The 138479-nt window shown below is 44.7% G+C and overlaps 15 protein-coding genes across 29 annotated transcripts in view; 9 read left to right on the top strand and 6 right to left on the bottom strand.

Annotated features, from left to right (window-relative positions):
- Positions 1-10889, bottom strand: part of cplx2a (complexin 2a) — an 11557-nt gene extending 668 nt beyond the window's left edge. The window contains exons 1-4 of the mRNA XM_084687263.1: positions 10493-10889; positions 9372-9468; positions 2974-3152; positions 1-923 (exon numbers count right to left, since the gene is read on the bottom strand). The exon at positions 1-923 is cut by the window's left edge and continues 668 nt beyond it. Coding sequence (XP_084543389.1) covers positions 735-923; positions 2974-3152; positions 9372-9402 — 399 coding nt within the window. The 5' untranslated portion in view covers positions 9403-9468; positions 10493-10889 and the 3' untranslated portion in view covers positions 1-734. The remainder of the gene's footprint in view (positions 924-2973; positions 3153-9371; positions 9469-10492) is intronic.
- A 10903-nt stretch (positions 10890-21792) lies between these two features.
- On the top strand, positions 21793-36039 carry gne (glucosamine (UDP-N-acetyl)-2-epimerase/N-acetylmannosamine kinase). Of its 4 annotated transcripts, XM_084687409.1 has the most exons (15): positions 21793-21927; positions 26266-26412; positions 27073-27299; positions 28227-28473; positions 28928-29135; positions 29441-29593; positions 29681-29893; positions 30793-30880; positions 31830-32040; positions 32191-32320; positions 32837-33058; positions 33559-33741; positions 33990-34106; positions 34440-34591; positions 34929-36039. In XM_084687409.1, the coding sequence occupies exons 3-15, from the start codon at positions 27091-27093 to the stop codon at positions 35010-35012; spliced, it is 2217 nt and encodes a 738-aa protein (XP_084543535.1). In that variant the 5' UTR covers positions 21793-21927; positions 26266-26412; positions 27073-27090; the 3' UTR covers positions 35013-36039. The 4 variants fall into 4 exon arrangements, with proteins under 4 accessions (XP_084543535.1, XP_084543534.1, XP_084543532.1 ...); XM_084687408.1 differs by lacking the exon at positions 26266-26412; XM_084687406.1 differs by lacking the exons at positions 21793-21927; positions 26266-26412 and adding an exon at positions 24182-24289.
- Positions 36040-36535: 496 nt separating this feature from the next.
- Positions 36536-44079, bottom strand: clta (clathrin, light chain A). 3 transcript variants are annotated; one of them, XM_084687509.1, is made up of 7 exons: positions 43761-44079; positions 42894-42922; positions 42658-42775; positions 42187-42298; positions 41358-41411; positions 39299-39334; positions 36536-37621 (listed from the first exon to the last, which is right to left on the bottom strand). In XM_084687509.1, the coding sequence occupies exons 1-7, from the start codon at positions 43945-43947 to the stop codon at positions 37450-37452; spliced, it is 708 nt and encodes a 235-aa protein (XP_084543635.1). In that variant the 5' UTR covers positions 43948-44079; the 3' UTR covers positions 36536-37449. The 3 variants fall into 3 exon arrangements, with proteins under 3 accessions (XP_084543635.1, XP_084543633.1, XP_084543634.1); XM_084687507.1 differs by lacking the exon at positions 39299-39334 and having other exon boundaries at positions 43761-44078; XM_084687508.1 differs by lacking the exons at positions 39299-39334; positions 41358-41411 and having other exon boundaries at positions 43761-44074.
- A 439-nt stretch (positions 44080-44518) lies between these two features.
- Positions 44519-47398, top strand: nansa (N-acetylneuraminic acid synthase a). The gene is made up of 6 exons (XM_084687453.1): positions 44519-44792; positions 45115-45330; positions 45492-45591; positions 45776-45930; positions 46224-46490; positions 46843-47398. Exons 1-6 carry the CDS (start codon positions 44661-44663, stop codon positions 47050-47052), a joined length of 1080 nt encoding a protein of 359 aa, XP_084543579.1. The 5' UTR covers positions 44519-44660; the 3' UTR covers positions 47053-47398.
- Positions 47399-52000: 4602 nt separating this feature from the next.
- Positions 52001-64438, top strand: slc24a2b (solute carrier family 24 member 2b). 4 transcript variants are annotated; one of them, XM_084687449.1, is made up of 10 exons: positions 52301-52945; positions 54702-54752; positions 60604-60639; positions 61112-61229; positions 61559-61648; positions 61846-61919; positions 62069-62203; positions 63032-63121; positions 63783-63949; positions 64132-64438. In XM_084687449.1, exons 1-10 carry the CDS (start codon positions 52316-52318, stop codon positions 64379-64381), a joined length of 1641 nt encoding a protein of 546 aa, XP_084543575.1. In that variant the 5' UTR covers positions 52301-52315; the 3' UTR covers positions 64382-64438. The 4 variants fall into 4 exon arrangements, with proteins under 4 accessions (XP_084543574.1, XP_084543575.1, XP_084543577.1 ...); XM_084687448.1 differs by lacking the exon at positions 54702-54752 and having other exon boundaries at positions 52001-52945; positions 61559-61639; XM_084687451.1 differs by lacking the exon at positions 54702-54752 and having other exon boundaries at positions 61112-61220; positions 61559-61639.
- Positions 64439-67909: 3471 nt separating this feature from the next.
- xpa (xeroderma pigmentosum, complementation group A) lies at positions 67910-70586 on the top strand. The gene is made up of 5 exons (XM_084687264.1): positions 67910-68440; positions 68766-68871; positions 69580-69745; positions 69946-70063; positions 70278-70586. The coding sequence occupies exons 1-5, from the start codon at positions 68158-68160 to the stop codon at positions 70430-70432; spliced, it is 828 nt and encodes a 275-aa protein (XP_084543390.1). The 5' UTR covers positions 67910-68157; the 3' UTR covers positions 70433-70586.
- Positions 70587-71708: 1122 nt separating this feature from the next.
- Positions 71709-73732, bottom strand: LOC146237009 (erythroblast NAD(P)(+)--arginine ADP-ribosyltransferase-like). Its single transcript, XM_084687557.1, has 2 exons — positions 73595-73732; positions 71709-73350 (listed from the first exon to the last, which is right to left on the bottom strand). Exons 1-2 carry the CDS (start codon positions 73730-73732, stop codon positions 72616-72618), a joined length of 873 nt encoding a protein of 290 aa, XP_084543683.1. The 3' UTR covers positions 71709-72615.
- A 2925-nt stretch (positions 73733-76657) lies between these two features.
- LOC146237008 (GPI-linked NAD(P)(+)--arginine ADP-ribosyltransferase 1-like) lies at positions 76658-80961 on the bottom strand. The gene is made up of 4 exons (XM_084687113.1): positions 80882-80961; positions 78162-78264; positions 77289-77453; positions 76658-77254 (listed from the first exon to the last, which is right to left on the bottom strand). Exons 1-4 carry the CDS (start codon positions 80908-80910, stop codon positions 76673-76675), a joined length of 879 nt encoding a protein of 292 aa, XP_084543239.1. The 5' UTR covers positions 80911-80961; the 3' UTR covers positions 76658-76672.
- Positions 80962-80965: 4 nt separating this feature from the next.
- LOC146237007 (von Willebrand factor A domain-containing protein 7-like) lies at positions 80966-89274 on the top strand. Its single transcript, XM_084687112.1, has 16 exons — positions 80966-81157; positions 81273-81474; positions 81874-81959; positions 82103-82196; positions 82725-82853; positions 82998-83184; positions 83507-83676; positions 83793-83905; positions 84236-84352; positions 84510-84716; positions 85364-85496; positions 85611-85760; positions 86941-87033; positions 87250-87524; positions 87649-87948; positions 88131-89274. Exons 1-16 carry the CDS (start codon positions 80966-80968, stop codon positions 88593-88595), a joined length of 2913 nt encoding a protein of 970 aa, XP_084543238.1. The 3' UTR covers positions 88596-89274.
- Positions 89275-94248: 4974 nt separating this feature from the next.
- LOC146237006 (uncharacterized) lies at positions 94249-101083 on the bottom strand. Its single transcript, XM_084687291.1, has 6 exons — positions 100417-101083; positions 100124-100225; positions 97354-97632; positions 96100-96236; positions 95483-95586; positions 94249-94657 (listed from the first exon to the last, which is right to left on the bottom strand). Exons 1-6 carry the CDS (start codon positions 100919-100921, stop codon positions 94504-94506), a joined length of 1281 nt encoding a protein of 426 aa, XP_084543417.1. The 5' UTR covers positions 100922-101083; the 3' UTR covers positions 94249-94503.
- A 16045-nt stretch (positions 101084-117128) lies between these two features.
- Positions 117129-118262, bottom strand: LOC146237005 (4-galactosyl-N-acetylglucosaminide 3-alpha-L-fucosyltransferase 9-like). Its single transcript, XM_084686976.1, has one exon. It carries the CDS (start codon positions 118133-118135, stop codon positions 117191-117193), a length of 945 nt encoding a protein of 314 aa, XP_084543102.1. The 5' UTR covers positions 118136-118262; the 3' UTR covers positions 117129-117190.
- An 866-nt stretch (positions 118263-119128) lies between these two features.
- Positions 119129-122698, top strand: LOC146237004 (4-galactosyl-N-acetylglucosaminide 3-alpha-L-fucosyltransferase 9-like). 3 transcript variants are annotated; one of them, XM_084686973.1, is made up of 3 exons: positions 119129-119338; positions 120423-120560; positions 121037-122698. In XM_084686973.1, exon 3 carries the CDS (start codon positions 121076-121078, stop codon positions 122171-122173), a length of 1098 nt encoding a protein of 365 aa, XP_084543099.1. In that variant the 5' UTR covers positions 119129-119338; positions 120423-120560; positions 121037-121075; the 3' UTR covers positions 122174-122698. The 3 variants fall into 3 exon arrangements, with proteins under 3 accessions (XP_084543099.1, XP_084543101.1, XP_084543100.1); XM_084686974.1 differs by lacking the exon at positions 119129-119338 and adding an exon at positions 119366-120238; XM_084686975.1 differs by lacking the exon at positions 119129-119338 and having other exon boundaries at positions 119365-120564.
- Positions 122699-123027: 329 nt separating this feature from the next.
- LOC146237003 (4-galactosyl-N-acetylglucosaminide 3-alpha-L-fucosyltransferase 9-like) lies at positions 123028-127450 on the top strand. Of its 4 annotated transcripts, none has more exons than XM_084686790.1 (2): positions 123028-123188; positions 125771-127450. In XM_084686790.1, exon 2 carries the CDS (start codon positions 125779-125781, stop codon positions 126853-126855), a length of 1077 nt encoding a protein of 358 aa, XP_084542916.1. In that variant the 5' UTR covers positions 123028-123188; positions 125771-125778; the 3' UTR covers positions 126856-127450. The 4 variants fall into 4 exon arrangements, with proteins under 4 accessions (XP_084542916.1, XP_084542915.1, XP_084542914.1 ...); XM_084686789.1 differs by having other exon boundaries at positions 123028-123224; XM_084686788.1 differs by lacking the exon at positions 123028-123188 and adding an exon at positions 123333-123547.
- A 2361-nt stretch (positions 127451-129811) lies between these two features.
- Positions 129812-135090, top strand: LOC146237002 (uncharacterized). Of its 2 annotated transcripts, XM_084687518.1 has the most exons (7): positions 129812-130033; positions 130124-130304; positions 130509-130610; positions 130748-131152; positions 132265-132401; positions 132536-132636; positions 134595-135090. In XM_084687518.1, exons 1-7 carry the CDS (start codon positions 129812-129814, stop codon positions 134749-134751), a joined length of 1305 nt encoding a protein of 434 aa, XP_084543644.1. In that variant the 3' UTR covers positions 134752-135090. The 2 variants fall into 2 exon arrangements, 1 of the variants encoding a protein (XP_084543644.1); XR_014740988.1 differs by lacking the exons at positions 129812-130033; positions 130124-130304; positions 130509-130610; ... (1 more) ...; positions 132265-132401; positions 134595-135090 and adding an exon at positions 133311-133593 and having other exon boundaries at positions 132546-132636.
- Positions 135091-137447: 2357 nt separating this feature from the next.
- LOC146237001 (CD209 antigen-like protein A) overlaps positions 137448-138479 on the top strand; it is a 1334-nt gene continuing 302 nt past the window's right edge. The window contains exon 1 of the mRNA XM_084687062.1: positions 137448-137603. Coding sequence (XP_084543188.1) covers positions 137448-137603 — 156 coding nt within the window. The remainder of the gene's footprint in view (positions 137604-138479) is intronic.

The raw sequence follows: 138479 nt of genomic DNA, 5'->3' as shown, positions 1-138479 counted from the left end.
AATATCATGCAGACATCAGAAAGTACACAGAATTGGAATATAAAATGTTGTTTTAGACCTACGTCATGGTAGTTTGGTGACATTAACGATAGAACATGGGCTCTGACACAGTATGTGTGTGTGTGTGTGTGTGTATGTGTGTGTGTGGTGTGTATATGTATGTGTGTGTACGTGTGTGTACATGTGTGTGTTTAGACTACACATTTTACATGTGTGCAAAAGATTTTCACATAAATATCATAGACAAAGAAAACGACAACAAACATGTAGCCTTATTGTAAAGAATATGAGAACTCCTCAAAGATCCTTGGAGATAAAATATGGCTTATCAAGTTATTCTTCTCAGATATTGTTAAGACAGACAACACGATTAAATGATTATTTATTCTAGTTTTTCTCATTTTTCTACCTGCCCCTCCCCCACCTCCAGAATATTTACAAATCAAAGGAGTGATGCCTTGAATTAGGTGTTTTGGTGGTGGAGGTTATTTTTCAAGGGGGTGCTAATCTTTTCTCTGCCTCATTGCAGAGGGACAAAAACGTAATCTAAAACTTCTTGACTAGAAGGATTAAACACTCTAGCTTCACCGTGCCACAGGTTAGCGTTAGCGCCCTCCCAAGGTCACTAGGTCACGTTTGTATAAGCCTAGCCTCGCGTCAGCCTAGCCTAGCCTAACTCAATGTTAGCCTAGCCTAGCCCAACGTTAGTCTAGCCTAGCGTTAGCCTAGCTCGGCTACTTCTTCAACATGTCTTGAAGGGGGCCCGGGAGGTACTTCATGACTGTATCCATGATGCTCTCCTCCTCTTCTTCTTCGTCTCCGCAGCCGGCGGGTACAGCTTTCTTGGGGCGGGTCAAGCTGCCCTCGGAGGCCTCCTCTACGGCCGCCTCCTCGGTCACCACCTCGCGCTTCTTAATGCCGTACTGTCGGGAGAGACGGAGGACACGACGAATGTGTAAAACCTTTTTTTTTTTTTTTTTTTTTTTACATTTTGTTCATTTAACCAAAGCGATACAAACAACACAATACATTTATTACTTTTGATACATTTTACCAAAGCGATACGAACAAGATGAATGCTATGTGAAAGAAACAGAGGTTGTAGTTATGTAGCCTATAAAATCTGCCACATCCTGTTACTCATGGCAAAGCGAGCTATGATCGAGGGCCAAAGAGTAGGGTCAGTGTTCGAGCGTTAATAATAATAACTTTAATTTGTATAGCACTTTTCTCACACCCAAGGATGCTTTACTATAATTAGCTTTACTTTACTAGAATATAAATGTAAAATCAACATATATAAATAACAAGATCACATTGCCCTGACATTCTCAACAATAGTTAAGACTTTCTTCAGGTAAGTATTTATTATAGGTGTAAGTGTGAGCCACGCACGTGTCACAGTTGAGGTTTAGAACGCGAATCAGACTTATCACAAAAACTGTTCTTAATATTTATGGTTCTGTGGTTGTTTTTTAGGTTTTCCCAATGCTTCCTCCCTATTTCTTCTTACATCTCTCTCTATATCTTTTCATATCTCTATTTCTAACTCACTGTGTCCCTCCTCTATCTGAACCCCCTTCTGCTTCTCCATCTGAAGGACGCACTTTCTGTTGACGTATTGATGCACAGACATTTTGCAAGCGCCTCCGCATCCTTTCAGGTATTTTTGGGCCACAACAAAGATATTTTTTCATCTTCCTCCTAAAAAGCGGGGCATGCGATGCTGTGATTGAGAAAGCAGCCGTGGAAGTCTCATGTCAGGTGGTAATGGAGCCACGATGACAGCCACAGAGAGGAAATTCACCTCAGTGCAGCAAGGTGGGGGTGGGAGGTGGGGGTGTAGAGAGACGGCAGAAGTGGAGAGACAGGAAGAAATCTGTGGTTGAGTATGCGGGAGTAACAGGAAGCGGACTGGAGAAAGGGGAATGAACAGAAGGATAGAATGAACAGATGAACGGAATTCTGATTTTAGAGGAAGAATAGAGAGATGGAAGGTTAGGGAATGGGTAGCTCGAAGCTTTTATGGAACGAAGAAAAAAAAAGATTTTTCTGACGAGAAACGTCATAGTGTAGCAAATGATGTGCCAACCTCTGCCTCTCTGATTTTGATTCTGTCGTTCAGGATTTATTTTCAGAGCACTGGTTTACCCCATAGACTGGCTCCTACTGCCTCTACAGTGCCAGATTAGTGCTTTTGCCAGGGAGAAGAGGATGAGAGGATGGTGTGTTTCCTGAGAATTCAAACCAGGCCTGTATTCCCCAGCTGCTTCTCCTCTCTTATCCACACAGAGTGCCGGTTTCATAGCAACCACCGCTCTGCTACCGTAGCAACCGGGCTGCTGCAGCCCCATGCCACGTAGAGTACCTGAGGGGCAAAGTCCACCCGCAATGCAGTCTGGGAAACGTAGTGTTTCCTTTGACCTGAGCAGAGCAGCGCACCTGGGTTCAGATTAATAGTTTCTCCTTTTTGTGTGTTCAGTTGTTTGTAGCCCAGAGTTGTGTGTATAAATAGCTGTGTTTGAAATAAAGTCGTCCACACGGAAAAAGTAAAAGAAAATCGCTACAAAGGGAGAGGAACCAGAGTCGATGTTGGAAGGAAGCCAAGAAAGGGTTTGTGTTTGAAGCACGTAGTACTACAGGCTTCTGCTACCCCTGCAGAGGATGTGGGGGGTGGGGAGCGTGTGTGGAGCGGAGAGGCTTGTTCACACTGCAGAAGTATTTAGCTGGGACACGTGTTTTCAAGGGTTTAATAACGACATTTAGCCTTGAAACGTGTTAAGTTATTAAATCCTCACTGTAAAGACTTTCTATCTGAAATGTCGACTGAACATCGGCAATAAATCTGCTCAACCGCCCTAGAAGATGTTTTGAAATATACTGCTACTTAACTTAAATTAAAAAATATATATATTTTATTGCTCACGCTGCTTCTGTGTTTACCACATTGTTGTTGTTTGCGTGCTTTTTTACCTTGTCCCTGATGCCTTGCCTCATCCCTTCCCTCTCAAGCTCCATCTTGGCGTACTTTTCCTTCCTCTCCTCCTCCTGCTGTCTAAGCGCCTCCTGTCTCTCTTCCTCCTTCTTCTCTGCGTCAGGGTCCGCCTCCTTCTCCTCCCCTCCCAGCATCTTGCCCACGTCAGGGGGGCCACCTGCACAGAGAGAGACAGACGGACAGGTGTTAGGAAGAAGAAGAAAGTGAACTTGGAGTCTTGACGTGGTGAGAGAGACGGACACATGACAGAGAGAAAGAGACGGACACATGACAGAGAGAAAGAGACGGACACATGACAGAGAGAAAGAGACGGACACATGACAGAGAGAAAGAGACGGACACATGACAGAGAGAAAGAGACGGACACATGACAGAGAGAAAGAGACGGACACATGACAGAGAGAAAGAGACGGACACATGACAGAGAGAAAGAGACGGACACATGACAGAGAGAAAGAGACGGACACATGACAGACAGAAAGAGACGGACACATGACAGAGAGAAAGAGACGGACACATGACAGACAGAAAGAGACGGACACATGACAGACAGAAAGAGACGGACACATGACAGACAGAAAGAGACGGACACATGACAGACAGAAAGAGACGGACACATGACAGAGATTAAGAGATGTACAGAAAGATGGACAGAAGTCAGGGACTGTAATAGGTAGAGGGTGCATTCAGCAGAATGAGGAAACAGATTGTCAGCTGTCAGACCTTAGCAAAGGAGGTAGTTGTAGGCCTGATCTGAAATTGTTGGCACATACTATTACACGTCTGCATGCCTCGTTCTGCCTGGAATAACTTGTACAAGGACGAACAGAAGGAGGGAGGACAGAGGAGACAGAGGAATGGAAGAGAGAGAGGATTCCAGTCTTAGGTGGGGTTTTTTTGTCGTTGGGCAGACTGCGGGATAAAATCTCGCACACAACCTCACAAAAGCTGAGCGCTGTCTAGTTTGCAGGCCAGTTAGAGGGAGGAGGATGGTCTAACACAGGCATGAGTGCATGACTGCCCCACTCAGAGAGAGGGGGGGGAGTGAGGGATGCAGGGAGGGATGAGAGACACTGCGAGGGAGAGGGAGAGGAGGGGGAGAAGAAGAAGGAGGGGGAAGAGATGTCCAACCTCAAACCTATGGCTGTGTGAGGGTGGAGGGAGATGGAGTGAAGGGTAATAAAGGGAGAGGCGGAGGGAAAGAGGGAGGGGGGCTGGGAAGGATGAGGGATGGCCTTTGGACTGCACGAGTGCTTCCCTACGCAGAAGGGGAAGGATGGACGGAGGGGAAGAAAAAGACAGAGGCGATCAGCAAAGATAGAGGAGAAAGATACAGAGCGTGAGATAAAGAGATAAAGATAAAGAGAGGGAGCGGTAGAAGGAGAGAAAAAGAGAGAAGAAGAGAGAAGAAAAGAGAGAGGTATTGAGGAGCCCCTGGTGATGTTGTTAGCGTGGTGAGTCTTTTTGTCTCATCAGCATAAAAAAAAAAAAAAACTGCAGCAAAAACACGAGTGGGTGAGACGAACACAGAGACACGGAGGGATTGGAGGAGGGAGAGCGAGATGGAGAGAGCGAGATGGACTGTCAGATAGAATAAGAGAGAATAGGCAGAGGGAGCTAAGAGATGAAAACGGGGGCAACAGAGACAAGAAAAAACGTATTTTCATATCAGGGAAGGGGATTTGGAGGAGGGGGGGTGCACAGGATGACAGGAGGAATTTGTGAGAGAGAGGGAGAAGGGGAGTGTGTGTGAGAGAGAGAGAGAGAGAGAGAGAGAGATGGAGATGGAGATGGAGAGGAACGAGAGAGAGAGATAGAGAGAGGGAGATGGAGAGGAACGAGAGAGAGAGAGAGGGAGAGTGAGAGGCAATTAGAGAGAGGGAGAGATCGAGGCCGGTTGGCGGTTTCTTGGTTTGTCTGGGCATGGAGCTGACGTTGCAGAGATATCTCTCTGTGTGTGTGTGTGTGTGTTCTCATGAGTCACGGTATCCTGTATCCAGGTTACGACCTGCCTCTCCCTGCCACCTGTCTCATCACAGGTGTGGGTCCCTTCTAATCCTCCCTCTCCAGTGGGTAGCTCTCCGCGGGACCCAGTCCCAATCCAAACACAGGTGTTAGCTACTTTCTTCCTTTTCGCCTCTTCCTGTAATTCTCTGCAGGCCCAGTCCCAATCTGAACATATGTGTAGCTGCCTTCCTCCTTACTTCAGTCAGGTCACCACAGGCTCCCATGGAGTAAAGAACCTCAAGTATAATCCTCTTTTTCCAGTACTGGCTGGTTCTGGGATTTTATTTATATATTTTTTGTCTTGGAAGTTATAAAAATGTGGTTAGGTGTGAGCCGATTTACCTACAATTTCAATCAATTTCAATGAATGATTCATTCACAGATTTTCTATGAATTTAATAAAAAAAATACATGTATTTATTTTTATATATTTATTCATAAACATTTATTACATTTAATTACACATTAAATCACATTAAATTAAAACATTTAAATCTACACTTGACAACAAGATGATGTGGTTTGGTTTAGGATCACTCGAGTTCTGCAAGAAAACCTTCAGCAGGCAATTTCTACATGGGGTTAAGCGTGTAGGATTTGGTGTGGGATGGGGCCCAGGGCCACCCCTCAGTCTTGTGCTCTGTAGCGTGTAGTGATGGTTTCACTGTTTGCATTCTGCTCCATTGCTCCCCACTCTGCCTCTTACGTAACCTGGCAGACTGAGAGGTAGCAAATAAGAGTATATTTTATACTCTTATTTGGGGCGTTCAAAGGGAAATGTTCTTTACAAATACGTTGGTCTGTTAGTGTGGTTGTCCTATGTTCGTGAGTGACTTTACTTTTTGGAGAGTATTTTAGATTTTTTATGTTTGTCGGGTGTGTCATGTGTGGGAGTAATGAGTGATAGGTGCAGTTATGTTATTCTGGATTAATATTGAGGGGTATTCGGGGGTGATAATAGTGAGAATTTGGGAGTAATAAGTCACTGTGAAGGGATTTCATGTTAGTATTTAGGGTATCATGATGATAATTAGAGTATTAAAGGGTGATGTCTCCCAGATGACAGCACCGCTGAACCCAGATGAGTTATCTCAGCCTTTCCATCGGGGGCAAAGAGTTTAGGATACGTAATCTGGAACTCGATCTGTAGCTGGAGAATAAACTTCCGCCCCTCCAACACCACCGTGTCTTTGATGTGGCTCAGCGAAGCGAATGGATTAAGTAGCTTTATGAGAGCGTGTAACCTCGCCATCATCATGGGGGGGGGGGGGGGGGGGGGGGGGGGTTAAGAAATATTCCGCTCTCTTGCCTGTTTCTCTTTTATTCTCTCTCTTCTTCTTCTCCATCCCCCACAATCTATGGCAACCTTCAGTCTCACACAACCCCCTCTCTCTCTCCTCCAGCACCCCCTCCTCTCTCTCTCTCCTCCAGCACCCCCCCCCTCTCTCTCTCTCTCTCCTCCAGCACCCCCTCCTCTCTCTCTCTCCTCCAGCACCCCCCCCTCTCTCTCTCTCTCCTCCAGCACCCCCCACCTCTCTCTCCTCCAGCACCCCCCCCCCTCTCTCTCTCTCCTCCAGCACCCCCCCTCTCTCTCTCTCTCCTCCAGCACCCCCCCCCTCCCCCCTCTCTCCTTATGCTCTCCAGTCGTGACATTGGGACGAGGACGGGGCCGTGTAGCTACATTATTTATAGTCTGTGCGCCGGGCCCCAGTGGAACCTCAAGGTCACCACGGTGATGAATGGAATTTGATTTGCGGCATAGAGATATGGCCTGGCAGGAAAAGGGATGACACCCGACCAATCACGCAAAAGGAACCTTCAGAATCCACCAATGGTGTCACAGTGCCGGGCCTCATTTGCATTAGCGTTAGCCTTCTGCTTAAAGAGCATCTGCTTTGACCCCTAGTTAACCTTGACCCCTAAAATGCAATGGATGCGTGTATATAGGTTAGCATAGTAGCAGAAGCTGTTCTGAGTTTAGTTGGTGGCTTGCCAACCACCCCACTTCTGTGCCCTTAACCCTGACATTGCTACTCCTCATAGAATAACATTTTACATCTCTCTCTCTATCAAAACCCTCCTTCACTCTATCTCTCACACAATCCTAATTTTCTCTCTCTCTCTCTCTGTCTCTCTCTGTCTCTCTCTTTCTCTCTGACCCTCTCTCACTCGCGCTCTCTATCAATCCGTCTTTGACTCTCACACACGCACTAACGCACACGGCACACACGTCTTGACATATCGTCCCTGATCAGGAGTCACAGTGTGTGAAGCTAGACCCTGGAGCCACATCCAGAGTTCTTCTCTGTGTCTTCCACAATGTCTCCGCTGTCCCAGCCCTCTCGCTGGAGAGGGGCATTAGGAACCAGGCAGAGCTACAGGCCTCGACTGCACCAATCGGTGAACACTATAGCATAGATCCTTTCTTACACATCACAAGGTGTGTGTGTGTGTGTGTGGATGTGTGTAGGAGTGCAAGATGGAAGTGGGTAAAGATGTAGATGTAAATGTCATAACTTATGTTAATATGCATTCTGACTGGGATCTCAGAGCATTATGCTGAAGGTGATAGCTTTCTCTCTCTATCCTCTTTCGCCTTTCAATCTCTCTCTGCCTTTCTCTCTCTCTCCCTCTCTCTCCCTATCTATCTGCCTCCCTACCTCTCTCTTTCTCTCCGTATCTCTCTTTGCCTCCCTATGTCTCTCTCTCTCCCCAACTCTCTGCCTCCCTATCTCTCTCTCCCTCTCTGCCTCCCTATCTCTCTATCTTTTGTTTGGCAGCTGTTTCTTTCCCTTCCTTCTGTTCCCCCCTCTCTTTCTCAACCACTCACTCACTCTCTCTCTTTTATGCACACAACCATGTATAATTTTAAACACACATCACACATTTATAACCGAACTCACATCTCTTTTAAAACACATTCGGTACATAGACACACCTTTCCTCTCACTGTCAGCTAATCAAATCGGGCTCAGAGCCAAAAATTACATCAAGGTTTCCACCAAGAACACAGAACACTGTTAATACAACAATGAGTCTATCAGAGTATCTTCCGTTTGTATCTATCTTTTCTCTCTCTGTGTCTCTCTCTCTCTTTTTTTTCCCTTTCTTCTGCCTCTTCCTTTTATCGACCTCTACAGTCTTTCTCGCTCTCCAGTCTATTTGCTACACGTTCATTCTTTACAGCTCCTCTGTGACAATCTTTGAGTTAATTTCTGACTTTTATAACACTTTATTATTTTTTAAGTAAGAGTAAGAAGGGAATTGATTCAAAGTAATTTAGAAAAATGTGTGTGGGTGGAGGTGTTATCGATTTGTCCGGTTATTAGATTGGCTGATTGATTAATCAATTGATTGATTAGTTTAAACAAATTGATTGTGCGGGATTAGAAGGGTGACATAATCAAATATTTACATTCCTGAATTGACTTTGTATGAGATGGGGCCATTCATCACTTAAAGAATAAAAGAGATATGTCTGAATTTATGAAAGACAATTAAGGATGAGAGTGGTTGACATTTTTTTTTTTACAACAAAGGAAAATTTCATGTTGCATATGTTTATGGAATAAAACAAGCAACGTCACACAGTGTTGCACCTTTATGAAGTGTTCTGTATACATTGATTTAGTGCAGCCCTTCACACACGAGCTGTTGGTTTAAGAATTATAGCGCGGAGAGAGCACGCCACTATGCAGAAGTTGGTGGTTAGACCCGCATCACAATGAGAACAGTCGACTACAGTAAAGCTTCCATGGCTCAACTCTCTCTCTCCCCTCCCTCCCTCTCTCTCCCCCCTCCCTCTCTCTCTCTCTCTCTCTCTCTCTCTCTCTCTCTCTTCCCCCTCCCTCCCTCTCCCTCTCTCCCTCCCTCTCTCTCTCTCTCTCTCTCTCTCTCTATCTCTCTCTCCCCCCCTCCCTCTCTCTCCCCCCCTCCTTCTCTCTCTCCCCTCCCCCCCCCCTCTCTCTCTCTCTCTCTCTCTCTTTCTCTCTCCTCTCCTCTCTCTCTCTCTCTCTCTCTCTCTCTCTCTCTCTCTCTCTCTCTCCCTCCCTCTCTCTCTCTCTCTCTCTCTCTCACACTCACACTCCCTCCCTCTCACTTCTCAAACCTGCAGCCCCCCCTCCCCCCCCTCCCCCCCCACACACACATACACAGAGCAGTCAAACGAGACGAGCTACCATTGCAGCCTATACGTCTACCAATACGTGAATAACAAATCATGGTAGTGTTCTCCCTCTGTGTTTGGAAGAGGGAAAGTGTATTGCCCCCGGGGCTACGATTTTTGCGCAGGATGTAAGCCTGTGCAGCCCGTTCCTTTGAGAGTCTATATGACCTCAGCTAAATGCTGCAGTGCCGTCAATCAACTCACCTCCCATCGCAGCTTTCATAACAAAATTCATGTTGAAGCTCTTCTATTCTTCCCTCTCCGCTGTGAATCGTGGTCCAGGGCACACGTAGGCTACAACCTGCGGTGGAGGAATTGAATAAAAGTTAGTATTGTGATTCATTTATTATGATTGGTAGAAGTTGTAAGATAAATGCAGCCTTGACTCACAAGTAAAGTTTTATAGAGAGGGCAGTGTGATCTTATACGTTTTGATGGGACGTGTGATTTAGAGCTTGGGCTGTTTGGCGCACCTGTGTGGCGTCCTCAATTTACAACCTCGATTCATCATCTAGATTAATGTTGACGCGGGCGAGTTGCACGGAAACAACACGCCGCAAAGGACACAAAAAGGTCAAGGAGAAGTTGTTTAAGGTAGTGGTAGGCTAAAAAGCAATTTTTTTTACACAGGCGACCGTTGACGGTTACCGCCAGGTAGCCTGTCGTAACCCAATAGATTCATCCTGTTCGACGTCGGTGTAGCTAGCTGTAGCTCCACCCGTTTGCGTTGAATTAAACACATAGTGCCTAACAGTCTAAAATGAGAAGACTGAGACTGAAACCTATCAAAGCATATCTTTCCTCCAGTCATGCATCAAGCGACCGAGCAGCATATCCGTTTTTCATAACTGTATTATGATTCCTGGATTGCGGAGTGTAAAATTACGGAGTAGCTCAGGCCCGAGGAGCGAAACGGTGTTAGTTCATGATCGGCTCGTTATCAACGCTTGAAGCCCAATAATCCGCGCCCCGTTCCTACGGAAACTTTCCTTTCTCCATATTCAAACAGAGCAGTTTTAGTGAGGTTATGTTCAATATGCAGGATGAGTAGTCTAGATCTATTTATTCTCCCACGCAGGGGTTAACCCGATTTTTGACTGCAATCCTGTTTTAACTCGGGTTGCTTGTCGTTTCCCCAACACGATATCGGCAATCACCCCATATGAACCCTCAGCATGCACACCTAGGATCACGGCTACATCACACTTCCGTCTCGAGCGGGGACAATTTCAGAACCATTTTGGGGTGGACAGCTCCCGACTCTCCGTCCCGTTTCACGTCAACAACATCTATTGTCTCTCATGGTCTTCCTCATAAGATTTTACCTTTTAGAGTGACTTCAGTTATCTCAAAAGACCGTCGTTTATCCTCGTAGATGTCGAATAGTAAATGGTGGTGGTTATTTTTTTAAAGGTTCACTTCGAGCGTCCTCAGTTCTTAATTTCCTTTCCCAGAGCGCGAGGAGTGGAGAGAGGAGCGTAGTGAACGCGTCTTCCTGCTGCACGACGACCGTGCACGCGTCACAGGCGGGAACTGCAGTTGCTTGGCTGTGCTGATGATGAGGGCAATCACATCACACGGAGTTCCACCTTCTCCTCAAATGTCCCGCGTCCTGTTAGGTCTCTCTGTCCTCCTCACTGTCTCATCACACTGATGACAGAAATTGACTGCGAACTAACGACCGATGTTCGACCGCCCGCCCTAAATATTGTGGCCTAAAACCCCCTCTACCTCATTCTCGAAAAGGGAAATTTCTGAATCTAAGCTTTCTCCCTTGGGTCGGCTATCTCTTCAAAACAAAATCAAGTCTATTCAAGCATTATTTGATATAGACCAAGCAACTCCTCCCTTGACAGCCCGATCTAGATGTTTTTGCAAAACGGGGTGTTTTGCCAACTCCAAGCTTTATAGGTCGCAGTCCTGCACCGCCTATACTTAAGTATCTGTGTGTAGACTGTAACTCAGCGGGATGTCTATGAAGCCTGGTAAAGGTTGCCTCCAATTAACCAGAGAAAGGGATATAATCCTGCCCTATTCCCGAAATATGGCTTACCGTTTTGACAATAGTTGCTATTTTTTGGTGTGTGTGTGGTGGTGCTGGTGGTGGTGGTGGGGGGGGGGGGTAGGATTGCAGATATCAAGCTAGCAACTGATTGAGCTCGGCAGGATTAAAGAAAAAGAGGAAAAAACCGTCACGAATCTGCTGCTGTGGCTTCTTGCAGACAGTCGCTGCTGTGAAGTGATTTTTTTGGCACTTCAGCCCAGCAGACCTCACAGAAACTGTTTAAAATTTCATAGGATTTTTTCATACCTCGAACCTATTCTTAACTCCAACTGACGTTTTTCTCCGAGTCGTTTAATTTCTCCTGAGGTTTGGCTTGTTTTGGTCAGTAGGTTTGATGTTGACAAGGCTACGGAATTCAATTGGGTCACTTGAATTTGTAAATGAAGAACTTTCGAAATCGGGTCGGACTGGTCAAAGTAGATCAACAACCTCCCAGTTAGGCACAAACTGCAGAGTGTTGGTGAGTCCATTTCATTGGAGCTTCAATGTACAGGAAGGACCGCCAAGGAAAGTAACCAGGGTAACTATAGGAGAGTGATTTAAGATGGGAGAGGGAGGGGTAACCAAGGCAACAGGGAGGGTAATCCCCAAGATGAGGTGTAAATGCAGGTTCTCCTAAAACGTCCCATGTCTGCACATGCTCAGTAGCCACCTATGGATTAACTATTAACCTGCAGTCCTCCCTGCTGCACCCCCTCCTGTCTCTCTCTCTTTCTCTCTCACTCTCTCTCTTTCTCTCTCTCCTCCTCCTTTCAAGCCCTCTCTCCCTCTTTTTTCTCCATCATACTTTCCATCCCATAAATTTAACTCTCTCTCACTTTCTCTCCAGTCTAGCTTCTCTTCCCCTTTCTCTCTACTGAACACACACACTCTCTCTCTCTTAATCTATCACACACACACCCTCTCTTTTTGTCATGCACACGTACACACACCGCATATTCCTTGTTACTAAACCAACTGTGCAAGGTTGACTGCATCTCGACTCTGCATGCTGCATGCTCTCCTTCAGCCTCTGTGAACACATACTGTGGACGTCCGTCCACAGCCACGGGCTGGAGAGAGAGGGGGGGAGAGTGAGAGAGAGGGAGGGGAGAGAGGGAGAGAGAGAGAGGGATAGATGGCAGAGAGGGGAGAGAGGGGAGGGAGGGAGAGAGAGAGGGGGAAGAGAGGGGGGAAAGGAGGGAGATAGGGGGGAGAGAGGGAGAGAGGGAGGGAGAGAGAAGGGGTGAGTGTGGAGAGAGGGATGGAGAGAGAGGGGGAGGAGAGCATAAACACACAGAGGGGCAGAGAGTACCAGCGTACATATTGCATGAATGCATATTAAGTGCAAGTACATGTTTGCGTGTGTGAGGAACAGACAGAAAGAGTTGCTAAATGATGTGGTGGCGTGTGAAAACTTGTGTGTGCGTCTGTGCGCGTGTGTGTGCGTCTGTGCGCGTGTGTGTTTGTGTGTATGTGTGCCAATGTTTAGGTGTGTGTGTATGCGTGTGTATGTATGTGTGAGTTTGTGTACGCGCGCGTGTATGTGTGCGCGTGTGTAAGCATGTGTGTATGTGTGCGAATGTGTAGGTGTGCATATGTGTCTGTGTGTGTAAGTGTGCGTGTGTGTATGTGCATATGTGTCTGTGTGTGTAAGTGTGCGTGTGTGTGTATGTGTGTGTGTGTATGTGTGTGTGTGTATGTGTGTGTGTGTATGTATGTGTGTGTATGTGTGTGTATGTGTGTGTGTGTATGTGTGTGTATGTGTGTTTTGAGGGGAGAGCTGCTCCTGCCCAGTACCCATCAATTAATCAAGGCATAGAGCTAAGTCTGGTAGACACAGTGACACACACATCCATCACATACACACACATCTATCCATCACACTCTTTATAGAGCCCCCCAGCACACTGCTGGGGAGACACATTCACACACACACACACATACACACACACACACACACACACACACACACACATACACGCAGAATTGCACATGCAAGAGTGCAAATGTACAAACTGACATGCTAGTGTGCATATTCACACACGCGCACACACACACACATCACATGACTCTGTGGATGGTGTTGGGCTGTCGAGTAGCCCTACTGGGTGATGGACTAACTTATAAAGAGGGTTTCATGTATGAGTCTCTTCTCTCCCATTCAGCCCAACACGCTGCATGGCCCAGGGTATTTGGAGACATGGAGTGGGAACCTTATCAGTGTGCATCAGATGTGGAAGAGGCCTGTTCCATGAGACAATCTAAAGCCTCTGAATTTTCTGGGGGAACGATTTTGTTTTAAAGTCATTTAGAACCATTTTCATGCCATTTGAGTTCTTATTCTAAACTACATTCTTTCAAATTAATTGAGATTTTAATTGAGTTCTGTCTAATTTTCATTTGGTACAAGTTTAGACTCATTTTAATTCAAATTTTAAACTAGTTATATTTCCCAAAAGAAATGTTTGCCATATAGAATTTAGGAAAGACGCGTAATTTAGAACTGCTTGACCTAAAACTGTTCCTCCTCTTTCCAAAGCGTATATAGAGGAAATGATTATGTAAGGGAGAAAGCGTGTGTGTGTGTGTGCATTACTACCGAAATAAACTGTGATGCTGTTGTGTGGGTGGGATAAGGCCCAAGGCTTGCTCTGAGTTAAATCATTTGAAAATTCAATGTTTAATCTCGTTAGAGCTCCTGATTATCGGGGAGATTCAGTAGTTTGTGTGAAATGTCAGTTAACCTAAAATGCGTTAATGAATTTATGAATAATGCCCTTCGTGTGCCTATATAACCTACCTGCAGTGCTTCGATGATGTGTGACTTTGCGTTCTGTATCCAGCATTATGTTCTCTCTTTCTCTCTCTATTGGTCTGTCTCGCTCTCCTTCCCTTCCTCTCTCTCTCCATTCTTCCTCTCTCTCTCTCTTTCTCTCTCTCTCCCTCCCTTGTCTTTCACTCCTCTCTCGCTCCCTTGTTCTCCCTCTCTCTCCCCTCGGGTGTGGAGGTCAGTTTGTCTCTCAGATTAGCCCCCTGTCCATCAGCAGCACTCAGAGGTCTCCAGGGTAGAGGAAGCGGATGGGTAGGTGTGTCCTCCCTCTGCCCAGGCCCCACACCGCCTCTCCCCGGTCGTCCAATGCTGCAATGCGTAAAGCCTTCACGTCTCTCCACAGACTGAAGGCAGACAGGCAGCTAAACAGACAGGCTGCAAGCACAAGGCTGCAAAATGGAAACTTGCCGGGTCAGCCAGGTGAACTACAGACAGGCGAGGCAACAAGGCGTCCGGAAGCTTTTGTGATGTTGAGAGCTTGACTGAATTACAGTCGCCCTTTCCTCCACCCTCAACTACCCGCCCCCCCCCCCCCCCCTATTCTCTACTGTGCGGGACAATGGACGACTCCCAGAACCAGATCAGTGCAGTGCAGTAGTGTCAGCTAGCAGAGAGATGCTGCGTAGCCGTCATGAAAGAAAACTTCTGTCCTCTTCCTCCGGAAGAGAGGAAGAGTACGGGGGCCAGAGTACGGCCCACAGTCCAGGGAGAGCTGCTGGAGTCCACCCCAGACTCATGTTGTGATACCAACCCTGCCCCAGATCCCCAGTGGGACACAGGAAGCACCCAGAGGAAGGGTTGGAACCTGGCCAGACTGCGGTTCAAGTTCACTGTGTCTAGCCCCAGTTGAGATGGAGAGAGAGAAACAGATAGTTTGGTGCTGTAACTCTCCTGCTGTGGAAGCATTCCTAGATGACTCTGTCCGACCTCGACTGACGGATGTCCTAATGCCCCAGTTCTGGGCCCCGTTCCAACAACAACACTAGCATACTAGCACAGCGTCAGAGCTGGGTCACATAGAGAGCGTTTGAAAACCTACAGCGACGTACCCGATGGCACGACGGAGACATAACTGTTTTACTGTAAATGCTGTACACTTAAACACATGTTTACAAATGCAAATACTATTCACTATAATGTTTGTCCTATGTGACATATGGTCCAACTTTATGGTGGAACCCTAGTCTTTAAATCAATGCCATTTAGAGTTAGTTAAGATTGTTCCGGTTAGGGTGTTTAGTATCAGGGTGGAGACCAACCAATGGCACTCCAATCTTGGGTTTATCCCAAACTTGACAAGGCTTATTGGTTGGACTGTACCTAATTAGAGGATATTAAGCTGAGGGTGATGTTCTCTCAATTAGCACACACACACACACACACATAACTGTTTCTTCGCAGTTATATAATTAATGTTCTCCTCTGAGCCAAAAAGTGAGACGGTAATGAACAGCTGTGTCTGTGTAGCGAAGGAGACCAGAACCCAGATCACCCACGGCAAACACCACGCACGAGCACAGCGAGCTAAAGGCACAATGCCGGCCTTTCAGTGGTGGGTGGATTTTAACGTTTTTTTTTAAGGTTCGTACTTCCCACTTGTACTTCAACCGCCTGCAGACTCCTTGCTAGGCTACCGGACTATGCGGCCGTTAAATATAATTTTCTTAATAGAAACACACAGTCAAACACACAGTCACCAGACCGGGTGACTGAGTCCAGCGAGAGGCAGGGCAGGTCGGATCCAAGTCCCTCTTCCTCTCCATGCTTGCATCGACTTCCCCTTGTTTCTCTTCAAGCGGGGGAAACACTGTGGACATTGGCTGGACAGGTGAATTAAGCTGGCTGGTTGGTTCCGAACTTCCGCTCAATGGGTCTCCTGTTTGTCTTCTGTTGCGTCTGACGGACAGCTGATGCACGGGGTACCTGAGTGGAGAGGAAAGGGAGAGGGGGGTCCGCCACAAGCCCTTTGGGTTGGTCTGTGTCTGAATTATGACTTTCTTAGCTTGTAAAACCACTCTTGCTGCGTCACTCCCTCATATCTCTCTTCTCCCCTGCCCCCCCCCACTCCCCCCCATCTCTATCTCTTCTCTCCTCCACCCTCTCTTAGTTTTTCTAGTCTCCTCCTCTCTGCCAATTTACACTTCCTGCTTTTCTCTCTTTGTCCTACCTCCACCCTCTCTCTCTCTCTCTCTCTCTCTCTCTCTCTCTCTCTCTCTCTCTCTCTCTCGCTCCCTCTATCGCCTCTCTTTCTCCCTCCCTCATCTCTCAGCCCCTCTCCCTGATCTCCTCACCCCTCCCCTGACTCTCTGCCCTAATCCCCCCCCTCTTCCTCCTCTTCTAAAACCTGACAGAAGTGTTCAGAAAGTCCAGCCTTCCGTTTCAGCCTTGCTCAGCTTCTTTCAGCCCCCCTCCGTAGAAGTCCTCCTCTCTCTCAGCCCAACCCACAGCAGTGTACTGGACATACTCTTCCAGTTTCACAGCTACATCTTTCAACACACAGAACAACAACAACAAACCCCCCCCCCCCTCCCTCAGAATCCTATTTCAGCTCCTTTCCCAACCCAGCTGCTCCCAGCCTCTAATATTCATCACTGCTGATGGGAGACCGGTAAAGCAGTCCCTAGCCAAATAATCCAACTCTAGGACTCTTACCTAGCATGATGAACGGCAGGACGACCATCTTTGTTTGCAGTGAGTGTGGCGCAGGCTGACAGCAGGGGGATAGGAGAAATAGAGGAGAGGAAAGGAAGAGAGGTGAGGAAGAGAGGAGAGGAGAGGAAGAGAGGTGAGGAAAAGAGGAGAGGAAGAGAGGTGAGGAAGAGAGGAGATGAGAGGAAGAGAGGTGAGGAAGAGAGGAGAGGAGAGGACGAGAGGTGAGGAAGAGAGGAGAGGAGAGGGAGAGAGGTGAGGAAAAGAGGAGAGGAAGAGAGGTGAGGAAAAGAGGAGAGGAAGAGAGGTGAGGAAAAGAGGAGAGGAAGAGAGGTGAGGAAGAGAGGAGAGGAGAGGAAGAGAGGTGAGGAAGAGAGGAGATGAGAGGAAGAGAGGTGAGGAAGAGAGGAGAGGAGAGGAAGAGAGGAGAGGAGAGGAGAGGGAGAGAGGTGAGGAAAAGAGGAGAGGAAGAGAGGTGAGGAAAAGAGGAGAGGAAGAGAGGTGAGGAAAAGAGGAGAGGAAGAGAGGTGAGGAAGAGAGGAGAGGAAGAGAGGTGAGGAAGAGAGGAGAGGAAGAGAGGTGAGGAAGAGAGGAGAGGAAGAGAGGTGAGGAAGGGTGGAGCTGAAAAGAGAAGAGAGGATGAGAGCTGTGGGCTAGTGCTGGAGGGAGGGAGTGTACAGTATTGATTAAGGGGGCTTGATCAATACTCTATGGTTGGTAGTTAGTAGTTTTATGAGAGGCAGTCACGGTGGCTTACTTTGTTTTATGAATCTACCATTCTACCCACATACACACACACACACACACACAGAGCCCACACACACACACACTCCAAATACCCCAGGCACACACAGGAAATACCACCCACAAATGCATACACACAGTCTGACACACACACACACACATCTATTCCCCCCAACACACACACATAATACCACACCCTTTGCTGACATAACAGTCTTTCCAATCCTTGGCGAGCACCCAGCTATCAGGGAGCAAGACGAAGGGGTGACTGTGAGTGTGTCTGTGTGTCTAGTATTGTAAGTGCTAGTATGCGTGTCGTTGTCAATGCAAGTGTTTATGTGTGTGTAGAATTGTAAATGTGTGTGTGTGTTTGTGTGTGTAATTATATGTGTGTATATGTGCGTGTTTGACAAGAGGGACTGGGAGGAAGGGTACAGCTCAGTCGTGATAGCAGATAGTAAGCGCTCAGTCAACGAAGCCTTTGTCCTGTTTGTACAGTAGACTGTTTACTGTCTCTGTGGCAGAGTACAGCACAGCTGTGTTTGTCAAGGGCACTCTCTCACATCTTCACTCAGGTCACACAGTCTCCATGATGCAATCTTTCCATGTAAAAATAAATAAATAAAAAATAACAATAATTGCCCGATGATGGGTTCGTTTGTGTGGGCGCGGCACTGCTGACGCTGATATTGAGAAGCATTCAGGATGCGACGGTACTGCGGGCTCTTGTTTGGAACACTATATTTGATACGGGAAAAGGAACTCAATCTGACATGATGATCTCTGGTCTGCTCTCTCATATCCGCCCCCTTCCTCTCAAGCCCCCACCCCCCTCCCCCCGGGCCTCCCCACCCCCCCCCCCCCCCAGCCTCCCCACCCCCCCACCACCCTCTCACCCCCTTTAAAAGCCCCACATGTGGCCTGAGGAGAGAGGGGGGGGGTATTGATTATGTTTTCCATCTTGTATTGCACACACGCACATACAAACACACAGAAACAGACACAGAGATACACACATAAACAGACACAGAGAAACACACACACACACGCTCAAACTGCTGATACTGTGTTTTCCATTGCTGCAAGGGACCATGAATACATTTAGAGAATTCATTCAGGGGGGTCATGCATATTTTATAGCTTATAAAAGGTATGGCTGGACAAAACAATTACCAGATATTCTGGTTAGTCCCTTCTGATATTTCAGTATATTCTTCCGTAAGACATAAAAAAGAGCCCTCCTGTGAGAATAATACAGACAAAACATTAGTAATACTCTTCAATTGAAATGCTTTGCTAAATCTTTCAAACGGTAGAGCTTGTAGCCGTCGTCTGTGACTTTGCAGATATGATGCGTGCCCTTGAGAGACCTTCACTGGCGTTGCAGTGCTGATGAAATGAAACGGTCGCCCCGTTTTACTGTATGCGCTCTGCCACCCCCCGCTGGCCACATGCGGTAACTGCAGATAACGAAAAGCGCAATATCCGATTGGTCCGGTTTTGCGTGGTGCAGAATGGAATCGTGTCCCTTTCTGCACGAGTGGTCTATATTAGTTACAGTACACAGACATAATAAGAAAAGTCACTAGTTCTCTTAATATAGAGGATAACACTTATTTCAGTTTGACAAATAACCCATTTCCAAGAAGAGATTCATTAATCATTTTTAAACACATATTCTAAATTCAATGTTTTCGAGGTATTGTAATGTATCCTGTTTTCAAATGAGGAGAATGATTTGGCCTTCACAAAAGCACTGTGCTGCCTACCACACCCCTAAACCTGCACCAACTTGGTGAGAATGAGTGTGTTCTCAACCAATGAAACAACGCAGAATTTAAAATAAAGAGAGACAGCAGAGAGAGAGAGAGAGAGAGAGAGAGAGAGAGAGAGAGAGAGAGAGAGAGAGAGAGTGTGTGTGTTGTGTAAATAATAAAGTGAGAGAAATAAAGGACTGTGTGTGAAGGGGAGGTAACCTAGAGGGGAAACACATTTTTACAGGAAGGAGGGGTTGGGACATGAGCAGTGAAGCTTGATATGGGATTTGGGAACCCCCTGTCCCCCCACCCCCCCCTGTCCCCCTCCCCTCCACCCTCCACCCCACATATATACCCTCACACACACACCCCATATTGCCTGTGTATATTCCTGGATTGTTCAGAGGACTCCCTCCATATCAGAGATGTCTTTCTACCTCAAGGTTTGACTGTGTTTATAGTTATCTGCTCTTAATCCACTACAGTGAATTGGAATACTTTTCCCCCTCCCAACAATGTTTGCTCATATTAATTTAAAATTCGAAATCCCGTCCAGATTTATTAGTTCAACATGCTTACTGTGCATTCCTGCGTTGTGTCAGGTGTGTGTGTGTGTGAGTGCGTGAAAAGCCAAGAAGTGGTGGGCAACTGTTGGTGTTGCCTGTCCTCCTAAGGTCATTCCCCCCCTGCCCCTTCCTCTGGATGGTCCCCAAAGGATGATCACTCTACTCCTTCCATGATGTCCCACAGTTGAGTGCTGGGGTGGTTGGAGGGGGGGTGCTAAAGAAGAGGGATGAAAAGAGAGACTGCATTCTGGTCTCCATGCACGTCTGAATGCGTCACCCTCCTCCCCCTTCCCCCCTACATCCCCTCCCCACCCTCTCTCCCTCCCCTCCCTCCCCTCCCCTCCCTCTCTCCCTCCCCCACCCTCTCTCCCTCCCCCTCCCTCCCCACCCTCTCTCCCTCCCTCCCCCTCCCTCCCTCTCTCCCTCCCCTCCCCTTCCTCTCTCCCTCCCCACCCTCTCTCCCTCCCCTCCCCTCCCTCTCTCCCTCCCCACCCTCTCTCCCTCCCCTCCCTCTCTCCCTCCCCTCCCTCTCTCCCTCCCCACCCTCTCTCCCTCCCCTCCCTCTCTCCCTCCCCACCCTCTCTCCCTCCCCTCCCTCTTTCCCTGCCCTCCTCCATTTCTCTTCCTCCTTTCTTCTCCTCTCTGCGGTTCTCCAGGCTCTTATGTAATTCAGCCCCGGATGCAGAGAACAGCCCTGCAATGCAGCACAGTTATAAAATAGCATAAAATAGAGCGGCGGCGACGGCAACAGCCCCGGAAACAGCCCCGGCAACAGCCCTGGCAACAGCCCCGCAGTCACTCTGCTGATGCTGACTTGCCCCGGGATGGATGGCAGAAGGGGAGGAGTATGAGAGAGAGAGGGAGCGAGGGAGAGGGGCAGGGAGAAGGAGAGGGAGAGGGAGAGAGAGAGGGAGAGGGAGAGGGAGAGGGAGAGGGAGAGGGAGAGGGAGAGGGAGAGGGAGAGGGAGAGGGAGAGGGAGAGGGAGAGGGAGAGGGAGAGGGAGGCAGAGAGAGGGAGCAAGAGAGAGGGAAGGAGGAGTATGGGAGAGAGAGGGAGTGAGGGAGAGGGGCAGGGAGAGGGAGGGAGGAGTATGGGAGACAGAGGGAGAGGAAGAGAGAGAGGGGGAGGGAGGAGTATGAGAGAGAGAGGGAGCGAGGGAGACGGGCAGGGAGAGGGAGGGAGGAGTATGGGAGAGAGGGTGGGAGCGACGGAGAGAGGGCAGGGGGAGAGAATATGGAGAAAGGATGGAGAGAGAGATAGAGAGAAGTGGAGCAGGGGATGAGATGTGGGGATGAGTGGGAGAGAAAGGACAGGAGAGGGGAATGAAAGACAGAGATGTGGGAGGAGTAAAAGAACGAGAGAGAGGGGTTAGAAGATAGCGAGCAAGGAAGGACTGAGAGATGGTATGAATCAAAAAGAGAGTGAGGGGGTGGGGATGAGAGAGGAGAAAAGAAAAAAGGGGGGGGAGAAGAAAAGGTGATAAAAGAAGGGATAGAAAGAGATGAAAGGGGGGTGATAGAAGAGTATGGGATGGAGCTCTGTGCAGTAGATGCATCTGGCGATGCGTCATTTTCAAGAGGAAAGTGGAGAAAAAAATGAAGAGCGTTAAGACAGTCCATAATCGAATTTATGGAGTAATTAAACTTAACGTATAGTTTTCGAATTAATCACTTACTTCCTGACATGTTATTAATTGTTCCATTTAATGATATGGCGTAAGAGATGACGTCAGCAAATTATGTGGATTTGGAAATTGTTTTGCGTAGACTCCCCGTAGCTTACATCAAACCCACGTGATCCATTTATCATCACGGTGGTCCACCCTGTTTGAGTTAATAATTTTCTTAAATAGCAAACTTTTTTTTATGAATATGTCCAGGATATGTGATCAATGAAAATGGTTTATTGTGGCAGCCTATTCCTGTACGTTCTAGTGCGGCTAAAGTTAGTGCTAGACCAGTTAGCACTATGTTAACACGGGGCAAACGTGGTTGGATGATTGGCTGGCTGCATCTGAGCTTGCAAGCCACATCCGTTCTCCACGTATCCTAGTCTACAGTGTGGCCGGAGGCTACTCAGAAACGTTACACGAAAGCAAGTTGCACTCTAGGACCATATCGAAACACAATGCATTAGATGAAGAGGATCCTCTTTGAATAGTCCAAGGTAGAAGGATTACTATTATTGTCGTTTAGAAGGCATGACGAGCTGCCAGCATTGTCTATCTAGCAGCAAGTGCTAGCTAACTTTTTTAGCAAAGCTAGCTAACCGTAAATCTAACCACATTAGTAGAGCTAGCTCGAGTAGGATTCTGTAAAACAACTTTTCAGTAGAAGTGGGGTAATATCTTACTGCGGATGATGTAGCTAGGTATCTATTTCCCTGTTCTAAAAGATGTATCGGCGAGGTTATGAAATGTCATTAAATCCCCGACTTTTGTTAACTTAATGTTGCGGTTGCGTCAAACATTTAATTGTGTCAACGCGTCAAGCGAAAGCACCTAATAAAACTTGTTTAGGCAAACTAGTAGCGAACTTTTCCCGTGTTTCTTGCTAGCCCAGCGGAGCCTGATATTACAAGTTTAGCTGGTGGCACTAGCATTTTGTGGGTAGCCAAGGCTTTCTGAGCAACGTAGAACTAATGAGTACAATTGTATTTATCTGCTTTATTTTAGTAAGGTGAACGACTGGTTACCTAATGTGTAGGGTAGTGCTAGCTTTTTATTTTTATTTATTTTGTATGTGGAGTGCTACTAGCTAGCTGGCCCACATCCTCGTCACTGACGTCAGTCATCAAACTAATTAAACCCGCAACCAATGTTAGTTATGTGTAAACATTTTATTTTGCTGTCTGTGCAAAAATATGTAATTACATATTTGCTTTATCGTTTTACATGAACGAGTGGAACAAGTCGATAGGGGTTTACAGTATTACAGTGCTTGTCACGCAGCCGTTGGATGCTCGCTGTTACTCAATTTTTGTGTTGCGCATACTGCGTGATGTGCTTAATCAATACGTTGGCAAATGAATCAGTCTGTGGGGTTTGATTGTACATTATGCGCTACCTGTACAGTAAACGGTTATACCGGTGTTGTGGGTGTATTAGTGAAAGAGGGGCTTTTTTTCTCTTAAGTACAAAACTAGCAGCAGTTGACTTTCTCAGTAGATGGCGCAATTTCACCACGTTGTATCTGGTGCATTGACATAGCTGTGTGATATTTAGTCTAGGGGAGTGTCCAGACTAGATTTCACATGATATTTAGTCTAGGGGAGTGTCCAGACTAGATTTCACACATCCATGTAATGTAAAAACAAGGGTGAGATTTTGTAACCCCCCCCACGTGCAGGACAGGGGGTCTCTGAGGCCCAGGGTTGAAGACCTCTGGTCTAAATCAAACATAAAAGCAACCAACTGTCTAAAGCCCTCATATACTGCTATAGACTAATATAGACTCTTTGCTCATGTCATGAGTAGCCAGCCCCATAAAAGCACAATGTAAACACGATTTTTCATGAACTTTTTAGTTTCACTCAGTGCAGTGGTTGGCAGTTTAACAATCATGTTCTTGTTACACATTATCCCCCCTCTTCTTTTCAGTTCTTCAGCTTGTTCTGGAAACCATAGGCTGGCGGTATTTTAGCTCTGACCCGCAGGCAACCTGAACTGGTTAATAATTAGCTAGTTCCAGACTGAAGTATGCAGTAAATCCAGGCGTGGGTAGATTAGAAGAAGACCAGGTGCTACCTGACTTGCCAGATGATTTGTTACACTGAACCATCTGAAGTCACCTTTGGAAACTGAAAAGGGGCAGTCACTTTCGAAAAATACCATTGCAGGGGATTGGATGAACCAAGTGTCTATGGGCTAACTTCAACCACCAGTAGCTGCTAGTAGTTGCTCGTAGGACATTGATTGTCTGTAAACTTGGCATCCTGTGGTCACAAGGATAACAACTTTGAATTACATGTCTCCTTTCTCACACCCAAGGATGCTTTGCAAAGGAATATAGAATAGGAAAATACACGTCTCGACCTCTCTGTGTTCTCCGTTTTCCCTAGTCTGAATTGATTCTCTTAATTTAGCCTTTTGTAGCCTCTATCTGCTGTCTGACTGGGCGCTCTGAGCCAGGACTGACTTACTGTTGGCCTCGGGTACCTTCCGTGAGCAGGGTTTGCGTCCTCTGCAGAGATTGGATCTAGAACATAGGATGTGGGATGCTGTCTAGCGGAAGCAACACACAGTTTCCCCCTCCTCAGCCAATGAGAAAACCCCATACAAATGAGGTGGGTGGAGCTCCCCCCCCCCCCCCCTCCTTCTCTGGGTTTGGCCGCTTTGTCGAAAAGGCCCCTGTATTCTGATCAGACGACCTACTTGATGCTTTGTAGAGAGAGAGAGGGAGAGGGAGAGAGAGAGAGAGAGAGAGAGAGAGAGAGAGAGAGAGAGAGAGAGAGGGGGATTTGACAAGAGTGCCTTCGAAGGAGTGTGTGATGAAAGATGCAGCCAGGGCCTGTAGGCAGAAACCCTCATGTGAGTCCGATGGACGTTTCTCCTTTGTTATTCTTCTTCTGTCTTTTCCCCCTCCTCCTCCTCCTCTCCCCCCCTCCTCTCCTTCTCCTCCTTCTCTCACATGTTTCCTCCCTGCCCCCATAGCGCTGAGCCTGCTGCTTTTGCTGCTGTGAGTGAGTCTTGTGACGCTTCATTGGAAACCTAGCCTCTCTGTGTGTGTGTGTTTCAGAGATAGTAAAAGGGGGTTTAAATTGACGTATGCCTTGTGTAGATTAATAGCACGCGTGTGCTGTGGGCGTGTCTGGGGATATACAGTTATAACGATTCTGTGTTTCTCAGAAGGGTTTCATCATCTGGTGAATCATGTGATGGAAATGCTTGTCTGCAAAGGGTTAGCTTAGCAAGCAGCCAGACTAGCATAGGAAACATAAGGCATGTGAAAGGAGATGTGTGTGTGTGTGTGTGTGTGTGTGTGCTGTAAAGGCATGAGTGTGTGCAAGAGATAGAGATATGGAGTGTGTGTGTGTGTGTGGGGGAAAGAGAGAGAATGTTTAAGAGGAGACAGGATGGGCGGGGGTGGGGTCTGAGGATGAATGCATGGCCTTGTGCCAATCTGTAAAACAAAGCCAAATACTTGAGAATGTCCTGTTGCTCTATTCCTCAGACTCTAGTCTGAACAGTGTATGATAAAACAAGGGCCTTCCCTCCATGTTGTGTGTTGCTTGCCTAATTGTCTCCCCACTCCACTGTGGAATCTGGGGGTGGGGGCGGTGAATTAGGATCTCTGTCTCTGTGTGCGTTAGGCCCGTTGGGGCACTTGTGGAAGCTCTTTATCCGCTGGTCTGTGCTGAAACCCTGCTTACAGCTGAAATAAGTGGCCCCTCAGAGCAGGCTGAAACACCTGCACCCAAGGGTCAGGATGACAGAGAGAAGGAACAACAGATAATCTGTTAGCCAAAATAAACGAGGGCCTGGATTAGACACGGTGAACTACGGCCCAGTCTGCAGGGATCTCCCCCATGGGACGTGGGCATGTGATCGTGTTGTCCATGTCTCCTATTGGACCAGTGGACTTGTCCTGTGTGTGTTTTGTCGGTCAGGATCTGGTGTTGTCTCAACCAGGACGGTTTGGACCGGCTCCTCCCAGGTCAATATTTGGTTACACCTCAGGCTGCTCTGGTACACGTAGGCCTGGGGCGGAGGCTAGGGGTGGAGGCTGGGTATGGTGAGGGGAGGAGATGGAGGCTGGGAGGTGGAAGCTAGGGGTGGAGTCTAGGGTTGGAGAAGGGGGGAGCTGGAGGCTGGGGGTGGAGGCTGGGAGGTTTTGGATGGAGAGTGGGGAGGTGGAGGCTGGGAGGTGGAAGCTGGGGATGGAGGCTGGGGATGGAGGCTGGGGGAGCTGGAGGCTGGGGTAAGAGGCTGGGGGAGCTGTGTCTGTGATCCTGGAGACAGGCATGAGTCTTTATAACCATGTGGTCTCCTGAGACTGATCTTTGTCTTGCATCAGTTTGTTCCACAAGGCCAGGAATGTTCCAGATGCCGTGTGGCAAACAGGGAATCATCGGGTCTTCCAGGGCTGTGTGTGTAGTGTTGACAGGGTAACAGTTGATTTCTGTCTGCCTGTGAAGTGAAACCCAGCTAGTTACACCTTCTGTTCTCATTTCCTGTTGGGGTGGTGGCTGTGTTCTTGCATAGGAGGGGTACTAAGACAAATACAGTGTTGTGACTCCCCCCCTCCCCCCTCCCCCCCTCCCCCCTCCCCCCCTCCCCCCTCCCCCCTCCCTCCCTCCCTCCCTCCCTCCCTCCCTCCCTCCCCTCCCTCCCTCCCTCCCTCCCTCCCTCCCTCCCTCCCTCCCTCCCTCCCTCCCTCCCTCCCTCCCTCCCTCCCTCCCTCCCTCCCTCCCTCCCTCCCTCCCTCCCTCCCTCCCTCCCTCCCTCCCTCCCTCCCTCCCTCCCTCCCTCCCTCCCTCCCTCCCTTGTGAAATCACTCTGAACAGGCACTAGAAGCATGCAGCCTCATGGCCCTCCCTCATTGGCTTTTACCTCAGCAGCCAATGGCAGTGAAGAGAATCATCTCAGACTTTGCCCTCTCTTGAGCGAGGAGGGAACAGCGCTCACTTGGACTGTAGAGGACACAGTTGACAGTTAGTTTCAAATTCTATTTACAGACCTGTTTGTATTCGACCCTGGTGGTGTGTGATTGTCTTGTGTTGTCATGACACAGCATCAACAAAACAGGCAAGCTCAGGTGAGTATGAAGGGAGGGAGGAAAGGGAGGAAAGGGAGATAGTAGACTGAAAGGAGGGATTATGGAAAGAGAGAACAGGGAAAGAGAGAAGGGGATGAGGCTGGGGGAGGGAGAGGGAACGAGGGGGCGGGGTGATGGAGGGAGTGGGGGGGTAGAGGGAGTGGGGGGGGGGGGGGGTAGAGGGAGTGTGGGGGGTGGAGGGAATGGGGGGGGTGGAGGGAGTGGGGGGAGACTTTTGGAATGGCAGCCGAGTTATGGCCTTGGGGTTTCTTGTCTGACGTGGAGGAGACTGAGCGATGTGGAGTCTGGGTGTGGCTGGAGGAGACTGAGCGATGTGGAGTCTGGGTGTGGTTGGAGGAGCGTTGAAGCTGTAACATTGCCATTTGGTTTCTTTAGTCGCACTCAAGTTTCACAACTCTGACAGGCCAAAACCAAACAATAGTCACTGAACTCTCCCTCTTCTCCTTCTCTCTCTCCATCTCCTTCCCTCTCCCCCATCCGTTCCCTCCTCCTTCCATCCCCCTCCCATCTCCTCCCCTCCCCCCGTCTCCTCCAGGAGCTGTACTACCTGAGGATGAAGAGGAGAAGAGAGCGGACGGAGCGGGGGTCGGAGGAGGGGTGCCCGGCCCCCCAGGGGAAGCGTCGTCTGCGGGTGTGCGTGGCCACCTGCAACCGGGCCGACTACTCCAAGCTGGCGCCCATCATGTTCGGGATCAAGGCCCAGCCCGATGAGTTCGACCTGGAGGTGGTGGTCCTGGGCTCGCACCTCATCGACGACTACGGGTAAGCCGGCTCGTGTTAGCCCGAGCGGGCTCAAGGCTCTGGTTGAGGTTGTGGAGGTCAAAGCTGTTGTGGGTGATGGTGTGTGTGTTTGTGTGTGTGTGTGTGTGTGTGGGGGGGGGGGGGGGGGAGGGATTCCTCCAGGAGATACCAAGGCTGTAATTGGCTGAGCCAGGGAGTCAGCCCACACATAGCAGGGCTGGTGAGTAATTACAAACATCCCACAAAGGACAGGTCTTGCCTGCTCTTTCACAGGATGTTGTGTCTGGAAACCTTGTATTCGTTCAGCAGACACTTTCACCCAAAGCAATGCACCAACAGTGCTTATAGACAGCACAGCAACAGATACATCAGAAGGGCAACATTAAATGTTTGTCGCGACTAGGGCTGCAACTAACGATTATTTTAATAATCGATATATTTTTCGATTAATCGATGAATCGGATAAAAAAACTAAACAAAAAAGCATTAATTTCCAACCCTTTATTCAAAAACAGAACTGACAGTGCAAATTCACAGTGCAAAAGATCTTCAGAATGTGCGAACGCTTGCGATTGGTTATGGCAAATGAGAGTGGCTCTGGGCGGATCCAATAGTTTTAAACTTCAACAGAGGACCCGCCTTCAAGAAAGTTAACGTTTGTCAATGGAGAGATCCCAGACCCTCTGTACAAATGAAATGTACGAGGGTCTGGTTAGGACCAGGCTACCTCCGATCCGCCCTCAACTTAACTTTTTGTTTTACTCAAACATGTCCGCGACATATTGAGTGTCCTAATAATTGCGCGACACAACAAATTGATAATGAAATGTTGCCAACGCTTTTAATAATCGATTTTAATCGATTTAATCTATTCGTTGTTGCAGCCTTAGTCGAGACTGATCACCTGACTCCGGAACTCTCCTCCTCCTCCCCCCCCCGGTTTCCCAGCAACACGTTCCGCATGATCGAGCAGGACGACTTCGACATCGGCTCCAAGCTGCACACCATCGTGCGCGGCGAGGACGAGGCGGCCATGGTGGAGTCGGTGGGGCTGGCCCTGGTCAAGCTGCCTGACGTGCTGCACAGGCTCCGCCCAGACGTGCTGGTCGTCCATGGCGACCGCTTCGACGCCCTGGCACTGGCGACGGCCGCCGCGCTGATGAACATCCGCATCCTGCACCTGGAGGGAGGAGAGGTGAGGAGGAGGGGGTGAGGAGTTGAGGGGGTGAGGTGAGGGGGGGGGGAAGAGGTGAGGAGGGGTGGGGATGAGGGGGAGGAGGAAAGAGGGGGAGGAGGGGAGTGGGTGATGGGAGGGGGAGGGGGAAGAGGAAGAGAGGGGGAGGAGGGGTCAGGGGGAGGGGGGTGAGGAGGGGGAGGAGGAAGAGAGGGGGAGGAGGGGTCAGGGGGAGGGGGGTGAGGAGGGGGAGGAGGAAGAGAGGGGGAGGAGGGGTGGAGGGGGTTGGAGGAGGGTGAGAAGGGCAAACTTAAGAGAAAGGGAATGGGTGAGGGAGTAGACTGCAAAAGGGAGAGAAAGGAGAAAGAGGAGAAGAGAAGAGAATGGAGATGAAAGAGGAGAGAGATGAGAGAGCTATAGTGTTGTTGTTTCCCTGATGGATCATCACCCCGTCCCCCCGTCCCCCCCCGTCCAGGTGAGCGGGACCATCGACGACTTGATCCGACACGCCATCTCCAAGCTGGCCCACTACCACGCCTGCTGCACGCGCAGCGCAGAGCAGCACCTCATCGCCATGTGCGAGGACCACACTCGCATCCTATTGGCCGGCTGCCCGTCCTATGACAAGCTGCTGGCCGCCCACCAGCGGGACGACTACATGGACATCATCAAGACCTGGCTGGGTGAGAGAGAGAGGGAGAGAGGGAGAGAGGGGGAGAGGGGGAGAGGGGGAGGGGGAGGGGGAGGGGGAGGGGGAGGGGGAGGGGAGGGAGGGAGGGAGGGAGGGAGGGAGGGAGGAGGGGAGGGAGGGAGGGAGGGAGGGAGGGAGGGAGGGAGGGAGGGAGGGAGGGAGGGAGGGAGGGAGGGAGGGAGGGAGGGAGGGAGGGAGGGAGGGAGGGAGAGGGAGGAAGAGGGAGAGGGGTGTGTTCAATTCTATTAATTTCATGTCTGTTTCTGACATTGGTGGCGTTGTTGATGTCATCGCTAGGGGACGGAGTGAAGGATCAGGACTACATAGTGGCGCTGCAGCACCCGGTCACCACTGACATCAAGAACTCTGTCAAGATCTACGAGCTCACACTGGACGCTCTCATCTCCTTCAACAAACGCACCCTGATCCTGTTCCCCAACATAGACGCTGGTCAGTCTGCCTGTCTGCCTGGAAGTCTGTCTGTTTGCCTGCCTGGAACCTTCCACCTATCACTTCCTGTTTCCTGTACGCCAACAGGCAGTAAGGAGATGGTCCGCGTGATGAGGAAGAAAGGGATCGAGCAGCACCCCAACTTCCGGGCGGTGAAACACGTGCCGTTCGAGCAGTTCATCCAGCTGGTGTCTCATGCCGGCTGCATGATCGGGAACAGCAGCTGTGGGGTCAGAGAGGCTGGGGCCTTCGGGACGCCCGTCATCAACCTGGGAACCAGACAGACCGGCAGGGAGACAGGTGAGAGACAGACAGGTAGAGAGAGAGAGAAAGAGACAGGTGAGAGACAGACAGAGAGAGAATAGTGACAGACATACAGATATAGACAGACAAGTGAGAGACAGACAGGTAGAGAGAGAGACAGGTGAGAGACAGAATCAGAATCAAAATCAGAGAATTTGCACAGACAAGGAATTTGCTTTGGCAGGAAGGTGCATACATATAGTAATCTTAAAAAAAAATTATATGAGGTCTAACTATACTTAGGGTACATAAACTAGCAATAATACATGGATTTAGAATTAAAATAAAATATACAATAAAATATCAAATAAAATCTAAGTTGCTGTAATTTACAAGGTGAAAATACAAAAAAATACAAATATTACAAAATAAACAAATGGTACAAGAGATACAATTGTGGAATGCAGTGCAAAATGTGTTTAAGACATTAAAGTCATCGAAGTCATTGTGAACCCTTGGCCTTGTTGAAGAGGCCAACAGCGGATGGGAAGAAACTGTTTTTGTGGCGTGAGGTTTTGGTCCTGATGGACCGCAGCCTTCTGCAGGAGGGGAGTGACTGGAACAGGGAGTGTCCAAGGTGGGAGGAGTCGGCCACAATCTTCCTCGCTCGCCTCAGGGTCCTCGAGGTGTGCAGGTCCTCGAGGGAAGGCAGATCGCAGCCGCTCAGACAGGTAATTGTCAGAGAGTCAGAGGGGCAGGTGAGACAGAATTTCGGCCGACAGGTTCGGACAAACAGGTTCAGACAGACAGGAGAGAGACAGACAGGTGAGAGACAGACACAGGCAGGGAGACAGGTGAGTGACAGATGCAGAAAGACAGGTAGGCTAATGATCAAACCAGCGGACGCACCAACAGTTTTGTCTATCTGCTAAAACTGTGGTGTTCTCCCCTGTTAGGTGAGAACGTTCTCCACGTGAGAGACGCAGACACACAGAATAAGATCTTCCACGCCCTGGAGCTGCAGTTTGGCAAGCGCTACCCCTGGTGAGAAGCTATTAACTACATCTTGATCCATTTAGCAAATGTATAAATAGTGCTAAAAGACAATACAGCAGAATAACCATAATCTAAGTGAGCCCTATGACTGTGCCATAGTCATAGTAACAGAATGGTCTGTACCAGGCTCAGCGCAATGTAACTACATCTCAGCTACCAGGCAACAAGAAAAAGCATCTCAACCGCAACAGTGCGTAGTTCTACATTTACATGTAGTCATTTAGCAGACGCTCTTATCCAGAGCAACTTACAGTCAGTACAGGGACATTCCCCCGTGGCAAGAAGGGTGAAGTGACTTGCCCAAGGACACAACGTCATTTGGCACGGCCGGAGATCCGGCAACCTTCTGATTACAAGCCCGATTCCCTAACCGCTCAGCCACCTGACTCCCAACAGCGTGTCAGTTCAAGTCAAGGTGCGGTCTGTATTTACTAGCCGTAGCTTCCTGAGTCTGGTCTAGGTTCAACAGAGCGGTAATGAACACACTGTTGAGTCTTCTTGAGTTCCAGTCACATGTCACAGAAATGCACCATCTCCCACTCTGTTTAGTCTCTAACTGAGAGGCTCTGCCTTCTCTCTCTCCCCCTCTTTCCTCCTCTCCTTTTTTCTCCCATCGTCTCCCTCTCTCTCCCCCCTCTCTCTCCTCTCCCCCCTCTCCCTCCTCTCCCTCTTTCTCTCCCCCCTCCTCTCTCTCCTCTCCCCCTTTCTCCCTCCTCTCCCTCTTTCTCTCCCCCTTCCTCTCTCCCCCTTCTACCCCCCTCCTCTCTCTCCTCTCCCCCCTCCTCTCCCTCTCTTTTCTCCCCCCTCCTCCCCCCTCCTCTCCCTCTTTCTCTCCCCCCCCCCTCCTCTCCCTCTCTTTCTCTCCTCCCCTCCTCTCCCTCTCTTTCTCTCCCCCCCTCTCTCCCCCTCCTCTCCCCCCCTCCTCTCCCCCCCTCAGTTCTAAGATCTATGGCGATGGGAACGCTGTGCCTCGGATCCTGAAGTTCCTCCAGGCCATCGACCTGGACGAGCCCCTCCAGAAGACCTTCTGTTTCCCCCCAGTGAAAGAGTGCTTCTCCCAGGACATCGACCACATCCTGGAGACCCAGAGCGCCCTGGCCGTGGACCTGGGGGGCACCAACCTCAGGGTGGCCATCATCTGCATGAGGGTGAGACACACACACAGACACACACTTTTCTCTCACTTTTCTCTCACCGATCTCTCTTTCTGACACACCTTTCTCTGTGTGTCTGTGTGTGTGTGTGTGTGTCTGTCTGTCTGTGTGTGTGTGTCTGTCTGTGTCTCTGTGTGTGTCCAGGGTAAGGTGCTAAGGAAGTACACTCAGCCCAACCCAAAGATGTTTGAGACTAGGATCGAGCTGATCTTGAAGATGTGTGCTGACGCGCTGTGCGACGCTGTCAAACTCAACTGCAGGATCCTGGGTGTGGGTGAGCCACCTGAGCTCTCTCTCTGCCTCTTTCCCTCCTCCCTCCTTCAGTCATTCTAATAGGGCCAGTATATGATAGGAAATATCATTAAATATACATATATATCATATATATCATATTTTATAATACTTGATATGATAATACTAACTTGAGGATAATAATAATAATAATACAAAAATACAAATATATAATCCCCCCCTTCCCAGAAGTGTCCACAGGTGGCATGTATGTATATCATACATTTGATATATTAAAACACTTAAAAACAAAAATAAAAAACTATAATAATATAACAAGGGAGTCAGGTGGCTGAGCGGTTAGGGAATTGGGCTAGTAATCTGAAGGTTGCCGGTTCGATTCCCGGCCGTGCAAAATGACGTTGTGTCCTTGGGCAAGGCACTTCACCCTACTTGCCTCGGGGGAATGTCCCTGTACTTACCGTAAGTCGCTCTGGATAAGAGCGTCTGCCAAATGACTAAATGTAAATAATAATATACCCGCATCCTGTCATCCCAGGAGTGTCCACAGGGGGGCGTGTGAACCCCCAGGAGGGGGTGATCCTCCACTCCACCAAGCTCATCCAGCAGTGGTCGTCTGTGGACCTGCGCACGCCCCTGTCCGACGCCCTGCGCCTTCCCGTCTGGGTCGACAACGACGGCAACTGCGCCGCGCTCGCCGAGAGGAAGTTTGGCCACGGGAAGGGCGTGGAGAACTTTGTCACGGTCATCACCGGCACTGGTAAGCACGCCGAGGTTTACCGGGAGGTGAGGGTTCAGCTCTGTTCTGTTGTGCTCGGAACCCCGGTAGCTCACTGATAAGTGTGTGTACCTTGGGTTTGTATCCCGCATTGGCCCTTTGCTGCATGTCTCCCCCCCCCTCTCTCTCCCCCTGCCTCCCCTTGTCATAACACTGTCCATTAAAGCATCAAAAATATTTTGGAATTATTGAGCTCTACTTTGTTTCACTGTGCTCTGTCAGTAGGGTAGGGTCATCTGTTAGTGTTAACCCCAACCTGTGCCCGTGTGCATTTTACAGTTACATTTAGTCATTTAGCAGACACTCTTATCCAGAGCGTCTTACAGTAAGTACAGGGACCTTCCCCCCCGAGGCAAGTAGGGTGAAGTGCCTTGCCCAAGGACACAACGTCATTCGGCACGACCGGGAACCGATCCGGCAACCTTCAGATTACCAGCCCGATTCCCTCACCTCACGGTTCAGCCACCTGACTGTGCGTGCAGGTATAGGAGGAGGCATCGTGCAGCATAACGAGCTGGTGCACGGCAGCAGCTTCTGCGCGGCGGAGCTGGGCCACATCATGGTGTCTCTGGACGGGCCGGAGTGCAGCTGCGGCAGCCGGGGCTGCATCGAGGCCTACGCCTCCGGCATGGCTCTGCAGCGCGAGGCCAAGAGGCTGCATGACGGTACACTGGCCCTGGGGAGGGCGGCTTTAGTGTGGGTGGGTGGGTGTGGAGATGTGTGTGTGTGTGTGTATGTTTATATGGTAATCTATTGTTTTGTCTGTGTGAGTATCTGTATGGGGTATGTTTGGGGGGGGGTGTGTTATTGGTAATCGGATGTTTTGTCTGTGTGTATCTGTATGGGGTAGGTTTGGCGTGTATGTGTGTATGTTTATAGGGTATTGTAATGTTTGTCCTGTGATGCTTCCCAGAGGATCTCCTGAAGGTGGAGGGGATGGATCTGAAGATCGATGAGCCGGTCACAGCCGTCCACCTTATCAACGCTGCCAGGATAGGGAACTCTAAAGCAGACCAGGTCCTCAGAACAGGTGAGACTTCCTCAGGCTCGCCTCCCTCCCTCCTTCCTCCTCTCACCCCCCCATCCACACTCCTCCCCCCAGCCCCCCACCTGACTCCCTCCCTCCCATCCATCCATCCCCTCTCCTCCTCCCATCTCCCCATCCCAAATGTGATATCAGAATTAGCATGTCATGTAACAACAGTGTACACATCTCTTAAATGAATACGTGTATGTGTAAAACATTGTATGAATAAATAGTTTTAACCCTCCCATGTTCTCCCCCCTTGCCCTCTCCCCCACCCACCCTCCCTCTCCTCTCCCCCACCCACCCTCCCTTTCCCGCTCCTCTCCCCTTCCCCAGCCGGCCTGGCCCTGGGTGTGGGTATTGTGAACATCCTGCACATGGTGAACCCATCGCTGGTGATCCTGTCTGGGGTGCTGGCCAGTCACTACCAGGCCACGGTCCAGCAGATCATCTCCCAGAGGGCCCTCCCCTCCACACGCACCATCCAGGTGGGGGAGCACCACCCTGGGGTTCTCCTAGCCCTTATCTAGCGGAGACTTGCGCCGCTTTCATTGGACGTTAGTCTATACAGGTCTCGGGTGATGTAGCTTGATGCTGGTGGTGGGAGTAATTAGGGCAAGGACGTCAAGTTGCTGTTATAGCTCCATGTATTCAGCTACTATTATACATCCATCATATCACTCATTCGTGGACTAAAAGAATACATTGATTTTGTTATATTCAGCTATACGTATATTTATTTACATAGTTCACTTATACATCATTGACTTATGTTTTTGGGTGTTTGTAAAATGTACTTTATATTATTTATCTTTTATTTTCTAGGTCCTGACATCTGACCTGGCGGAGCCTGCTCTGCTGGGGGCTGCTAGCATGGTGCTGGACTACACCACACGACGTACCTACTAGGACTATAACTCCCCACACCACACAACGTACCTACTAGGACTACAATTCCCTACACCACACGACGTACCTACTAGGACTACAACTCCCTACACCACACAACGTACCTACTAGGACTACAACTCCCTACACCACACGACGTATCTGCTAGGACTACAACTCCCTACACCACACAACGTACCTACTAGGACTACAACTCCCTACACTACACGACGTACCTACTAGGACTACATCTCTCAACGCCTCACGGCGCCCTAATGCAGACCAACCATTTAAGATAGCTCAAATGTGCCTTTTACAGGTCTCCAAGTTCAAGACAGTTCTCATTAATATATTATTATCATTATTATTATTAGGAAGTGCCCACTGGCTGCGAGACCAAATTCATGTTTCTAGAAGCTGTCTTGAAATGTCTGTTGCTTGAATACAAGTCATCCAATCATTCTATTAGAACCTCAGCATGATGATGTTGTTTTGATAGCGTGGGGTGTGTAAACAGACAACGTACATAAGTGATCACAAACTGGGGGGGGGGGGTTTCTTTTGAATGTGACTGTGAATTGATCTATATTAATCAACCATTAGTGAAACCTTTACTACACTATTCAATTGACGGGGACCCTAACGATTTTTTTTTTTTTGTACTTTTGTCGCATTTCAGAATGTTGAACTTAAGAGGGGGAAAAAATCGGCTATGACTAAATTCACCATTCCTTACACTGTCTTTTTTTCTCCTTCTACCCTTTCACTCGACTCCCTCTCTCAGTGAACACTGCTGAGAGGAATGTTGACTTTCTCTCCTCCATGTCTTGCCAGCCATCTGCTTCCCTCAACTGACATGTCTTTTATTTTGACCACTTCAGGAACAGTGATTAACCTGAAGAGAGGATATTGTTAACAAATGGTATTGTAGATATCGTTGTACAGAAAATATGGTACGATGGGAGAGTTCTGTTTCTATCAAGCTTACACAAGTGGACCTGCTGTGATACAGAAAAGGTGTTCAATAAACGTTTCTGCTACGTACAAAGTTGTTCTAGATTACCCAGCTTTCCATTTCACCACACGCTAAACAGTGTAATTACACGTATTACACTGCAATTACACTATTATACATTTATGATGCTATTACACCGTTACAGTTATTATACATTTGTGATGCTATTACGCTGTTTTTACACTATTACATGTATTACGCTATAACACTTTTTACACTAATGACACATTGATTATGTTATTACACTGTTACAACACATGTGTTATGTTATTACACTGTTGTTACTCTTATTCCACTTTTCTCATGCAGTCGGTCTGGACACATGGAGTTCACCACTGACTCAAACCATCTCAAATATTCTCCTGGTTGGTATAACTATAATTATGTAGCGCCTAAATTAAGCGCCAGTAAATACCTTTTCCTCACACACAGGCATGTTAAGAGTATTGCATCTTTGTAAAGAATATTATGTTATCAGTGGTGATACGTTGCTAAGTTAACATTGATAAGACATTAGAAACTACATTAATTCAAGTTAAACTCAATCTTTATTGAAATCATTGACAATACACAGTGCCACAACATCGGCCAATGACAATTACTTAAACCATAATTTCTCCTCTTTAATGACTAAGGTTTTGTTTATATATATATATATATATAATATTGCCAGTATATGTACATAGGTACACGTATTTAGGGGTACATACACACACCATGTTATACATAGGTCACATGGATTTAATGGGGTGTTTTGATACTTGGGAAGTCTTCAAAAAGAGGTTGCTGTAAATGCATAGATCTGAAATCATCACAACGCCACAAGCTTGGCTCTATAACATGACTCAACCACACCAAACGATGAGGAAATATGGAGTTTGGTCCTTAAAAGAATACCAACAAAAATAAATCTGTATATACTTTTTTCTTCTTCTTTAATGATGGAAAACTGTAGATGGAAGGGAGGGAAGATGAGGATAGGGGAATGTTAAACCATTTACAACAATCACAGGTCCAATATTCTGGAATGAACAGCACAGAAGTTAATGGGAATGACATCTATCGCCCCGAGAGAGGTTGTAGTGTAATTCTGGGCGTTTGGGTAAAAGTTCAAAAGGTCAATGTGGAATTTGCCACCAGTCTCTTCACAACCCCTGTACAGACACACACAAAATCCTAAATAATTTCCTTCTCTTATAATATCTGATTTGACAGGACTGGATAGGTCTCTACGTTAATCACAATAATGCTGCCATGTTGCTCATAACCATTTAACCTCTTTCAGATCTATACACCTCTAAGTTGGGGCTGAGACGCTGGTCTCTGGTCTACAATAAGGGAATGTGTGGGAGGGTCTGGGGATGAAGGCTAGGGGATAGATAGAGGGACGGAGAGATGACGCAGGGCTCTCCCCTCTTTCCTCTTTCCTCTCCCCCACTCCTCTTAGCGAACGAGAGGGGACTGTTTGAGAGAGATGAGGACAGAACGCATGCGAGACACGTCCTTCGCCTGCTTGCTGGACTTGGGGTTGAAGTCGCAGAGACGAGCCACACGCTCCCATTCTGTTCCGGGGTTGTTCTCATCCAGGTCCGACACCATGGCCTCCTCCGCTGCCCTGCAATGCACGTGGAGGGAGGGAGGGAGGGGAGAGTTAGAGCAGGAGAGGAGACCAGCGGGAGATACCCAGAAAGTGACAGAGAGTGGTGGAGTGCCTCCAGCTGTAGTTCTCAGAAACATGCTGCTACTCCTGTGTTTAACAACACCAGGATCTGAACCAGGACTACACCCAGAACTAGGACTGGTTGGCCTTTTTTTCTTTTTGGGGCTGGACTTGAATGAGTGCAAGGAGGCCGGAGCCGTGGGCACCCCACGTCTACAGTATCTACAGCTTAGCGGTGGTTTTCAATCCTGGTCCTCGTACGGCCCCCTTCCCTGCGATGTTTCCCTGCTCCAACACACCTGATTCAAATGAATTTGACGTTATCAGGCTTCTGATGAACTCGATAATGAGCCATTCGGAGAATCAGGGTGTGTTGGAGCAGGGAAACATCTAGAACATGCAGGGCAGGGGGGCATGAGGACCAGGATTGAGAAAGGCTAGGCTACAGTTACATTATACCAGACCAACATGTGAGACCAACAATCATTCACAGTTTGGGCCATAACCACAACAGCTAGACAGAAAACTCTGGATACAGTAGCATGCCCCTATACCTAATCAGCGCACTGATAGCCTGCGTAAGTGCCTATGAACATATACACAAATAAATGCACAGCTTTAAAAAAATGTGAAAAGAAACAAACTGAAAATACTTGCAACGATCGTAATCATGCTTGGTTGGTTTTGGTTGGTTAAAAATCCAGTTCTTATTTTTTTTATTTTTTTTAAGAGAAGAACATTGTTTTTGATTCCAAGATCCAAATATAGGAATGGTGATATGGAATCTCTATGCTTGAACGTGAGAAAAGTGGCGTTTGATGACAAAGTGCTTTTTAACCACCAAACATCCTGCCTGCGTAGGCCAGAAAGCTGCCAAACGCTCTTCTGAGGCTGAGAAGCCATAGAAATTTAGCAAAACATAGAAAAATTCTAAAATAACAAATGACTGGCTATTATTTTGTAGGAATACAGGATATAAAGATATGAAACTTAATATAAAAAATATATTGATCGAACTTGGAAATTGTGCCTGTGTCCCTAAGATAAATGCGCTAAAAGGGTTATTCAGAGTTCTTGCTCATTTTACGTTAACAGCTAAGACAGAAACAGATTATTCCTGGAAAAGGGGGCTCACGGCGACACCTGAAATCAAACGAAACGTTAACAGAAATAAAAAAACACAAAAACAACAACAACGTGCTGACGTCACAGAAACTAAAAGGAGAACATTTTGAAATGGAGGCCTCTTGTCTGACACCCACCCACCCGGACAGCCAAACACTTTCACTGACAATCTGGTCTAGGAAACAGATATTCCCTCCCTCGAACTTGCACACATCATACACAGCAAAAATGAGGATGAGAAGCCAATGGAAGATTCACCGTCACTAAACGACTACAATATACAAAAACACAGAAGCGCACGCCACTAGAAAGTACAATTACCACACCACAAAAAGGGGACACCCAGGTTTCTAGAGAGATCTAGTTCCAAGACACATCTAGGATTCTAGAACATACTGTCTGTCTTTACCTCTACGACCACACCTGTACTGCTAATCTAAACACAGATAAATAGATGGCTAGATGTTGCAAAGGTATTTTGGGTGTACTGTCATGTTGTTACTTAACTGGTCTAGGCGGTAGCAAGGATGGTTTATATGAGTGCTTAAAGGTGCGCAGGAAAAGAAAACAGGAGAAACAGATCACACATCAGATAGAGGGAAAAAGGACGCAAAACAAGAGCTTTATGCAGATGACATAAGCCAGCATGCACTTCGCGAGAGGGAGAGATAAAGAGAATGACAGAGAGAAAGAGTAAGAGAGAAGAAAAAGACGTTTCATTCATATTTTAATTAATTGTTCTCTTCCCGTTACACCCCCCCCGGCTGCTCTAGAGGGCTTAGCAGTGCAGACCTCATCTGCAACGCCATTGGTTCTCTGGGGGAGGCAAATGAGACACAGAGGACATCCTCCTTCGGTGTTCGGACACAGCGCACAAGGACCCGAGCGATCCGAGCGCACGGTTAGCCGTCTGTAAACTTTCCCAGACTCTTTTCACACCGCCAGGCACCAGAGCTAAGGTGAGCGGTGGTCTCGACTGTGCTGCGCTGGCCTTTCCCGACAACGCACCCCGGATCTGCCAGAGAAACCGTGCATAGAACACCGTCCTTGTTTGCCGAATTGGGGCCCCGTGTTAGAAGGTGTTATCTGGACGATCCAACCACAGCACAGGGGAGTTTAGCACGATGGTGTGGAAAGAGAGGCGTTCTCCTCTCGACCCAGTGGCGCCCAATGAGAGCTGCAGCACTAAGGCGGCTAGCAAACCCACCCCAGCCCGCATTCTACACCTATAGAGCTGCGGTGCTTAGCTAGCTGGCTGCTATCAAAAAATGTCAAATGAGCAGATTTTTGAAGAATGTTTGAAGCAACTGTGCATCCATTTATGAGCTCAGCTGTCTTCATTCAAAGCAATAGAAAGAAAGAAAAAATCATGGTGGTTTGTGCTACGACTTTTAAAGTGTTTTTTTTTCCCCACAACGATGCGGTTCATAGCTGCTTCAGGAAACACTGAGAGGCTTGCACACATTACAGAACAATAGGCCAAATATAATTTCTCTCTCCCTCTCTCTCCCTGACCCCATCCACCACCCAACCTCAGGGAAGACTGGTTGTGGTTATTCTCAGACATGATGACACAGCAGAAGAGAGAGAGAGGAAGGAAGGAAACACTCTCCATCCTTTTCCATCTGCCTGTTTGGCCAACGGGTGCAGTACAGTACACTGTGAGCTAGCGAGGGGAGGGGGGGGGCAAGCTTTTTACAATTAGAATCATAACGATTCTAGAATTGGTAGACATGGATACCATTCTAGAATACAATTGGTTCTAATCCTGTGGCGCCATACTGCTGTGTAACAACGTTTGGTGCAGCTTAAGCGGGTGGCTATATAATGACGGCTTCTTTGACAGCTTGCCATGTCTAGAAGATGATACAGGCCTGTATACTGCCAAGCTGCACTGACAGCACTGCACAGTTAAAAATGGATACACGGTTACTACAAACAAACCTCCAGTCATATTTCTGCTAGCACTAGACATATGGTATGCATCAATATTAGGCCTAGGTAAACTAGTTTACTATGTATACTACTATGTACTGTAAGGCTGGTAGGGGTCATTGTTGTCATACTAGCTCCCTATGAGCAGTCCTGAACATGAAAGTAATTCAAGTACAAAAAAAGCATTTCAAAATAAGAAGTTGAAGATCTACAGACTAAAAATGGTTTGCAAATGGTGGATGAAATGGGCATGAGGATGAAAACAAAAAAAAAAGCTTCTGAAACACAGAGAAAACAACTGAATATCAAGTCAGGGACGTCTGATGGAGGAGCTGGTTGGTGCAATGACAATCTAACACACCCACTGCATGTATATCAACAACCAGTAGGTTCATATTCTCAAAAACACATGCAGTCGTGACAACAAAAAAAGCACTATAATGCAATGGATTCTTAGCACTGCAGTACTGGACAACAAAGTACGAGGAAGAAATTAAAAAAACATTCTTCTAAATTTAAACGAAGACCCAAACACAAAAGATGAAGATGTGTTAATGGTGGGACGTGTAAGATGGGAATGAAGGTGAAGACAAGGAGTGATAAAAGAAAGGATGTTAGTTTAGCGACATACACATAACCAATGAGCTCAGAGAAGGGCTGTTTGTAGAAGTCTTCGTCCAACACCCTGGGCAGCACACCAGGGTGGGGTTATCCGCAAGGAGAGCAGCGCAAAAAGCGGGAGAGAAGAGAGACAGAGGTAAAAAGGAGCATAGACGCACAGACAGATAACAGATATCACAAACAGATATGTATCAGTAAGTGTTAAAACATATTTCAATTCAGTTAACTCGGGGGTGGTTTTCACAGGAAATCACTGAATGGGGCTCAGTGTGTGAACATAATTTTCCTCAAACATCTTGAATTGACTGAATTGAAATCAAGCTGACCCCCCTCCCCCAGATAGAACATTAGACAGGGTTAGTCTGGGGATGTGCCTACAGCTTGTGCATTATTGATGACCAGCTAAGGCTGGTTTAAATTACAGAGCAGCTTCTCCTCACAATCCAATCTATGGAGGTACTGTGCAGGGGTGTAGACCCTTGATCTCCAGGCCTCTATGAGGCATTATTGCTGGGGTGTAGACCCCTGATCTCCAGGCCTCTATGAGGCACGATTGCTGGGGTGTAGACCCTTGATCTCCAGGCCTCTATGAGGCACAATTGCTGGGGTGTAGACCCCTGATCTTCAGGCTTCTGTAGTAAGTACCTACAGGAGGGTGTCTCTGGGAAGAGGGATGGAGAACCCTTTTTAACAGTATTACATCTTTTTTTTTTCACCCCACAGTCCATCTCTATAGTTAGCCATAGGTCAACCATACTACTATCCACAAATGATCAAAGGCAGACCAGTGGTCCGGATGTGTGTGTGTGTGGTGTGTGTGTGTGTGTGTGAGACTGTACCTGTTGTTGACTTTGGTCTTCTGCAGCTGCTCCTCCTGTCTGCTGTGCCACTCCTCCAGCTCCACCTGGGCCTTCTCCTTCCACTCTGTCTCCTGCTGGCGGGAGTTGGCATCTGGGGATGCAGAGGAGCAGGAGGAGGAGCACGAGGAGGAGCAGGAGGAGGACCAGGGGGAGGACCGGGGGAGGACCGGGGGAGAGATGGAGAGTGACGTCGAGAGGGACGGGGAGATGAACAGAGAGGGAGACAGAGAGAGGATGGAGAGATATTCATATATGGATAGCAGGGCACAATCTTTCCCTCTACTGTTCATAAGATTCTGTTTCTTCTTCTAGACACTGAATACAGTAGAGACCAAGAGAGCTAAAGCCTCCCCTGTGGGTGTCTGTGAGTGTCCGTCTGTGTGTGTGTGTCTGGCTCTGTACATGTGTGTGTGTGTGTGTCTGGCTCTGTATGTTTGTGTGTGTGTGTACCTAGGGCCTCCAGCCTGTCTCTCTGCTCCTCCCTCCACTTGCGCAGGCTCTCTGGTTCAGCCTGCAGACGGTCGGCACTGGAGATGGCAGCATACGCATCAGAAGGACCGTTGCTCTCCTGGTTAACACACACACACAGAGACAGACAGACAGACCCAACTGAGCATTCATGAAAGGACATGCTGATGTGAACATGGTTATCTTTTCACTGATGTTAATAACAAGACAGATATTACCTCATGGAGATCCCCATTGACAGCTCCATCTGTTGGGAGAAAGATACAAGAGTTACATATACAAGTTCAAATATTACGTGTTTGGATACAACTGGTTAACGATGAACCCTACAACACCCTAACCTGCCACAAGCACCCAATAGGGTGTCAAAATATGAAAAGGATGTGGTGATGCATTTAACACAACCGCACCCAAATTTGCTGTTTAGTCAATGGACAGATTCGGTGGCACTAGCCAACTCAACATTGGCCAATAATCTCACTTCCTGAAGACGACAGTTTCCTGAAGTTTAAAGGTCATTCATACCTAACTTGAGACTACATGATCATTTAGCGAGATGATATAGTCAATTAGCAATGTGCTATAAAAACTGACAAGTGGTCTCTAGAGACAAAATACCATTGATAAGTACAGTTGGTCAAACTCGTCAGCTGTAGCTAGTCTTACCTTTATCTAGCTAGTTACTAGCTAAAGTCTAGTTGACAAGAGTAGGGCTTAATTGTTCACTCGTCATTACAACCAAGCTTGAACATGTTCCCTTAAAATAAGACAAAAGGTCACACGCACAATCACTGGTGGTGGCTTTATAAACTATCATACGTAGACATTTAAAAAGCGAGTCGACGTAGTCTAACAAGCTGACTACAGTTAGCCTAGCTAGATATTTGACCTGGTTAGCTAGCAATGGTAGCCGCATTAGCTTAAGCTAACCCCCATTCATTCATATCGCTGACAGAAGCTGAAAGACTAGCTGACGTTACATCGTTTTTTGTGGCTAACTATAATCATCCTTATCTAGTTTCAAATTCGACAATATATGTATCATACAAAAATAACCATTATTCATGGCTTGACTTTAAATTCACCTAATACGTCCCCTGTCAGATTATTGCTAAGCGACGAAGGAACCTCTCCACCGTCCAGGATGCTGAAACCTTCGTCGTTTTCGATCCCCGCGATCTCGCTTTCTTGCTGGGCCAAGAATGCGGCAGCAGGGTCTTCTTCTGTTCCATTCCCGGCAGCGGGCGCGTTCAGCATGTCAAAATCGTCCATATTTACTAATTTTTTGGTATGATCGATTTTATATAACGTTCTCGGGACTATCTACCGTAGAGCTCAATCTATCAAGCTACCAACCCGATCAGCTCTAAAGATAAGGGGTGGAGAGTGAACGACAAACAGATAGAATAGCAAATACAGCGGAAACCAATAATGAACCAATCAGATTCGTGGGATTTTGATTGACTGGTCTACCATCCAACTGTGCATGTCATTTATCTAAATTGGGCGGTCGATCTAATACGTACACGTCCCATGATCTGCAGCATGCCAGAGGTCTGCATAAAATCTCAAGGTGATTGTCTTGCAGAATTTTTTTTTTTTATTGCATCCCATATAGACTTTTATACGCATATACCAAGACCTTGTAATAATATAATCTGCAATTTTATTTTATTATTTGATATATATATATATATTTTTTTTTACAACATATGCATTTACATCTGATCATTAGTATTATCATCAACACGCTAAAAAGCTCAGGAATGTTTTACAAAGACAATTTCTGTTAAGAAATTCGCGCTCATTGAGGACTTTTATATTGAAACGAGAAAAGGTACGCCATCCCGGATGTGTAACGTTGGAACTGACCGTTTACACGTTAACTCTGCACCCAGATAACTGAACACATATTGGAAAGCTGAACAGCTAGAGGGATTCATACTTATCCGTAGTCTGTGCTTGGTAAAAAATAACATTTTAGAATGCCTCTGAAATTCGAACTTTGTCCTGGTAAAATGATCGGGGGCTCGAACCCTTGTTTCATCATTGCCGAAATCGGACAAAACCACCAAGGGGATATAGAAATCGCCAAGAAGATGATTAAGATGGCTAAGGTGATTATTAAATGAGTTCTGAATTTGTTCACGCAGTTTTATATCCTGATTAAGCTGTGCAGCTAATTTAGTAACCTTAGCTTTTTTTTATTTACTAGTAACATGATCGAGTCTATGGACTATGCAGCTGTCATCAATGGGTCATGCAAATGGGTCAGAAAAGTGTATTGTACATTGAGTGGGCGGAGGTCTCCTTGTATACATGATTAGATATTAGATTTGTGAGTTTTAAAGATGGAACGCAACTGTAAATGCGAAAATTTAACTATTTAGTCACTCATAAACGTTTTATGTGCGTGATTTTGATATTTTCAATTGACAGGATTGTGGAGCCGATTGCGCAAAATTCCAGAAGAGCGAACTGGAGTACAAGTTTAACAAACGTGCCCTGGAGCGTCCGTACACTTCAAAACACTCGTGGGGAAAGACTTACGGTGACCACAAGCGCCACCTAGAGTTTAGTCACGAGCAGTACAAGGAGCTGCAGAAGTACGCTAAAGACGTTGGCATCTTCTTTACAGCTTCCGGAATGGATGAGGTAAGCTGACTGTGCATATGTGATTCTGAATGACACCGTACAGTTGATCGAATCAGCATCAGTATGAAGTTAAAGTTGGAAACATGGTGTGATATCATTGTCAGAAGATGTGATACTGTTTGATCACAAACGGGTACTTAAACTGTGATCTCAATCTACAGATGGCAGTGGACTTTCTACACGAGCTTAACGTGCCGTTCTTCAAAGTGGGCTCTGGAGACACAAATAACTTTCCTTACCTCGAGAAAACCGCCAAGAAAGGTCTGTTTTTAGCACAGTATTTTCTGTGTAAACAATGCTTTTCACGCTGACAACCTCACAAATGGACAATCAGGCCTCAAGTTCCTAGCATTGTCATCATTATTTGTGTGTTTTTATGTGTTTGTGTGTGTGTGTGTTTCTCTGTGTGTGTGTGTGTGTGTGTGTGTGTGTGTGTGTGCCACAGGTCGTCCCATGGTTGTTTCTAGCGGGATGCAGACCATGGAGACCATGCGAAGGGTCTACCAGACTGTGAAGAAACACAACCAGAATTTCTGCATCCTGCAGTGCACCAGCGCTTACCCCCTGGAGGCTGAGGATGTGAACCTCAGGGTGATCACGGTACCGACCCGGCCCAAACTCACAACAAGGCCCCTGTAAACATCGATCCAAACACTGAACCATGGGCCAGTCCTAGTGGGGGCCATTTTAGCCAGATCATTGATTTATTTGACCAATCTGATTTGGGATCCATAATTTTTTGTATCATTTGTGTAGTTTTTAATCATTTCCGTTGTGTAGTCGATCCCAGTTAAAAATTGCACTGCAAATGTAGACATCAAAAGAATTGCGGTCTGGGCTGGGCAAGCAAAAAAAAAGAGAAAAATGCTAGTTTGGTCTCACATTCATGGCAGGAATACCAGAAGGAGTTCCCTGACATTCCCATTGGATACTCTGGCCACGAGTCCGGAATCAGCATCACAGTGGCCGCCGTGGCGATGGGGGCAAAGGTCGTGGAGCGTCACGTGACCCTGGACAAGAGCTGGAAGGGGAGCGACCACGAGGCGTCCCTGGAGCCCGGGGAGCTGGCTGAGCTGGTGCGCTCCGTCCGACTGGTGGAGAGGGCTCTGGGCACGGGCGTCAAGCAGATGCTGCCCTGCGAGAAGCCGTGCCATGATAAGGTGAGCCGAGTGTGACCGTATGGGGGGGGACCGACGTTACCCTAGGGGAGACTGACGTTACCCTAGGGGAGACTGACGTTATCCTAAGGGAGACTGACGTTACCCTAGGGGAGGATGACGTTACCCTAGGGGAGGATGACGTTACCCTAGGGGAGGATGACGTTACCCTAGGGGAGGATGACGTTACCCTAGGGGAGGATGACGTTACCCTAGGGAAGGATGACGGTATTGTGTGTGTGTGGGGGGGGTACCCTTGGGTTTGGGTAAGGTTTGACCGAATCAGACTTTGGTCCGTTGCGTTTAAAAGTAAGCAGAACAACAACCGTCCTCTTCGCCCCTGTCTTCCCTCCAGCTGGGGAAGTCTGTGGTGGCCAAGGTGTCCATCCCCAAAGGCACACTGCTGAGTCTGGACATGCTGGCGGTGAAGGTGGCCGAGCCCAAGGGAGTTCCCCCCCAGGACATCTTCCAGCTGGTGGGCAAGGCGGTGCTGGAGGACCTGAAGGAGGACGAGAGCGTCACTCCGGAGGCGGTGGACAGCTACGGCAAGAAGGCCAAATGCTAAGGCCTCCACCATGATCCGCCTTAACTCCACCCGTGCCTGCTGCACCTCCACTTGTGGTCTTAGATTTGACAGCCGGAATTTGTGGATGTAAACCGTTATTGTCTAAGAGGCCAAATTGGGAGTGGAAAGAAATGTTTGCCATTACATTTGTGGCCACATTTTAGTTTGTGTTGAAAGTAAGAATACAGTGTTTCAGATTGCAAGTGCCTAATTAGACAGTGGCAGTGCCTAATTAGACAGTGGCAGTCAGTGTAAAATAGGTGACATAAAAATCATGGCAGTGGGTTATTATTTATGTCAGCAGCTGGGGGGGGGTAAATAAATTTGTTCTGACGGCACAAATTAAGTTTGCTTAAATGATTCTTTTTTTTGATACCATAGTGGCTGAATGTACTTTGGTTGCTTTTGTTTATGACACAAGAATAAATGTTGATTCCATTTACTTCTCAAATTGGCTTCTCACCAATTTACATATTTTACCCATCTGGTCCACAAGAGGGCAGTAGTATGTCAAATCAGGTCAGAATTGACCAGCAAACAGAGATTACAGGTGTGGAGATTAGTGATTAGGGATTTTACCCAACCTACTGACATTGGGATTGACACCACCGACCAACTGTTAACTTGATCATGATCTAGGGTATGTATGAGATCCTGCCTCAGCAGATCTGTAACCTGTCACAAATTGTGTGTGTGTGAGAGAGAGAGAGAGAGAGAGAGAGAGAGGTGTCTGTGTCTGTGATCAAGAGCGTAAGAGTAGGCATATCTACGAGGTCTCTTGAATAATTTCATCCTCCTCCCACAACGATGCCCGTGACTGCTTTGCATTAAGGCACGAGCACTCGCCAGTGCCAGTGCTGCTGCGGCTCCGCTTGTTTTAGGTCGTCATGGCCAACTCCAAGGTACAGCAAGAAGACATTAGATGGGTCGCTAATCTGTGCCTTGAGGGTCACTGTAGCGGTAACACTTAAACGTCAACTCTCCACCAACGAAACGATAGGAGCACAGGCCTCCACAATGCTTAGCGGCTATTTGTGGGAGTATAGGAGCTTTTAGGATTTAGCCAGATAATCTCTTTTACCCACATATGCAGTTATCTACGACTCGTTTACATCATTGCCAGTCATGCCAAAATGGAAAAGACCGAATGGGGATGAACAAAACACAACACATGAATCATGTCTGTGGGATTAGCTGTTTTTGATTAGCATATTTTTACAGTTAAGGTTTTTAATTCCTCTCAGGTAAACGTACACGTGCAAATTTGTTTTTGTCGATTTTGACTGATCTTCATTTTTTTTGGAGGTCAATCACTCCAATCCCCTTGTTAGGTGAAAGCGATGTTAACTGGTTCAAGCTGAAATAAACACCAAATCTATTTTTACTTTACTGGCTCCAGGGCTGTTCTCTGTCGGTTGCCAGCTTGCCTACAGTGCATGCATGTTCAGGAGCTTACCTACAAAGACAGTTTGGCTGCTCTTACGTAATATCTTGAGCTACCTAGGACTTCTGGATTGCGATGGATCTTATTATGAAGAGGATGACGACAGAACACGACCCTGACTAAGGTCAACCTCTTACCGTTTGATTCAGACTACTATATTTGTGTTAGTGTTCGTTAAGAAAAAATGCTTTTAAGGCCACCTATCCAAGCCCTAATCTTTCTGAAAGGTTGAGCTCAAATCCTCAGAACTGTAACTAACACCCAGTCTTCCCATTACGCACCACATCAGAGCTCCGTCTGTGTGTTTGCGGTGGACTGGAGGAGAAGGAGATGAACTTGGGACAAGATCTCCAGCTGCTATGTAATAGCACAGGTGGTGGCAGGGAGCGGAGGAGAAGGAGGTTTGGGGAGAGAGGGAGGGTGGGAGGGAGGGAGGGAGATGGAGCGAGGTGCGAAAGAGAGAGGGGGGACAGAGAGTGAGGGAGTGAGAGAAAGAGAGAGGGTGTGAGAGAGAGATGGGGGAGGGAGAGAGAGAGAGAGAGAGAGAGGGAGAGAGAGAGAGAGAGAGAGAGAGAGAGAGAGAGGGAGAGAGAGAGAGAGAGGAGAGAGAGAGAGAGAGAGAGGGAGAAAGGGAGGCATAAAGAGCTGAAGATACTGTAGGCTTTAGAGAAGCGCTCACGTGTAAGCTCCTCCTACTTCTCCTCCTTTCTTTACACAACTTTAGAGAGAGGACAATGTCGAATGCAGTGGCGGTTCTAGACAAATTTTACTAGGGGGGCCAAGGGGGGGGCAGTGTTTAATCAGAGGGGCACATTTTCAAAACGAAAACAAATTATATTTAAACATTAAATACTTTAATTTAGCTTTACATAAAAATCATACAAACGGCTCTGGCTCTCCCTCTTCCAGCTCATGGGGGGCCAGAGGGGGGACCAGAGGGGGGGCCACAGGGGGGGCCAGAGGGGGGGGCACAGGGGGGGCCAGAGGGGGGGCACAGGGGGGACCAGAGGGGGGGGCACAGGGGGGACCAGAGGGGGGGCACAGGGGGGACCAGAGGGGGGGGCACAGGGTGGGCCAGGGACATATTTACAGGGGCACTGGCCCCTGTAGACCCTGTGTAGAACCGCCCCCGGTCAAATGCCAGGGAGACATTATTTAATGTTCGTCTCCAAACCTCAACCCCTCTTCTCCTCCATGCCCTCCCCCCATCCACCCCAAGGACATAGACCTATGACGATCATATAGGTAAGATGTCATAACTATAAACAACACAACAACAGATCCAGTCCATTTTGTATTTCTATATCAATAGTCAGTGTGAGTCAGTGTAAGCCAGTGTGAGTCAGTGCGTCTGACGCTTAACAGAAATGAAGACTCCAGGTTGTGTTGCTGAATTACCATCGGTGTTTAACAGAAAGCCTATTAGCAATATGCAATGAGTACCTCAAAGTTTTTTCATTTCTCGAGAACCGTTCTGAGCAAAGTGTTGCGTCTTTGTTGTTTTTAACCATTTCATTATACAAAAAAAAAACCAACAATTGTGTGAAACTGAACTGTCATCTCTTTTGTTTCGAAAACGTGCCTTTACTTCTACTGGACGGTTTGGCTCTTTAGCATCCCCTCCCCTCTCCCTTGGTGAGCAGAGTTAAACCACGTTTGCATGCCATCCACTATCATGCGATGCATTAAGTCAGGCCCAGTTGGATTAATGGGTATCGTTGGAGCTAACACCAACATAAACGAAGATCTTAGCCGTTGTATAACCAGTGTAGACAGAGAGGTTTGTTGGGTGTTGGGTTGGATGGTGAGGGTTTAGAGGAGAGGGAGGGAGGGGAGAGAGAGGGAGGGAGGAGCCTTTTACTGTGCTCTTGACTGGAGCTCAACCACCTCTCAGAAAATCTCACAGGGGATTTGCTTTGGAGATGCTCACATTGCAGTTGGCAGCTGGAGGTTCTAGTTGCTTGGGATTGGCTTACCCTGGAGGATACTAACCAACAGCAACGACTTTCACCACACCGTCATTTGGAGCCTGCAAGTGTGGTAGATATTGCTTTTTTACACTTTTGATGTCTAGATCTTACATTGGTTCCACTCTAAAGTCCCGCAGCATTGCACGGTTAGTGAGGTAGGCCGATGGGATTTGCAAGGTGGCCTCTGATGTCACAAGGTCAGATATAAGATCAGTGGTTGCATGTGGGTACTTTCAAGACATATGTAGAATTCCTATCAAGTGTGTTGTCATAGTGGTTTCAGTGAACATCTTCATGCATGTAGACTGCCTTTGCACCTGCAGGTTCGGTTTTAATGTTCCTGCATAAGCAGATCAGTCTGGAAAGATTCAGATAGCTTGTTAATTGATTGCTATTCTAAATCCACTGTGACCTCCACTGTTCTGCGTTTGTACATTTGATGTCGTATCGAAGCACGGCCAGAAAGTATAAAGTTTGTAATTGACAGCTACTTTTTACAGCATGTAATACCATTACCTAAGCTGCTTTCCCTAATGTCGATGGAGCTAAGCTTGGCACAGGATAACAGAGCTGTTCTAAAGATCACAGCCTGTGACTCAAATATCAAACAAATACTACATTATTATTGAAGTGTTGGTGAGAGGCACTGGTGTGATGTGAATTCTGATTGACATCCTACTCAGTCAAAACAGGCTGCGTAGAGGCTTGTAGTACGAGAAATTAAATGGAGCAATTTGGTTTCAAATCGAACAAGTGTCTTTTCCACAAAAGGGTTGTCTAAGAGTTAACTAGCTCTCAATGCCAATTTTTCTGGGGGAAAAGAAAATAAAAAGTTTACCACAGAGGTCAGAGGGTCTAACATAGACTTCGATTACATCATACACAAGTATTTGAAAGTAAGGCGCCTTTGAATTTCCCCACTGTCGGCACTGAGGGGATGGATCCATAACTTCTATATGCAGCAACTGAGACAAATCAATCACCTACTGTTCCAGAGGGCAGCAGTTGGAGCTGCATGCATATTGCACACACCTGTTAAATCCCCATGGGATCTCCACAGGCACACACGGGTTAGAGCTTAAAGGTTAGTTTAGAACAGATGAGTGGAAGCGCTTGGTTCCCAGGATTAGGATGCCTAACAGGCACATGTGGATCTAAATTGGGACACAGTTGTACAGTATGGGGTCTATGGGTACTAAATCAAGTAACATCTTGTTGAATCTATTTGCGTCAAGAAATATCACGGGCTGCTAGGCCTCAAAAGTATGCTGGCACAACAACAATACAACTTCTCTCTCTAACGCTCTCTTTTCTTTTGTCTCTGTGGTTTCAGAAACTAATATGAGGAAACCTTTGTTTGGCCGAAACCCAGGTTCACACCGACGCCTCCATCATTGTGTTTAGAGAAGCCGAGAGCAGCATGCCCAGCTCTCGGTAAAACCACGTCCCACCCCCCCTCGACGCCAAGCCCAGACACCGCCCCAGCTCGCGCCTGTCTGCCTGCCCCACCCCCACCCCCCAGTTGTCCAGACCCATGGACATGATGCTACCAACCAGAGGTGCCCCTATGGAGTCGTCGAAGACCTCGTCCCCGCTGAGCGCCCACTGTAAGAGGCAACACTACTGGCGCGTCCGGAGAAAACTACGACCGGCCCGGATCCTCACCTTCACCCTGGGCCTCTTGGGCCTCACCACAGTGTTCTCCTGGAGTGCCTTGTCCTGGACCGGCGTCACCCAGGGAAGTTGGTCCACCAACACGACGACAGCACACCCCACAGTCCCAGGCCAAGGAGGAGGACAGTCCAAGACAGCTGTGCCCCAGAGAACTCTGTTGTCATCCGAGCCAGGGATGAGGGCCGAGGAGGATATGCCCATAGCGATGCGCTCATCCATGGAGGAGATGAACCAAGGGGACTATCCAACGGATTTGTTCAGCCTTGAGCAAAGGCGCCAAGGAGCAGTGTCTTTTCACATGTTCGGCATGCTGTACATGTTCATCGCCTTAGCCATCGTTTGCGACGAATTCTTCGTGCCGGCGCTGACAGTGATCACAGAGAAGCTCGAGATCTCAGACGACGTGGCCGGAGCCACATTCATGGCGGCGGGCGGCTCCGCCCCGGAACTCTTCACCTCCGTGATTGGCGTTTTCGTCTCCCACAGCAACGTGGGCATTGGAACGATCGTGGGGTCGGCCGTGTTCAACATCCTCTTCGTCATCGGGATGTGTGCCATCTTCTCCAGGGAGATCCTGAACCTGACCTGGTGGCCTCTGTTCAGGGATGTGTCTTTCTATATCATTGGCTTACTGATGCTGATCTATTTCTTTCTGGATAACCAAATCACCATCGATGAGAGTATCGGCTTGCTATTGTGCTACTTTGCATACGTCACCTTCATGAAGTTCAACGGCAACGTGGAAAAGGTTATCAAGAGCAGGCTGGGAGGGAACCAGGTGGACGAGATCGAGGCGGCCCCCAAGGTGAGCCTCCTCACTCCCTCCAATCAGCTCGCACCCTCAACCCCACAGCCCCGAGATCCCATAACAAACACATCCTGAACCCTAGTCATGCTGCTGGAGGTAAAACACCTCACTAAATCTATCAGAGTAGACTGGAAGAATCAGTCAGTTACCATTGGAAATCATGAGAAGTCAGCCAGTCACCTATAGGAAACAATGACCATAGGAAACCAACTAGTTTTTTTTCCCCACTCCTGTTCTGCCATCAGAAAAGCCCCTCACCACATATCCATAAACACTGTCCATTATTGGTAACATTGGCAACAGACACCAACACCATAACTTGCACATAAATAGTTTATATAGGTGGACGAGGTGGTTGGAAGATGGTTCTTCCTCTTCAGCAGTGTGACCCCGGGTGATAATTCTCATGTCCTCAATGGTTATTGTCTAAAACAGGGTCTTTCACCAGAATTGGGAGGCTTGTTTGGGAACTGGCTGACTGCCAGACAAAGAGACTGCCAACCAAACCACCTGATTCTGTGGGGGATTAAGATTTGTCTTTAAGCCTGTCATCTGTGTGTGCTTCCACCATGGGGTAGGGTCATAGCCATGCATGTCCCTGTTCGTGCTGACAAAGTCACAACCGCTTTGACAATCAGCTGGTTCCTGGAATGTCCCAAACATACATTTACTAGAGTGTTCAGACAGTGTTCAGTGTTCAGTGTCCTGTTTTGATTGGACCCCCCTCAGGTTCCGGATTTACGTTGTCCCGACCAATATGGTGGCCGTTCCATAAAGTGTAAGGAACCTAGGTCCATTCTCAAAATTCAAAATTTAAATTCTAGGGTCTCAAGATTTAACTGCCAAATTTAACTGCTAAATTCTTATTAACTGTCAATCTTGGATAGAGGTTGGGGGTACCTGGTGGATGAAAGATGTTGATGCCTTGAGGTAGAGGAGTCCAACATCGAAGGATTCATCCATTTACCACACACACACACACCCACACATACACACACACACACACACACACACACAGGTAATGGTGTCTTTTGAAAGTGGTTTGTCATGGCTAAAGTAGCATTTGGAGTCAAATGGTGTGGAACCTCTACCATCTCCTTGGGATGCAACCCAAGTAAACATGGCGAGTCTGTGGTCAATGGGTAAAACAAAAATAGCTATCCATGACACACACACACACACACACACGTACACACGCACCCTGTCGAAGCATCCAGCCTGACACATGAGGAAAGGCATTTCTTGAACCCTGTTGCAACCCATCCGCCTCTCTTGGGACCAATGCAGATCTGAAAAGATTGGACAGATGAAAGCAAAGTAATGGCAGCCCCAACCTGCCCTATGATGAATCGTACGATCCATCACAATCCTTGTGTGCCATCGTGATTGCACCTAAACCAATTGTGTATGGTCCTGAATGAGATCACACAAGCAATTAATTGTGTGTATGCAGGAAACCTAATATGTTTTTAAGAAAATACGTCCAAACAACAAAGATGAGATGGGGCATAAGGTGTGGGTGTTAACGGGCCAGCTTTCCGAAAGAACATGTCAGATCACTATTGATCTGACATGTTCAACAACTGCTGTTGTTGCTGCCATGCAAAAGAAGACAAAACAGATGCTGTGATAAAAAAGGGGAAAAAAACTAAAATCACTTTTTTTTTTTTTTACTGATGGTCAATGTATGTACCCAAAATGACCACCTACACCCTTCTCCCCCTACCCCGACTCTCCTTCTTTCTCCGTACAGTTGGAGTCAGACGCTTTGCTTTCAGATGTTGTTTTGACGTACGGAGGGCAGGTGAACGAGCAGTTGGTTGTCTAGGCTGTCTCTTAGCACAGCTAGCCTGTAGCTTAGTTCAACCGCCATCCCAAGGGCAGATCTTCAGGGACATGCACGGTGCAGAATGGAGCTAGGTTGTAAATTGGAAAAATCTAAGAGGGATTCACACTAAATTGATTTTGATGATTTGACTTTTTTACTTCAAGATCGAATTGACAAAATTATTTAACAATTAAGACATATACATATTTGTTATGAGGGTGTGAAGTTGGGATAAATCAAGGTTTAACGGAAACCTGAATTAAAAATATATCTGGAATTTAAGAATTTATGTTGAAAAAAATTTATATGGGAAGGTGAGAAAGACTTTCAGTACAACAAAGTCTTTACACACTTTAACTATGCTTTAAATTTGCAAGCAGTTATTCCACATTTTTATTGTTATATTCTGATAGATCCCAAACCATCTGTTTCTGTTTCAAATTACAGTAGGCCAACTTAATTTGCAGTATAAGTGCTTAACTAAACAAAAGTTAGTATTGAGTAGATTATTGTTAGGTTACTCCAGGTGACTCTCCACTGAACTCTTTCTATTCCAAGGCAAAACGGTATTATACAAATACACTGAAGTACTGTGGGGCCTTAGGAGATCAAGGACCTCCTATTCATTAACTGATGGACATGAATAGCCTCACCTAGGATGGGGCGAGGCTATCTGTACCCGTTTGTATCTGGACTCAACTGAGAATAGTCTGTTTCAAGGAGATGGTCACCCTCACGAGTGTGAGTCCTCCCCCAGGCTGTCCTCTGGTCCTGGGCACTTGACGTACGACTGGCCCGTCCTCAAATGTCTCCAGGCCCTCTGTAATCTCTGACCAAATCCTCCAATCCCATTACCGCCCCTAATTATAGACAGGTAACATCACGGCTCGGCCGAGCAGAACACATGCGGCGAACTGCGCATCTTTGTCCCGTTAGCCAATCATGCTTTTCCCTCTAAAGTAACTATTTAACGGTCACTGAGAGTGAATGTTTAATTTTATGACTTTTGAGCTGCATGTTGTTAAGCATTGGATGATGGGGCCGGGGAGTTTTGTGGATGTCAAATGAAGTCATCGGTTGATGCTAGATTATTATGAGACTGCAATCCTGTCCTGATCCCTTATTAACAGCTAACCTGTGGTGACGACAGCAAATATAGGGTCAGCTGACCAGAGTGGTATGGCTTCTTGTCTCTGATGCTGCAATGGATTTCTTTTCTCTTTTTCTTCCTGATTTGATCTGAGACACGTCCTAACGTTGGTCATGATTTGAGTTACATGTAAACAAAGGGTTTGGGGTAATCATTTGTCGTGTAGGCTATTGACTTAATACGTCCAATAACAAATAGCGAATGGAAACATTTGACTTGCACGACAGTGCCGTTTGGGGGATATAGCCTAGCTTACCTTGGGTGTTTGAGAGGGTGGACCAACAATGTTGTTTTCATAAATGTTTGCTTAAAATCTCCTTTGACTATCTCATCTCGCCAATGGTCAAATGAAGTGGCAGTTATCTAAAGGATTGTCATGGTTTAATGAGATATAGTGATCATCCACTTGTCCACCACAGTGTCCAATTTTTGTTGGGGGTAGGACATTACAAAAAAGAGAAATACAAAGTGCATAAAGCATGTGTTCTCACGTTGTGACTTGTGAAGGTTGCTGAAAGAGTTCACACGCATCAATTGGAAATTACCGTTCTAAATGCGGTTATCTGTCTGAATTGATCCTACCTAAATCCGAGAGATTGGAGGGTCAGGTGGACCGCGCTGAGTAGAGAGAGAGAGAGAGAGCGCGCGAGAGAGAGGTAGAGAGAGCGCAAGAGAGCGTGAGAAACCAACTTGCTGTATTTACTGTTTCTCAGTTAGCCTTTTTAGCTGCTAAATAAATAGCTGCTTGCAGTGACGGAGAGAGGAGTGAGGATCAAAAAGCCTTCATTACCTACTCTTCACATCATGTTAATGTGTAGGCTCTGTACAACAAGTCTCACGAAGTGCAGCATGCACTTTTGACTCCAATGAATTAATGTTATCAGATGGATCCATTGCATTCACAAGTAGATATTATTTATATCCCAAAAGAAAAGTTTCCTGAACCTCGTATAACGGTTTATTTATGTCTTCAGTTTGGTACAATGTTATATCTTGTCAAGTGTTCTAAAAGACACTATTGTATAGAGTCTATAGACAGTTCTACCACAGAACACCCTAGTAACCCATCATGGCTTGAGGCCAAAGCATCGTCCTACTTACTTAATAGGTTATACAGGTCAATCTTGGCCTAACTTGTAAAATTAGGGCTCACAAAAAATCACAGTTGGCCTATCAGACTCTCCAAGGTTACTTAACCCTGACTTGCGACATGCTAATGTGTAGGGAATCATGGTGAAGTAGGCAGTGAAAGGAGAGAGGGTCAGGGGCAAGCGAGTGTGAGGTAAGAAGAGAGGCAGGGTGAGGGGTGAGAGAGGGGGGGGGGGTTAGGAAAGAGAAAGACGGAGTAAGAGAAGAGAAAGGGGATGAGGATGAGGAATGAAAGAGAGGCAGGGTGAGGGGTGACAGAGGGGGGGGGGTTAGGAAAGAGAAAGACGGAGTAAGAGAAGAGAAAGGGGATGAGGATGAGGAATGAAAGAGAGGCAGGGTGAGGGGTGAGAGAGGGGGGGGGGGTTAGGAAAGAGAAAGACGGAGTAAGAGAAGAGAAAGGGGATGAGGATGAGGAATGAAAGAGAGGCAGGGTGAGGGGTGAGAGAGGGGGGGGGGGTTAGGAAAGAGAAAGACGGAGTAAGAGAAGAGAAAGGGGATGAGGATGAGGAATGAAAGAGAGGCAGGGTGAGGGGTGAGAGAGGGGGGGGGGTTAGGAAAGAGAAAGACGGAGTAAGAGAAGAGAAAGGGGATGAGGATGAGGAATGAAAGAGAGAAGGGTGAGAGAAGAGAGAGAGTGGTTAGGATAGAAACAGGGGGTGAGAATAGAAAGAGGGGGTGGGGTTGAGGGAAGAGAGAAAGGTGTTGAGGTAAGTGAGTGGTGAGAGGGGTGAGGTAAGAGAGAGAGGGGGTGAAAGACAGGAGAAAGGTTTGAAGAATGGTAGAAAGGCGAGAGGTGAGGGATAGAGGGTGTGTCAGGACAGCAGGCAATGTGACCTGTGTCAAAAAGCAAAGTTATGTCTCTCCCCCCCTCCCCTCCTTAAAGAGTGAGCTCTTTAAACCTAAGCCCTGTACAGCAGATGCTCAGGGTCATTAGGCTCACTGGCCAGCATGCACCTTGGATGCCATGTGAGCGATGGGTAGGTCAAATATAGCAATCGCCATGACATCGCCACAGTTAGGTATTCACACGGCTGGCCATCACGCTAAAATTTGCTTAGCATAGCCATTGACAGAGAGATTTCTGGTAGGTAGTAGATCCTAGGTAGAACCTTACAGGTAGACAGACAGGTAAGTAAGTAGGTAAGTACTTGGTTGTACCTCATAGGCAGACAGACAGGTAGGTAGGTACTTGGTAATACCTTAGAGGCAGACAGACAGGTAAGTAGGTACGTACTTGGTTGTACCATAGGCAGGCAGACAGAAAGGTAGGCAGAAAAACAGGCAACACACCTCAAAAACCTTGTGTATATGATAACTTTTAGCCTGCTCGCACAAACCTCTACAGCCTGTAGGGATCTAGTTGACAGCCTAACATTTCCTTTAGGATGATTAGTGTCAGCAGCACCGGTGCTTTTCAAAGGCTTGAGTGAGTACAGGAAGATGACTAGCTAGTGTGTGTGGGGGAATCACAGACAGGGATTATGTCTTCTAATTGTCTCCGTTTGTAGCAGTTTTCACAGACAAACTCGTCTAATCAGTCTTCCTCAGGAAAATAGTCTGTTGTTGTTTGTTAAAATGATGGAAATCTGGTTTTGTCGTTTGGTTGGTCCGTATTAATGAGTTATTCCATCATTTGTGAAATACTCTGTTGAGATTGATGCTAAGAACATGGTATGTCACAGACCATGGAAGAGGAAGCAGCAGACAATATGTGGTCGTTTACCTTTTATCCAATGCAATGTACAGGTGGGATCGGAACCTGCAATCTTGTGATCTGCAAATGCTCTAACCACTAAGATATACCCAACTCCTGACAACCACAGACACCTTTTAACACCAGGATGCTGTCTACACCATTCCTTCAACAAGATGTTGAATCTCAAAACAAACTCCATGTGTGGTGGACTGAATCAAGAAGTTAAGCCCAGATCCATTGCAAGTTACGGTCGGGTCTAAAGCGTTAAGGATCAATGGCTAGGAGTTAGGGGTCATGGACAAAGGGGCTAGGAGCCAGGGATTATGGCTGAGTGGCTAGGACCCCTGGCTGAGGGGCTAGGAACCAAGGATTATGGCTGATTTGCTAGTGGCTAGGACCCCTGGCTAAGGTGATAGGAGCCAGGTGTAGGGGCTAAAAAGACCCAGGGCTTATAGGGGATATTCACAAAAGGTGAGGGGGCTAAAGATTTACCTAAGATGACTGAAATAGAAAACACTACATGAATCACTCTCTCTCTCTCTCTCTCTCTCTCTCTCTCTCTCTCTCTCTCTCTCTCTCTCTCTCTCTCTCTCCGTCCATCCCTCCATCCCTTCATCATATAAACAACGGGATGTATAGAACGCATGGACAAAGATCTGACAATGTTACAAGAAAAAGAAAGAAATGAAATTGAAAAAAAATCGATCAAATCAGCAACAAACTACTATGCACACCAACTGGCATTCCTCAGTAGCCATGACAACCAACTGTTCTACTTGCTCCGAAATCATACGTCCCATAATCACACCCTTTTGTGTTATAAATCAATAACTAATCTCTCTTAAAATGCTTAGATCTATCTGTATGTATGTCCACCAGCTGTGTGTGTGTGTGTGTGTGTGTGTGTCTGTGAGAGAGAGAGAGAGAGAGAGAGAGAAAGAGAGAGAGAGAGAGAGAGAGAGAGAGAGGGGTTTCGGGCAACACACGCTCCACCCTAAGTGTGTGGGGGGGGGGGGGTGTACATATATATTTTTCTGAAAACACGTGTGCTGTATGTCCTCTGAAGACCTGCCTGGCTGTAGAACCAAGTTTGCGGAACCCGTTGAGCTTTAAAGGAATAGTTCACCCAAAATTAAGAATCCTAGGCCTTTTGTGTTGGCTTTTGTTCCCTCGTTCACTTCCACCATCTTGGTCCCCATCAGTCCTGCAACAACCCTGTTTGTGCTTTATGAACTGTGGGTTCAAACAATCAATCGATCACTTCAATCAATTCACTCAAATCCGGAGGCAAAGATTTGAAATCCTGGTTTTAAGAATTGGAAGGGGAAAAAAAGTTATTTATTTCAATCGATTGAAGAATCATTGATAATGAATGCCTCTCTTTTTTTCTTGATTGATGAACTGGATTTTTTTACTGATTTGAAGGAGATCTAACCTCAGTTACAACAAGGATTTCTCAAATGTATTTCTATTGTAATGCTATGACAATGTTACCAATACCATCACATTTGTACATACATTTTGGGACCTTTATTTCATTTAATTTCATGATTTAAGTAAATTTAAACATGTTTATATGGGTCCTTAGAACCTAGAAATGAAAATGTATGTTTTGGTCTATTTATACTGTGGGTTTCCATCGAGTTTTGAAATTGTATGATTTACCACTAGTGTACAAAAACACTTAATTTGTAACTTCCATATGGAGATTTAAAAAACAAACATGGTTTGACAATTGAAACAGCTGTTTGTTGTGAGCGCAAGCAAGACTGTGTGCTTCACATTCAGATGTCGTCTGTCTTTCTCTGTCTTTCTCTGTCTTTTCATTGAAGGCAATCGAACCCAGTGATGATGAGAACAAATTGACGGTAGGTCCTGCGTGCGTTTGTGTGTTTGTATGTGTGTGTTTGTGTGTGTGTGCGTCTGATTGTATGTGCGAGTGTATGCATGTGTGCACGAGTGGTATGTAAAAAAAAAGATGTTGAACTGGATTTTCTTAATTTTATTATAATATTTTTTGTAATTGAAAATAAATCTGCACAGGAGAGGAAATTACACTCATATTGACTTGATGTACGGTTTGTGACAAATAATGCTGTGGCAAAGTTAAAAGTTTATTTTTATTTCTACAGAGGTTAAATTATAAAAATATTGGTAACAAAAACAGAGACCCTAACTAACGAAAGTGGACTAATAGTCTGGGTAATTTCCATTCTGTTGACTAAGTGACTCAGACTGGAGCGAGTTAACCAAATCAAATGTATCTGTATAGCCCTTTTTACAAGCAACTAGTATGAGTGGATGACAGGCCATGGGTAACTCATGGTTCCCATCTGCCAGGCTAAGCCCAGACTGCAGAGAGAAGGAAGCTGTGCCTCGCTTCACAACACCCTGATGAGGAACAGCATCTTCCAGCTGATGATTCATACCTTGGACCCCCTCCACGAGGGTAATGACGGTACACGCTAAGGACTTGTACTGTACTAGCTAGTATGTGTCACGCATACAAAACCGGCCCGGATTTGTATGGAAAGCACTTTCCGACACAGTGACGATCGCGCTCTCACACACACACACACACACACACACACACATACAATGATTTGATTTGACACCTGCCCAGATTTGTGTGTCAAACACGTTTTTGACACAGTGACGCTCACACACACTCACACACTCATATACACAGATATACTTACATAAACACAAACACACGCACTGACTTGATGTGAAATCCACACTACTAGACACAAACACCTAACTTTGCTCTACTGGTTGTCCTCCAAGGTCGGTTCAAGGAGAAAGCCTCCATTCTCCACAAGATGGCCAAGAAGAAATGCAAAGATGATGGTGCCAACGGTATTTCAGGTAATTCAGGTTATTCAGACGGTCAAATTTAACTAGCCTTCTCTTTCACACACACACACACACACACAGTTGTGTAGCTAAAGAGGAAAGCATGCTAACACTACTCATCCACAAAACCGACAACATTAACAACTCTTCCTCTTCCGTCTCCATCCACCCATGTAATACCCTCCCTCCCATCCATCTCTTTCTCTCCCACCTTCCAGAGAGGAACATCCCTAACAGCTCCAACGTGGCAGTGGAGGTCACTCCTCCTATGAACGGCACCGTAGGAGGAGAAGTATGACAATTCCCCTCTTTCCATCCATACATCCATCCATCCATCCATCATTCGCATCACAGTTAACATCCAGCACCTACCAGTAATAAGAGCATTATTTGTCCCTTCTCTTCCTCCCCCCTCCTCCCCCTTCCCCTCTCCTCTGGAAGGAGGAAGAGGAGGAGGATGAGGACCAGCCTCTGAGTCTAGCGTGGCCAGAGACCAACCGTAAACGTCTGACGTATCTCCTCATCCTGCCCATCATTTTTCCGCTCTGGCTCACTCTGCCCGACGTCAGGAGAGATGTACGACTCTCTGGTTACACACACTCTCTGGTTACACACACTCTCTGGTTACACACACTCTCTGGTTACACACACTCTCTGGTTACACACACTCTCTGGTTACACGCACTCTCTGGTTACACACACTCTCTGGTTACACACACTCTCTGGTTACACGCACTCTCTGGTTACACGCACTCTCTGGTTACACACACTCTCTGGTTACACACACTCTCTGGTTACACACACTCTCTGGTTACACACACTCTCTGGTTACACACACTCTCTGGTTACACACACTCTCTGGTTACACACACTCTCTGGTTACACACACTCTCTGGTTACACGCACTCTCTGGTTACACACACACACAAACTGGTTACATACAGTACAAACACACAAGTTTGTTTACTTTGGAAGACCAACTGTTCACTCCCATTCAAAATTGTGTTATTCCAAACCCCTAGTCCTGATCTTAGCCCTTAATATGATTCTATCCCTTCTAACATTAACCATACACCCCCTAAAACCCCAAAGAAAGAGCACTTGAAGTTGTGGGGCTCAAGAACAAGACAAGGTCAATATTTTGCAAGTTTATTATCCTTGTGAGGACTACTGGACATACACACACACACACAATTGAATAATGGGGGAGTTTGATTTTGACCTATACTATCAGACCATTAGAGCAGTCCCTGAGGACAATTCCACCTTCAGTACACTTTATACACACAGGAACCAGGTGTGCTGTTGACATAACTACTCTCGGAACAAGATTCAAATTCAGACTTTTTCCCGCCTTGTCTTCGTTCCTCTCTTTTTTCTTCTTTCTTCTTCTCTCTCATTCAGACGTCAAAGAAGTTTTTCCCCATCACCTTTCTTGGTTCCATCACCTGGATTGCAGTCTTCTCCTACCTCATGGTGTGGTGGGCTCACCAGGTGTGTCTCTCTCCATCTCTCTCTCTCTCTCCCTCTGTCTCGCTCTCCCTCTCTCCTTCTCTCTCTCTCTCTCTCTCTCTCTCCCTCCCTCTGTCTCGCTCTCCCTCTCTCTCCTTCTCTCTCTCTCTCTCTCTCTCTCGCTCTCCCTCTCTCTCCTTCTCTCTCTCTCTCTCTCTCTCTATTCCCTGTAATCCCATCAGATCCCCCGTCAGTACAGCCTGTGACTTAATCTGGTGTTGCTAATAAACAGAGCAACAAGTCTGCAAAAGCAGCCATAGCTTAACTGACTCCTCGCCGTCTGGAATTCGACCCACACCTTTATCATATTCCACTATACTCTAACTCCATCTCTCTCTATTCTTCTATTTCTCTCTTCCCTTTCATCTTCCTTCCCTCTCTCTCTCTTCCCCTTCTCTTCCCTTTCTCTTTCTAACTCCATCTCTCTCTATTCTTCTATTTCTCTCTTCCCTTTTCTTTTTTCTTCTTTTCCTTCCCTCTCTCTCCTCCCCTTTCTTTTCCCTTTCCCTCTCTTTCTAACTCCATCTCTCTCTATTCCTCTCTCTCTTTTCCCTTTTCTCTTCCTTCCCTCTCTCTCTCTTTCTCTCTTTTTCTATCTACATCTCTCTCCCTCCCTCTCATTCTCTCTCTCGTCCACGTGCAGGTTGGAGAAACATTCTGGGTGACAGAGGAGATCATGGGTTTGACCATCCTTGCAGCGGGGACCTCCATCCCCGACCTCATCACCAGCGTGATCGTGGCCAGGAAGGGGCTGGGCGACATGGCCGTGTCCAGCTCCGTGGGCTCAAACATCTTCGACATCACCGTGGGGTATGTCCCGCAGCCGCACACCGATAAGCGAATCAAATGCACTTTGCACTTCATACATTCATTGATACAAGTCTGGTGCCCAGTAACAGTCAGTTTCCTGTCTTTGTCCAAGTAGGGTGATATCTAACATGTGACACCCCTCTTTGTTCTTCCTCTCTCCCATCCTTCCTCCTTCCCTCCAGCCTGCCGTTCCCCTGGCTGCTGTGGAGTCTGTTGAACAACATAAGCCCGGTGCAGGTGAGCAGCAACGGCCTGTTCTGCGCCATCGTGCTGCTCTTCCTCATGCTCCTGTTTGTCATCATCTCCATCGCGGCGTGCAAGTGGAAGATGAGCAAGATTCTGGGCATGCTCATGTTCATGCTGTACTTTGTCTTCCTCATCGTCAGCGTGATGCTGGAGGACAAGATCATCGTCTGCCCTGTGTCCATCTGAGGACCACACGCACACACGCAGGCGCACACGCACATACACACGTATACATATTTACACACACACACGTATATGTATATATATATATATGTATCAATGTGAATAAAAGGTACACGCACAAACATGTATGAACTGTATACACAAATAGAAACACATAGGAAAGGAAGACACCAATACAAAAAAACAGCACTTACATTCACAGAGAAAAGCAAAGATACACACACACACACATGGCGTCCCTCTGCAGAGGGACGGGGAGAGACAATTGGACAGAATGACAACCTGAGGCCCTCCCTTAGAGAGCACAAGTTATTAGGATGTCATAAAGACCCGGCAGGGTGGGCGGAGCCCCATGACACACCCTCGATCTACCCAATGAGAGGAGCTCCTACCGCCATGTATTTTTATTTTTGAAAGCTGTTGATGACACAATAGTCCAGGCTGTGATGGGGATTGGAAGACCTGTGTCTGATGGCATGACTGGGGACAGAGGACTAACTGGTTATTCTGTAGCAACCCCAGCCAGACACCCAGATTAGTGCAACACTGAATCTAAACCATGGTGAGGCTTTGAAAATGTTGACAAGAGGTATTTGGGTTTGCTCCTCTGCTTCCTGTGTGAGAGAAACAAAGACACAAAAGGGGGGGGGGCAGGAAAATGAGGGGGGAATTGAAGAGTAGGGAGAGAGGAGGACTGGTGCAGACAACGAGATGTTCATAACTTCATGTTCTACGATGGTTCAGTGACGCTAACTATCGTAGAATGCTAGTTCAGCAACGTGCAGTGACGCGGTGCGTTTCTGCGGACACCATGTTCTGTTCTGCCCTCAAGTAGTTTAGTTCTGTCGATATGAACCTATACTTTGGGTGCAGGTTAGGGTGTTTCCGCTTCATCGAAATGGAGGTCATTTATTCATGGTTTGTCACTATGGGGGCTTCTTGCGAAGTATACCATGTGACAGGAAAGGATTTCGGTGATCGTTTTGTTTTCCAATCATTAGTATTGTTGCAATTTGTAAAAGTAAACTTATAGGAGAATCTATTCTGAAACATCATTCCATGATTAATACTTATTTTTTGCTTTGATTGTATTGTATTTGTGTCCCACAATGATTTACTATTTTCCTATTATGTCATTTTCTCAGGTCTTCCTTTGCAAAAGTTTCAACAAAACCTATTGTCTGTGCTGTTGTGGGACAGATCATCTATTCATAATTAAATAATTATAAATGTTGTATTTCTAATTTTAGGTAGATATAACATGTCATAAGAATCCCTCCCCAAGTCCTTAACCATATATCTTCACAGACTTGTCAACATCGACAACTAAGGTGCATCCATTTATGTTACTACTTGTATTGTTTATAACACTTTTTTTTAAATCTATGATGACATTCACACAGCACTGTATAAGATAAATGCAATACATCCTTCCCTGCTTTACCCAAGCTTTACCCTTTGTAAAACACACAATAATGATGTCAGAACAACCAGAAAATACCACTTTCTAGCGTAGTTCACAAGTAGATTGAGACCTGATATTCTATATTATTTTCAAAGTTGTTTTCAGTCATTTTATCAAATATACAAAATAAGAAACTTTGCTTGCTGATTTATAAGGGATCAGCAATTAAATCCAATTGCAACTTTTTTTTGTTTCCAATATTTCTATAGAAAAATATTATCCAGGAGCTTGAGTTGTGGACAGAATTTCATTCCAGATTTAATATATGACATAACACTGTTGTAAACCTTTGATCAGACTGATGGTTGAGTCACCAGCCCAAATTCAGTTTCCAAATAGAAAAAAATATATTTTATAAAAGGTGGTATGAAAAATATACTCATTGCATCACATATTTATAAAACTCTGGGGCTCAATAAGTGTTTATGATCATTTTACTGTAGAATATGTGCAACCATTTTAGAGGACCTAATCAAGATGGTTAGATTTACCTTTATTTCAAACAGCAACCACAGATAGGTTAACCAGAGCCACACATACACTTCAAACTCAAAGCTGTTTTCGAATGGTTTCCATGTTTTCCTATGCAAGTGCTGTTATTAAAGTATGAATGAATATAGAGAACATGTCAGCAATATGTTTCAGGTCAGAAGGGTCACAATAGAGGTCAATACTTTTGTAAATTCTGTAAAGATACTGTATACAATTATAATCATTTACTACTTTAATCATGAATAAAACTGTAAAAATAAACTCCCCTAAAACCTGCAACATTATATCAGTCCTTCTGTATAAAGTGTCATATGGTAATAAATAAAAATGACAATTTTAAATCTGACCGAGTCTGATTTCTTTGGCAATAGGCCAATATCCTAGCCGAAAAAAAATAAAACCGAAAAAAATCCGATTGCAACATCTGGGATACCAGTAGACTATTGCTTGCATCAGACCGGACCTCTCTCTTCTGACCCCAGGCTGTGATTGTATGACTGATCTGCATGTATGTATGACTGCCTGCAGCTCCACCTGGATGAGAAGGGCCTAAGGAGAGGTCTGCAGTTGGACCCTTCTCAGAGAAGTGAGATAATTCGATTGTATTCAGGCTTAATTGCCTTATCTATCCTTGGTATCCCGGAGGTTGCAATCTGAATTATTTTGGCTCAATTCTTTTGGGGATCAAACTTTTTGGTTCTGAATTTCAGCATTCAAATTTGAGCAGCCGGAATATTATTGGATTTGAATTTCTAAAGTTCTATAATTGTTATTACATTTTGGAATCTGAATTTTACGGTTCGAATTTAAGCAACCTGAATGTCCGAACCTTTAATTTTTGGATCCGTTTTTTACATTGGAATATATTCATATTTCCATTTTAAAGAGGTGGATTCAAAGCCAACAAATTCGTTGGGGTTTACATTTCAATATTAAATATTCAATGGCTTTACAAATTCAAAACATTATTTCACTGATTTTCTCCCATAAAATGTACTTTTATATGACTGTAAAAAATGACAAAACAACATTCTAATCCGACAGTAATTGCTATTGTAGGCTACTCACAGAGCAGTGAGATTAAACTCCAATGGTTTATGAATCTACAGGCAGCTTAATTGAATGTATGATGGTTGAGACAAGTCTATTGTATTGACCCCAAACAGGTAGTAGGAAGCTACCGGCAGTGAAAGCTTTTAGCTCTAACCCAGCCCTTTGTTTATATCTATGTAAACTAAATAAAATCGATTAATAAGTTAACGCTGCTGTTTTAAGAGAAGGGTGTGCAATCGGAAGAGAAAGACGCCATTTAGTGGTATAGTTGGTCAACTTGTGTCGGAATACTCTTCACTATAATACAAAAATCTTTTTTTTTGTTTTTACAATGAAACTGTTGTGGAGACAAACCAATCCGTTCATATGACAGTTTTAAAAATAATTTGTTTTTTCACACACATTAGACATTTTTTACCAGTCAGAGGAAATCTTATCTTGAGCTAGTCATTTCTAATCGTTGTCACTGATAAAAACAAAGAAAATCACATTGTTGGGGCTTTTATTTTGAAGAATAAAAACAAAGTAAAACCGGACGCAAGCTGTTGTACAACCAGTGAATCTAGTACTGTTATTGCTAGGCTAACTAACATAACCCCACAGCCAGGACTTTGTATAGAACTGTCAAAAATAAATGAACAGGATCTTGGAACCTGTAAATCCTGAATCAATAAACAATTACAGCACGTTTTCTGAAAACGTTAGACGCTCAAGACGCTAACGCTAGCTAGCCTATTACTAGCTGTCTATTGTAGCTAGAGCTAACATAATGGATCTGCCTGAGCCTTCGGTGGATGCTGCTACGTTGGAACCCAAAGATGTGACCAAGACCATGGAGTTGTCTGCCGCTGTTAGAGCAAAAATTGAACGTAACCGTCAACGGGCACTGATGCTCAGACAAGCCCGATTGGCAAGTCGAGGCTCCGCTGTCGTTAAAGGGGCAACTTCGGCGAAAGTGGCAAAAACTATTGATACTGGTGCGGGATTTTTCATTGACCAAGATGACGACGGTGAACAAGAGCAGAGAGTTATTAAAGTGGTTCACCAACCAGGTAATAGAAGAGAGTGATATTCTCAGACAACTTCAGTACGTGTTGTTTTGTTCAAGGTTGTTTTCTGCCATATAACTAGTTCTTAAAGCAAGACGGTACAGATACCCCAAAGAATTATGCGGGCGCGAACACTCACGTTGCCGGGTGCAAACGAATGGAATCTTAAACCGTAAACATAGGATACTTTTTAGGTTTATTTCACAAAATTGATAAATGTGTCTGGTGCTTTACATTTATACATTTGCTTAGCAATAAGCGTATCCAGTCTTGCAAAATGTGATTCCTAGAGCTTGACAACGATAAGTAATTGCGCTTCTCCCCCTAGCTCCTGTGATAGAGGCGGACTACCTGGTGTGTGACGACTGTGACAAACCCTTCATGGACTCCTACCTTAGCAACAGCTTTGACCTGTCTGTCTGTGACAAGTGCCGGTAATGTCCAACTTTTTTGAAAAGCGTTAAAACGTCTCCTGACCAAACCTGGCACCTTGCTAATTTGATTTGTTTGTGTCTACCATCACATATCTCTCCACACTCCTTGTGCTCTTCCTCTGCTCTCCATCTCTATCACCTCCCCTCACCTGAACCCCTTTGCCTTCACATTTCTCCCCCTCCATCTCTCCTGTTTTCCACCTCACCCCCTCCCTCCACCTCACCCCCTCCCTCCACCTCACCGTCTCCCTCCACATCACCCCCTCCTTCCACCTCACCTTCTCCCTCCACATCACCCCCTCCCTCCACCTCACCCCCTCCCTCCACCTCACCCTTCTCGCTCCACCTCACCCCCTCCCTCCACCTCACCTTCTCCCTCCACATCACCCCCTCCCTCCACCTCACCCCCTCCCTCCACCTCACCCTTCTCGCTCCACCTCACCCCCTCCCTCCACCTCACCCCCTCCCTCCACCTCACCCTTCTCGCTCCACCTCACCCCCTCCCTCCACCTCACCTTCTCCCTTCACATCACCCCCTCCCTCCACCTCACCCCCTCCCTCCACCTCACCCTTCTCGCTCCACCTCACCCTTCTCCCTCCACATCACCCCGTCCCTCCACCTCACCCTTCTCCCTCCACCTCACCCTTCTCCCTCCACATCACCCCCCCCCCCCTCCCTCCACCCCCCCCCCCCCCCCCCCCCCCCAGAGACAACGAGGTGAAGCACAAGTTAGTGTCCCGTACGGAGGCCAAGCAGCAATACCTGCTGAAGGACTGTGACCTGGACAAGAGGGAGCCCCCCCTCAGGTTCGTGCTGAGGAAGAACCCCCACAACCCCCACTGGGGAGACATGAAGCTCTACCTGCAGCTGCAGGTATGTGTGTGTGTGTGTGTGTGTTGTGGCATCTCACAGACAGCATGCTGCATCCTTTCAGACTTCAATTCCTATCAGTCAGTTCTGTGTCCCTGTTTTTCGGTGTGTGTGTGTGTGTGTGTTTGTTCCCGTTCTCCTCTGTGTGTGTGTGTGTGTGTTCGTTCCTGTTCTCCTGTGTGTGTGTGTATGTGTGTGTCCAGGTAGAGAAGAGATGTATGGAGGTGTGGGGTTCGGAGGAGGCCCTGGATGAAGCTAAAGAGACACGCGAGGAGAACAGAGAGGTCCAGAAACAGAAACGCTTCAACAAGAAAGTCAAAGGTCAGCTCGTTAGGGTTGGTTGATACAGTTTGATTAGATATGGTTGGAGAAAAGTTCTAGTTTATCTTCTGTTGCTCATGCATCACTGTAGGATTCGTGTGTGTGTGTGTGTGTGTGTGTGTGTGTGTGTGTGTGTGTGTGTGTGTGTGTGTGTGTGTGTGTGTGTGTGTGTGTGTGTGTGTGTGTGTGTGTGTGTGTGTGTGTGTGTGTGTAGAGCTACGCAGGGCAGTGCGCAGCAGTATGTGGACTAAGGACACCAGCCTCCACAAGCATGAGTACGGACCTGAGGAGGTGCTGGACGAGGAAGAGGATCTCTACAAGAAGACGTGCGCATCCTGTGGACATGAGCTCACCTACGAGAAGATGTAGAGGATGTTCACACGCTCGCTGACGCACGGACACACAGACAGATACAGGAGTGAAGGACGGACAGGCAGACATTATGATACATACACATGCAGTACCACACAACCTTGTCTCAAAATGTAAAAATGACTGTAAATTAATTTATATTTTTGTAAAATGTGTCTCGAGTGTCATTTTCAATTATAGATGATTTGAACATGTTTGAAGAAAAATAACAAAAACAACACAAAAATGAACACTTATTAAAACAGAGATTGACGTTGTCATTATAAAATACATCATTGTTTATTACAAGCAACTGGAAATTTGTAATTTGCAAATGTTCCCAAAGAAAGTAGAAAAGTAGGCCTATATTAAGAAAAAAAAAAAAAAATGCATTTGGTTAAATAATTGCATTCACCTCTGCACCTTTCAAATTCAGATTTTGCCCTCTAGAATTTGCTCTGCGTACTGCTAAACAGTTAAAATTGCTTTCAATTCCGGAACATGTCAGTTTGTACAGTTTCTTACAATTTAAAACATTTTTTTTTTGTCTTCAATTGCCGTTATGTTGAACTTCTCATACGGCTTGAGATTTGAGGTTAGCGCCATTAGTTGTTTTGCAACATTAACTCATGCCCCTGGGAAATGCCTACCTTTCTTTTTACATTAACTTGTCTACTTTCTCTTTACCTGTCTGTCTCTACCTGTCTCTCTACATGTCTGTTTCTCTAACTGTTTATGTCTACCTGTCTCTCACATTCTGTCTCTTTCTCACTTAACATTTCTCACCATTAGTGTAATACACTACCCTTCTGTGTTACACCATGGCAGTAGCAGGACGGTGGAACTATAACTCACAGTCTTAACTGCAGCAATTCTCCACTTTTCATACTCAGATAAAAACATTTTTGTGGCACACACAAACATCAAAGTAACTCACACACCTTGTGCACTCCCTCAACATCCACAACAAATACCTCCTGAGAAACTCACATCTGTGGATTACAGTCATGTCCCCTCCCTCCTGGGCTGGAGGCAATGCCCCTGGTGGGTCTTGGTGGTATTGCATTTTCAATTTGGTACCCGGCAATTTCATTCTATTACTGTAAGTCAACGTATCCATAACTATCTCTCTCAATATATATGTCCTGTTCTCGAACGTGGCTCAAAATACTAGCTTTTTCATAGTATAATTATTTTTGCAGATTTTTACAATAGTGTAATATTCAATAATAGTTAATATAATATTTTATGGGAAAGTAAATAATCGGACAGACACACACAGTAGCAAACGTTTTTAAAAGCATTTATTTAAGTAAAGAAGTAAAAAATGGCATAGGGCCTACCCTTTTGTAGATTTACAGAGTTTGACTTTCAGCACTCTTGAGCAACTGAACTGAATAGGTTCATTTCAGACAAACAACTTAGTTTCACACAGTTGAGCTGGCAAACAAAAGCATATTTGCAGCAGTCTGAAACAGGTGTAGGCTAAAGCTTATGCTTATAATGCCTACTCTTTATGAAAACATCTCATATCTTAATAAAATAAATAGAAATAAGTATTGTCTTTCATTATTATTTTGTTGACAATCAGATCTGAACAGAATACAAAAACATTATTATTTCGTATGCAACAGTTGCACAGAGCTTGTAAACAACTTCAGTCAAACAGCAGTAGGTTTTTATGTTGACCAAAAAGTCGAATTTACTCCTCACAGTCGAAAAAACAAACACATTTTCTTAAAATATTTGGACACTTTGTCAAGAATTTTAGTGGTGCTGCCATTGTACGTCATCAAATAATGCGTGGATGCTGTGAAAAATAGCTCAGGGGATTACTTTTCACAAGTAAGATTTAACATTACCGTAGCAGGCCTACTATTGGTTGTATTTTGTGAAAAGAATAACCATGTCCTGTATCCTAGTTACATGTATGACCTTTGCAGCAAAGCAAACCGCATGAAAATCAGTTCGGTATTCAGTTCGGTATGATTAATTAAATGCGCTGACAACTCATTGCCCCAGCCAAACAGATTACACAGAGTCCTTCCCAAGATGGCGGCCCCACGGCGCCACTCCCTCTGTTCGCTGATTGGACCTACAAAAAATGTGTTTCTGAAAACCGACTGATGCACTGAAAACTCAGACCTAGTACAGAAGCAAAATCCAAATTGAGTGGAAGTACATAGGAGGGCGGAGCCAGGCTACTGCTCAGCTGCCTTACAGTTCAAAGTGCTTTCAATTCCCAAACTTTTCAGTCTATACAGTTTCTTACAATTTAAAACCTTATCTTTAAGGTCAATTGCAATTATTTTGAACTTCTCATACGGTGGAATCAACACCTCTTCCTGATCATAAACTTCATTACCCTTGAGGTTAGCGCCGGAGCACGTCTCAATCTCAAAGCAATCCTGCTCTCCATATTTAACCAGATTTTTTTCAAGCGAACTGGAAGTGAAGGATCCAAAACGAATTACAGTATTTACTTTAACTTTAAAAGTGTCTTTGGTTCTTCGGTATGTGGTGACGCATACTGGTTGTTTTTCTTTGAGGATACGGATTGCGTCGGACAACAGGAAGTGGATAGCGTGGTAACTGAAGCCACTTGTGTATTCTGGCCCATTGGTTCTTACTGCGGTCGTGAAATCATTATAAAAATGTGTTTTAATAGATGTGAAACAATATAAAGCCTTGAAATGATCTAATTTGAGGTCCTTGTTGATACTGTCCTTTAGCTTAGATTTGGCCCACGCTTCAGACTTGGCCCAGATGTTTTTGAATGCTTTGTTTTTTTGTAATTCACTATTTAAATATTTATTTACTTTCTCATGCATTTTTTGGGTGCAGCCGTTGTACATGTCATCTACAGATTTAGGGGCCTTGTCTAAAGGAATGTCGTTCTGCTTTATGACCCCGGACCTTTCGGAGTGTGGAGAGATCTACACAGAGGGAACAAAAACAGAGCACTGATTACAGGTTATATCTTTTATCTACCCCTTTGTTTTTCTTCAAGTGTCTTTCAGTTGGTCATCTCTCCTTCACTCACATTTTTACAAACAATCTTTAAGACACAAGCATACACACACACACACACACACACACACACACACACACACACACACAGGACAGCATCTTAAATTCAGATTAAGATTCTTGACCACGGCATGACTAACAGCATCTTACCACCATGGAGTCCACAGTCAGGATGCAGACATGGAGGAGGATCAGCAGGGTGAAGATCATCTTGTCTCCAGGTGTGACGGTTGAAGCTGCACCAGGATAGAAGAAGCTGGAGGCACAACGACAGGTATCTATCAACATCAATAAAATAATATAGAAAACTATAAGCCGCAAATTATTTTTCTGTGTCCAATTATGTCCATACTTTTAAATCAATATTTGTTTGTGTAACTTGCTTAGTTGTACTACGCTTGGTTTTCAAGGGAGTCCTGGCCATGCAGGCAGGCAGAAAGCAGCGTATAAGAACAGGCCAGTGCAGCTCCAGATAAACACAGAGGCTGGCCATCACAACCCACACCACCCACACCCCGCTATGGGGCTCTGATGACTAATGTCACCACGGCTGTGCTCCCGGCAACACAGGAACCTCTTCAGAAATGGAAGCAAACTTGGACCCCCTCTCATTGCAGTCAAATAGAAAGTATTCCCTTTACTTCTTCCTTAACCCCCCCTTCCAACACCATACACACACATCACTTGATTTGATTTTGAAGGCGAACTTACCAGTGTGACGGAGTATCGGGGTCTTGAGCAAACTGTCATCGGGCTCTACTTATGTACATGTCCAAGAGACACACACACACACACACATACTGTCAGCAGTTCTTTCGTCTGGTTCACATCATAACAATCAAAAAATGCAACACACAGTATCTTGGTGTGAGCAGTTTTCAGAAATATGACTCACCAACCCACAGAGCTGACCACACACAGATACACTAATGTGTGTCGGCACACACCAACACATGCATGATTGACACACATGCAAAAGTGAGATACACATACATTTGTGACATTGAGGTAACAAATTAAAAACATATACATTCACAAGGTTATGGTTTCTTCAGAGTTGACAAAGACTTAAAGGCATATTTGACACAGAAAATTGTACTTTTGTCTTCTTGAGGGGTTTTAATCTCCGTTTACTCTGCTAAACGAGCCAAAATGATCTTGACACAAACACATTTTCTTTTAAAATAGTATCTGCTGGTCTACATGCACTAACATATATGTAAGGTATTTTATTGTGTAACCTCTCAGTTGAAGCTTGAGAGGAAGTTACAGAATTGTTTTTTTATTGTGACGAGAAAGACAGGAAGTGGTGTTAAAGGGGGGGTATGTTTCTCACGGTGCGACCAGAGAGTGTTGGCATTGGCGTGAGAAGTGCAGTGCCGCCTTAATTTGGGCATTGGAAGCCTGTGTCTTCATTTTGAAGTCTAGAGATTCTAGACAATATAAGAAACCCTCGGTACATATACATTACATTTAGCAGACGCTCTTATCCAGAGCGACTCACAGTAAGTACAGGGACATTACCCCCGAGGGAAGTAGGGTGAAGTGCCTTGCCCAAGGACACAACGTAATTTTGCACAGCCAGGAATCAAACCGACCACCTTACGATTCATAGTCTGATTCCCTAACCACTCAGCCATCTGCCCCCACATACATGACAATGTGATAAATGTTTGCAGGGGGCGTATGTAGGCCAATCGTTCATTTTACTGAACGAGATTCAAAGAACCGAGTCTGTAAAATGATCCTAACTTCCCATCACTAGCGTCTGGGTCCGTATCCGTATCCGGAGTCTGCCTATTGAGTACCCCCGGTATAAACAAATGCATTTAATTTGATTTGAATGAACTTAATATTCATTTGTTGTGTGAACTAAGGTGTGTATGTGTTCAAACCAGTTGGGTCCCACAAGGGTAGTTAAACAAGGCCACACAAATACACAGATACACATATTTGGAATGAAGACACCCAACATCCCTTTAGGTCGCAGCTTATCTTGTGGAACATTTGATGCCAAACGGTGTGTGTGTGTGTGTTTGTGTCACGAGCATTTTGGCTAGTTTAGCAGAGTTAACTGAGATTGAAACCCCTCAAGAAGACAAAAGTGCAATTTTCTGTGTCAAATATGCCTTAAAGTCTTTGTCAACTCTGAAGCAACCATAACCTTGTGAATGTACAGATTTTTTTATGCGTTACCTCAATGTCACAAATGTGTGTGTACCTCACTCTTGCATGTGTGTGTCAATCATGCATGTGTTTGTGTGGGCAGACACACATTTGTGTGTCTGTGTGTGGTCAGCTCTGTGGGTTGATGAGTCTTATTTCCAGAGAACTGCTCTCACCAACATACTCACCTATTATCCTGCGTGTGTGTGTAGCATTTTGTATTGTAAGGATGTGAACCAGACTTTAATTTCCAAAGAACTGCTGAGAGAGAGTGTATCTGTGTCTCTTGTGGGCTTTCTTGGACAAGTACATAAGTAGAGCCCGATGACAGTTAGCTAAAGACCCCGATACTCGGGGGTTTATGTTTAAAACGTTTCCCTGCCCCGACACACTTGATGAATGGGTTGTTATCAATCTCTGTGGAAGCCTGATAAAGACCATACATTTTAATCAGGTGTGTTGGAGCAGGTAAAACATCTAAAACACACAAGACAGTGGACCTCGAGGACCAGGATTGAACACCCCTGATCTAGCATATTCTTGCATACTCTAATATACTCTACACACAAGCTATCTAGCATGCAGCGTCCTCTTTCTGTGCTTGCAAAGGCTATGTCGATTATCACCCCCTGATGTTTACTGTAATAGTGAATTTCCTTAAATTCCAAAAACAGTTTAGTGGAGGTTGAGACAACTGCCTCTGTGAAAACAAGTGGGGGTATATCTCTGTGTAGTACCATCGATTACTGCTCTGTATCTAATCTTGTTTAGTAGATCAAAAGAGGGAGTGGGAGAGAGGGAGGGAGGCAAAGAGGAAGGGAAGAGAGAGATATACAAGGAGGGAGGAATGAAACAGGTTGATAGAGCCTGTATTAGACAATTCATCAACAGATACACACCTTAGGAAACATTGTACTTTAGCAACGCGCTCGTGGACGTCACGATGGCGTTTAGTGGGAGGGAGGGAGGGAGGGAGTAAACACAAGCACCAAGTACAAGTTCAAAAAGTAAAACACTTTAAAATGTGTGTTGTGGAACAGTGGCATATACACATTTGCAGCTCTACAATTTGCCGCTCCAGAGTTTGCTTTGCTGACTATAGGCTACTGCACAGTTCAAATTTGTTCTAGGTCCAATACTTGTCAGTTTGTACAGAACATCACACTTTAAAATGTTGTTTTTACGTTCAATTGCGGTTATTTTGAACGTCTCATAGGGCGGAATCAACACTTCTTTCTCACGTACAAGTACGGAATAATTCTTGAGATAAGCGCCGTGGCACGTATAAATATCAAAGCAGGACGTGTTTCCAAAACCTGTCAGGTCTGTTCTCCTCGAACTGGAAGCGAAGCCTCCAAAACGCATTTCAGTATTAACTTCACCGTTAAAAATCTGTTTAGTTTTTCGGTATGAGGTGAGGCATTGTTGGTTAATTTTGAGGAGACGGATTGCGTCAGACAAAAGGAAATGCAGGGCGTGAACATTGAACTTAAGAATTTGAAGGCTTGTGTACACTGTCTTATTAGTCCTTACTGCCTCGCTGAATTCACTGTAAACCAATGTATTACCTGTGTAAGTAAATAAAGCATAGAAATGATTTAATTGAAGTTTCTTGTCAACATCCTCTCGTTTGTCGTAGGAATCCTCGGCAATCCTTTGATTCTTTTTCCAGCTTAACTTGAAATTTTTTACTGAGTTTTAATTCCTCGTTTAAATAATTATTTACTTTCTTATACATTTGTGGGGCGCAGCCGTCATACATGTCATCGACAGATTTAGGGGCCATGTCTAAAGGCAAGACGTTATGCTTTATGACCCCAGACCCTTCGGAGTGTGGAGAGATCTATACAGAGGGAACACAAACAAAGCACTGATTACAGGTTATATGTTTTAACATCCTCTTTGTTTTTCTTCATCTGTATTTCTGTTGGTTCAACATTCACTTAAATAAACTCAAACACATAACCAGTGGCGTTGCTAGACCCGTTTTACTGGGGGCACGTGCCCCTGTATAAATCAGCTGTGCAAAGTTCGAGTTTTAACAATTTCCTTTATTAGTGCCAATCAGCGCTTGTAAAATCAACGCAGTTTAACCAAAAACACAAACTGATGCGTGCTGCAGAATTCCATGTCTGCGCTCTCCTCTGTGTTTGCCATCACAGGCACTGCAGTGCAGACATCACAGGCACTGCAGTGCAGACACATCACAAAACTAAAGACAGTTTCTCAGTAACAGGCCTAACGATCATCTCACGACTCAAACATAATAACAATATGAGTCCAACGTATGTTATTACGTGAAGCTCAAAAAACTGTAGGCCTATTTGATTTACCACACGGTCGTATAAAGTATTTATGTCCCCACCAAAGCTGAAATCAAACTTACGTCTCTGAACTGTACGTATAATGAATAGAGGCTTGTACCCCAGTAGAGCTTTATGTCTAGCAACGTTCTTGCTTAGAACCATACATACACAAACACAGGAACAGGGCAGCATCTTAAATTGAGATTACAATTCTTAACCATGGTGTGACTACAACAGCATCTTACATTAGAGTCCACAGTCAGGATGCAGACATGGAGGAGGATCAGCAGGGTGAAGATCATCTTGTCTCCAGATGTGACGGTTGAAGTTGCACCAGGGTAGAAGAAGCTGGAGACACATTATATGAAGCTCAACACACAATCTCCTCAGTTGATTAGTGTCTCACCTCAACTATATGCCTGTGAAACAGGAAGTAATGGATTACTGCTTGTGAGTTCCCTAAATACTGATCAACTTTAAAAAGTGTAAAATAAATGGAAAAATGCTTCAGTTACATTTTACTCATAACTACTAGGGGGGTACATTTCGGCAAGCTCATATGTTGCTTGCCAAAAATCCTTTTGAGGTTGAAAAAAATGGAAGACAGTTTAGGAGAAAAAAATGTTTATTTCTTTTTTTTCTTTTTCTTTTTTTTGTATTTTTTTTTAGTTTTGAAAACAAGTTGCAAAAATATTTTTGAAAAAAAGTTACAAAGAAATTGGTTCGCATCAGTGATGAGTACTTGATGATGCCTCTGCTATACTCTACAGTACTCTGATTTCCTTTTATCTACTCTGTTTTAGGCTTCTCTGTTCTAATAACAACTCTCAACCTGTCTCTCTGTCTCTACCTGTCTCTCTGTACCTGTCTCTCACTGTTTCTCTCAACCTGTCTCTCTGTCTCTACCTGTCTCTCTGTACCTGTCTCTCACTGTTTCTCTCAACTTGTCTCTCTATCTCTACCTGTCTCTCTGTACCTGTCTCTCACTGTTTCTCTCAACCTGTCTCTCTGTCTCTACCTGTCTCTCTGTACCTGTCTCTCACTGTTTCTCTCAACCTGTCTCTCTGTCTCTACCTGTCTCTCTGTACCTGTCTCTCACTGTTTCTCTCAACCTGTCTCTCTGTCTCTACCTGTCTCTCTGTACCTGTCTCTCACTGTTTCTCTCAACCTGTCTCTCTGTCTCTACCTGTCTCTCTGTACCTGTCTCTCACTGTTTCTCTCAACCTGTCTCTCTGTCTCTACCTGTCTCTCTGTACCTGTCTCTCACTGTTTCTCTCAACCTGTCTCTCTGTCTCTACCTGTCTCTCTGTACCTGTCTCTCACTGTTTCTCTCAACCTGTCTCTCTGTCTCTACCTGTCTCTCTGTACCTGTCTCTCACTGTTTCTCTCAACCTGTCTCTCTGTCTCTACCTGTCTCTCTGTACCTGTCTCTCACTGTTTCTCTCAACCTGTCTCTCTATCTCTACCTGTCTCTCTGTACCTGTCTCTCACTGTTTCTCTCAACCTGTCTCTCTATCTCTACCCTCTAAAAGCGTCTGCTAAATGGATAAATGTACCTGTCTCTCTCTACCTGTGTCTCTCTGTCTGGCTTTCTCTCTTTCACTGTCTCTCTCTACTTGTCTCTCTCCACCTATGGTAAAAACCCCAACATAGGTGATATGTAACTTTCTCTTATCACTGCAACCAGGAGTGACTCAGAAGAAAAGAGCGGACAGTGAGAATACACACTCTCACACAAACAAACGCACACACACACATATTCTCACACACACTCACGCACACACATATACACACTTAAGCAAGGAGAATCAGACAATGCTAGAATACACAGCCTCGCGAAAAGGGGAGGCAAATACACCTGCTCAATAAATACACACACTCTGACTGAAGCACATTCGCACACACTCTGACTGAAGCACATTCGCACACACTCTGACTGAAGCACATTCGCACACACTCTGAAGCACATCCGCACATACTTGAACTGTACTTAGTCAAGGTCTGGACCCCACCTCTTCTCACAGGTATGGCTCTGTTTTATCTCAAATATGATACAACAATGTGTTTAGTCTTTGTTTTAGATTCACTTTTGGATTACTGTAATAAAAAATAAAAAAAATATTACAGTGTTTCTGTGTCCAAGTATAATAGTTTTACTTTAGCTAATTGTACTGTACAAGAGAGACTTTAAAGGTGGGCTGTCTGTCTGACTGGGCTTGTTTGCCCAGATCAGACCTCCTGATATCCGTGGTGTAGTGAGGTCTGAAGATAGGGGAATACTCTAGTACAGTGGATCTCAAACCTGATCCTTGGAGACCCCTGCACTTTATGTCTTTGTGTTTAAAACCTTTCCCTGCTCCGACACACCTGATGAATGGGTCGTTATCAAGCTCTGTGGAAGCCAGATCATACATTTGAATCAGCAGGGAAAACACACAGGAAAGCATACCTCGAGGACCAGGATTGAACACCCTTGCTCTTGCATATTTACATTTTTACATTTGAGTCATTTAGCAGACGCTCTTATCCAGAGCGACTTACAGTAAGTACAGAGACATACCCCCGAGGGTAAATGCCTTGAAATGCCTTGCCCAAGGACACAGTCATTTGTACAGCCTGGAATCGAACCAGCAACCTTCTGATTACTAGCCCGATTCCCTAACCACTCTGCTAACTGAATATTCTTGCATAGTCTACTATACTCTAATAATGAATTTCCTTAAATTGCTAAAACAGTTTAGTGGAGGTTGAGAGAACTGCACTGTGTGTTTGTGAAAACTGAGTGGGGGGAGATCTCTGTGTAGTACCATCTTTTACAGCTCTGGATCTAATCTTGTTTAGTAGATCGAAAGAGGGAGCAGGAGAGGAGGAGAGGGAGGCAAAGAGGAAGGGAAGAGATAGATAGAGAAAGAGGGAGGAATGAAACAGGTTTATAGAGCCTGTATTACACAATGCATCAACAAACCTTAGCAGGCACAGACTTATCCCAGACATCCTGGTCCTGGGATCTCCCCTCCCCCGTTGCTGTGCAGAGCTCCAGTCTGCTGCCATGACGTCCTCCCTCCTCTGGGTGGCGCTGTGTCTTCTCCTCCCAAGCCCCTTCAGAGCCTTCAAACCCCTCTTCTCCCTGGACGGGGAGTCCCTGACCCACCGTCAGATCACGGTGAGGGCCGTCCTGCGGAAGACAGCCGAGGCCTGCCAATCCCTCGCCACGGCCGAGGGGCGGGGCTTCAGCCTGACGGTGAGCGGTCCGGTTGGAGGGTAGATAATACAATGCCATCAATCAACCAATCAATCAATACTTTCATACTTAATTAACCAACCAATTAACCAATCAAAACCCTCCTGGCCTCCAGATTGATGACAGCCTGACGGTGACTGAAGTTCAGAGGGCATGTTCCTCCGACGGCTCAGCCCTCCTTTCCTTCACCGCGTTCCACACCGCCATAGCTAAACTGTATTTTAGCAACGCGTTTGTGGATGTCGCCATGGCGCTGAGTGAAAAGCACCACTTTGATGACGAGGCGTTCTCGGGAGGCCGTGATGTCATAACCTCAGGTAGGGAGGAGAGGGGGAAGGAGGGAGGGAGGGAGCAGAGAGAGGGGGATGGGGAGGGAGGGAGCAGAGAGAGGGGGATTGGGAGGGAGGGAGGGAGGGAGGGAGGGAGGGAGGGAGGGAGGGAGGGAGGGAGGGAGGGAGGGAGGGAGGGAGGGAGGGAGGGAGGGAGGGAGGGAGGGAGGGAGGGAGGGAGGGAGGGAGGGAGGGATGGGGAGGGAGGGAGGGAGGGAGGGAGGGAGGGATGGGGAGGGAGGAAGGGAGGGCAGTGAGATGGGGAGGGGGGTAGCAATTAATTAGCTGCATATCTATGTGTACTATCTGCTCCACTCTGCTCGACCCTGGTCTACTCCATGCTACTGTGCTCTCCTCCTGATGCTACTGCACTCTGCTCTATTCTAGGACTATCTGCCGTGAAGGAGAGTGTGAAAGCTCAGCGGTTCCTCTCAGGCAGACTGGTTCTGGGACGGGTCTGTCACACACTGCAGGTGAGGAAGAGGAGGAAGAGGACAGTCTGTGATAACTATATACATATATACATTATGAATACAGTGATTAATTATATATATATATATATATATATATATTTTAGGATGATGTTAATGATGATGATGATGATGTGTGTGTGTAGGATTTTTACAGTCACAGTAACTGGGTGGAGCTGGGAAACAGGGTCCCTTACACAACCCTCATACGACCTGACCTTCCTCTCACCAACCTGGCAGGTGCGTGTGTGATACGGAATGCATACTTCTGTATGTGTCTGACAAAGAAAATCAGTGATTGAGATCAGTGCAAGCGATTGAGAAACGATCTACTCATAGACAACGGTGTTTCTGTTCAAAATGAAAGAAGGTTGAGTCAGTGTGTCAGTGTCAACATTTTTCCCCACCTACCATTCATAGATTCACCTATCAGATCGGAGTTCAGTTGTTTGGATGTACTTACCTCCCCCACACACATTCCTGTCACTCAGCGCAAACCCTGCTCATAGGACAGACACACACACACGTGCACACACACATGTGCACACACACACTCACCCTCTACTGATGAACCAGTTTTTCCACTAACAGAATGTACATTGTTATCCTTGAGTTCACACACACAAACATAAACACTCCCACACACACACACTCCCATACACACATACACACACATACACGCACACACTCCCATACACACACACACACACACACACACATACACACACATACACATACACGGTTTGATTAGCTGCTCCCTGTGCCCAGATCCCAGTACTCCGACTTGTAGGAACTGTGTGGCAGGAAACTGTAATGACAACATCCTGTCTGAGGTTCTACAGCAGGGCCTGCTCACCTCAGGGTACTTCAACCTTCTGTCCTCCGCCAAGCCTGCAGGTACACACACACGCACACACACACACACATACTCATTCACACACACACACACACACACACACCTCCACTCAAACACACACACTGATACTCATACATACTCACTTGCTCACACACACACATCTCACACACACGTTCCTCCTCCAGGTAAATGCAGTCACGGGGGCTCGTTCGACCAGACCAGTGGTCAGGATGCGGTGGGAGGGATCAACAAGGATGACGTGGGTGCAAGTCATGGTCACATGCACCAGGTGGCGGCGGAGGTGGCGGTTGCCGCTACGACAGAGCTGCTAGAGGACATCAGGGCATTCGCTGGTGACCGAGGGTTCCTACGGTAACCTGGAGAGGACACAGTTCAGAGTTTAGAACTGAGAGTCTAGAATTTAGAACTGAGAGTTTAGAATTGAAACAGTTGAATTAAGAGTTTAGAACTGAGAGTTTAAGAACTGAGAGTTTAGAATAGAGAGTTTAGACTAGAGAGTTTAGAATAGAGAGTTTAGAATAGAGAGTTTAGAATAGAGAGTTTAGACTAGAGAGTTTAGCATAAAGAGTTTAGAATAGAGAGTTTAGAATAGAGAGTTTAGAATTCTCTAGAGGGTGAAGAAGTATTCTCTTGTTGGTGAGGCTCACACAGTTTCTGTGTGTCTCCTTCGCAGTCTGATGGGCCTGTCCCAGTCCTCGGTGTTGTGTTTCGTCATCGACACCACAGGCAGCATGAAGGATGACATTGCAGAGGCCAAGCGTGTCTCCTTCTCCATCATCGACAGCAAGAGAGGAAGCCAGCAGGAGCCCTCCGCCTACATCCTGGTGCCCTTCAACGACCCTGGTAGGGCTGACAGTGTGTGTCTCGATAATTCTGTGATTCAACTCAAAAGACACAACAGGGGTTTTTAAGGTTGTGTTTGTTCACTTGTGTTTTGTAATCTCGTTGTGTGTGTGTAGGTTTCGGCCCTTTATTAATTACCACAGATGCCAACATTTTCAAGCAGCATATCAATGAGCTGCAAGCAAAAGGCGGAGGGGACATACCAGAGTTATGTCTGTCTGGACTTCAGGTGTGTGTGCGTCTTGACCTTAGGTGTGTGTGTGTGTGTGTAATTGGTTCTGTTTTCGATGACTATTTGTGATTTACATTTACATTGTCATTTAGCAGACGTTCTTATCCAGAGCGACTTACAGTAAGTACAGGGACATTGTCCCGAGGCAAGTAGGGTGAAGTGCCTTGCCCAAGGACACAACGTCATTTGGCATGGCCGGGAATCAAACCAACAACCTTCTGAGTCATAGCCCAACTTCCTAACCACTCAGCCATCTGACCCCCTGATTTGTGTGTGTATGTGTGTGTACTCAACGGCTCACTGTTAGTGTGTGTGTGTGATTCCCAGCTTGCCCTCACAGGGGCACCCCCGTCTTCTGAGATCTTTGTGTTCACGGATGCTCCGGCCAAAGACGCCGCCTTGAAGAGCACAGTCACTGCCCTCATAGAGAGCACCAAGTCTGTGGTGAGCTCTTGACCTCCTCTGTGTCTGTCTCTCTCTGTCTCTCTATCTCTCTCACTCACTCACTCACTCTCTCTCTATCTATCTTTCCAATCTCTCTTCTCTCTCATTGTGTCATGTTGATCTCTCTCTCTCTCTCTCTCTCTCTCTCTCTCTCTAGGTGACCTTCATGTTGACCGACAATCTCCGCTCCAGTCGCCGGCGTCGTAGGGACACGGTGGGCGGGACTTCCAACCGTCTGGCCGAATCGGATGCCCAGCTGTACCGGGACCTGGCCCGGGCCTCAGGAGGACAGGCCATCGAAGTCACCAAGGCTGAACTCCCCCAGGCCACCAGCATCATCCAGGACGCCTCCGGCAACGCTCTGGTACTCTGGTGCCTACTGACTATACTCATATATACCCAATACTCTCTGGTCTATACTTACCATTCTCAGGTCTATAATTACTATGTTCCGGCACCATATTCTTGCTGTACTGAATGTACTCTGGCACATTCTTACTATACTCTGGTCAATACTTAGCCTACTAAACTCAGGTCTTTACTGACTATACTCTGTTCTGTCACGGCGGACCAATACGGAGTACCCAAAAACGGAGTGCGGAACGGAAAGTTTATTAGAGGAGAATTGAAAACTCACGAGCAAAGCTCTGGTACCAAAACAGAAAACAAGCCGTAGAAGGAAACTAAAAGGGATGATCCAAAAAACGTAGTCAGGAAAGGCAGGGTCCGAGATCAGGAAGGCAATCCAGTGCCAATGGAGGGGTAAGGCAGCGGCTCAACGTGGCTGGCAAAAAGCATATCGCAGGGTCTAGAACAGGTCTCAAGCATAACAAAACTCTTCGGCAAAGAAGGAGGGGAAAACAGAGGGTGTTTATAAGGGGTGTAATCAGTGCAAACGGGGAACAGGTGATGAGAAGGAAAAATAGAAAGAATGCTGCCATGACACACAGTGACCACTAGGTCACCCCTCAAACCCTGACACTGCTCTATATTCGGTACTCAATACCACAGGTGACAGTACTCCAGGTCTCCAGAACACCAGGAAAGCCTGAGAACTTCACCTTCACTGTGGACAGCTTCATTCAGAACCTAACCGTCTACATCACTGGGGGATCCCTGTCCTTCACCATGAGCAGCCCAACAGGTGTGTGTGTGTGTGTGTGTGTCTGAAGACTGTTCAGGCCAGCGGCTGTGTATTAAGGTGTGTTTGTGGGTGTGGGTGTGTAACCAGATGCATGTGTGTGTACCAACCTTCCAGGTGTCACTCAGAACAGCCAGACCAGCGGTCCTTTGGGAACCATGGAAACCGTGGGAAACCTTCGCCGCATCAGCCTCAACAGCGCCAACCAGACAGGATCATGGGAAATCCGTATCATCTCAACGGAACCCTATACACTGAAGGTCATAGGTCAGCAATCTTTCTATGTAAATAGGTCACTGTTTTTTTCCTGAGAGGTCTTCCAGCACAATTCACAGGCTGTGTGTCCCTGTGTCTGTGTGTGTCCCTGTGTGTGTGTCCCTGTGTGTGTGTCCCTGTGTGTGTGTCCCTGTGTCTGTGTGTGTCCCTGTGTGTGTGTCCCTGTGTGTGTGTGTGTCCCTGTGTGTGTGTCCCTGTGTCTGTGTGTGTCCCTGTGTGTGTGTCCCTGTGTGTGTGTCCCTGTGTCTGTGTGTGTCCCTGTGTGTGTGTCCCTGTGTGTGTGTCCCTGTGTGTGTGTGTGTCCCTGTGTGTGTGTCACTGTGTCTGTGTGTGTCCCTGTGTGTGTGTCCCTGTGTCTGTGTGTGTCCCTGTGTCTGTGTGTGTCCCTGTGTGTGTGTGTGTCCCTGTGTGTGTGTCCCTGTGTCTGTGTGTGTCCCTGTGTGTGTGTCCCTGTGTCTGTGTGTGTCCCTGTGTGTGTGTCCCTGTGTGTGTGTCCCTGTGTGTGTGTCCCTGTGTCTGTGTGTGTCCCTGTGTGTGTGTCCCTGTGTCTGTGTGTGTCCCTGTGTCTGTGTGTGTCCCTGTGTGTGTGTCCCTGTGTGTGTGTCCCTGTGTGTGGGTCCCTGTGTCTGTGTGTGTCCCTGTGTGTGTGTCCCTGTGTCTGTGTGTGTCCCTGTGTGTGTGTCCCTGTGTGTGTGTCCCTGTGTGTGTGTCACTGTGTCTGTGTGTGTCCCTGTGTGTGTGTCCCTGTGTCTGTGTGTGTCCCTGTGTCTGTGTGTGTCCCTGTGTGTGTGTCCCTGTGTGTGTGTCCCTGTGTGTGTGTGTGTCCCTGTGTGTGTGTCCCTGTGTCTGTGTGTGTCCCTGTGTGTGTGTCCCTGTGTGTGTGTCCCTGTGTCTGTGTGTGTCCCTGTGTGTGTGTCCCTGTGTCTGTGTGTGTCCCTGTGTCTGTGTGTGTCCCTGTGTGTGTGTCACTGTGTCTGTGTGTGTCCCTGTGTGTGTGTCACTGTGTCTGTGTGTGTCCCTGTGTGTGTGTCCCTGTGTCTGTGTGTGTCCCTGTGTGTGTGTCCCTGTGTCTGTGTGTGTCCCTGTGTGTGTGTGTGTCCCTGTGTGTGTGTGTGTCCCTGTGTGTGTGTGTGTCCCTGTGTGTGTGTGTGTGTGTGTGGTGTTTTTACAGGCCAGAGCTCTTTTAATTTCATTTACAATTTTGTGGAGGAAAACCCTGGAGCTCATGGAGACTTCAGTCTGAAAGAGGGACGCCCTCTCTCAAGTAAGATCATTGTCAACAGTCATCCCAATCATGGTCACATACTAGCAGAGGAGCACACTTTGTAAATGATCAAATTTTTGAGTCTTTACGTTAAAAGTCCTACACCTCTATTCTCGTCTTTTTTTCGACCCTCCTCCCTCACTTACTTCCGCTTCCATCTCTCATTACTTCTCTCAATCCTTCTTTCTACCCCTCCTCCTCTCCTCCGTCACCAAGGCGCCAATGTCAGCCTGTTAGTGACGGTGACAGGAAGTGACACGGCCACTGTGTCAGAGGTCTCCCTGGTGGATGCCTCAGGGTCACGAGAGGTCAACGGAACCCTGAGGTCGCTAGGGGGAGGCAGCTTCCTGGTAACGCTGGCGGAAGTTCCGGAGGGAGACTTTGCGGTGCGCCTGAGGGGGGAAGACAGTGCCCCCTCCAGGTCACAGACAGGTGGTGGCTTCCAGAGACAGGCCTCCACACAAGTCAAGACCTCCAGCTTCTCTGTCACTGTGAGTACCCAGGGTCAAAGTTCACCACGCCCACCTTTTAGTGAGGATTCTAGTAGAGGTCTACACTACCCATCTACTACCCTCCCTCCTCATCTTCCTCCTCCTGTTCCTCCCCCTCCCCAAGGCTCTGTCCAACTCCACGGTTCTAGAACCCGGTTCCACTGTCTCCCTCCGCTTCACGGTGACGGTCGCCAACGGAACCAGTGGAACGTTTGCCGTCCGCGCCACCAACGATCGCGGCTTTGTCTCCGCCTCCCCGGCCACCGTCTCCACGACAACCGGGGGAACGGCCGAGGGCACGGTGACCCTGACGGCACCCGCGTCAACCGCCTCGGGAACGGACATCACCGTGACGATTGAGGTGGAGAACACTGGAACGGCAGACACCAACTACGCCGTCCTACAACTCTCCGTGGTCACCAAGGTAACTTGGAATGGAAGGATGTGAGGATGAGCGAAGGAGGAATTCTATCCTATCCTTTACGTCTGGTCCCCTCCTCATCTCTTCTCACCCTCCTTGTCTTTCAATCCTCTTCCATTATCTCTCTCTCTCTCTCTCTCTCTCTCTCTCTCTCTCTCTCTCTCTCTCTCTTTCTCTCTCTCCAGATCACAGACTTTACCCCTCCCCAGTGCCAGGCCGTTACCGTATCGGCTTACAACTGCCCCCTTGTCTGTAGCCATGGCGACGCTATCTGGGAGCTCTCCGCTAACGTCACCGATGGCAACGGCACCGGTGTGGACCGGATCACCCTCCGCCTCGGCAACGGGACCCTCAATACCAGCACGGCGACCGGGGCCGGGGGGGAAAACGTCACGGTGGTGTCTTACACCGCCCCCTGCTGCTCTGACACGGTGGAGCTTGTGGTCATCGACCGGGCGGGGAACGTCGGCAGGTGCGCCGCCTCAATCGGCAAAGCCGTTTCTGCGACAACGTTCGCCACAACGTTGGCTCCCGGCGCCAATGTCACAGGCAGCCCTGTAGTTGCCACAACATCCTCTGGGGGCCGCTGTGCCTCGCTGTCCCTGGGGCTGGGTGTTGCGCTCTGCCTGCTCCTGGGTCGTCTACTATAAAGAAGACTTGGGGAAGAGCTCGTCTCTGTTGCTGTTGAAATCAGGGTAGTGGCCACGAGGGGAGCACTCACAGATGTCTGATTTCTTAAAATGTTTTTATATATACGGTGTGTATATATATATATATATATATATAGTCATCAATCATTATGTATAATCATCATAACTAATTCTGGTTTCGCTCTTGGTTGAAATGAAAATGGATACAATTTTGCCACCGTCTAAGTCGTTATACTGGCCCCATGCCGAATATGTGACGAGAATATGGAGCTTGTTATGTGTAAAGTAACGTTTTGAAGGAATTATGGATTTGAGTAACATCAATAAAGAAGGAACTGTGGTGCTTTTTTGTTTTTGTTTACGTACATACAACTGTCTGTCTTTGGTGTTAAATTAATTTTGTGGATGTGATATATTGACACAGTTCACAAAGCGAAAAAAGCTATAACTGTAAGCACGATCAAAATCGTAAAACGTGGGTCATTATGTATATATACATGTACCACGTCAATATGTGACTTTTTTTTCTTTTTGCCTCTATTCTTCCTCTTTTTTGGAACTGTTAGCAGGGTCACTACTCACTTCAACCACTAGAGGTCCTCACATCTCCACTCAGCACGGCAACCGTAGCTGGGAACTGATCTGGTTAAGTTTTATTTTCATTTTGTCTGTCATGTCTTTTGAGTGTTTATAACGCACTGATAGTGGTGCATGATGGAATAAAGGCCTTTACATGTGTCTGCAGAATCCTGACAATTTACAGTCAGGTAGTCAGTATTTCCCACACTGCCCCAGAGTCACTGAGTAGGGTCTGGTACACGGCTGATGTCATAGAGACACACTGAAATGCAGGGTCAATGAGGAGTTCAGACAACATGACCAAAGGACTCTTTTATTTCAGGAAGAACTTATAAGGGGGAAACCAAGCTGTGTGGTAGATATTAAACTCAACTAACTAATAACAATGTTGCTGGGTAGCTACAAACAGATTAAGCCTATGTAACACATTCTTATATCATGTACTTCATGTTAGCCATAGGAAAGGAAAGCTCATCATCACAGTTCTTTCATTCATGCGGTTATGACAGATGTTATTGACAAGACAATGTTGTAGCAGGAAAAAAAATGCATAGAAAACCCACAGTATATCTGTTAGATCCCTCTCTCACAGACCCAGAAACTTTTAGAATCACATTTGTTATCATTCCATGTCATGGGAGGAATAGCTAGTTGGTGTCGAGGAGATGAGTAGTATATCTCAGCACAGTCCTCATCAACGTTGCCTGCTTGGTGATTATCAGGGTTTGAGCCGTACCAGTACCTACAAGGTTAAATAACAACACAACCAGTCACACACTGAGGTCCACATCTGGGTCATACCGTATGAGAAACCATTCTGTACCAGAGTTGTACATGTTAGTGCTATATATTTCTCATATAGCTTAATGTTGATGTTAATGTGATTAGTTAAGTCTGTCTGGAGGGAATTAATGGGGTGATGCTGCTCGTTCTAAGGCACTAAAGTCAGTCAAGCAAGGCAAAAATATTCAAACGTATTACAAGATCTGCAGTAGGTGTTACAGACCTAGAGCTGTCACTCTGAGATGTAAGTGTTGGGGACCTAGAGCCGTCACTCTGATGCAGTAGCAGCCTCAAAGGGGAACTCCATATTAATGACCATGGTTTTGGTATGGGATGTTCAGATACTTTTGGCAACACGCTGTATTTCCTTTATAGCTTAATGTTGATTGTGATTGGTTGGGCCTGTCTGGGGTTATTTATGGGGCGATGATGTTGGTATAATGCACCAGATAGATGCAGTCAAGCAAAGGTTGAATATCTGAAAGTATTTAAATAAAAATTGTTTTTTTCTATTAATCCAGAAACTACAGAGTTCTCTCACTTGGGTGTGGTCAGTGGAGTTCCGTCCACCCAGGTAAAGGTTCCTTCTGTTACTATGTCAGTCAGACCGATCCACACTCTCTTGTTGAGGTTATTGAGAAAATCCTGTCATGGAGAAGGAATAAGGAGCAGTTTTATTACCTTGATCTTGAACTGGATCTGTACATTTCTTTTGTTCTCAGTCGCTCTCTCTCTCTCTCTCTCTCTCTCTCTCTCACCTGTTCCTCTGGGCTGTTTATGATCACCAGGTCTGCTCCTCTGTCTCTACAGTCCTGTCTGCTGTCAGTCCAGTTTTTCTGCTCAGTGGAGACATAGTAACAGCGACCGTTCAACTTCTTCCAGGACTTAGAAAAGCAGTCTGTTTGAAGAAACACCAGTAGCAGAACTTTGTTTTTCATCGTATTTCTTTTGGACTGAATAACAGCTGCAGCCGAACCTCCTCCATCTATCGTTAAGGACGTTGTTGTGTTGCACAACTTGGGAAGTCTTTGCAATATGCACAATTGGTGTACAAATAATGACTCCGAACCACTTTAACACTTCTTCATTATATGATTCGGTTCTTGTTCTCTTGATTTGTATAACTCTGCACTACACTTATCTTGTGTACTCTATTACAGTAACACCATAACATTCCACTGAAGTTCACTGAATGTCACTTGAAGCAAATTGTAAATCGAATCTAAATCTAAAAATATTGTATTTGCATTGCCCGACGTAAAAAGTTTTTATATCTTATCTTCTAATATGATCTTATAGACATTCGAATGGAGCAATATAACCAGAGCATAAAAGTGTTGCATTTTGCTGACCACAAGACCTTTTATGGTGTCTTTCTATCTCTCTGGTGTCTCTCTGTCTCTCTGGTGTCTCTCTATCTCTCTGGTGTCTCTCTGTCTCTCTGGTGTCTCTCTATCTCTCTGGTGTCTCTCTATCTCTCTGGTGTCTCTCTGTCTCTCTGTCATTGAGGTCTTAAAACAGTCCATCAGCTGGTCTCTCTTTCTGGGCAAGCTAATATACTTACTCTGGAGATGGTCTCTCTCTCTGGTCAGGTTGTCATACTTGGTTTGAAGCTGATCTCTCTCTATGGTCAGGTTATCATACTTGGTCTGGAGTTTGTCTCTCTCTACAGACCTTATGGTTTCACCTTCTTGATAGTGGGTATCTGTTGATGAATGGAGGCCAGTACCAAATGCAAGGAACAGTCAACAACTGTTTTGTTTTTCTTTTTTTACAGAGGTGGTATCTTACTATAATGATTATATTACATCCTTGTGTGAAAATTGTTCAAGAGAAACTTACAGGAGAGTCCCACTCCTATGACCCCAGCCAGCAGGAGAACACACAGCAGCCCCAGACACACTGCTACGGCTTGATAGGTTCTCCTCTCTGAAACTGTGGACACACAGTGTTTAAGAGAGAATGCACAAGTCAAACCTATTCCCATGTCTATGGCCTGTATCTCGACTGAATGGTTGGGTGTGTGCACACTTATGATTAAAATGTAAAAAATGATCTCCCATTTTGTAATTGGTTCGGATTCTGCACCAGGCATTTGTTTCTGTTTTTGTGTGTGCAATGCATGCTTTCACACCTTTATTGAAAGCTGTGACTCCACCACAGGAAACACATTTCTATCTTGGGCTTTACTTTCTTACTTTTTATGCTTATTGAACAGTTTTAACGGAAGTGTGACAGGAAAGGCAGGGACAGAGAAAAGGGAAGACATGCAGCAATGGTTCTTGGCCAGATTTGACAAATTGTAAAAAATATTCAGTGACAAATGTCCATTCTTCCCCTTTGTCAACAATAACAGAAAAATATATCACAGATTTGACACAATAGGGTAACCAATCAGTGAATGTCCACCTTTTTTTTATCCATCTGATCAAGTCACAGCTAATTTTGCTTCTGAGGGGGATTGTGTGCATGTATGCATACACACCTGTGTGAACGCGAGCTGTGTTTCTGTGTCAGTGTGTGTCGCTTTCATTAGAAATGTCCCACCTGCCATGTGTCTGTCTGTGAGTCTCCACCACAGGAGGACTGAAACTCAGAAACAGCATCACAGGAAACTGTGGGGAGGAGTGAGCCTGCTTTCTCAGTCAATTCAACTACAGTAGCACATCCAGTGACCCATACACAACTTTCCTTCCTCCTTTCTTTGGATAAGCGATTTGATGTGTTAATTGTGATTTACAACATTTGTGTAGTGGAGCTCATGGTCGGGCTGGAGTTTCAACAAGGACGGAAAGAAACTCAAAACTACTCACTAGAAAACCTAAAAATTAAGTTTAAGCATCGATACCACAAACACATATGCTTGAGTTGTGTGTAAGTATGTGTGTGTGTATGTATGTGTGTTGCACAATACCGTTATCTGGGCTGCGTTGACCCTGGTTGCGCGACACACCCATGACATTGGCATACAAGTTCTCCTCCTTCCCCATAATCCTTTGCTGTCCACAGCACCACACCTAGACCTCCTCACTCTGTCTTGACCAGGTTATATCTCCACAAAATGATATTCCATTCATCTGAGTTACAGGGTCCTGCAGTCCACAAGCACACTGGGTTCCAAGTACCTCTGTTACAGTATATACCGGACTGCTCGAGTCGAGTCCTTGCGATTCCCTACGACTATACTGTTTATATATATATATATATATATATATATATATATACTCTGGTATTTTATTTACAGTTAAACCTTCCAGCTACTTTACACTTCACACATCTCTGCTCTTCACTTCTCCTTTTTGTGTTTCGATGCATAATGGTGACATCCACGTGACTGTCAGAATAGCTGTAGTGTCCCCCAATCGCAATCTCCTCCCTAAACCCTACACCCTCACGGACTTTCTTGGCATGACATGGTAAGTGATTGAAAGAGGCTGCAAGGCTGCATTATCACGTGCCTTTGTCAACAATGAAACATGTTACACACTATTAATGTGGGTTTGTGACTACATTTATTACCTCATCAGTGAGCTTTGTGTTTAAACTTACATTTAAAAAAAGTTCTAAACATGTGAACTTCAGGGTTAGTTGCTCCTTCCGTGCTCGTTTGTTTACCGTTCTTCTTCTTTCTTGGTCTATAGGCGGGTTTGCGGTGTTAAGGCCGAAAACTCCCCCCCCTGCCAAAATCAAACCCCCTGCTGGTTTGGCAGCTAGATGATCAATTTTACACACTTTCAAATATAAGACGTGGGGCGATAAGGGCGTATACTTATGCGAATGTATAGACGAATAGTCTACACTCGAAAACTGCACATTATTTGTGTCGCCGACGCGAACAAACCACAATTATTTTCTATAACAAAACAACAACTAAATGTTGTCTTTTGGACTCCAATAAAAAACAATTAATTCAGTAAGAACAGCAAAACAAATGCTAAATTGATTACAAAGTAAAAAGCAAAGTACAAGACGTTCACGAGCGGGGGGGGGGGTTAGATTTTGGCAGGGGGTGTGAATTCACCATAACACCTGTTAGAGCACATTTGGCCCCCTGGGCGAGGTTTACAGCTCACACCAGGAAATATCGGCAAGTGTTTTGGAATGTTTGTAATGCACTGATAATAGTGTATGATATCTGCCGAATCCTGACAACTTGCATTCAGGTAGTCAGTATTTCCCACACTGCCCCAGAGTCAATGAGCAGGGTCTGGTACACATCTGATGTCATAAAAAAACACTGAAATGCAGGGTCAATGAGGAGAGCAGAGATTATGACCAAATTGATGTTTTATTTCAGAAATAACAGTCATAAGTAAGAAAACCAAGCTGTGTGGTCGATAAACGATTAGAATTGTTGCTAGGTAGCTATATAAAGATTAAGCCTATGTAACTCATTATTACATAATTTACTCTGTTAGCCAATAGGAAGTCAAAGCTCATTATCACAGTTCTTTCATTCATGCAGCTATGACAGGTATTATTGGCATGACTGATAATGTAGCTGGATAATTACATGTGTATAAAAACCCACAGTAGATCTCAACTGTTAGATCCCTCTCTCACAGACCCAGTAATTATCAGAATCACATCTGTTATCATTCCATGTTATAGGAGAAGGTGAGTAGAATATCTCAGCACAGTCCTCATCAACACTGCCTGGTTGGTTTGGGTAATTATCAGGTTGAGGGTTGTACCAGTACCTACAGGGTTAAAGATCAACACAACCAGTCACACACTGAGGTCCACATCAGGGTCATACAGTATGAGAAACCATTCTGTATCAGAGTTTTATATGTTAGTACTGTATATTTCTCATATAGCTTAATGTTTATGTTTATGTTAATGTGATTGGTTGAGTCTGGCTGTAAGGATTTAATGGGGCGATGCTGCTGGCGATGATGCACCAAAGTCAGTCAAGCAAGGCAAAAATATTAAAACATATTACAAGAAGACATTTTTAGAGTTTAGTCAGAAGTCTCAAACTACTCAAAAGAGTAGTTTTCTCTTCCGCTGTGGTCAGAGGCAGTTAATCCCAAATGTGTTTGATAAAATTCAGGGATCTGTGCAGCCAAGTCAAGGTTCGGAGTGAGTTCTGTACAGAAATGTTTTGTTGAGTTTGGGCTGCAAAGATCCCAGAACACCATCAAACACAGTTGGTATCTAATTCTAATGCTATCAGCAAGCCAGGTCTAATCTCCCAACATCAGTATCAAGCTTAATTAATGCTGGAAGCACATTCTCAGACACACTCCAAAGCAGCCTTCCAGAGGAGTGGCAGCTGTTGCAGCCTCAAAGGGGAACTCCATATTAATGACCATGGTTTTGGTATGGGATGTTCAGATACTTTTGGCAACATGCTATTTCCTTTACAGCTTACGTAATGTTGATTGTGATTGGTTGGGCCTATCTGGGGTGATTTATGGGGCGATGATGTTGGTATAATGCACCAGATAGATGCAGTCAAGCGAAGGTTGTATTTCAGTTTTCTAGTAATCCAGAAACTACAGAAAGAGTACTTCTCTTACGTGGGTGTGGTCAGAGGAGTTCCGTCCACCCAGGTAAAGGTTCCTTCTGTTACTGTGTCAGTCAGACCGATCCACACTCTCTTGTTGAGTTTATTGAGGAATTTCTGTCAAGGAAGAGGGTTAAGGAGCAGTTTTATTACCTTGATCTTGAACTTGACTTCATCCTTCATCTCTCTCTCTCTCATCCTTCATCTCCCTCTCTCTCTCTCTGTCATTCTCTCCCTCTTTCTCTCTCTCTCTCTGTCATTCTCTCCCTCTCTCTCTGTCATTCTCTCCCTCTCTCTCTCTCTCTCTGTCATTCTCTCCCTCTCTCTCTCTCTCTGTCATTCTCTCCCTCTCTCTCTCTCTCTGTCATTCTCTCCCTCTCTCTCTCTCTCTGTCATTCTCTCCCTCTCTCTCTCTCTGTCATTCTCTCCCTCTCTCTCTCTCTCTCTCTCTCTCTCTCTCTCTCTCTCTCTCTCTCTCTCTCTCTCTCTCTCTCTCTCTCTCTCTCTCTCTCTCTCTCTCTCTCTCTCTCTCTCTCTCTCTCTCTCTCTCTCTCTCTCTCTCTCTCTCTCTCTCTCTCTCTCTCTCTCTCTCTCTCTCTCTCTCTCTCTCTGTCTCTCTCTTTCACTCACCTGTTCCTTTAGGCTGTTTATGATCACCAGGTCTGCTCCTCTGTCTCTACAGTCCTGTCTGCTGTCAGCCCAGTTATTCACCCCAGTAGAGACATAGTAACAGCTCCAACCAAACCTCGTCCATCCAGCTAGATCCTCTGTTTGATGTCATTAAAACGCAGAATTGATATTTAGTTTTCTATATTTACAGTAGTAACAGCTACAACCAATCTTCAACCAATCTTCTGTGAGCCATCAAGATTGCAGAACGCGTCTGTCCGTGTAATTTGCTTCAACATGTGTTTGCACATCTTCTCAAAATTGCCATTGTCGTAACACCAACTTGCAGGCTACTCACAAACCCAAGGCGACCGATGCATGGCAGTTTATTAGCTCCTCAATCTTGTAATAATGACTCTTTCTTGTAAGTCGCTTTGGATAAAAGCGTCTGCTAAATGACTAAATGTAAATGTAAATACTAATCCAAAAACAATCATTTTTTTTGTTGACAAAAACGAAATCAACTTAAGTCTTGGCCTTCAGGGTGTAATTCCAAACAGAATAACGGACAAAAACGTTTTAGTCCCAAACTAAAACAGCTTCCTTTAGCACTATAACCTTTCACTGATCATGTTGTTCTGATACTAATGCACGTGCGCAGTAACCAAATACAGACTCTTTGAAACCAACAAATCAAATAATGTAGAATATAAACACTTCACCTTAAATAGCCTACAAAATTATTACTGAATGAATTTTTTACCTATCAAAATAAAATAATCAATATTAAAACACCAATATTCTTCACCACAACTATGAACCAAATATGACCAATTCACTGAAACATTATTCAGCTGAATCTGACTCTTACACACTCTCTCTCTTCTTTATTCTGTCACTTGTTCTGCAGTAAACCTGCTCAGCATGGAAGCTGAGATTTGGAGTGAAGTTTTGACATTCCCTTTGTTGCATCTTCCAACACACCTAGACACACACATCTCACACACACACACAACTCACACACACCTACACACACACTCAGTTGGTTTTGGTTAGCCATTTCTGTCAGTAACAAAATCGTTTCTTTTAAAACCCACTTTTGTCACAACCTAGAGCCAGATTTGACAAACATAATGAGTCATTAAATCATTACAATAGCGGTGGTTAATTAATGTTTCTATACTTCAACGCATCACATTACGTAACAACAACTTTTATTTCATACAGCTTACAATTATATAGTTTATTAAATTAGGATTGTCCTCATGAACTTACCGCACAGCCTCCTCTTAAGGTGGTCTCTCTCTCTGGTCAGGTTGGTGTTACTGGTCTGTAACTGGTCTCTCTCTCTGGTCAGGTTGGTGTAACTGGTGTTCAGCTGGTCTCTCTCTCTGGTCAGGATGGTGTAACTGGTGTTCAGCTGGTCTCTCTCTCTGGTCAGGATGGTGTAACTGGTGTTCAGCTGGTCTCTCTCTCTGGTCAGGATGGTGTTACTGGTCTGTAGTTGGTCTCTCTCCATAGTCTTTATGGTTTTGTCATCATTTACTCTGGTGACTGTTAAGGAATAATATTACTATATATATATATATTAGTGCTGTCAGTTTAACGCGTTATTAACGGCGTTAACGCAAACCCAAATTAACGGCGTAAATTATTTTATCGCGCGATTAACGCTCTTTTTGGCCTAGCAAACTTTGTAGTTTTTTTCACATGCTGTTGCAACAACTCCCGACCTTAGAAAAACTACAACACCACACCGGATCTAGCTAGACCGGAAACAAAACAACAGGCACGCCAAACACTCGTTTGGCTTGCGAGCTGGCTAAAGAGTAGTAGCAGAGCCCGTTTACGGATATTAGACATTCTCTGGTAGTAGGCTAACGTTACGTTTTGAGTGGATGACGAGCGCGAGATGCCGAAATGGATGCCAATAAGATTCTGAATGGAAAGTTTGCTTTTAAAAAGTTGCCAAATGGTTCTATTGACAAGACCAGTGATTTGTGTGTTTTGTCGTTGTAAACTGAGCTATCATCGCAGCACGTCCAGTCTGAAATACCACTTGATGGCCAAGCACACAGCTGATGCGAATTCTCTGCCCCCTCGTCAAAGCCAGGCGATTGCAATGTTGTTTTCAATAAAAGAAATATTTGCACAAAGCAATCCGAACCACTTTTCTATGTTGATAAGAGCATTAAAATTTGAAAAAAGATTGGGACAAAAAGAAATCAGGGACATTTAGAATAGATAAAAATGTGCGATTAATTGTGATTAATCGCGAGTTAACTATGACATTAATGCGATTAATCGCGATTAAAAATTTTAATCGTTTGACAGCACTAATATATATATATATATATATATATAGTAATATTATTATTCCTTAAAGGAGTGGTTCTCAACCAGGGGTACGCGTAACCCTGGGGGTACGTGAAGGCAGTCCAGGGGTACGTGAGATTTTTAAAGATTAGCATCCTTTAAAAAATCCTGAAAAAAATGCACAGCACTGCGGCATGTTAAAACTAAGTCTCTGTCTAACGGACTAACATAAACATATTTTTGCTAGCCTACCTGCTGCAAAATTACACCAAGACAAGTACAGCTATTTTATCCAGTGTAATTTATCACTTACCACTATCTTGTTTTTTATTATCCTCCTCTTCCTTTCTCTTCTTCCTTTTTTGGCTTCCTGAAGCATAACTCCGCTTCATGATTGATGACTGCCGACCGACGAGGTTTTTGTATTTTGCCAGCAGCACAGATCATGAGAGGGGCCCTTGAGGGGGGTCCCCATAACAGTGTCATTGCACTTTCCTGCATTGACTATCAAAGGGGCGCTCACACGTTTGTCGTTGCATTTTATTCTTAACCAGTCGTTGTCTTGGGGCGCCAAGCCAACTCGGCGCCCCAACCAATTGTTTGTTTTGCTTGCCTTGTTGCAACGGGCCTGTGCTTGTGTCGAAATTTCTTGCCCCTGGTAATTTCTTGATATTCGTCACTGCGAAAAGTTTATGACCGCTGTCATTGGCAACGGGTTGTGTGCTTTTAATTCACATCTTTCATATAATTCCGCAAGTAGTCCGGTCATTTAACGTAACGGAAAGTCATTGAAACTTGAAGTCAGAAGGTGGGTTAAGTTTTACCAATTGAAAAACGGCTTTGTTTATTTTACACAAAGCTCAAAAAATATGTTGCGCTCAAATAAAGGCAAAACAATTGGATTGCGCGCTACGGGTGCTCGCATTAACTATTGATCTTCCGAACTAGCATCACATCTAACTCAGAATGTGCATGCATTAGCAGGGCAGGGCAGGGCAGCTGGTTGGCAGGTCTGGATCAAAGTCCACTTCCGTGGATGCGGGGGTCGCGAGTCACTGGCACCATTATTTTGGGGGTCGTGGGCTGAAATGTTTGAGAACCCCTGCTCTAGGTGGCACTGTTATCTCCTCTGGTTATAGTTTTTCATGATGTTAACATTAATTTGCTAAATGTTTTCTGGTCAAATTTGAATAGCTCTTGACTAGTAGCTAGTGTGCATTGAATATGTAATGTAATGTTGAATGAACACTACATTTTGTATTGATTGAGAGAAGCTGAGGTGCAAAGAGAAAAATAAGATGGCAATTTGTTGTTTCATTGTCTTCTGCAGAAGCAAATAAATATAAAAGCCCACCCATGAGTTGTGCCTGTTCATGCCCTGAACACATCTGTTACAATTGCATAGCGCTGTGTATTAAGGCCTATACATCTTTTTTTCAACAAAAAAAAAATGCTCTGCGCTGGTTTGGGGGAACTTGGCTGAGAAAATATTTCACAAGGGGTACATGAAAAAAAGGTTGAGAACCACTGTATTAAAGCATATAGTACGAGTGCGGTTGTTGAGGGATATACCACAGGTGGTGTTTGGCCGGAGGCCAAGTGGCGTAGAACAACACCCCTGATATATCCCTCGACAACCGCATGAGTACTATATTGCTTTTATAAAACAATTTTATAGTCAATATATATATATATATCAAATGATGTATGTTTAATTAGAAGTACTCACAGACAACTCCCAGTGCTATGATCCCAGCCAGTAGGAGAGCACACAGCAGCCCCAGACACACTGCTGCAGCTCTGGAGAGACTCCTCTCTGGACCCCCAGCACCTGGGGACAGTGGGGACAGTTATGATCTGTGTGCGTGTGTGTTTGTGTGTGTGTGTAAGGACACAGTGGGGACTTTGTGGTGATTTCAAAGGAGCATGAAGTGAAAGGTAGAGGTATCCCATCAGGCTACAGTTGTGTATTAGTCTGTACAGTATGTTTATGTAGGTATGTAATTTGTGTGCGTGTTTTACCTGAGAGCAGATCTCCTGCAGAGTTCTCTGCTGTAGGGTCCTCAGTCTCTGAGCAGGGGTTGTGACCTCTGAGAGTGTCAGCACTAATGTAGATGTCCCCCATATTCTCCTCCATCTCCCCCCTGTCAGACTCCACCTTTTGGGTCATGTCTGGTTTAGCGCAGATGTCTTCTGATTTCACCTTCTGGGTCGTGTCTGCATTTTCATAGATGTCATCTGACTCCACCTTCTGGGTCGTGTCTGCATTTTCATAGATGTCATCTGACTTCACCTTCTGGGTCATGTCTGGTTTAGCGTAGATGTCTTCTGATTTCACCTTCTGGGTCGTGTCTGCATTTTCATAGATGTCATCTGACTTCACCTTCTGGGTCGTGTCTGGTTTAGCGTAGATGTCCTCTAATTTCACCTTCTGGGTCGTGTCTGCATTTTCATAGATGTCATCTGACTTCACCTTCTGGGTCATGTCTGGTTTAGCGTAGATGTCTTCCGACATGTTGGCTGCCATTCCTGTCTTTCCTGATAATACTTTAGGCAGGTTATAGATTTAGTTTATTATCTAGTAACACTTCAACTGCAGTATCAGAGCTGCGTTTCAACGTCCACCATGCTAGACAGGCTTGTCCTCTGTGCTGTCAGTACGAGAGAGATGGACGGTAAGAACTGACTGGAGCTGTTTGTTTCCCCTCTTTCAAACAGGAAGTTTTAGAAAAGAGGAAGATTATTATTATTATATTATTATTTATTCACTATAACGTTGGGGAAGAAAAAGTTACTGTTCGATCCCTCATCATATTTTCAGTTAATATTAAAACCACATTAGGGGCACCTCAGTTGCTCACCAGATAAGTATAAGTACCATGCAGGCTGAGTTCTTACCACAAGCTGGGTTTGAGTCCGGCTTTGCCCCTTTGCAGCATGTTGTCATGGAGACAAGTGGAGGATCTCAGAGGTGTGAATGCTATAGAACAAGAAAGTTACTTAAAGTTGTAATACGCAGATTTTCTATACATATGTGAAGTTGTCTCTTGCTGTGGTCAAGAGGTCATGCAGCGGGCTTGTGACAAAACACATAGATTGGAGAATGTGCACTTTAACCTGCGGAAAGGGCAACATGCAGAGAATAGTATAAACGATGAGTTATGACCACATCACCTGTGTGTTGTTTGTCCTGTGCCTTAAGTTGTGGAATGTGTACTGTTTAAGGACATGTTTCGGTGATTACTATATTTGTATGGTCCAGCTCATGTATATAATGGCCATCTGAGAGACATGTTTCACTCATGACAACCACTCTGCCTGTCGTGGTGACCTGATCTGAGCAGCTCGACCTAATAAACGAAGTCAACTCTTTTTCATTGTGGTGCTTTCCTTGGTCCATCCTCTGACAGAAAAATCATCTAACACGTGGGTCGCCCAGTAACTGGGTCTGTGAGAGAGGGATCTAACAGTGGAGATCTACTATGGGTTTTCTAAGAATTTAATTCTCCTGTGATATTATTATTATTATCATTTCAATCATACCTGTGTGATTGAAAGAACTGAGATCATTAGCTTTCATTTCTTATTGGCTAACATAAAGCAGACTATGTGACAAGTTACAGCTTTTCCCTCTTGCTTGAAGGGAAGCAACATATCCTATGTACATCTTTTATTGTCATTTTGGGTACGACAACCCGTACTCCTCGCAAAAAACGGTGAGCGAGTGAGCGAGATCTAACTTAACTGCTCGCAACCAGCAATTGACCTGGATTATGCAATATGCAGAACTAATGCGTGCTTAGTGGGCGTATGCAAGAAGAAATGTCAGTTGAGACACCGTCAACGTTTTTTGGGGGAGGTGGGGGCTACTGACAAAGTGTCAAGCGTAACTATTGGCGTTTCGGTCATGATAAAGTAAAGTCAAAATATAATTTAAAAATGAGAAAGAATTGTTATGATTTACCAACAGTATGTATCGATAATTTAATATTTATTATTCATATTTTATTTTTCATTGGTATGGCGGCCCACCTGCATTAGCCTAATGGACCACTAATGGGCCGTGGCCCACAGGTTAGGAATCACTGGCTAATCTAATTAGCTTAGTACTAAATTATCCCTTAAATGGTAGGTCTCTCAGCTAATGCGTTCCACCCTAAACAACCTGACCTCCCGCCTATAGCTCTTGGTCCAAAGCAAAAACTGTACACCTCAACACAATTACACCATATATATTTAAGCACTTTTTTCACAATCAAAACACAGTTATTCACTTTTTGTTAATGAAGAATTGAAATGCTTCTTCTTATTTTAAATGGTGAAATCAAATTACATTTGGGGTGATTCATTTATATAATTATTGTTCATCGTGCTTAACAGCTAAGAATGTGGTTACCTGAAAAATACAATCCATCCTGGCAGCGCCGGCCCCCGGGTTTTGGGGGCCCTGAACAAAAATAGATGATGATGTCTTTTTCATTCGCTTTTTTTTTTTTGGGGGGGGGGGGGGGGGTGCCCTAACCAATCGCGGGGCACTAAACAAGTGTTTAGTTTGTTTATTGGGTTGGGCCGGCCCTGCATCCTGGTCAAGTCCATGAGTTTCTGTTGTCCACTGTTTGCACTGTTTGTCTGTTGGTTTGGATAAAAGCGGCAGTTAATGGAAAAAGAAAATGTAAATAATGAAGTATAGATTTGCAGAATTTAACCTGTGGAGAACTGATGCTTCTCTGCTCTGTGTTTAACTCAATTTGATGCTGTGTGTATCAAATTACCTGTCATGAATGCAGTGCCTCTTATGAAATAAAAATAATTCTCGACAGAGAATCTCTGAAAATAGTCCTTATACATGTGCATGGAGCACAGTTCAAGCAAATATGCAGAGAAACACACATTTATGCACACATTACAATACCATATATTTACTGCATGTGTAATATTATCCTAAACGTGACATACAGTAGAACTATGTAGAAGCATGGAGAATCTCAGAGAGCAGAACACAGTTACACTTTCTCTGTACCTGTCTATGCATATTAGTTAGCCACCTCCTGATCTTCCTCTTTACAAAACACTTCCCTTTGCTTACAGAAGGGAAACAAACAGCTCCAGTCAGTTCTTACCGTCCATCTCCCTCATACTGACAGCACAGAGGACAAGCCTGTCTAGCATGGTGGACGTTGAAACGCTGTTACGGGGTGGTGGTGGTGGTGGTGGACCCAAGTGCACAACACAACACAACACAACACGAAAAAACAGAGGTATGGTCCAGAGGGGTTTAATGTTGGGGTAAGTGCAGAGGGGAATGATGATGATGAAAAAACAGACAGGACTTCAGGGTAGGCTGTACGGGGTCTGGCAAGGTTGGTGATCCTGGAGGCACAGGCAAAAAGTTAGTACAGGAATGTCACACATAAAAATACGGGTCTACTGGAACCTGGAGTATACTACCGAGGGTAGACAAAACTGTTATCCGGCGATGAATGGTGTGAAAACCAGGGTTGATAAACTGCAGGGCTGATGAGTTGATGGGAGACAGGTGTGAAGACTGAGGCAGAGTGAGTGGGTAATTGGGACTGGAGACCATGGCCACACCCACAAGCGGGAAACACAAAACAACAACCCGCCACTAGGGGGCAGAGGGCATGACAAACGCAGCTCTGATACTGCAGTTGAAGTGTTACTAGATGATAATCTAAACTATAACCTGCCTAAAGTATTATCAGGAAAGACAGGAATACAGCAAACATGTCGGATGACATCTACGCTAAACCAGACATGACCCAGAAGGTGAAGTCAGATGACATTTATGGTATTGCAAACATGACCCAGAAGGTGAAGTCAGATGACATTTATGGTATTGCAGACATGACCCAGAAGGTGAAGTCAGATGACATTTATGGTATTGCAGACATGACCCAGAATGGCTGGAATACAGATTTTAAAAATGGTCCTGGGATTTTGTATAGTAAACTGTCGATCCGTCTGTCTGACTGATTAACTATCTAATACATCCATCTATCTAATCCAGGGGTGGGGAACGTCCGGCCCGTTTGTGGCCCGCGTCATCGTATGGTTCGGCCCGCCATGGCACTGCAGGAACTATATTATTAGGTGCATTATTCGTTGGCAGCAGCACTATTTTAATATGTGGAAGAGGACCGTGGAGGCGCGCAGCATTGCATACCAATATATCCACACATTTTCAACAAACATTACAAATTTGGTAGCAATATAAAAAATAATATGATCCCTCTCCGTAATCAATGATACTCCCCCAGAAATGTTCACTGCACCCCCAATCAAAGCAGGCTGCATCCGTGCCAGCTAACATCACAAATAAGGGTTAGTCTGTATGGCCCCTGAATGATTTTATAAATATCCAAATGGCCCTTTGCAGAAAAAAGGTTCCCCACCCCTGATCTAATCTATCTAGTCATACATTTACACTAATGCTCCAGGTACATTATTGTCACATCAATAAAACCTGTCATAGCTGTATGAGTGAAAGAACTGTGATAATGAGCTTTCATTCCTATTGGCTAACAGAGTAGATGATGTAATAATGAGTTGCATAGGCTTAAACTGTATGTAGCTTCCCAGCAACATTCATTTATGAAATAAATGAGTCCTTTGGCCATGTTGTCTACGCTCCTCATCGACCCTGCATTTAAAAATGTCTCTATGACATCATCCGTGTATTAGACTGACACATGCAACGTGTGTCAATTCGCCAACCTATGGCTCATGACAAAAAGATTTGTGGCGATCTTGAGTAATCGGGCAGTTTAAGGGGAGAATGATAATATGAATAATAATGACAATAATACTATCATAACAACAATAGATTTCCTCCAGATGGAGAAATCCTAATTATATATTTTCTCAGGATCTAGAGGTGCTTTTAACCTCTGACTAGTCATTCGATCAATGATATCAATGTGTAAAGGTCAACCATAGTTTTTGTATTATGTATGATTACTTTGTTATTTCCAGATAGTGGGACGGTGCCACCAGTTTAAAAAAATAAACCAGTTTTAAAAAACACTGGTTTATAGAGTAATTTACTGTAGCAACAAAAAGGCCTGTCATAAACCAACAACAAATGACAAAATTATATCACGCTAAGTAAAGAACTTTCATATCCAATGATGCACCGGTAGTAATGGGACCACCTAGACAGAATTATTTAATTTGACACGTTAATGAACTTGCCTGATGACAGGAGCCCACTCATTTCCTCATCAGATAATAATGATGAAATGGACGAAGTTCCATCGATGAGTTATTTCAAAAAAAATTCTGGCTTTAGTTACGTGGTAAGAGACAAACAATAATAGTTGTATTCCTAATTGTTTAATATTCTGGTTTAATTTGACCTGAACTGTAGGCCTACCAAAGGGTCCAAAAAATACACAGCACACTAGGGTATCTGTATCTAAATTGTTTGTTTTAAAGACTGTAATGATACTGTTGTAATTATTATTAAACAATAATTTTGTGTGTGTTTGTTTTTTTTAATAATTGAAGACTCATAACTTAATGAAAATGTGCCTACATTTCTAGTCTACCTACTTTAAATGTGCAAAATAACAAATTTAGGATACATGTTGTCCCTCCCCCAATGTGCAGTTATGAAACGTACAATTCCATAAAAAGTTTAATGTTTAGAATGTTTTCGAATTAACTTTTGCAGGTTCCCACATTACATAAGGTAAAGAAAGTGGGTTAGCAGGAGCAGACTGCCTTTTGGTGATTAAATGTAGCAGGTGTATGTGTGTGTGCGTCTCTCTCTCTCTGTGAGTGTGTTTGTGTGTGTTGTGCGATTCAGAGGGGAGGAGGTATTCTTTGGCATGAACCAAACACTATTGATATGCAACTATCTATTACAGTAATAAGAATATTGACTAGATGATAAACTTAACACACTTTCAAATATAAGATGTGAGGTGATAAGGGCGTAGGCTTTGTATAAATAATAAACAAATGGTCAAAAGGTTTAACGTGAAGAGTGTTCTTTTTACTCGTTATGTTTATAGTTCCACTCTCATGAGATCGACATTCCTGTGATTATGTCGCGATAAAGCTTAAAAAGGTTTTTTTTTTATGGAATTAAAAACCTAACCTCCTTAAATAAAAATAAATCAAAGAAGAAGCTGCATGTGATATAATTTCAAATGTCATGTTATATTATTAGGTGTATGGTTATAAATTATAACCATACACCTAGTTTATAATTCACCTTTAGAGTTAGAATGTGAAGCACTTTGAATTGCCTTGTTTGCCAAATGTGAGTATCAATCACGCTCGAATGATACACTGAAGTGTAATTTTATACATAGCCTGACATAAAATTCGTAGCAAATCAATTCTTTTTTTTCTCCCCAACCTTAAACTTTTGATAAATGTTATTAAATACAGATTTGCAAGGTAAAATTTTTTCCAAAAGAAAACCATCTCCTTTTCCTGTCGCGGAGTGAAGTACACCAAGCTCGTGTTTGTCTGGGACACCATGTCCCAACAAGGAGAAAAAAAAAGTTGTTGCGAACCAACAACAGGTGCATATTCTGACTGACGCATTACATCAGATATTCAAAATCCTTTTTGTTTCTTCTGGAGTCAAGGTAGGCCTTTGTCCAGATTGGTAAAGAACCAGTCCTCTGACAATAAATGACAACACAACACCAGGCTTAGGTCTCTTAATCATGTCTCTCTCCGCTCTGAAGGCCGGAGGACCATCTTGTGGCACAAGAATGTAAACATAGATAGTGACAGTCAGGCAGTAATGATGTCACAACAGTCACAGAGAAAGAGTTTCACAGCTCCCAGTCCGTGACCAGTTTCAGGGCAGAGAGAGATTCACCTATTCAACCTTACAAATACACACAATCTACTCTTATCAATAGCAAACTCACATGAGAACATAACTAGGCTACTATCCAATGACGGGTTATTATACTGAATCATGTAAGTAGGCTACACAGGCAATCCCCATTTTGCACAGGGGTGAAGGTAGGGTGACCACACATCCGGATGTCGTCCTGACAGTCCGGTTTTCCAGCCCTTTGTCCGGACCGCTGTTGCGCGTCCTCCTATTTGCCCCTTTTGTCCTCCTTAATGCCCACCGTCGCAATTTACCATTCGCATGGGTTTCAATGACAAGTGATGTCACCTGACCTTCAGCTCACCTCGGGTTTTATCTCGGGGGGGGGGGGGGGGGGGGTTGCGGTGTAGGTAAACCTTGCCTAGGGGCGCCAAATGTGCTAGGACCGGCACAGAGAGTAGGCTAATTATTGACCTACAGTAAAATAACTCTGTAAATAGGTCACCAAATTACATACGTAGAAGTAGCCTAGTTATGTTCTCGTGTGAGTTTGCTATTGATAAGAGTAGATTGTGTGTATTTATAAGGTTGAATAGATGAATCTCTCTCTGCCCTGAAATTGGTCACGGACTGGGAGCTGTGAAACTCTTTCTCTGTGACTGTTGTGACATCATTACTGCCTGACTGTCACTATCTATGTTTACATTCTTGTGCCACAAGATGGTCCTCCGGCCTTCAGAGCGGAGAGAGACATGATTAAGAGACCTAAGCCTGGTGTTGTGTTGTCATTTATTGTCAGAGGACTGGTTCTTTACTAATCTGGACAAAGGCCTACCTTGACTCCAGAAGAAATAAAGATGATGATGAGGATGTCAGTCAGATTTACATTTTGTAATTTAGCAGACGCTGTTATCCAGAGCGACTTACGGTAAGTACAGGGACATTCTCCTCGAGGCAAGTATGGTGAAGTGCCTTGCCCAAGGACACAACGTCATTTTACACGGCCGGGAATCGAACCAACTTTCTGATTAATAGCCCGACTCCCTAACCGCTCAGCCATCTAATCCCCAGATGATGCTCCTGTTTTTAGTTTTTGAACTTTTTTTTCTCCTTGTTGGGACATGGTGTCCCAGACAAACATGAGCATAGGAGTGTGGATAGAGACAAATTTAAAGAGTCGAAGAACAGGTTTTAGCAAGGTGGTGAGAGAGGCTAAACGGCTGGACTCAAAGAGACTAAAACACAAATTATTTGCTAACGACTGATTCTGTCTGGAGAGGGCACAGGCAGATTATCAACTACAAGCCCAGAGCCCCCAGCACTGTTAACGACTTTCGTCTGTCCAATGACCTGAACGAGTTCTACTGCAGATTTGAAAGACAATTGGACTGTACTGAACTGCACCTACCCACTCTAAAGCCCCCCCCCCCCCCCCCCCCCCCTCCCAGTGACGACTCTCTCCATTCAGAACAGACTTTTCAAGAGGCAGAACCCCCGCAAAGCAGCTGGGCCAGACTCTGTCTCTCCAGCTGTTGAAGGATCCATAAGAAGCCTTCGTTTGAATGAATATTGGAGAAATTATTAAAGGAAATACTTACTAAATAATATGTGCGAAATGGAAGAAGGTTGTGTCAGTGTGTCAGTGTCAACATTTTTCCCCACCTGCCATTCATAGATTCACCTATCAGATCGGAGTTCAGTTGTTTTGGAAGTGTACTAACTTCCTCCACACACATTCCTGTTACATAGCACACATACCCTGCTCATAGGACACACACACACGTGCACACACACACACACACTCTCCCTCTACCGATTAACCAGTTTTTCCGCTAACAGAGCAGGGCCTGCTCACCTCAGGGTACTTCAACCTTCTGTCCTCCACCAAGCCTGCAGGTACACACACACACACACATTCACACACACATGCACACACTCTCATATACACACTAACACACACACACACAGAAATACACATACTTATTCACACACACACTCCTATATACATACTCATACACACACACACTGAAGTTCAAGTCTGTTATTTGTCAGGTACACAGAAAAACACAAGGTCAGACTGGGCACTGAGATTCTTAAGACAAGACAACGCAAGCACCTGGCATAACATAACATATAAGCACACAGGACATAATTTACATCTATGCTAAGCTTAAATAAGTGAAACTTCCTAAATATACAGATAGCAATAAATAATCGACTATACTAACCCTAATACTAAAACTTCCTAAATTACAGATAACAATAAATAATACACTATACTAACCCTAAATGCACATAAAACCTTTTCAACCCTATAACCTATTCTAACCTAAGTGGAGTACAGTACAATAGTGCAAAATTGCAGATCAGTGACTATGTCAATGACCATAAAGGAGCCTGGTGGCGAGGTACAGTAGTGCAACGTTACTGATGGTGCAACCATAGCTGAAAGTGACAGTGTATAAGTGACTAGTGTGCAGTAAATCAATGTCCATATCAGTGTCCATTCGGAAGCCTGATGGCCCTTTCGGTAGAAACTGTTGTCCAGTCTGCGTGTACGCGACCGGATGCTGTGGTAACGCCTGCCAGAAGGCAACGGGGTAAAGAGACTGAAGGATGGGTGGTAACAGTCATCAGAATCAGAACCAGCTTGCCTGAGGCAACGTGTGTGGTAGGTGTCCACGAATAAGGATGAAAACAATCAGTCCCCCGTTGTCTCCAACTAGTAAACTATAACAATAACAATATATAGCAACGGAACTATTACAGTAACAATATACAATCTAAATGGGCAGTGTGAACATAAGCTAAAATTACAATTTAAAAGTTACATGTGATACACACCTAGGCAAAAGCACACCCCAGGTTTACATAGAAAGTACACACATACTTACCTTTAACAATCATAGAATTGACTAAACAAGAAAGTTTTTAAATCTAGTTTTAAATGTCGAAACAGTATCAGCCTCCTTAATTGAGACAGGTAATTTGTTCCAGAGAAGAGGTGCTCTATATGAGAACGCCCTACCTCCAGCAGTTTTTTTCTTAATTTTGGGTATTACCAGATAGCCGGCATTTTGAGATCTTAGAGTCCTTGCGGGGCAATAGGGTGCAAGGAGACCGGAGAGGTACAGTGGTGCCAATCCATGCAGAGATTTGTAAGTTAGTAGTAAAACTTTGAAATCAGCTCTGGCTTGGATAGGGAGCCAGTGTAAAGAGATAAGAGTAGAGGTTATATGATCAAACTTTCTTGTTTTTGTCAATAGTCTAGCAGCAGCATTTTGTACCTGCTGTACATTTTTCAAGTAGGCAATTGGGAGGCCAGAGAACAACACATTGCAGTAGTCCAATCGGGACGTAACAAAAGCATGTATTAGTTTTTGAGCATCATCCTTTGAGAGAAATTTTTGTATTTTGGCAATATCACCTAGATGGAAAAATGCGGTTCTGGTAATTTGTTTAATATGATACTCAAACGAAAGGTCTGGGTCCAATGTGACTCCTACATTTTTTACCAGCTGGCTTTGAGATACTTTGACGCCATCTAAGTCTAAGGTCAGATTGGATAAATTATTTTGAATATGATGTGAGGGATAAATTAGGGCCGAAAATTTGAACCTCGGTTTTATCCGAATTAAGAAGGAAATTTGCTGTCATCCAAGTTCTCAACCAGGAAACACATTTTTCCATAGCATGTGGACATTCTCCAGGCTTTATGGACATGTATAGCTGAGTATCATCTGCATAACAGTGAAAATTTACCCCAGAGCTTCTAATTATATTTCCTAAAGGCAACATATAGAGTGAAAATAACAGAGGGCCTAGAACTGAACCCTGTGGTACACCATTATCCCTGTGCCCAAGAACACCAAGGTCACATGTCTGAACGACTATCGCCCAATAACACTGACCTCTGTCATCATGAAGTGCTTCGAGCGGCTATTCAAATCATTCATCTGCGCCTCGCTGCCCCCCACACTGGACCCTATGCAGTTTGCATACCGGCCCAACAGGTCTACAGACGATGCCATCGCTCTGACTATGCACACCGCTCTCTCCCACCTGGACAAGGGCAATACATATGTGACGATGCTGTTCCTTGACTACAGCTCTGCATTCAACACCATCATCCCCTCCGGACTGGTCTCCAAGCTTGTGGACCTGGGACTAAGCACCTCCCTCTGCAAGTGGATGTTCCACTTTCTGACGGGGAGGCCACAGGTGGTGAGAATCGGTGACCGCACCTCATCTGTACTGATCACCAACACAGGCACCCCCCAGGGCTGTGTGCTCAGCCCTCTCCTGTTCTCCTTGTTCACCCATGACTGAGTCGTATGTGGAATGTATGTGCATCTAGAATAGGCCTATATTTCTAAACAAAACAAGTGAAAGGAATACTATACAGTAGCCTACTGATAACATTGATTTTCTTAAAGTTCACATGATGTATCTGCTTCTTGATCGGACTTGTACCCCTCATTCTGCCAGTTTTATATTCCTTAGCTCACACGCTCGTGACTGATTGTCACAAAGTATGACGTGTACAGCTAGTTGCAAGTGTGCACAAGTTTCAGAGCTAGGAAAAAGGTGAGCCACTGTTCTGCGCAAGACCGGACAAACCGGAATTTAGTTTTTGGCACTGAAGCTCACGCGAGTAGTAAATTGTGACGGTGGGCAGGAAGGATCAAAAAGGAGGACAAAAGGGCGAAAAGAACATGCAACAGCGGTCTAGACAAAGGGCTGGAAAACCGGACTGTCCGGACGAGGAGGAATGTGTGTGTGAGGTATGTGTGTCTGAGCAAGTGAGTATCAGTGTGTGTGTTTGAGTGTAGGTGTGTGTGCTTGTGTGTAAGTGTGTGTGTGAATGAGTATGTGTATTTGAGTGTGAGTGTGTACGTGTATGTTTATGAGAGTTCTCCTGTTCTCCTTGTTCACTCACGGTTGTGCGGCAACGCACAGCTCCAACGTCCTTGTTAAGTTTGCTGACGACACAACCATTGTGGGCCTTATCTCTGACAGTGACGAGTCAGCCTACAGAGAGGAGGTTGACATCCTGACATCATGGTGCCAGGACAATAACCTCTCTCTCAACATCAGCAAGACCAAGAATATGATTGTGGACTATAGGAGGCGGCAGGAGGAGGAGCATGCACCCCTACTCATCAACGGATCTGAAGTGGAGAAGGGTCAGCTGCTTCAAGATCCTCGGGGTGAACATCAGCAACAACTTCACCTGGTCTGTTCACACGGACAAGGTGGTCAAATCGACCCGCAAGCGCCTTTTCTTCCTAAGGAGACCGAAGAAGTTGGTATCTTCCTCACTAACTTTTACAGATGCACTATAGAGAGCATTCTGACTGGTTGCATTACAGTGTGGTATGGGAGCTGCACAGACAGGGACCGCAAGGCCCTACGAAGTGTGGTCCGTTCTGCTGAGTTCATCATCGGCAGGAAGCTCCCAGCCCCACAGGACACCTACCACACACATTGCCTCAGGAAAGCTGGCAGGATTCTAAGAGACTGTTCCCACCCATCCTTCAGTCTCTTTACCCCGTTGCCTTCTGGCAGGCGTTACGGGCAGCATTCGGTCACGCACACGCAGACTGGACAACAGTTTCTATCCAAGGGCCATCAGGCTTGATATAGTAATTGATTCACTTCATACTAGTCACTTTAAACACTGTCACTTCAGCTCCTGGTTGCACTATCAGTAATATTGCACTCCTGTATTTCACTGTACTTCGCCATCAGGCTCCTGAATGGACATTGATTCACGTCTTACTGGCTACTTACACACTGTCACTTTCAGCTCCTGGTTGCACTTTCAGCTCCTGGTTGCACTATCAGTAATATTGCACTATTGTACTTCACTGTACGTCACTTAGTTTAGAATAGGTTTATAGGGTTAGCAATAGGTTATTACGTGTATTTAGGGTTTAGTATATTGTATTTTTATATTTCTGTATATTTAGGAGGTTTACTTATTTAAGCTTAGCATAGATGTAATTTATGTTCTGTGTACTTATATGTTAGCTCATGCCAGGTGCTTACGTTGTCTTGTCTTAAGAATTTCAGTGCCCAGTCTGACCTTGTGTTGTTCTGTGCATCTGACAATAAAATACTGGAACATGAACAAAGTTACACTGGTCCAGGTTGAAACTGGTACCCAGATTTGTAAATACAGTCAGGTATTCATCTTTCTCACAAGCAACAGAAAATGCCTTTCTTTTGCCTTTGCCATAAATGTCAATGAAACGCCTGTAGCAAGTGGAGTGAAACCCAGTGTCTTCGGGATGAAACGAAAAACGGCTTCACCTTACGGCCTATACGTGTTCCAGGGTTTGCCTAACAACACCCTTGAACACGTACTTTATTGGCGATAAAGTACTGCCTCGAGTACCTTATTGCTTAAGTACAGCCTGTAAACTAGTTTAGCTTGCTAACGCAAGAGCACCTGCTTCCCCAGTGCCTTCAGTAAATAATCTAGACAGTCATTGGCAATAGGCTAGACTGCTATTGGTTTTCTGGCTATTTTTCGTAAGCTTCCCTTTTAATTCAGCCTAACAACTAGCTAGCCTCTAGCTAGCTAGAGTCATTTGCTAAGTAAGGTATGTTGATGTGATATTAGAAACGTATTTAACCAACAGTGGACCCCTAGTGCAAGAAAAGAGAATGTTCATTAATGACGTGACTGACTTGGCTCTGTTTCAGCTTTCAGGTAGACTAAGCTGTGTCTACTACCGCGCACTTGTGCACTTCGAACACTGACTTTCAGTGCTTAGGGCGCTTCACTCACAAAACCATTAAAATTCAGTGCACTGAAAGTACCCAGATGGCGCACTTCAAACGGTCCAAAAAACAGTGTACAACGATGGACACTACTCGCCCTAAACGGGCGCCATCTTGGGTACGTAGCGGAAAAGGACGAGCCCCTTCGGCAGCTTTTTCCACTTGGGGTGGAGAAGCGCGTTCATTTTGGCAGGTTTCGCGGGTGTTGCGAGCAGATTTGCGTCCGTCACTTCCGCCAAGTGGTTAATGTAAGTGTTCCATTTCAGCACTTATCAGCAATGAAGTGCACTGAATATGTAAGTGCACTGTATTGCAGTGCACTGTATTGCAGTGTACATCGTAAAGTGTGCGGTAGTAGACACAGCCTTCTGTAATCTCTTTTAGCCACACTCGCCCTACTTTCTCGCTGTGCAAATACTGGTAAGCTTCAGAGCTTTTTAGATTCATCATTGACTGACCATCGCAAGACACAGACTCAACAAAGTATGCAAAAATGCGGCTGTATGTTATCCTAGGCCATTTTTTATTTATTTCGTCCTCCCATCCAGTTACTGCGGAGGGCAAAGGTATATTTATATTGCCGTTTTATAACTCGGTGAGGTTGTGTTCCCACAATGTAGAACAAATTAATAAATGAGAGACGGCGATTGTTTACGTCTCACCTATTCCCCTTTCTCCTCCATGTCACTATATCTAAACTCACATTACCCTTTATCCACAGGGGGTGTCTGCGGACATCACTTACACACAGTACCCCTCTCCACAATTAGATAGATAGATAGTCTTATTGCGGTTGGGAGGAACGATTTCCTGTATTGTTCCTTAGAGCAGCGGGGTTGAATGAGTCTGTGGCTGAAGCTGCTTCTTAGCTTGTCCAGGGTTTTGTGGAGGGGGTGAGAGGGATGGTCCATGATTGCCATCAGTTTTGCCAGCATCCTGTCCTCCACCACCTCCTCCAGGGTGACAAGCTTAGAGCCAACCACAGACTCTGCTTTCCTGATGAGTTTTCTCAGTTTGTTGGCGTCCTTTGCCTTGATGCCCGCACCCCAGGACACCACAGCAAAGAAGATGGTTCTCGCCACAACAGACTGATAGAACATCTGCAGCATCTTGTTGCAGACGTGGAAGGACCTGAGCCTCCTCAGGAAGTAAAGCCGGCTCAGGCCCTTCTTGTAGACGGCCTGTGTGTTGGTGGACCAGTCCAGTTTATTGTCCAGTGTGACACCCAGGTACTTGTATGCCGACACCACCTCCACATCCGTCCCACCGATGCAGACAGGAGAGAGCAGGGGCTTGTTCCTCCTGAAGTCCACCACCATCTCAATTAGGCACCCCTTTAGGCATTGTCCAGCTACCAAGCCAGACATACTTAGTATCAACGCTCCATTTAAAACATGCTTTTTAGCGCTCCCTATCAAGCACTGAATTAGTGAATTTGAAATTGTGTTTTGCAAATTAAATGTATCTTCAGTATGTCTGGTCTATGCATTGTATATCAGAGTCTAATGCATTTAATGGATTTGTGTATGACTGTTGCACCAACTGGACATGTTATATTAACATATACATTTGTTCCAGATGTGCAGTAGTCAACAATGGGATGTGGGACCAGGTGAGGGTCGACCATGGAATGGAGTTTTACCTGTGCCTGTACATGCAGGAAATCCCCCGAAAAACAAAGAAGCCTTGCAGCCATCTTGAACTGTGCTCTAGATGCGCCTTCACCTCCACATTTCCACCAGAATTCCACAATCAAAATAGTACAATAACGAAACAATCAAAAACTTCATTTTCCCGTTTTGGTTTTGAAACACAAAAAACGCTACAGAACTAGTGATTTCTGTTGTTCTTTTTCCCCATTTTTCCGTTCAGGTTTTAAAACAGAAAAACCAAAAATCAAGTTTGTTTTTCGGTTTTTGCGATTTGGTTTTGAAACGGAAAAATGAAAGAACGAAGGGTACACGGATTTTGTTAGTTCATTTAAGCCTCTTATATTAGCCTCTTGTATTAGTCTATAGTTAATGTTAATTTAAATTAAGTTAACTGGTGATTTTCGATGTTTGTATTCTTCCCCTGCTAGCTACAGTAAATTGCACGTCTGTTGATTGATAGCGATTGCTGCCTTTGCTCACGTTTGTATTTTAGGTACAAAAACCAGAGTTCCCATATCTCTTGAAAGCTTAACTGCATGACTTTTTTTTGGTGTAGATTTGACTGTAAAACTGTAAAATTATGAACTTTGTGACATGACGTGATGACATTGCTGCTGCCTAATACTATGCAGTCTACCGGGGGACATTTTCACTCAAATTTCAAGACTTGCATGCCCCAAAATAAAAATTCTGATGTGACAGATCAATGGGGAATCGCTTTCTCTCTTAAAGTCTGTCCTCCTCGACCTTTTTGGACTTTTTAAATCGAACTATTTGTATAATCCGTGTAATTCTTGAGCCGGTATAAAGGCTAGCCTATATTTTCCCGGTTTTCTGCCACCATGCTGCACGCGCGCATCCCGAATGTTTACAAACAAACAAATGGTCCTTTTACATTAATTTGTTACGTTAATTATTAATTGGCAGCATTTATGCCATTTAGAACATACTTCATGAGTGGAAGGTCTATTACATTAACCTGTTCCGATAGTTGATACTTTGTTTCGGCCATTTGTAGCTAGATTTGTTCATTTTACTGAACGAGATTCAAAGAACCGAATCAGTAAAATGAACCGAACTTCCCATCACTAGTATGATCAAATCCTTTCTCCTTGTTCTCATTCAGCTCAGGTAAATCAGTGATTTATTGATGCTCCCTTTTGTGCTCGTTCATTGTTCGTATCCGCGAGAACGTTTCCAGGCAACTTCTCTTGACATAAGCAAATAAATGGGCTGCTAATTTACCCATATCAGATTGGTTTCAATCTTAGCAAAAATCAGGAAAAATTATTCTATGAAAAATCTAGTAGTATGAGCCAGGTTCGAGAATCGAACAAAAATGATTGGGGGAGATAGTTTTAGATATGTTGACTGGAGTTAATAGAATAAAAAGGACCGGACGAGTAATGACAGTTCATGATCTATCATATATGTACATTTCATAAAATGTCAACAAAACAACTGCAACAGTGTTATTTTGTGAAATTATGTTATTCCAAACAAAGTTGTCACATGTAAAACAGTAATTATACAATCATGGAAAGTACCACTTGTTCACATCTTTAACAACACTGTAGTATGTGTCTCTTTGCATGTGATCACAAGCTAAACAAACGGGTAGGATAAACTCATCATTGAGATTTATGATGTGAGGTTTTGCCCTGAGGTAACTCCTCCATTGGAAGTAACGCATGTACATCTCATCATTCTTATCTAACTGAATAAGGAAGTCAGCAAGACCCTTCGCATCAGGAAAGTCATTAACGTGTATGAATGAATCAGCAGGAATAAACTCCTCATAGTTCTGTCTGGGTGGGCCTAGTACTACTGGTACAGTGCCTACTACCAGAGGTCCATTCACCTTCTCTATGATGTAATCTTTGTGAAGTGAGTTTTCAAATGACAGATAAAACTTACAGCTAGCAATGGTCGGGTAATAGTCTTCAGTATTCAAACGACTCCCTGTGAAAGCAGCACCATACATATTTATCGTTATATGTTTAACGAGCTCCCGGTAAAAGCTTGCTCTTGTACCTGTTCCGGTTACTGGATTATTGTTAGACACGATCCAGCAAACCAGTTTGTCTTTCTCAGGCAGCTTAAAATCATTAAGTGACTCTGATTTTACAGTCAGTAACTCATTTCGCACAGTGATGTCAGCATCACGTCTGTAGCCCAATGTCAGGTTGAAGAGGTTTTCCAAGCCTGGAATTCTCTGTGTATTTGTTGGTGATTCCAATTGAAACCAGATCCATTTCTGAAAAGGGGGACGTGGAGATGGGGGAAGGTTTTTCAAGTCCCTACTAATATGCTGGTGAAACACAATAACCCCATCTGCTCTGCTGTACAGGGATCTGTTGTCCGTCAACTCACAACTATCAATGTTAAAGTATGTCTTACATTTCTTAAAGTCAAACACTATTCCAAGGGGCCAGAAGCACGAGAGGTTTGACTTTCTCCTCAGGATGCCAGACACCATCGTCCTGTTGCAAGTCAAGCTGTCTAGATGCACATTCAAAATTTCCAGGCTCAAAGTAAATGAAAAATGCTACTATTGAGCTCACAAGACCGAAAACAACTATGCTCATTGCAAAAATTCTTCTGTTTGGTAGTGTGTGTGACATTGTTGTGTTTTCAATCTGTTTTCCAGAAAGTTGCGTGGATTGTTCTGGATGCAAAATAAAAATACAGAAATAGGAATGAATCAGTTATTATGTCAAATAATTACATTTTTTAATTGAAACAAAACATGAAACAACTTGCCTCAGGGGGAATGTCCCTGTACTTGCTGTAAGTCTCTCTGGATAAGAGCGTCTGCTAAATGACTAAATGTAAATCTACCTTATAAATGAATTTTATTTGGAATATGGCATGTCAAATAGGCCAGTTTTAGAAAGTTAACTTTCCCAACACTGCCATCCGCAGGGCTAAATATTTATTCTAAAACTGGTTGTTCCCATCTTTGATTGTGGGTTAGCTTCGCGTCGTGCCTAACAACTCCCCTTACCTGTTCTAAAATCAGGGCCTCTTGGGGCTTATTGCTTAATTTTATGAGACCAGTCAGTGATTGCATTGTAAAGACATTAAACATTTTTTCATCAAAGATAAACATGAATTATATTTACCAATCAAAAACATGTTGTAAAGAGATACATTTACTTCACCAACCTTCCAGAAAATTACAAATATACTTTTTAAATACATGTACATGATGAAAAACAGTACAATATTGTGTGCTGCTCAACTGATAAAAGCAAACATCTTTCTTACTTACCGATTGAAACTGTTGCTGTAACGAAGACTGCTTCCTTCCGTGTACCAGAGTTTGACTTACACAACACAAGCACCACCCCTGTGTTTCACTCCCCCATCTCCTTTCCGATTTCCTAACCAATGGGGTTACTGGATTATATTTCCTGGAACAAATAAAGTCTAATCTTTCATCACCGCCAGACCACACCCCTGCTTTATCACAACATAATCACAGGATTATGTTGTGATAAAGCATGCATAAATGTAAATTACTAACAAGCAGATAGCGCAAATTCGTTGGAAAAATGTACCTGCCATATGAACTTTAAGGGGGATGAAGAAGGGGGCGGCAATTTCCAGACTGGAGTTTCAGTTTTGTAACTACCTTATTACTCTCCTCTTTTTTCTTCCTCTTTGGTGCTCAGCTCAGGTAATTGCGTTTCATTTAGTCAACTTTTTATTTACTCTTCAACTTTCTCTGACACTTTCTCTGAAAACTTACTGATATGACGTGCTGTGGCGGTTCTGCGATGGAATAGTCCATATTAGTATGGGGTGGGAGGGGAAGCCCGTTGACACAAATCGAATAAACGCTCTGTTGGTATTTCTGTTTATACTTTTGGGGGAGGTTATGACTTTTAATCAATTTGTATAATTATGTTAGTTCAGTCAAGACAATCACGTATTAGATTTGAGCATTTATTGTTGCATGACATGGACATGTAGATTTAACTTTGGCGGAGTGGATGATCTAAACAGGGAAGCACTCCCTGCCTCCTCGATGCAACAAATCCATATTCGACACATGAGGCAGGGAGCAATAGAGATATAATCCCCCGGAGGGACCGAAGACAGACAGCACGGGGGAGAAAGGGGATGGCGGAGGCTGGCAGCAGCACTGATACAACAACCGGGTTGAGTGTGTGCGTATCCGTGCGTCTTTTAAAGACGCCTATCGGACGTCGCCCAATGGACATGCATGCGCTGCTAACATGGGTGTGGGCGGAGGAAAGGAAGGTGGAGTAAAACGCCTTACGTCCCCGATGACTGACGCGCGCTGGCCGATTGCCCTGCCTGAACTAGCTGCGCTAATTTATTATTGATCATTTATTATATGGCAACGACGGTACGAGCTTTCTGATTGGCTAATTGGTTGTCATGCCAGACGCGTATTGCCCTCCTCAGCGGTCAATACGGCTCCGTATTGCCCTCTGACGTCATTTTCAAAATGAGCTACGAGTCAGCTGCTAAGTTATATTATTTTTATGTAGTCTTTCAAGGGTACACCTGGCAGCTGGGGGCCCCAGGTGGTTTCCTACCTTGCTTATAGGTAAGTCCGCCCTGGGCCTGTTCCCAAGTTGAGTGCATAGGCCTACGTTCAAACGAGTTTTTTCAAACGAGTTTCCAACGCCCTACCAGCAGACTGTTGCGACACCGGTTTCACAAAAATACACGATTTAGCCTATACAACACCTTACATGTTGACCATGAAAGATTAGAGTTTCTTTGTTCAGATTCTAGGAAATATAATCCAGTAAACCCATTGGTTAGGAAATGGGACAGGAGGATGGAGAGTGAGACACAGTGGTGCTTGTAAATCAAACTCCGAACAAGAAACCAAGCGGTCATCCTTACAGCTACAGTTTCCAGTGGTAAGTAAGTAAGATGTTCGCTTTTTAATTGAGCAGCACACAATATTGTACCGTTTTTCATCATGTAGCCTAAATATATTTCAAAAGTATGTTTGTAATTTTCTAGAGGGTTGATGAAGTAAATGTATCAAAGTTTTGGATAGAAGCGTCTGCTAAATGCATACATGTAATGTAAATTATCTCTTTACAACATGTTTTTATTGGTAAATATAATTCATGTTAATTTTGATGAAAAAAAACGTCAGTCTTTACAATGCAATCACTGACTGGTCTCATAAAATAAATATTTAGCCCTGTGGTTGGCCTACTTGACATACAATCCCATTCCATATAAATAATAATAATAATAAATTCATTTATAAGGTGACTGTGGATTTAATATAATTTGTTTCATGTTTTGTTTCAATTCCAAAATTGTATTATTTTATATACTAACTGATTTATTCCAATATCTGTATTTTTATTTTGCAATCAAGGACAATCCACGCAACTTTCTGGAAAACACAAACACATCAATGTCACTCACACTACCAAAGACAACCTTTTTTGTAATGAGCACAGCTGTTTTCGGACTTGTGTGCTCAATAGTAGGATTTTTCCTTTACTTTGAGCCAGGACATTCTGAATGTGCATCCAGACAGCTTGACTTGCAACAGGACGATGGTGTCTGGCACCCTGAAGAGAAAGTCAAACCTCTCGTGCTTCTGTGGTTCTGGCCCCTTGGACGAACGTTTGACTTTAAAGACTGTAAGAAATACTTTAACATTGATAGTTGTGAGTTGACGGCCAACAGATCTCTGTACAGCAGAGCAGATGGGGTTATTGTGTTTCACAGAGATATTAGTTCGGACTTGAAAAACCTTCCCCCTTCTCCACGTCCCCCCTTTCAGAAATGGATCTGGTTTCACGTTGAGTCACCAACAAATACATATAGAATTCCAGGCTTGGAAAACCTATTCAACCTGACATTAAGCTACAGACGAGATGCTGACATCACAGTGCGAAATGAGTTGCTGATTGCAAAATCAAAGTCACAAGATGATTTTAAGCTGCCTGAGAAAAATAAAATGGTTTGCTGGATCGTGACTAACAATGATCCAAGAACCGGAACAGGTTCAAGAGCAAGCTTTTACCAGGAGCTTGTTAAACATATAAAGGTAAATGTTTATGGTGCTGCTTTCACAGGGGTTCGTTTAGGATATGAAGACTATTACTCGACCATTGCTAGCTGTAAGTTTTATCTGGCATTTGAGAACTCACTTCACAAAGATTACATCACAGAGAAGGTGAATGGACCTCTGGTAGTAGGCACTGTACCAGTAGTACTAGGCCCACCCAGACAAAACTATGAGGAGTTTATTCCTGCTGATTCATTCATACACGTTAATGACTTTCCTGATGTGAAGGGTCTTGCTGACTTCCTTATCCAGTTAGATAAGAATGATGAGATGTACATGCGTTACTTCCAATGGAGGAGGTACCTCAGTGCAAAATCTCACCTCTTAACTCCCCATGATGAGTTCATCCAACCCATTTGTTTAGCCTGTGATTACATGCTAAGAGACAAACACTACAATGTTGTTAATGATCTGTACAAGTGGTACTTTCAATGATTTAATAAATAAATTTGTTTGGAATAAAAATTTCACAAAATAGCTCTGTTTTGTTAGCCTGGCTTCCAGCCCAACTTAACCCCGCCCACAACAAAAATTTGGTCGGGAAGTTGGGTCTGGAGGGGCTCGTATATTGGGGACAAACTATATAAAACAGGAGCTGGGCGGACCAATGAAATTGCCAGGGCGGGCTTTTATAGGATGATGGACAGATGATCAACATGAATGTAATCAATAACATCACGAAAGAGAGCTTGGGTTGAATTCGTTTTCAACAATTACGTTGCTATGATTGTTTGTAGGTTATCCAATTGAGCGAAGAGGCATTTGTTTTACGAGTTCAGTTGAAACACGCCCCATAGTCACAGCCCAACAGAGAGTTATCAGACTCATATTCTGACTAGAATTATGAGTATATGACAACTTCAGGCTACTGTTTTGTTGTTCCATACTGCAGTTTTGAAATTGTTTTCATTTTATGAAATTTACATTAATTAAATCGCATGAACTGTGATTTATTGTTGAATAGAACATGTATTCAAATGTTTACAAAATGTATAAATACAAAGGCTTTTTATGGAATTAAAAACCTAACCTACTTAAATAAAAATAGTACATCTAAAAACTGCATGTGATACAATTTCTAATTTCATGTTATATTATTAGGTGTATGGTTATAACTTTTAGAATTAGAAAGACTGTTGTATTCCTATATCACTATTTAAATAGATGCAGGCTACTTGGGCAACGTACAGTCGCGGAGTCAGAGGAGTGTCTGGTTGACACAGGACACCTCTGATGATTGGCCACGGGTGTCACCCTCAAAAAAGTATTCACTATTCTTGACAGTTTGACTCCGACATATAATTCATCTTGTAAGACGCATCAAAGAAGCGTTTTTTAACCCTTGTGCTGCCTTCGGGTCATTTAAGACATCTTTTATTGCGTTTTTCTAATGGAGAACAGGGAGAGAATAGTTCAACTCACGAGTCAAGACGCGAGCAAAGCTACATCGGTAAAAGAAAGCAGTGAAAGAAAGCTTCACATTGAAGTAGGCCTACATTTGATGATTTTGCATCGTTTAGAGTCCGTGTACCTATTGTGGCCATTCGTTATTCGTACCAGCTTCGTCTTATTTCAACCCATATTGACTAACTCTTAGGGCCGCAATAGGCCTATCGTTTAGTCCGTAGGCCTAAATCATAAAAAGTAGGCTATAGATAAAAGTTAATTCAAAAATCTTTTCACTTGAAACTCAATGGTTACCGGTTTAAGGCTACCGCGCCTTGAATGCTTTTTATAACCAAACTGTGTAGGCTAGGCTACTTATAACAAAAATATTTGTTACTCTGATGCAGCGCTTGAAACGACACGGTAGGCCTATGAGAAGCGTCATTTGAACATTTGAAATGAAATGAAGTTAACGGCTCCTCCATGTGCTAGCGAGTGGTAGACTGAGGGTGCTTTCACACCTAGTAGTCCGTTTGCTTGGTCCGAATCAGTGGATGAGTTGCTACTTTGTTGCATTTTTCATTAGGTCCGGTTAGTGTTCAACGGTCCCGTTTTAAGCGAACAAACATTTGAAAAAAACTGACATTTAAAAAAACCAATGACACGCGGTCATACAGGTTGTTAATCTGTTGGACAGAAAATGTGTGAGGGAAAATCACTTCCTTGTCACGAACAACAATGGACTGCAGCGATGGATTTTTACTCAGAATTATATCGAGGTTATCAAACCATGGGAATTATATGTTTTCGTCTGACGAGCTACCACTTTTCCATAGAACATCACGCACTTTTAGCTGTCTACGTTTTTAACTTTCAACCAACATTGGTCCACTGCAGTAGCCTACAATTGCAAAACGAACCTAAATCTATAGGCTAGGCAAGGCTACATCTATCGTCCATTTTCCCGACACAACAACCATGTTAAAAAGTTAGGCTGCTAATGTAGGCCTATTGATTAATAGTAGGTTAGGCTTTTTTTTTTTTTACAATGTCAAAAAAGTCAATTTAGATGTGTTTAAAGGGTGTCTGTTTTTTTTGTAATCAACAAAGGTCTAAAAAACGACCTCCTACGTATACGTAGGCTATTGTTCATGTCAATCATGACGTGTCATTTTAGTTTGATGAAGCGGTGGATGAGGGAGCTGTCATAGTACACGGCTTAAAGGGAACTCCGCTTCGCGTCGTGCCTAACAACTCCCCTTACCTGTTCTAAAATCATCGCAACATGGGCCTCTTGGGGCTTATTGCTTAATTTTTACTTTTCGGGCTGTTAAAGAATAGGGTGCACGCTCAAATAGATTGACTACGTCAATCTGATTTGAATTAGTATTGCGTGAGCTGAAACTGGCCTTTATGGAACCGCTTAGCCCAGCTTGACTAATTAAACTAATTCAAGTCTGGTTTGGGACTTTAGTCCAACTTTTTTGAGCGGCCTTTATTATCTGCTGTTTATCTTCTAATTTTGTGTGCACAACACAGCGTGCCAGAGAAACGCACATTGATTTCACTGAGGGGATAGGCCTAGGCTAATGAAAACGGATCGCGGCGCATTGCACATCGTTGCCAGAGACTACACTCAACTCATTTGTTGGAGTACGAACAGTAGTTCTATTTTTTTCCCCATTAAGTTTATTTTATCTTAACCAAAGACCCTGATTTGTTCAATTTAAAGAAGGCTATGCTTAGAGAAATTTAAGTTTAAAAAAGAGTGTAGCTTACTTCAAAAATGTTTATTCTCCAACTAAATTACAACCACATTTGACCCATTATTTAAAAGCAGTTAAACCATTAAAAGCAGTTTAACCATTAAATGATGGGTCAAATGGGGTTATAATTTAGTCAGAGAATTACAAGGGTAATGTCCATGTTTTTTAATACATATTTCTTGTGTGGCATTTCTGCCTTTATTATATTATGATAGCCTATATTGTGTGTCTGGAGAAGAGAGTGTAGGGGGAGAGGATCACGTGCGAGGCCTCGCCTACATGGTGCTTGCATTAGTCTAGTGATCCACCGGAATACTCCTTGGGGTAATTTGGGCAGCAAGCATAGTGAATTTGCATTCGTCAGAAAGGGGTGGGGATGAAGTAAAAGTGTCAAAACATCAAGTGTAACCTGAATAACCTGAATGGTGTAAAAATGTCGCTGTTCACACGGCGTCTTAGCGCCGATCTGTGTCACCAGAGTGCACATGTTTGTGTTTAGGCTACTCATTAGGATGGCTATATAAGCTGAGTTGTCTCTGCCGTCTCTAAAATTGTCGACCGTAACGTCATTTGTGTCAGCGACCTTTTCAAAAGTGTCTGCGACGTAAGTATAAATTCGGCTTTATTCTTTGTTATCCATGGTCGTGTGGCATTTGCCCTTTGTTCTGTGTCTCGTTTATTTCAAGGTAAAGTTCTCGTCATCCCAAAACGCCGACTGCTGTATCACAAAAAAAACTTAAGATAACTTGTTTGTTTGCATGCTATATACAATATACAATACATTTATTAATGTATACATTTATTAATGTAATCAAATGATATGGATATGTTATTTTTCATCTTTAATGTCGGGAAACTTAAAACATGTTTCTTTTTGCAGGTCTCAAAATGCTGAAAACTGCCACCGCTGGAATTTCAAGCAACAAAGTTTTCGTGTTATTAATTATCGGAGGGTTCATAACACTGTTTTCCATGTACTATAAGACTCCAATGTTACCTTGCCAGAGCCAGCCTTCTTACTCAGTTAAGAATACAGCTTACTCATCGGCAACTAAACCGATCATGCTGCTTTGGTTCTGGCCTGAAAATGATAGGTTTGATTTTAAGGACTGCAAGACGTTCTTCAACATTGACGGTTGCAAATTTACGGACGATAGGACCCTGTACAGTGAAGCCGATGCAGTGCTCATCTTTCATAGAGCCATAAACCACAATGCATCGAATCTACCCCCCTTACCAAAACCCTCATTTCAAAAGTGGATTTGGTTTAATGTGGAATCACCAACTAACACACAGAAAGTTCCAGGTATCGAGAACCTTTTTAATGAGACTTTAAACTACCGGCAGGATGCAGACATTCCTGTTCGCTGGAAGTTGTCTAAAAAAAACAGAGATGACTTTGCGCTGCCCAAGAAAGATCGAATGGTCTGCTGGATTGTGAGCAACAATGACTCTCACACTGGGACAGAGATGAGGTACGAATACTACAGAGAGCTTGTGAAACATATTAAGGTGGATGTGTTTGGCAAGGTGTTTGGTAGTTTCTTAAAATATGAAGATTATTTCTCAACCATCGCAAGCTGCAAATTCTACCTTTCCTTTGAAAACTCTGTTGACAAAGATTACATCACAGAGAATCTGAATGGACCACTAGCAGCAGGAACAGTACCTATTGTATTGGGTCCCCCCAGACAGAACTATGAGAACTTTATACCAGGGGATTCCTTCATCCATGTAAATGACTTTCCTGATGCAAAAACTTTGGCTGACTTTCTCCTGCAGTTGGACAAGAATGAGGAGGCCTATATGCGCTATTTCAATTGGCGTCAGTATTACTCTGCTAGGCCTCACCTGATTAAACAGAACCAAAAATTCCTCCAGGCCATCTGCTCTGCCTGTGACCACGTGGGAAGACACAGAGAGTACAGGGTTGTTCCTGATCTTTACAAGTGGTATTTTGGTTAAACTGTTACTTTCATCCCTAGTAAGGAAAAACGTAAACAAATTAAAGTTTGTTGCTTACTTTCACCAATATACTGGGGTCATATACACTAATATATTGTGATATTCTTTGCAGATCTCTAGGAAAATGTAGTTTGAGTGCCTTACTAGAAAAGATACGAATAAGTCCATAGTAATCAGTCCGACATGTCACACGCCCATGTACACACAATTCTAATTGCAACAGCTGAGATAATGCAAAACAGACTCACGTAATTAAAGGAATTCTTTGATTTCTTCGAAAGAACCATCAATTTATCTCTACTGAACCTTCGATGAAGGGCCAAGGCCCTCTGAGACTCCACAGCAAGCCTTCTTTGACCCAGACATCAACACGCCGACAAACTGAAAATACTATATTTCTCTCTTGTGACATTGGCATGAACCTGAGTTTATATTGTTGGTGTTTGATTATAAACTGCAAGTAATCTATCTAACAATTGTTAGTTCTGTCACTATACCCCTGTCCTAGTTGCACAAGACATTAGTGCGGTATTACTCTTATTGAGGGACTTGTTGTTCTTGTTGGTTAGTTGTAACTGATTAAACTTTTTGTACTTGCTGTGAATTATATTATTGTTGATAGCTTTTTTTTCTACAGGTACACTCTTGAACTTTTTGAGGTTCACGTTGTTTATTTTGTAACTTGTTGAACTACATGCTCTTATGGTTCATCCCATTGGCACTTATTTGCTTTTCATAACGTATGCTTTCTAGTTTGGGTTAGGGAAAAACGTGCCCTGGGCGCCAAATGTGCTAGGACCGCCAATATGTAGCACTGCGGAACATGTAACAAAAACACATGTAGCCTATTTCATGTATTTAACTTTGTACATTACATTAACATTATGTGTTTATGTAGCCGGTGTGTGGTGAAACTCAGCCCTCAAGTATTTAAAAGGCCACCTGCCTCAATGAATGGCTAGCTTTTTGTTGGCGTAGTTGGTAGTGGTGGTGCTTGGGAAGTTAGAGGTGGTCGGTTCGACTCCCGGTCGGAGCGGACAGTGGCCCGTATACCTCTGAATACCACGTCTGTTACATTTACATGCATGAGTATGGCTTAGTGTTTCTTACATCCAGAATTATATTTGTAAGCAGCAGACTTTGCTGCACTAAGGGGGTCTTTCTGACTGAGATGAGGGCAGCGTGGAGGGTGCTGAGAGAGGACCTCACACCCCACTCTCGGAGTTTGGGGTCAAACTGGGTCACATACACACAACACCCTGTACCACTGCACACCCCCAGACACAGGCTTTCTGAACAGATGCTGGACGTGACTTTCTCGTTCACCTTGAGGGTAGAGTGGATCCCAGGAAGTCAGGAATAATTCAGAAGTCAATACTTCTGGCTGTGCTATACAAAAAAAACAGTATTGTGTGATGATTTCAGTTCAGCCTGATACTGCCACACCAATTGGTTGCTAGTCTAATTACAACCATGTGGTTCAAAGCTCCGATGCTTTATGAGTGTATTTGTTTACACACTTACCTGAGGTGCAAGTATTAGTCGACCGACTGACTGCACCTGCTTTAAATTAGCCAACTCCTGTGCTGCCAACCCACCCTTTTCCCCACCCTTTAATCCCATTTCCTCCATTCCCCCACCCCAGTTTTGTGTGCTGCCTATTTCATAACAATATACAGACTTCTTTTCCCCCTCTCTCTCATTCAATACATCCATCTCCAGGAAACTTGAGGATTTCCAACCCTTTTCTAATTTCCAACACTGAGAATCCATCTTGGTGCAAATTTGGCCATTTTAACCGTTCTAAGTGGTTGTCAACATTCTGGCGCGCATGGTCAACATTCACTCTTATTACATTTACATTTAGTCATTTAGCAGACGCTCTTATCCAGAGTGACTTACAGTAAGTACAGGGACAGTACCCCCCGAGGCAAGTAGGGTGAAGTGCCTTGCCCAAGGACACTCCATGGTGTGTGTCTCCATGGTGGCATTGACCACTAGCGCCCCCTGGAGGATTGTTCCAGTCATAACCGTCCCCTGACAGGGGATGCAGGAAGAGAGCTGTTTAAGGGGCCAAATTTGCAACAAGATAGATTCTCAGTGTCGGAAATTGGAAAACAGGTTGGATCACTAGAACACAACAACTACAGTATCAGAGCTGCAGTTTAACATCCACATCCATGTTTTGAAAAGATAAAGGTGATTGCTCACAGTGACCTTACAATGTTGTGACAGCAGTGTTTGTTGTTTTGCTTGTTGTTCTCCCCAGCCGCGAGCAGGGCGCCGTCCGGCTCTCTGTGAGGGAGGGATGTCTGGCTCTTCACTAACTAGGACACAACACGCACATGCACACATCCACAGACGCACACACACACAGCAATGAAAAGCAAAATAAAAACTGCTGTCATAACATTGTAAGGTCACTGTGGGCATGCAGTTAAGTCTGGAGTATATTTGGACAGTGACGCGATGTTCATAATTTTGGCAGTAACAGTAACGGATTTGAAATGAAACAGCCAGGATGCAATTGAAGTGCAGACATTCAGCTTTTATTCAAGACATTCAGCTTTTATTCAATCCAAACATTGGATGGACCGTGTATGTAACATCCTTACAGTGAATAGAACTGTGGATGAGAATAGAACATAAAACTGAAAATAACGTTAGTGCTTACATATATTTACATATATATGCAAATGTACCATGCACTCACCTTCCTCTTTTCAAAATATCCCCCTGCTTGCATGCAAGGTGAAAATATAGTATGGTAACCAAATAGTCTCTCTAGGTTACTCACACACACACACACACACACTGACAGCACAGATGACAAGTCTGTTTGTGACAGTGGATGTTAAACTGCAGCTCTGATACTGTAGTTGTAGGGTTACTAGATAATAATCTAAATCTATAACCTGCCTAAAATATTATCAGGGAAGACAGGAATACAGCAAACATGTCAGATGACATCTACGCCAAACCAGACAAGAACCAGAAGGTGAAGTCGGATGACATCTATGCTAATGCGGACATGACCCAGAAGGTGAAGTCGGATGACATCTATGCTAAACCAGACATGACCCAGAAGGTGAAGTCGGATGACATCTATGCTAAACCAGACAAGAACCAGAAGGTGAAGTCGGATGACATCTATGCTAATGCAGACATGACCCAGAAGGTGAAGTCGGATGACATCTATGCTACACCAGACAAGAACCAGAAGGTGAAGTCGGATGACATCTATGCTAAACCAGACAAGAACCAGAAGGTGAAGTCGGATGACATCTATGCTAAACCAGACATGACCCAGAAGGTGAAGTCAGACGGGGGGGAGATGGAGGAGAGGATGGTGGACATCTACGTTAGTGCTGACACCCTCAGAGGTCACAACCTCTGCTCAAAGGCTGAGGACCCTACAGCAGAGAACACAGCAGGAGATCAGCTCTCAGGTAAAACACACACCAAACACACACCAAACACACACCAAACACACACCAAACACAAATTACATAGATAAATATCACAAACACGTACTGTATAGTCATATACAACTGTAGCCTTTAGGATTACCTCTACATTTATTTCTCTCATCCTTTCACACACACACACACACACACACACACACACACACACAGTGTCCCGACTGTGTCCAGATGCTGAGCGTCCAGAGGAGAGAGTCTACAGAGCCGCAGCAGTGTGTCTGGGGCTGCTGTGTATTTTCATACTGGCTGGGGTCACAACACTGGGAATCATCTGTGAGTATGTTTAAGTACACATACATCATTTATTGTAAATGTATGTACTATGTTTGTGGCACTGGTCAACATAACATGTCAATCGTTTCCGCAGATGACTGTAACATTAGGCGTTATTCTCTCTCATTCCATAACAGACACCAGTGTTAGTGACGACAACACCATAAAGACTGTGAAGAGTGAGCAACTACAGACCAACAACACCATCCTGACCAGAGAGAGAGACCAGCTGAACGCCAATAACCTCAAGCTGACCAGCGAGAGAGACCAGCTGAACACCAGTTACACCATCCTGACCAGAGAGAGAGACCAGTTACAGACCAGTTACACCAACCTGACCAGAGAGAGAGACCAGTTACAGACCAGTTACACCAACCTGACCAGAGAGAGAGACCAGTTAAAGACCAGTTACACCATCCTGACCAGAGAGAGAGACCAGCTGAACACCAGTTACACCAACCTGACCAGAGAGAGAGACCAGCTGAAGACCAACAACACCGACCTGACCAGAGAGAGAGATGACCTTAAGAGGAGGGTGTGTGGTAAGTCCATAATCACAATTTGTAATATTATACTGTATAACTGTCTGCTGTATTAAATAAAAGTTGTTGTTAATGTGTTGCGGTAAACTATAGAACAATTGCTTTTGTAATGGCATGGTGGTCAGATGGCTGAGCGGTTAGGGAATCGGGCTATTAATCAGAAGGTTGCTGGTTTGATTCCTAGCTGTCCCTGTACTTACTGTAAGTCGAGCGTCTGCTAATTGACTAAATGTAAATGTCTTAAAGGTCAAATGCTGTTTTTGGATGCTTTTATATAGGCCTTAGTGGTACCCTAATACTTTATCTGAAGTCTCTTTCCCGAAATTCAGCCTTGGTGCAGAATAATAGCCACCACGAATAGTCCCACAATGAGCTTTCGTCAGAACGCGCTGTTTCTGTTTCTGTAGCTTTAAATGCTAATGAGGAGGAGAGCACCATGCGCTACTGTTAACAGTGGATGTATCGCAATGGCTCGTAGACCCATTAATGTAAGATGCCTCGAATTTGCCCAATTTCATCTGATTACCATGGTTTGCAGACCTGCACACTCAGTCATTTCAATGTGGGGAAAGGCGGATATCGCGTGCGCCGTAACAGCAGAATGGTTATCCACATAACAACGAAATTACAACACTGCGTTACAGAATGTGTATTCCCACACATACTTGATAATATCTACCTTTAAATTAGCGACAGTACCTCCGTTGTTAGCTGCAGAGCTAATGTTACAGCCAGATTCAAGCTAGGTAACCATATACGTAGTAAGCAACAAAATGAAGAAGCGTTAGTTGACTTACTTGTCCGAGGTTTGTAGCTGAACTAAGGAGAGTTAGTAGTACTGATCCAGAATTTAATTTCAGACGGTCAGCAAGGCCAACTTTGTATTGGCTCAAGTTAAGGAAACAGCGGCTGAAATGTTTGGTGCAGACATGCATAACTTTGGGAAGTTGTGTCGGCGCATTTCCAGTGCAAACACATTCTAAAGCAAATTATGGACAGATGCGTTCTGTCTTGATGGCTCACAGAAGATTGGTTGAAGATTGGTTGTAGCTGTTACTACTGTAAATATTGACAACTAAATATCAATTCTGCATTTTAATGACATCAAACAGAGGATCTAGCTGGATGGACGAGGTTTGGCTGGAGCTGTTACTACATCTCTGATGGGTCTAAAACCTGGACTAACAGCAGACAGGACTGTAGAGACAGAGGAGCAGACCTGGTGATCATAAACAGCCTAGAGGAACAGGTAAGAGATGGGGAGACAGAGAGAGAGAGACATAGATGGAAAGTAAGAAAGACTAAGAACAACAGAAATGTACAGGATGAGGTGAAATTCAAGATCAAGGTAAAAAACTGCTCCTTAATCTTCCTCCATGACAGAAGTTCCTCTATAACCTCAACAAGAGATCGTGGATCGGTCTGACTGACACACTAACAGAAGGGAGCTTTACCTGGGTGGACGGAACTCCACTGACCACAGCGTAAGAGAAAACTATTCTTTCTGTATTCTCCTCACTCAAAACAAACCATTTGTAAATATTATACATTTCTATATTTTGCTTGACTGACTTTGGTGCATTAGAACCAGCAGCATCGCACTATTAAATCCCTCCAGACAGACACATATTATTCATATTAGCATCAACACAGCTATATGAGAAATATAAAGAACTAACATACACAACTCTGATACAAAATGGTTTCTCATATTGCATGACCCAGACATGGACCTCAGTGCGTGACTGGTTGTGTGCGTGTGTGTGTGTTGTTATTTAACCCTGTAGGTACTGGAGTGGCGGGGGCCCTGATAATTACATTACACTAGCAGACAATGTTGATGAGGACTGTGTTGAGCTATATCCAGGAGTTCGTCCTCCCACGACATGGAATGATAACAGATGTGATTATAATAGTTACTGGATCTGTGAGAGAGGGATCTAACAGATCTACTGTGGGTTTTCTATGCATAGTTTTTTTCTTCTATGCATTACATTTTCCAGCTACATTATTGTCATGTCAATAATATCTGTCATAGCTGCATGAATGACAGAACTTTGATGATGAGCTTTCACTTCCTATGGCTAACATGAAGTACATGATGTAAGAATGTCATGTTGTCATGTTGTCTGGACTCCTCATTAACCCTGCATTTCAGTGTGTCTCTATGACATCAGCCGTGTACCAGACCCTGCTGAGTGACTCTGGGGCAGTGTGGGAAATACTGACTACCTGACTGCAAGTCATGGTCATCCTCGTCTACGTCACAAAGTCTGTGACCGGTCATTGAAGTCAATTGGAAGACCTTAAAAATTAAAACATTTAAAAATGTACATTTTTCTTGATTTGTTCTTTGTTTTCTTTGTACAGCTGTCAATGTAGCTCACCTGATACAATACAAACGTACCCGCCCTTTCTTGGTAGATAAGGGTCAGTCTATAGGAGAGGTAACCTGAGTTTGATGCCTATTTCAACAGTGCAATAATGTCTTCTAAATACTGTTAATGCTTGTTTTCAACCAGTAGTTTGTCTTTAAGTTTATATTTGTTTTGTACCTTTTTCTTTTTCTTGTACCTTTTGGAACAAACAGCATTTTCATAAAGAGGAATAATTTGTCCTGAGCCTCTCTGGTACTTTCTGTGGTCTTCAACACCTCATCTTGTTACATTAACCAGAACCACAATCAAACCCAAACAGGCAAGTGCAGCAATCAAACCCCAATGCCAATGTCAAGGGTATGTCGCGCAAACAGGGTCAACTAGTTCTGTGATGCCCCTGGACACTTCCTGTCCTTCTACCTGGCTGTCCTGTGATACCCCTGGACACTTCCTGTCCTTCTACCTGGCTGTCCTGTGATGCCCCTGGATACTTCCTGTCCTTCTACCTGGCTGTCCTGTGATGCCCCTGGACACTTCCTGTCCTTTTACCTGGCTGTCCTGTGATGCTATGCTAGTTCTACACAGCTGTGTGGCTAAAACTGCCCAAACTGATATGCTCCAAATTACTGATTTTGAACTCTGGATATCTGCGTTTCAATTAATGTGCATTATTTTACTTTATGCTTTATGCATGACAATGCTTCATAATTTTCAAGCCATGTCTTGCCACCCAAAATCAGTGTCCAACCTGACTAATGCACTTGTGGCTGAATGGTAGCAAAACTGCATCGATGTTCCAACAACGAATGGAAAGCCTTCTTAGAAAAGTGAAAGCAGTTATAGAAACAAAGTGGGCACCAACTCCATTAATGCCCATGGGTTGTAATGAGAAGCTATCAGAATGCTGAGCGGTGGCCACACACTATTGACTGTATACAGTCTATAGTATTTACATATACAGCTCTAATTGAACATATTTAGAATGGTTTCCAATACTGTATGACCCAGATGTGGACCTCAGTGTGTGACTGTCTGGTTGTGTGTGTTGTTATTTAACCCTGTAGGTACTGGTACTCCCCTCAACCTGATAATTACCTTCACGAACCAGGTAATGGGGATGAGGACTGTGTTGAGACAGTGTCACCTTTTGAACTTCCTAAAACATGGAATGATAACAGCTGTGGAGTTAATAATTTTTGGGTCTGTGAGAAAGGGATCTAATAATGGAGATTCACGGTGGGGTTTTGTATTGTTATTTAACTACACTGTCTATCCATCCGTCTGTCTGACTAATCCATCCATCTATCTAATCTCTCTATTCATGCATTTACAGTAATGCTCCTGTTACATTATTGTCACGTAAATAATAGCCGTGATAGCTGTATGAGTGAATTAACTGTGATAATGAGCTTTCACTCCCTATTGGCTAACAGACTAGAGATGTAATAATGAGTTGCATAGGCTTATACTGTTTGTAGCTTCCCAGCAACATTCATTTCTTAAATAAAACAGTCCTTTGGTCATGTTGTCTGCACTCCTCATTGACCCTGCATTTCAGTGTGTCTCTATGACATCAGCCGTGTACCAGACCCTACTCAGTGACTCTGGGGCAGTGTGGGAAACATCTATGTATATATTTGTATTTGATTTAACCTTTATTTAACCAGTGGTGGAATCAACTCCCCACCTCCATCAGAGACACACCTTCAAGAGAAGGCTCAAGACGCACTTGTTCCGGGAGTACAACGGTACTTAGGAATGGTTTGCTGAACCCAATGCTAGTTTCCTCAAGGATCACAATGACTCTTGCTCAGAGACTTGTTGCTCTTGTTGGTTAGTGGCAACTGATTTAAACTGTTGTATTCGCTGCAAAATATTCTATTTTAGTTAATGTGATTTTAACTGTTGCTGCTTTTTCTACAGGTACACTTGCACTTAGAGATTCATGTCGTTTAATTGTAACTTGCTTAACAATGCTCGCTTTGGATAAAAGCGTCTGCTAAATGAATATATGTAAATGTAAAATCATTAAGAACAAGTTCTTATTTACAGTTATGGCCTGGCTAAAAGCACAAGCTTTTTGAGGGAGAGGGGAAAGGGGCTATGGAAGAAAAATTAGGTTAAAAAGCACAACGGCACACAACCAAAGCAGTACAGACATACAGAAAAAAGCAAAAAAGCTACAACAAAAAACAAGCAGGTTAAACAATACATAGGGAGTCAGAGGAGATAAAAATGTTAAAAGCACAAAGAACACAAAGCAAGACGCATATTATTTACACCAAACAACAACCACAATCAAGACATAGACTGACACTGGCAGGAATGACCTTTCCATGGTAATGGCGAAGTGATGGTTGTTATTGCTGCAGTATTTACCCTGGACACCCTTTTATCCACTGAGGAATAAACAAAAGTGTAATGTACAAAGCCCTTGTCACAAAGCTGCTACTTATTTGACATATTTTGCAGAACAGGGAAACAGGGCTCTGTAACCTGATAAATCAAGAGGAACATGGAGTCTACACTGCACAATTGTTGTCACGCCACATTTAGATATCTTTTCAAAAAATCTAAATGTTAAAGGTTTATGGGTTACTTTATCAGACCAGTTGAAAGCAAACAAAGAATGAGGAAACTATAGGCTAACTAGTAATCTGATAAACGTGAAGAACAGGGGGCCAAGAATAATGATGTCACAACGAGTGAGTGAGACTTAGTCCTGGGGACTCTGGGTAAAATGTTGTTTTCTGGACAATTATGTTAGAGCAGCCTTTTATTTATTTTTTATATCAGTTCCAACTTTGAAGATTAAATAGAAATTTGCTCTACATTTACATGTATTCATTTAGCAGATGCTTTTATCCAAAGCTTACAAGAGAGAGCTGTATAAAAGTGCCTAGATCACTGATCATAACAACAAGCCCCAAAACATAGCAAGCAGCCGAAACATGAAGCATACATTGTAAAAAGCAAATAAGTGCCAATGGGAAGAACCATACGAGCATGTAGTTAAACAAGTCATAATTAAACAACATGAACCTCAAGAAGTGCAAGAGTGTACCTGTAGAAAAAACAAGCAACAATAATATAATTCATTGTGAGTACAAGAAGTTAAATCAGTTACAACTAACCAACAAGAGCAACAAGTCCCTCAATAAGAGTCATTGTGTTCCTGGAGGAAAGTAATATCAGGTCCAGAAAATCATTCCTAAGTACCGTTGTACTCCCAGAACAAGTGCGTCTTAAGCCTTTTCGTGAAGGTGGGGAGATAGTCAGTGTCTCAGATAGTCAGATGGAGGTGGGGAGGTGATTCCACCATTGGGGGGCCAGACAAGAGAAGAGCTTGGGTTGTGAGCGGGCGCTCTTGAGAGGTGGGACCACCAAACGGTTGTCAGAAGAAGACCGTAGGTGGCGGGTGGGAGTGTAAGGCTGGAGGAAAGGCTCTCCTTCCTATTATAATTGTATAGGCTTTTTTAATATACTGCTTATTATAGTATTCTTTCCTCATGCCTCTGTGGCCCACCTGTGGCCTGTGCGCCCCTGAGGGTTGTGCCCCCCTGGGAGCTGTGCCCCCCTGAGTTAACGCTCTCTCTTACACTTACCCACACACCTAGCATACCACAACACTCACGCAAGTGGTTGGCCACTAAGAAACTTTTTCTTTCCCCTTGAATAACCATAAAACATATCAATATGAGAAAAACAACTAAATAGCCCGTCTGCACGGACTAGAATACTAGAATCCATTTAATGATATTCTTCCCTAGGTGCGACCATCCTCCGATATAGAAAGAAGACTTTTAAATCAGCTGTTAAATTCCTATGATCCATTAAGAAAAAACGGTACTATTTCCTTGTGAATGCACATTGATAACAAAGATGCTCAGAAAGATTTTCAACAACAAAGTCACCTGATGGTTGTGTTTTCAGATGTCACTTCCTGTTCTGTTGGCTGGCAGAAGTTGAACCGCAGCTGTTATTACGTCTCTACTGGGCAGAAAAGCTGGACTGACAGCAGACAGGACTGTAGGGGGAAAGTAGCAGACCTGGTGATCATAAACAGAGAGAGAGAGAGAGAGAGAGAGAGAGAGAGAGAGAGAGAGAGAGAGAGAGAGAGAGAGAGAGAGAGAGAGAGAGAGAGAGAGAGAGAGAGAGAGAGAGAGAGAGAGAGAGAGAGAGAGAGAGAGAGAGAGAGAGAGAGAGAGAGAGAGAGAGAGAGAGAGAGAGAGAGAGAGAGAGAGAGAGAGAGAGAGAGAGAGAGAGAGAGAGAGAGAGAGAGAGAGAGAGAGAGAGAGAGAGAGAGAGAGAGAGAGAGAGAGAGAGAGAGAGAGAGAGAGAGAGAGAGAGAGGGAGAGAGAGAGAGAGAGAGAGAGAGAGAGAGAGAGAGAGAGAGAGAGAGAGAGAGAGAGAGAGAGGGAGGGAGAGAGAGAGAGAGAGAGAGAGAGAGAGAGAGAGAGAGAGAGAGAGAGAGAGAGAGAGAGAGAGAGGGAGAGAGAGAGGGAGGGAGGGAGAGAGGGAGGGAGAGAGAGAGAGAGAGAGAGAGAGAGAGAGAGAGAGAGAGAGAGAGAGAGAGAGAGAGAGAGAGAGATTAAGAATGTAACATGTTATACTGAATAATACTGGTGCTTAGCAATCCTTGTCAGCAGAGAAACCCCTCCCCACATGACCTATAGAAGACACTAGGTTTACGTAAACAAACTGACCTAGGCTGACCATTATCATACTAGATGTGCCATGAATTTGTTTAATATTATCAGTATTAGGTAAATCATCTGGTCAAGCCTAGGGTCAGGGAACTCTGTAAGTTTTCACTCCTAAGAACGCATACATGTGCACACACACTCTACCTCTTTGATCGATCACCTTGACAGCTGATATTCAGGGCAGGGATCTTCCAACCAATATGTTTAAATGGTCTTACATGAAGACTTGGGAACCTGACAACT

This window comes from Hypomesus nipponensis, chromosome 22 (assembly GCF_054491055.1).
Source record: "Hypomesus nipponensis isolate SF chromosome 22, ASM5449105v1, whole genome shotgun sequence".
Taxonomy (NCBI): Eukaryota; Metazoa; Chordata; class Actinopteri; order Osmeriformes; family Osmeridae; genus Hypomesus; species Hypomesus nipponensis.
Note: the sequence above shows the minus strand (reverse complement) of the source record. Positions and strands in the feature narration are given on the sequence as shown.

Coding starts and splice junctions, on each gene's coding strand:
- gne (XM_084687406.1), top strand. CDS start 24,257: ATGCAGCCAGGGCCTGTAGGCAGAAACCCTCAT. Junction 30,881..31,829: donor TTTGGCAAGCGCTACCCCTG/GTGAGAAGCTAT, acceptor TCCCCCCCTCAG/TTCTAAGATCTATGGCGATG. Junction 33,742..33,989: donor GGCCAAGAGGCTGCATGACG/GTACACTGGCCC, acceptor GATGCTTCCCAG/AGGATCTCCTGAAGGTGGAG.
- clta (XM_084687509.1), bottom strand. CDS start 43,947: ATGGACGATTTTGACATGCTGAACGCGCCCGCTGCCGGGAATGGAACA. Junction 42,923..43,760: donor TCTGACAGGGGACGTATTAG/GTGAATTTAAAG, acceptor TTCTCCCAACAG/ATGGAGCTGTCAATGGGGAT. Junction 37,622..39,298: donor CCTTGCTACCGCCTAGACCA/GTTAAGTAACAA, acceptor CGTGCATTGCAG/GGCAGCGGAGGAGGCCATGG.
- nansa (XM_084687453.1), top strand. CDS start 44,661: ATGCCTCTGAAATTCGAACTTTGTCCTGGTAAAATGATCGGGGGCTCG. Junction 44,793..45,114: donor AGATGATTAAGATGGCTAAG/GTGATTATTAAA, acceptor TTCAATTGACAG/GATTGTGGAGCCGATTGCGC. Junction 46,491..46,842: donor AGAAGCCGTGCCATGATAAG/GTGAGCCGAGTG, acceptor TCTTCCCTCCAG/CTGGGGAAGTCTGTGGTGGC.
- slc24a2b (XM_084687448.1), top strand. CDS start 52,001: ATGGACATGATGCTACCAACCAGAGGTGCCCCTATGGAGTCGTCGAAG. Junction 61,230..61,558: donor CCTCCACGAGGGTAATGACG/GTACACGCTAAG, acceptor TTGTCCTCCAAG/GTCGGTTCAAGGAGAAAGCC. Junction 63,950..64,131: donor ATCTTCGACATCACCGTGGG/GTATGTCCCGCA, acceptor CCTTCCCTCCAG/CCTGCCGTTCCCCTGGCTGC.
- xpa (XM_084687264.1), top strand. CDS start 68,158: ATGGATCTGCCTGAGCCTTCGGTGGATGCTGCTACGTTGGAACCCAAA. Junction 68,441..68,765: donor TAAAGTGGTTCACCAACCAG/GTAATAGAAGAG, acceptor TTCTCCCCCTAG/CTCCTGTGATAGAGGCGGAC. Junction 70,064..70,277: donor CTTCAACAAGAAAGTCAAAG/GTCAGCTCGTTA, acceptor GTGTGTGTGTAG/AGCTACGCAGGGCAGTGCGC.
- LOC146237009 (XM_084687557.1), bottom strand. CDS start 73,732: ATGTTGATAGATACCTGTCGTTGTGCCTCCAGCTTCTTCTATCCTGGT. Junction 73,351..73,594: donor TGACTGTGGACTCCATGGTG/GTAAGATGCTGT, acceptor CCCTCTGTGTAG/ATCTCTCCACACTCCGAAAG.
- LOC146237008 (XM_084687113.1), bottom strand. CDS start 80,910: ATGTCTGGGATAAGTCTGTGCCTGCTAAG. Junction 77,454..78,161: donor TCCTGACTGTGGACTCTAAT/GTAAGATGCTGT, acceptor CCCTCTGTATAG/ATCTCTCCACACTCCGAAGG. Junction 77,255..77,288: donor AACTCAGTAAAAAATTTCAA/GTTAAGCTGGAA, acceptor AGGATTGCCGAG/GATTCCTACGACAAACGAGA.
- LOC146237007 (XM_084687112.1), top strand. CDS start 80,966: ATGACGTCCTCCCTCCTCTGGGTGGCGCTGTGTCTTCTCCTCCCAAGC. Junction 81,158..81,272: donor GGCGGGGCTTCAGCCTGACG/GTGAGCGGTCCG, acceptor CCTGGCCTCCAG/ATTGATGACAGCCTGACGGT. Junction 87,034..87,249: donor AGAGGGACGCCCTCTCTCAA/GTAAGATCATTG, acceptor TCCGTCACCAAG/GCGCCAATGTCAGCCTGTTA.
- LOC146237006 (XM_084687291.1), bottom strand. CDS start 100,921: ATGGCAGCCAACATGTCGGAAGACATCTACGCTAAACCAGACATGACC. Junction 95,587..96,099: donor TAAACAGCCTAAAGGAACAG/GTGAGTGAAAGA, acceptor CTTCCTTGACAG/AAATTCCTCAATAAACTCAA. Junction 94,658..95,482: donor ACTCCTCTGACCACACCCAC/GTAAGAGAAGTA, acceptor TTAACCCTGTAG/GTACTGGTACAACCCTCAAC.
- LOC146237005 (XM_084686976.1), bottom strand. CDS start 118,135: ATGGTGTCTGGCATCCTGAGGAGAAAGTCAAACCTCTCGTGCTTCTGG.
- LOC146237004 (XM_084686973.1), top strand. CDS start 121,076: ATGTCACTCACACTACCAAAGACAACCTTTTTTGTAATGAGCACAGCT.
- LOC146237003 (XM_084686788.1), top strand. CDS start 123,526: ATGCAGCGCTTGAAACGACACG. Junction 123,548..125,770: donor GCAGCGCTTGAAACGACACG/GTAGGCCTATGA, acceptor TTCTTTTTGCAG/GTCTCAAAATGCTGAAAACT.
- LOC146237002 (XM_084687518.1), top strand. CDS start 129,812: ATGTCAGATGACATCTACGCCAAACCAGACAAGAACCAGAAGGTGAAG. Junction 130,611..130,747: donor CACAACACTGGGAATCATCT/GTGAGTATGTTT, acceptor ATTCCATAACAG/ACACCAGTGTTAGTGACGAC. Junction 132,637..134,594: donor GGAACTCCACTGACCACAGC/GTAAGAGAAAAC, acceptor TTAACCCTGTAG/GTACTGGTACTCCCCTCAAC.